The 144,179-nt window shown below is 41.4% G+C and overlaps 5 protein-coding genes and 1 long non-coding RNA gene across 6 annotated transcripts in view; 2 read left to right on the forward strand and 4 right to left on the reverse strand.

Moving 5' to 3' along the window:
* Positions 1 to 6,148: 6,148 nt before the first annotated feature.
* LOC112267074 (nectin-3-like protein) lies at positions 6,149 to 80,417 on the reverse strand. Its single transcript, XM_024445134.2, has 7 exons — positions 80,254 to 80,417; positions 31,711 to 32,058; positions 23,237 to 23,421; positions 22,762 to 22,876; positions 19,195 to 19,312; positions 18,834 to 18,985; positions 6,149 to 9,271 (listed from the first exon to the last, which is right to left on the reverse strand). The coding sequence occupies exons 1-7, from the start codon at positions 80,345 to 80,347 to the stop codon at positions 8,607 to 8,609; spliced, it is 1,677 nt and encodes a 558-aa protein (XP_024300902.1). The 5' UTR covers positions 80,348 to 80,417; the 3' UTR covers positions 6,149 to 8,606.
* Positions 78,540 to 79,160, forward strand: LOC112267075. The gene is made up of 2 exons (XR_002956049.2): positions 78,540 to 78,633; positions 78,772 to 79,160. It is a non-coding gene; the product is annotated as an uncharacterized LOC112267075 (long non-coding RNA).
* Positions 80,418 to 92,312: 11,895 nt separating the features above from the next.
* Positions 92,313 to 96,964, reverse strand: LOC112267076 (diablo homolog, mitochondrial). Its single transcript, XM_024445135.2, has 6 exons — positions 96,855 to 96,964; positions 96,569 to 96,701; positions 94,410 to 94,535; positions 94,125 to 94,235; positions 93,718 to 93,814; positions 92,313 to 93,091 (listed from the first exon to the last, which is right to left on the reverse strand). Exons 1-6 carry the CDS (start codon positions 96,947 to 96,949, stop codon positions 92,892 to 92,894), a joined length of 762 nt encoding a protein of 253 aa, XP_024300903.2. The 5' UTR covers positions 96,950 to 96,964; the 3' UTR covers positions 92,313 to 92,891.
* Positions 96,965 to 99,058: 2,094 nt separating this feature from the next.
* Positions 99,059 to 100,030, reverse strand: LOC112267592 (odorant receptor 131-2-like). The gene has a single exon (XM_024445793.2). It carries the CDS (start codon positions 100,028 to 100,030, stop codon positions 99,059 to 99,061), a length of 972 nt encoding a protein of 323 aa, XP_024301561.2.
* A 7,598-nt stretch (positions 100,031 to 107,628) lies between these two features.
* LOC112267421 (odorant receptor 131-2-like) lies at positions 107,629 to 108,831 on the reverse strand. Its single transcript, XM_042296608.1, has one exon. It carries the CDS (start codon positions 108,818 to 108,820, stop codon positions 107,852 to 107,854), a length of 969 nt encoding a protein of 322 aa, XP_042152542.1. The 5' UTR covers positions 108,821 to 108,831; the 3' UTR covers positions 107,629 to 107,851.
* Positions 108,832 to 143,995: 35,164 nt separating this feature from the next.
* Positions 143,996 to 144,179, forward strand: part of LOC112267422 (odorant receptor 131-2-like) — a 1,026-nt gene continuing 842 nt past the window's right edge. Inside the window, exon 1 of the mRNA XM_024445688.1 lies at positions 143,996 to 144,179. This exon is cut by the window's right edge and continues 842 nt beyond it. Within this exon, the coding sequence (XP_024301456.1) occupies positions 143,996 to 144,179 (184 nt within the window).

Here is a 144,179-nt window from a genome sequence, read left to right on the forward strand (position 1 = left end):
GTGGGGTCTACAAAGAATGTTGAAAGTTTTGGCTGCTGTATATATAACAAGTTAACAAAAGCAAAACACATTCGCTGACAGATTCATTAAGCGTGAAAAAAACACAAACCAAGAAAAAAAAACTCTCGCAGACAGCTGCAAGAGAGACAGAGAGAGAGAGAACAACTGAAGCCCACCAACAGAGCTATTTACTCCTGCAGCCTGTACAAACATGCAGATACTGTAGTAACAATGATGAATTTGGCCAGGGTTATCCAGGTCAAGTGACAGTAATAGAGCGGTGTGTTTGGAACGGCCGGGGCCACTGTGGCCAGTCAAGTGATGAATGCAGAGTTAGGCTGTATCGCAAATGGCTCCTTATTCTGTATGTAGTGGGCCCAGGTCAAAAATAGTGTACTATATAGGGAATAGGGTGCAATTTGGGATAGACTCCAAGACTGAAAGAGGGGAGATTTCAGTCTGACATACTAGATCTGGTTTCTCTCTTTATCTGGGCTGGAGGGGAGTGAGTGTCACTCTGGCTTAGTTGAATAACAGACAATGATACTCTTCATGCCACCTCCAGAAGCAGGTTAACACAGAGGATTAGATACTAACACTTAGAGGAAGAAGAGGCCAAATTGAAGATCTGAGCTGGCATACGACAGAACGATTACGTAACAAAGGGGCCTTTTTTGTGAACATCATGCAGTTTGATACAATACTTTTTTTTGCATTTAACATGGTAAATAAAAGTGGGATATGAACACATTACACCATATTCTATTGAATTCAATCCAAAGTGCAGAGGAAACACCCGCTCTGAAACTTCATGGAATAAGGCTTTATTTTTTCACCAAATCAAGGTCAATATAAGAATGGGACTCATCTCGCAGCAATCACTCAAGACCTCATTGGTGACTAATGGGCTTGGGGACAGGTTCAGAAACCAAACCCAACCATCTATCCCAGTACAGGTGTGATCCATTTGTCCATCAGAGAGTGGGTCTATTCTGTAGGCCATTGATAGAGAGGGTGCCGAATGAGACAGGAGAGGGGTGATGGGTCAGCAACTGATCAACAAAGGTGTGGGCAGTGGAGGCTGCTGAGGGTGACAGAGATAGATGGGTTAGGGTCTGAGAGAGGGGAACACCTTTGTCCATTCAAAGTGGATGCAAATGGAACCTTATTCCCTATATAGTGCACTACTTTTGATCCGGGCCCCTCGGGCGCTCCACACTTTGCTTCTGTCCAATAGGGCAATGGTTAAAAGTAGTGCACTATATAGGGAATAGGATGCCATTTGAGACACACAGTTCAGCCTCTTCCAATGCAATCAGATTACACTTTATGGGCCAAGAAAAAAAACTATTAGTTGAAAAACAAACAACCTGTTCTTATTATACCCATAAAGCTCTTGTTTGTTCCTGATATGTGATTTGAGGTTAAAGATATTGCTGACTATCACTGCAACAGAGATGGGAATATAAACCTATGGGTCAACACAGTTCAGTATGATTCAGATAAGATATTCTTATTACAAACAGATAACTAATTAATTGGCAACCAAATAATTAGTCACAAACTTTTGAGCACTAATATCTGTATAAATCTACTAGCCCCGGCCCGCTAGATTTTCTGAAAGCTGTGTCCCCTGCTCGCCTAGCATATTAGTGACTACCGAACGGCACCCTGACTCACCTATCGCTGCTCTTTTGACCCTATGATCACTCGGCTACACAGCTGATGTTCCCTGGAATGTTTCAATAACACGGTACCTCATTTTGTTTACCTGTCGGCCCCAGCCTCGAACTCAGGTCCCGTATGTACCTAACTAACCCGCTCTGCCCATTCATCACCATTTACCAGTTGTCTTAGCTCTCCTGAACAACACCTGTGTTTGCTTTATGCCTCTCTCTAATGTCAATATGCCTTGTCTACTGCTGCCTTGGCTAGTTCTTATTATTTTATTTCACTGTAGAGCCCTCAGTCCCACTCAAAATGCCTTAGATAGCTATTTTGTCCCACCACACACACGTGCGGAGACCTCACCTGGCTTAATAACTGGTGCCTCCAGAGACGAAACCTTTCTCATCGTCACTCAACGCCTAGGTTTACCTCCACTGTACTCACATCCTACCATACCATTGTCTGTACATTATGCCCTGAATCTATTCTACCACGCCCAGAAATCTGCTCATTTGATTCTTTCCCCAACGCACAAGACGACCAGTTCTTATAGCCTTTAGCCGTACCCTTATCCTACTCCTCCTCTGTTCCTCTGGTGATGTAGAGGTTAGCCCATGCCCTATAGCCCCCAGTTCCACTCCTATTCCCCAGGCACTATCTTTTGTTGACTTCTGTAACCGTAAATGCATTGGATTCATGCATGTTTGTCACGACTCCTACCGAAGGTGGCTCCCCTTCCTGTTCGGGTGGCGCTCGGTGGTCGTCGTCACCGGCCTACTAGCTGCCACTGATCCTTTTTTTCCCCCTTGTCTGTTTATTCGTTACACCTGTGTTTAGTTAGGTTAATTGGTTGGGCATTATTATCCAGCCGGCCCGCCTGCTGGGTGTGCAGGATTGTTTTCTGTGTACTTTTGTGCACACCTGTAAGTCATGGTCTTGCGTGTACGTGTGTTGTTCTGGACAGTTTAGTTCCCCTGTGTTTTGGGGCATTTGTTTGAGTGGCGTCATTTTCACCTGTGTGGTGAATAAAAAAGTATCGCTACTCTGAACTCTCTGTTTCCTGCGCCTGACTTCTTCCTCCACTCCACCCCGGGCATTACAATGTTAACATCAGAAGCCTCCTCCTTAATTTTGTTTTATTCACTGCTTTAGCACACTCCGCCAACCCTGATGTTCTAGCCATGTCTGAATCCTGACTTAGGAAGGCCACCAAAAATTCTGAAATTTCCATCCCCAACTACAACATTTTCAGCCAAGAACTGTCAAAGGGGGTGGAGTTGAAATCTACTGCAGAGATAGTCTGCAGAGTTCTGTCATGCTATCCAGGTCTGTGCCCAAACAGTTCGAGCTTCTACTTTTAAAAATGCACCTTTCCAGAAATAAGTCTCTCACTGTTGCCACCTGCTATAGACCCCCCACAGCCCCCAGCTGTGCCCTGGACACCATATGTGAATTAATTGCCCCACATTTATCTTCAGAGTTTGTACTGTTAGGTGACCAAAACTGGGATATACTTAACACCCTGACCATCCTACAATCTAAGCTAGATGCCCTCAATCTCACACAAATGATCAAGGAACCTACCAGGAACAACCCTAAATCCGTAAACACGGGTACCCTCATAGATACAATCCTGACCAACCTGCCCTCTAAATACACCTCTGCTGTCTTCAACCAGGATCTCAGCGATCACTGCCTGCATCCGTAAAATGACCACCCCTCATCACTGTCAAACACTCCCTAAAACACTTTAGCGAGCAGGCCTTTCTAATACCTGACCCAAGTATTTAATTTTTTTTACCTTTATTTAATTAGGCAAGTCAGTTAAGAACAAATTCTTATTTTCAATGACGGCCTAGGAACAGTGGGTTAACTGCCTGTTCAGGGGCAGAACGACAGATTTGTACCTTGTCAGCACGGGGGTTTGAACTTGCAAACCTCCGGTTACTAGTCCAACACTCTAACCACTAGGCTACCCTGTATCCTGGAAGGATATTGACCCCATTCCGTCAGTAGAGGATGCCTGGTTATTCTTTAAAAGTGCTTTCTTCACCATCGTAAATAAGCATGTCCCATAAAAAAAAATTTGAACTAAGAACAGATATAGCCCTCGGTTCTCTCCAGACTTGACTGCCCTTGACCAGCACAAAAACATCCTGTGGCATACTGCATTAGCATCGAATAGCCCCTGCGATATGCAACTTTTGAGCTAAGTTAGGAACCAATACACAGGCAGTTAGGAAAGCAAAGGCTAGCTTTTGCAAACAGAAATTTGCATCCTGTACCACAAACTCAAAAAGGTTCTGGGACACTGTAAAGTTCATGGAGAATAAGAGCACCTCCTCCCAGCTGCCCACTGCACTCAGGCTAAGAAACACTGTCACCACCGATAAATCTACGATAATCGAGAACTTCAATAAGCATTTTTCTAAGGCTGGCCATGCTTTCCACCTGGTTACCCCTACCCCGGTCAACAGCCCTTCACCCCCCACAGCAACTTGCCCAAGACTCCCCATTTCTCCTTAACCAAAATCCAGATATCTGATGTTCTGAAAGAGCTGTAAAATCTGGACCCCCTACAAATCAGCTGGGCTAGACAATCTGGACCCTCTTTCTAAAATTATCCGCCGCAATTGTTGCACCCCTATTACTGGCCTGTTCAACCTCTCTTTCGTATAGCCTGAGATCCCTAAAATTGGTAAGCTGCCGAAGTCATCCCCCTCTTCAAAGGGGGAGACACTCTAGACCCAAACTGTTACAGACCTATATCTATCATACCCTGCCTTTCTAAAGTCTTCGAAAGCCAAGTTAACAAACAGATCACCGTACCTTCTCCGCTATGCAATCTGGTTTCCGAGCGGGTCATGGGTGCACCTCAGTCAAGCTCAAAGTCCTCAACGATATCATAACTGCCATCGATAGAAGACAATACTGTGCAGCCATCTTCATTGACCTGGCCAAGGCATTCGACTCTGTCAATCACCACATTCTTATCGGCAGACTCAACAGCCTTGGTTTCTCAAATGACTGCCTCGCCTGGTTCACCAACTACTTCTCAGATAGAGTTCAGTGTGTTAAATTGGAGGGTCTGCTGTCCGGACATCTGGAAGTCTCTATGGGGGTGCCACAGGGTTCAATTATTAGGCTGACCCAATTCTCTTTATACATCAATGATGTCACTCTTGCTGCTGGTGATCCTCTGATCCACCTCTACGCAGACGACACCATTCCGTATACTTCTGGCCCTTCTTTGGACACTGTGTTAACAATCCTCCAGACGAGCTTCAATGCCATACAACACTCCTTCCGTGGCCTCCAACTGCTCTTAAATGCTAGTAAAACTAAGTGCATGCTCTTCAACCGATTGCTGCCCGCACCCTCCCGCGCAACTAGCATCACTACTCTGGACGGTTTTGACCTAGGATATGTGGACAACTACAAATACCTAGGTGTCTGGTTAGACTGTAAACTCTCCTTTTAGACTCGCATCAAGCATCTCCAATACAAAATTAAATATAGAATCGGCTTCCTATTTCGTAACAAAGCCTCCTTCACTCATGCTGTCAAACATACCCTTGTAAAACTGACTATCCTACCGATCCTTGCTTCGATGTCATTTACAAAATAGCCTCCAACACTCTACTCAACAAATTGGATGCAGTCTATCACAGTGCCATCTGTTTTGTCACCAAAGCCCCATATACTACTAACAACTGCGACCTGTATGCTTTCGTTGGCAGGCACTCACTTCATATTCGTCGCCAAACCCACCGGCTCCAGGCCATCTATAAGTCTTTGCTAAGTAAAGCCCCGCCTTATCTCAGCTCACTGGTCACCATAGCAGCACCCACCCGTAGCACGCGCTCCAGCAGGTATATTTCACTGGTCATCCCCAAAGCCAACTCCTCCTTTGGCCGCCTTTCCTTTCAGTTCTCTGCTGCCAATGACTGGAACGAATTGCAAAAATCACTGAAGCTCGAGTCTTATATTTCCCTCACTAACTTTAAGCATCAGCTATCAGAGCAGCTGACCGATCTTTGCACCTGTACACACATCTGCAAATTGCCCACCCAACTACCTCATCCCTATATTGTCATTTCTTTTTTCTCTCCTTTACACCCCAGTATTGCTACTTGCACATTAATCTTCTGCACATCTATCACTCCAGTGTTTAATTGCTAAATTGTAATTATTTCGCCACTATGGCCTATTTATTGCCTTACCTCCCTAATCTTACTACATTTGCACACACTGTATATAGATTTTTCTATTGTGTTATCGACTGTGCGTTTGTTTATCCCATTTATCCCGTTTGTTAACTCTGTGTTGTTTGTGTCACACTGCTTTGCTTTATCTTGGCCAGGTCGCAGTTGTAAATAGTTGTTCTCAACTGGCCTACCTGGTTAAATGAAGGTGAAATAAAATGTAAAAAATAATATAAAATAATCTAATGCACTGTGACAATTTCAGACCAAAAAAATACAAAACATTTGTTTTTTTAATAAAGAATAAAAAAAGCCAGCATATTTTCAAAACAATAACATTGACTATGATTCTGGCCTGCTTAGTACTACCCATGTAATTTTCCAGTGAAATACAATTTTCAGGTACATTGTAACTTAAGTTGCTACAAGAGTCTGTGTGTATAAGGCTAAACAATTCACCTTAAGTCAACTGTGCTGGTTTAAAAACAAGCAACAAAATCATAAATATTAAAAAGAAGGACATAAAAAGGCATTAGGCACCAACCTTTCTCTCCAGGGGCCTTCAGGACTTAAATCAACACATGAATCATCACACATAAAAACCATGAACATATATACATAAGCAGAAGAATAAACCATAAAGGATTCAAATGAAATGAAGGCAGTATAGGCACAACAATAACTTAATATATTTCCATTCCAAAGAAGGTCAAGTTGAAAACAAAAGCTTTGCCAAATTAAACATTCAATCACTTTCTTCCACTCCCAATGAAATTACATGTCAAAGGTCAGCCTGTATTTGGACAAATGTTCAAAACAGGGAGTAAAACCAAGCTAACCTCACATTGTGTGTACAGACAAACAGTCAAAGACATGAGAATCTATCCCTGCATTGTATCTAGCCTACGCGCCCACAACCCCTGGGTGGATGTCTGAGCAGTAGCTAAGCTCAGAAAAGCCTTGAAGCCTTGACTCAAACAGATAAAAACACATGAGTGTGCTTGCATACACAGATGCTCTACACGTCACTGAGGTCAAACATTCGCCAAGTCCATCCAGAGAAGAGAAGTTCATTAAAAAGCTAAAACTTTGTGGTGAAGGCTGGGCTTTGAACATGACAGGGTTGGAGTGGCCTAGGCAGCAGGCAGCATGTGGAGTGTGTGTGTGATACGCAAGTGTTTTATGAGCCACCAAAGGGTTGGGAGCAACAAAAAAAAGAAGGATCAAATTAAAAAGAGTGTGCCCTCAATCTGCAAAACCCCAGAAGAAGAAACAAAGAAACCTCAGGCTAAAGCCAAGCCCCATCTTGAAATGCCACAGGGAGATCTCCCCCTCTACAATCCCCTCCTCCAACAGTCAGTGTATACATGCTCCCCTCCACCCGACCAATTGACTGAAGAGATCTTTCCTTTAACGGCGAGGCTTTGGAGAGGTCACTTTGATCCTTTAGTTTCTCAGGTAGAACGAAGCTACCGGCTGAGCAGTAACAGGAAATGGAAGGTCAATACCAGCTAATGGAGATAGAATCACTGGTGATGTCAACCCTTTAGTAGCTACAACCTCATGTCATGGACTCATTCCCAAATGGAATCCTAATTCCCTATATAGTACACTACTTTTGACCAAGGCCCATACGGCCCAAAAGTAGTGCACTATGTACGGAATAGGATGCCATTTGGGACAAAGACCATGTAATGGTGCCTGGTTGTGTACTGGAAAAACCCATCACAGATCACACTGACACACACTGAGTTTTGCCTGTTCCGCCAAAATTCCGGTTCCTATTGCGTCATTCTGATGACAGTCAGGACTATATGGGTGCACCTAATAAACTGGCCACTGAATGTATATGGTATAGGGTGCCATATGGGACACAATCTAGAATGTGCCACCAATGCTAAAGAACAATACACTGTCCTAAGTAGATACAAACCTTGAGATGTATTCCTCCGATGTGCTTAAAAGCGTCTTATCATGTTCCATAGTCCTGACAGTATCACTGTACATCCTGCTCACAACATGTGGATATATTCTATCGTCATCTAGAACCATAAACTTGGCAAATTGCTCCCTTTTTGTCACATTGTTGAATCCTTTTCCCTTTCACATCTGTATAACAGTTTGAAAACTAAAATATAATCTGATTTAGGTGCTCTCAACAGCAACAAGCAATCAGAATGTAACCTTTATGAAAAAGTCATAAAGTCATATGATTACAGGCAATTGTTTTGGAAATGTCATTGAATATGAGGGGTTTGAATTGATGCAACATATGGGCACATAGTTTAGAATTTTCAAAAGGGATAGAAATATTTCACTAATGAGGGCTGAAATGCCAGACTCATGACGTAAGACAGGTGTTTAAATACATAAAACCAGAACGACACAAAGTGAACCACTCACATCTGTTGAAACAACATAGTACAGAGAAACCCTTGCCAAATGAACCCTAGTTCTAAAGTTAAGCGGATAATGACAGCAGATTACTGCCATTCCCAGCCTGCGATCATCTGTTGAGATGCTACGACATTATAACACACTCCATATGGAAGTCATATGGAAGTCCTTGGGGTCAGAGCACACAAATGAGCCGGGAATGTTCATTCTTGTGTAGAAGAGTCTGTTTATTGAATTGACAAATTCTCTATAATATATCTATTTCAACGCCTGTTAAATTATTGTCTCACCGAGTCATTTTGAGCCAAAAGGTATTTTCCAGCTCCCCTGTAGCTCTCAGACATACCACTCTCTGCGTGAGATCACAGACCCATCCATGTGGGACACATACTCGCTGTCTGTGCCGTTGTCATAGCAGTCCTCCGGCAGGTAGGGGGAGCCGTTGGTCACAGTGGGAGTGTGAACGAGCGGCCCTTTGGGGTGGTGGATGTTGTTGTGGTTTTCAACAGGGTAGTAGCTGCCCTCCCGGAGGCCCCTGTGGCCGTCGCCCCAGTCCTCCTTGTCCTTGATGTCATTGGGGTAAATGATGTCCCCTCCCAGTCCCGGCTTGGGTTTCAGCTCCTGGCTGTCCTTGCAGGTAGAGTTGTGCCTGTCCCCGTAGACCTCCTGCAGCTCGTGGGGCTGGAGCACGTCCAGCTGGGACTCCTTCTGCATGTCGGAGGGGCCCAGGTACTGTTTGGTGTAGTAGTCACCCCTGAAGGTCCTCCGCTGGCGCATGAAGCAAGCTCCGCCCAGGATCAGCAGCAACCCCAGGAGCAGGACCCCGCCCACAGCCCCGCCCACTATGGTACCCAGGCTGCTGTCTGACAGGGAGGCCAAGGTGGGGGATGTGAAGTGGCCGCTCGCTCCTCGCCGCTTGTTGGGGGCCATGCTGGTGTCACTGGTGTGCAGGAAGAGGGGAGTAGAGGTGGTGGGGACTGGTGCCGTGGTGGGGGGAGGATCTGAAGGATGGATAGAAGATGGGGGAGAAAGAGAGGGGGTTTAATGGAGGGAGGGAATGGCATGACAGAATTTTTTTTTTTTTAATGTCAGTTAATAATCTGTAGGAATCAATGTCTTTAGTATGAATCTGATTGGTGACACAGTATAATCATTGAATACAGAACAAATAGAATACACTAATGTTTATAACCTGTTAGAAAATGACAGTTTACAAAAAAGCTTAATTGAAATTCTAAGATGTTGTTTTGAAAGAGCATATTAATTAAATAAGTAAAGTGTCTGGACAAACACCAAAGGCTCTGGGCTCTGTAAAAGAGTGAGTGGCTCTGGGCTCTGTAAAGGAATCAGTGGCTCTGGGCTCTGTTAAAGAATGATTGGCTCTGGGCTCTGTAAAGGAGTCAGTGGCTCTGGGCTCTGTAAAAGAGTGAGTGGCTCTGGGCTCTGTTAAAGAGTGAGTGGCTCTGGGCTCTGTTAAAGAGTGAGTGGCTCTGGGCTCTGTTAAAGAGTGAGTGGCTCTGGGCTCTGTTAAGGAGTCAGTGGCTCTGGGCTCTGTTAAAGAGTGAGTGGCTCTGGGCTCTGTTAAGAGTGAGTGGCTCTGGGCTCTGTTAAGGAGTGAGTGGCTCTGGGCTCTGTTAAGGAGTGAGTGGCTCTGGGCTCTGTTAAAGAGTGAGTGGCTCTGGGCTCTGTTAAAGAGTGAGTGGCTCTGGGCTCTGTAAAGGAGTGAGTGACTCTGGGCTCTGTAAAGGAGTGAGTGGCCCTGGGCTCTGTAAAGGAGTGAGTGACTCTGGGCTCTGTAAAGGAGTGAGTGACTCTGGGCTCTGTAAAGGAGTGAGTGACTCTGGGCTCTGTAAAGGAGTGAGTGACTCTGGGCTCTGTAAAGGAGTGAGTGACTCTGGTGGAAAGTAAAGAGAAAATGTGGATTTAAGAGGGGAAGATGACTGTGTGTGTGTGTGTGTGAGTGTGCACGCGTGCATGCGTGTGATTTGTTCTTCCCCTCTCTCTGGGAAGTCATGTGAGAAGATTAAGCAGTGTGTGATCGATGCGAGGTTCCTGCCTCTGATTTGTCCTTCAGTGGCTAGTTACTGTGATGACACCCAGAGCCAGAGAAGACAGCCAATAGAGACACAGAGACAGACAAGGAGAGACAGACAGAGAGACAGAGAGAGGATTACTGTGTCTGAATATTGACCTCCCTTCAGGACAAAAAGCAGCCTGTATCTAGAGACACATGCATAGTGTCACGTAGAGTAGGCCAGATGGCTAAACTGGATAACCTAACCTCTATAAAAATAAAAAGATGGCGGAACCGCAAAAGTTCTTCTGTGCAAAGGTGTTTATTTACAAGTGATTCCGGAACAGAAAATAACAGTACTGCCATCAACGTCTACCTTATGGGACAGCTTAACAACAATGCTGCCCCATCCACAGCTCAATCCAAAAAAAAATCCCCCTTAGAGACTGGAGAGAGGCTCCTTTTGTAGGGCTAGCCCCTCCCCTCAGAACAATTAACCCTAATTAATTAATCAATTAACAATACAAACCTACATTTTCCATGAACTAAACATACTAAAGGATATACATTGCAACACGGTTTTAAACAATATCACAACATAACATTTACAACATTACATCATTACTGACAATATCTTTCAATATGCCCATATGCATTAATGAGCCATTTGGGACAGGCACTATAAAGCCAACCCAATTCCCTTAGCTTGGGTCCTTTTCCAGCATACCCAGAAGCTACAGAGGTGGAGAGAGAGGAACAGAACAAACAAACAATGCTCTCATCCACAACATTGATAAGTATAATAATTATTGTATCTCTCAAATATGAACATTGACAAGTGTGAAATGCATGCACCAAGACAGAAGTTAAATTGTGTGTCGACCCACATTGTTAACTTATGGTATAATGGCGCAGGGAGGAGTGATGAATATGTGTGTGCGTTAAAGAACCAAATGCTGCCCGCGGCCAGTGACGGACTTCTACGTCACACATAGCCTGACTACAAAGACACACTGAAAGCTGCACTAGGACCGCATTGTATCTCCAATTAACACTGGAATCTAAGCTGCACTAGGACTGCTTTGTATCTCCCCTTAATACTGGAGTCTAAGCTGCACTAGGACAGCTTTGTATCTCTCCTTAACACTGGAGTCTTAGCTACGACTGATCAAATGCAATCAGGATGGCAGCAAGCATAACCTTCAGCTAATTACATCATGGCTGCAATTTACCTGACTGAGTGAGAATCTAACTAACCTGCAATTATAAAGCAGTGACTAAGGGACCAGTGATAATCTAAAGGGGGAGAAGGGAGAGGCAGCTCAAGGTCAGTGAGCTGATATATAACGCCTCCTGCTTAGCCTTAAGACAACCACCCCCAACCTCCACGGCTGGACCTCCTCATATCAAATAAAATCTGATTTTTCACATGCTTTGTAAACAACAGTGAAATGCTTACTTACGGGTCCTTCCCAACAATTCAGAGAGGAAAAATGGATAATAGAAAAATAATAATATGAGGAATAAATACACAATGAGTAACGATAACTTGGCTATGTACCCAGGGTACCATTATCGAGTCGATGTGTACGAGGTCATAAGAAATGATGCCGAAAATATTATGTACAAAAAAAGTTTACGCAAAAAAACACACACAAAATAGCAGAATTGGTGAGGAGCCCGTAAGACAGCAGCTATCCACTGCAGTGCCATCTCATCCTGGTAGCTAGAGAGGGACATGGTGTATGATGGGGAGCACTGAGCACAATATAGGCTCCAATAGGCATTCGGAGAGTATTCAGACTCCTTGACTTTTTCCACATTTTGTTATGTTAAAGCCTTCTAAAATGTATTAAATAAAAAAAATACTCATAAATCTACACACAATACCTCATAAGGACAAAGCGAAAACAGGTTTAGACATTTTTGCTAAATTATTACAAATAAAAACTGAAATGCCTTATTTACTTAAGTATTCAGACACCTTGCTATGAGACTCAAAAATTGAGCTCAGGTGCATCCTGTTTCTATTGATCATCCTTGAGATGTTTCTTCAACTTGATTGGAATCCTCCTGTGGTAAATTCAATTGATTGGACATGATTTGGAAAGGCACACACCTGTCTTTACAAGGTCCCACAGTTGACAGTGCATGTCAGAGCAAAAACCAAGCCATGAGGGCGAAGGAATTGTCCATAGAGCGTCGAGACACAGATCTGGGGAAGGGTACAGAAAAATGTCTGCAGCATAGAAGGTCCCCAATAACACAGTAGCCTCCATTCTTATATGGAAGAAGTTTGGAACCACCAAGACTCTTCCTAGAGCTGGCCGCCCAGCCAAACTGAACAATAGGGGGAGAAGGGCCTTGGTCAGAGAGGTGACCAAGAACATGATAGTCACTATGACAGAGCTCCAGAGTTCCTTTGTGGAGATGAGGAAACCTTCCAGAAGGACAACCATCTCTGTAGCACTTCCATACGGAAGCCACTCCTCAGTAAAAGGCACATGACAGACCGCTTGGAGTTTGCCAAAAGGCACCTTAAAGACTCTCAGACCATGAGAAACAAGATTCTCTGGTCTGATGAAACCAAGATTGAACTCCTTGGCCTGAATGCCAAGCATCACATCTGGAGAAAACCTGGCACCATCCCTATGGTGAAGCATGGTGGTGGCAGCATCATGCTGTGGGGATGTTTTTCAGCGGCAGGGACTGGAAGACTAGTCAGGATCTAGGGAAAGATGAATGGAGCAATGTTCAGAGAAATCATTGATGAAAACCTGTTCTAGAGCGCTCAGGATCTCAGACTGGGCCGAAGGTTCACCTTCCAACAGGACAACGACCCTAAGCACACAGCCAAGACAACGCAGGAGTGGCTTTTGGACAAGTCTCTGAATGTCCTTGAGTGGCCCAGCCAGAGCCCGGACTTGAACCCAATCGAACATCTCTGGAGAGACCTGAAAATAGCTGTGCATCGACGCTCCCCATCCAACCTCACAGAGATCGAGTGGATCTGCAGAGGAGAAGGGGAGAAACTCCCCAAACACAGTTTTGCCAAGCTTGTAGCGTCATACCCACGAAGAATCGAGGCTGTAATCTCTGCCAAAGGTGCTTCAACAAAGTACTGAGTAAAGGGTCTACTTATGTAAATTTGTTATTTAAGTTTATTTTTAATACATTAGTAAAAATGTCTAAACTAGTTTTTCCTTTGTCGTTATTGGGTGTGTGTGTATATTGATGAGGAAAAAAACAAGTTAATTTTAGAATTTTAGAATAAGGCTGTAACATAACAAAATGTGGAAAAAGTCAAATGGTGTGAATACTTTCGAATGCACTGTACACCTTGCATGGTCAAAGGTAGTGCACTGTATAGGGAATAGGGTGCCATTTGGGACACAGTCAATGAGATGCTGCTGGTGGGGAGAAACACTTGCAGCGCCATGCAGGGCACTGTGAAAACATCACAGTGTATCCGAGACAGCCACGAAGGAGAAGGGCGGGGGATGATACAACATGCTCTGCCTGCTACTGTGGCTTAGGCCTAGATGCATCTATGTCCACAGGGGCTTAGAGTGAGAGAAGCGGCATATGCCGGACTCCTCCATGTTGTTGGCTTGGAGAGGCTAGATAATTGCTCAGTGCAAGTCCTTCCTGGACAGCGTGTCAAGCAAGCTTTAGATCACGTTCCAAATGGCACCCTATAACCTTTATCGTGCACTACTTTTGACCAAGGTCCATAGGGCTTTGGTCAAAAGTAGTGCACTATATAGCGAATATGGTATAATCTGGGGAGCACTCTTAGTTTTTGAGTGAACAGGGCTCCAGTCCGAACCAGGCCAACTCACAGATGGAGCGTGGTGTAATCATAACAACATACAGGAACTCAAGTCCTTTTGTTCACCTGACCTAAAATTCCTTACAATCACATGCCGCCCATGTTATCTCCCTAGAGAATTCTCATTGGTTATTGTCACAGCTGTGTATATCCCCCCTCAAGCAGATGCCACGACGGCCCTAAAGGAACTTCACTGGACTCTATGTAAGCTGGAAACCATATATAATGAGGTTGCATTTATTGTAGCTGGGGATTTTAACAAAGCAAACTTCTAAATTCTAAATTCTATCAGCATATTGACTGTAGCACTCGCCCGGACAATACACTGGCTACTCTAAATTCCGCGATGCATACATGGCCCTCCCCCGCCCTCCCTTCGGCAAATCCGACCAGAACTCCATTTTGCTCCTACTGTCCTATAGGCAGAAACTCAAACAGGATGTGCCCGTGACTAGAACCATTCAATGCTGGTCTGACCAATCGGAATCCACGCTAAAGATTGTTTTGATCATGCAGACTGGGAAATATTCCTCAGAGAATAACAACGCTGACTCAGTAAGTTTATGAGGAAGTGCATTGGAGATGTTGTACCCACTGTGACTATTAAAACCTACCCTAACCAGAAACCGTGGATAGATCGCAGCATTCACGCAAAACTGAAAGCACAAACCACTGCATTTAACCATGGAAAAAGGACTGGGAATATGGCTGAATATAAACAGTGTAGTTATTCCCTCCGCAAGGCAATCAAACAAGCGAAAGGTCGGTAAAGGGACAAAGTGGAGTCACAATTCAACAGCTCAGACACGAGACATATGTGGCAGGGTCTTCAGGCAATCACGGACTACAAAAAGAAAACCAGCCACGTCACGGACACCGACGTCTTGCTTCCAGACAAACTAAACACATTTTCTTCCCGCTTTGAGTATAATACAGTGCCACCGACACGGCCCAAGGACCGTGGCCGACGTGAGACATTTAAACGTGTAGACCCTCGCAAGGCTGCTGGCCCAGACAGCATCCCTAGCCGTGTCCTCAGAGCATGCGCAGACCAGCTGGCAGGTGTGTTTACAGACATATTCAATCGCTCCTTCCCCCAGTCTGCTTCAAGATGGCCACCATTGTTCCTGTACCCAAGAAGACAAAGATAACTGAACTAAATTACTATTGCCCCATAGCACTCACTTCTTTCATTATGAAATGCTTTAAGAGACTAGTCAAGGATCATATCACCTCTACCTTACCTGCCACCCTAGACCCATTTCAGTTTGCATAACGCCCCAACAGGTCCACAGACGATGCAATCGCCATCACAATGCCCTATCCCATCAGGACAAGAGGAATACTTACATAAGAACGCTGTTCATTGACTACAGCTCAGCATTCAACCCCATAGTACCCTCTAAGCTTGCGGCCCTGGGTCTCAACCCCGCCCTGTGCAATTGGTTGGGTCCTGGACTTTCTATCGGGCCGCCCCCAGGTGGTGACGGTAGGAAACAACATCTCCACTTCGCTGATCCTCAACACTGGGGCCCCACAAGGGTGCGTGCTCAGCCCCCTCCTGTACTCTCTGTTCACCTATGACTGCGTGGCCATGCACGACTCCAACTCAAATCATAAAGTTTGCAGACGACACCACAGTAGTGGGCTTGAATACCAACAGCGACGAGACAGCCTACAGGGAGACAGCCACTCGGAGTGTGGTGTCAGAAAACAATCTCTCACTCAACGTCAACAAAAAGGAGTTGATCGTGGACTTCAGGAAACAGCAGAGGAAGCAACCCCCTATCTACATCAACGGGACAGTAGTGGAGAAGGTGGAAAGTTTTAAGTTCCTCGGCGTGCACATCACGGACAAACTGAAATGGTACACCCACACAGACAGTTTGGTGAAGGCACAACAGCGCCTCTTCAACCACAGGAGGCTGAAGTAATGTGTCTTGTCACCTAAAACTGTCAAACTTTTACAGATGCACAATTAACAGCATACAGTCGTGGCCAAAAGTTTGAGAATGACACAAATATACATTTTCACAAAGTCTGCTGCGTCAGTTTGTATGATGGCAATTTGTATATACTCCAGAATGTTATGAAGAGTGATCAGATGAATTGCAATTAATTGCAAAGTCCCTCTTTGCCATGCAATGAACTGAATCCCTAAAAAACATTTCCACTGCATTTCAGCCCTGCCACAAAAGGACCAGCTGACATCATGTCAGTGATTCTCTAGTTAACACAGGTGTGAGTGTTGACGAGGGCTGGAGATCACTCTTGTCATGCTGATTGCATTTGAATAACTGACTGGAAGCTTCAAAAGGAGGGTGGTGCTTGGAATCATTGTCCTTCCTCTGTCAACCATGGTTACCTCCAAGGAAACACGTGCCGTCATCATTGCTTTGCACATAAAGGGCTTCACAGGCAAGGATATTGCTGACAGTAAGATTGCACCTAAATCAACCATTTATCAGATCATCAAGAACTTCAAGGAGAGCGGTTCAATTGTTGTGAAGAAGGCTTCAGGGTGCCCAAGAAAGTCCAGGAAGCGCCAGGACTGTCTCCTAAAGTTGATTCGGCTGTGGGATCGGGGCATCACCAGTACAGAGCTTGCTCAGGAATAGCAGCAGGCAAGTGTTAGTGCATCTGCACGCACAGTGAGGCGAAGACTTTTGGAGGATGGCCTGGTATCAAGAAGGACAGCAAAGAAGTCACTTCTCTCCAGGAAAAACATTGGGGACAGACTGTTATTTTGCAAAAGGTACATGGTACAGACTGCTGAGGACTGGAGTAAAGTCATTTTCTCTGATGAATCCCCTTTCCGATTGTTTGGGGCATCCGGAAAAAAGCTTGAGAACTTGTGGTCAATCCTCAAGAGGCGGGTAGACAAACAAAAACCAACAAATTCTGACAAACTCCAAGCATTGATTATGCAAGAATGGGCTGCCATCAGTCAGAATGTGGCCCAGAAGTTAATTGACAGCATGCCAGGGCGGATTGCAGAGGTCTTGAAAAAGAAGGGTCAACACTGCAAATATTGACTCTGCATCAACTTCATGTAATTGTCAATAAAAGCCTTTGACACTTATGAAATGTTTGTAATTATACTTCAGTATTCCATAGTAGAATCTGACAAACATATCTAAAGACACTGAAGCAGCAAACTTTGTGGAAATTAATATTTCTGTCATTCTAAAAACTTTTTGCCACAACTGTACTGTCGGGCTGTATCACCGCCTGGTACGGCAACTGCACCACCCTCAACCGCAAGGCTCTTCAGAGGGTGGTGCGGTCTGCACAACGCATCACTGGGTGCAAACTACCTGCCCTCCAGGACACCTACAGCACCCGATGTCACAGGAAGGCCTAAAAGATCATCAAGAACAACAACCACCCGAGCCACTGCCTGTTCACCCTGCTAGCATCCAGAAGGCGAGGTCAGTACAGGTGCATCAAAGCTGGGGCCGAGAGACTGAAAAACAGCTTCTATCTCAAGGCCATCAGACTGTTACAGCCATCACTAACACAGAGAGGCTGCTGTCTACATACAGACTCAAATCATTGGCCACTTTAATAATGGATCACTAGTCACTTGAAATAATGCCACTTTAATAATGTTTACATCTCTTACATTACTCATCTCATATGTATATACTGTATCTTATTGCATCTTGCCTATGCCGCTCGGTCATCGCTCATCCATATATTTATATGTACATATTCTTATTCCATCCCTTTAGATTTGTGTGTATTAGGTAGTTGTCGTGGAATTGTTAGATATTACTGCACTGTCGGCACGAGAAGCACAAGCATTTTGCTACACTCACATTAACATCTGTTAACTATGTGTATGTGACCAATACAATTTGATTTGACCGCCTGCTTTAGCTCCTCCAGCCTGCTCTCCCGCTCTCCTCTCAGTGAGAAACCAGAGAGATTGTATGCCTTGGATGAATGTGTCTAAGAGTAGCAGTCATTATGTTTGGATATAGATTAGAAGAAAGAGGAAAATGGGGAGCACAGTTCTCATGCTCCATACCTAAAGAATAATAGAGGAGCCAAACGTAAAGAGGAGGAGAGGAGAGGGAGACAAGAGGAGCGAGAAGAGGAGGGATGGGGAAGCTGCTGGCTGTGTGTTCTCCAAGCAGTGTTCCCTTGCATCAGAACAGCCCAGTACCGTAGCCAAGTGAGGCCAAATTTATAAAAACTATGTTTCGAGAGCTTTGGGGGGGAAATCCTCTGTATGTTTCGCGAGTCAGACATGAATTAATGTGTATTAAGTTAAAGTAAATATAATTAGTAATCTCTTGATGAGAGAATGGAAACTCCATGCAGCTCTTACAGCAGAGCATGGAGCACACATCCTATTTCATGAGGAGGGAATATACTAGAGTCTGTTACTGTATCTGTATGTAATTCATTGTGTCCAACCCTGACAAATAACCTTGGACAACAAACAAGATAAACAAAAAAGGGCTAAATGTCTGCACACTGTGGTCCCATTGACAAGCAGGCATATTGTTGCATATTAGTGCATACTGTGTTCCCAAAAACAAACAGCGTGAAACACTACCTCTCTTATCACAGATATCTAATGTTGTCATAACCACAAAGGTTTGAACCTTTGGTGCTGATAGTGTGTGTTTATGCTGCTCTTTTCTCCTCTGGTGTCATGGTGGGAGAACTCTGTTTGAAGGGTTTAACGAAGGCCATACTCTCTCACCTTGTATCCAGACGTGAACGTCATGACTGCGTGGACCGATGTCGTTGTACACCTCACACCTGTACAGTCCAGAGTCATTTCTCTCCAGAGGACGAGTGAAACTAAAAGTGTTGTTCACTATATCCACACCGTCAGGCATCGGCCCATCCAACCTGTAAAGAATATACAAACACAGGGATACAAACATTATCTGGATATTACTAGCCAGCAATGATCACAGTAGTGGTGCGTCCAAAATGGCACCCTATTCCCATTATAGAGCACTACTTTTGACCAATGGAGTGCTATTTGTGATGCGGTTTGTGTATAGCATGTTGTGGGGTGTAGTGGGTGGGTAAGCTGCTAGCTAGAGGACCCTGACCTGGTCCAGGAGAAGTGGTGGGCAGGTGGGTTTGCTTTGGCTCCACAGTCCAGCTTCACATTCTCCTGACCAACAAACCAATTCTGATCATATCCCACCACCGTCACCTCAGGAGCAACTGGAAAAGAAGCACAATATCTATGAAAATAACTTTATTCTTTATTCTACAATCGTATTATTCTTTATTACAGTTTTTCTCATGTTGTCAATCATGGCCTTACAATGGCTGAGGCGGGTCGAAGGGTGCAGCCGAATATTGGGAGATCAACCGTGTCCTCAATAGTTCAAACGTTTCAAAGAGAGAACAGGTATGTCCACCAATGTACAGTGCACTGTTACTGTATATAAGCAGTATACTGTATACTTCCTACAATACTTCATCTTACAGTAGTCCACTTGTATTTCACAGCATACAGAAATATACTCTATACAGATACATACTGCACCTTACATGCCCCCACCTGTATGTTTTACAGTAAAATGTGTGTTCACATAGTTTTTGTCTATGTGAAAGTGTGCGATGCATCACTGCATTTTTCCCCACATAGGACTGCAAGATTACCTCAAACCGGTGGCAGAGGACGCCTTTTCACACCTCAACAGGAGGAGGCTATTTGCACCATGGTCCGAGCAAACAATGCCATGAGAAATACAAAGGACGATTATAGAAGACAACGATGTCTTTGAAAACATCCATACGGTTAGCATCTCAACCATCGAAAGGGTGCTGCATAGAAACCAGATGAGTATGAAACAGCTGTACCGTGTACCATTCCAAAGGAATGAGGACAGAGTTAAGGAGCTACGGTACCAGTATGTACAGGTAAAACATATATGTATGTAACTACTTTACAGCAACATTTTATAGTGATACATAGTACAGTAAGCATAAACTGCACACATTTCCATTGCTGTGGAAGGAACATGCAACATATGTACATTTTATGTCACTCTTCCTTACCAAAACAAATTCAACTGTGTGTTCTGGGATATAGCGTATAATGGAGTTGGAATCAAGTGAACCCTCTCACAACTTTGTATACGTGGATGAGGCTGGCTTCAACCTGACCAAATGCAGAAGGCGGGGTCGGAATATCATCGGTCACAGAGCTACTGTGGATTTGCCAGGCCAACGGGGAGGAAATATCACCATGTGTGCTGCTATTTCGGAGCATGGTGTCCTAACCCATTTCCCCTTATAGGGCCATACAACACCCAGCATCTACTCAACTTTTTAGAGACTCACATCCCTGATGATGAGAGGGGTCTGTTTAGAGAGGATTTGCCAAAGTATGTGGTCATTTGTGATAATGTGAGTTTCCATTGATCAAACATAAGGAAATGGTTTGTGACCCACCCGAGGATGCTCATAGAATTCCTCCCACCTTATTCACCATTCCTTAACCCAATTGAGGAGTTCTTTTCAGCATGGAGGTGGAAGGTGTACGATCGTCAGCCACACACACAGATTACCCTGCTGGCTGCAATGTATGCAGCATGTAGACTCCTGCAGAGGATGGATAAGGCATTCCAAAATATTCTTTCCACGTTGCATTGGAAGGGAAAATATCCGGTGTGATGTGGATGAGAATATGTGGGGCGACAGACAGGAATGTCTGGATGTGTAGAGACAGCACAATAGTGCTGCGGGCAAAGTTGTGCCTTAGGGGTGGTTTCCTGTGTTTCTTTCTAATTTAGTTTTTTTTCCTTTGTGCCCCTTGGGTTGTCCAGTCTCTTTCAATCAATAACCCACATACAGTAATATGTAAATAGTACTGTTGAAATTGATATATGCCATAGAAGTGCAGCCTTGTGCATTTTCAATACAGTAGCTGTCATCCAAACTGTAGCCTAAGTTTACATCAGGTAATACTGTCAAAGTACACAGTTACATTGACAACATGCCTAAACATTTTAGGGACCTTGTTCGTGAACAATGACTCAACGACTTATCATTCTGATGACACTGACATGATCATTGGCATGAATATTTACTTTTGAGGTATGTACTAAGGATTTTTAGTGACTGACTAGCTTTAGAAACATATCTATTGTATATTGCAGTTTGTATAAATTGTTCTGAGAAATGCACTTATTATTTTGCACATGTTAGTGATGATGTGAAAAATGCACCAAAGCGACTGAGAAAAACTGTATTATTATTATTATTATTAGTTACTTACTGTAGCTACTTTGTAATAAAGTAGACTAGGGTACATACCATATAGGCCTATTGTACAAGATACACTATGATCAGGATCCTTTAATAACACAATATTCTTTCTATACAAAACAGGAGATTAATTTAAAAGAAAATACCCTAGAGTGCATTGTACATTCTACACAATAGCCAATGTGACCTCTAGCAGTACAGTGATGACAAATGAGCTTTCCCCCCAGGAGGAAAAAGCAAGCAATATACAAACAAAACAAGTGATAATCAAAATGAAAAAGCAGAATTGAAGAATTTTGTTGGCTGTGTGAAACCTAGGACACACACACACACACACACAGACAGACGCACAGACAGACGCACAGACAGACGCACAGACAGACGCACAGACAGACGCACAGACAGACGCACAGACAGACGCACAGACAGACGCACAGACAGGTCAGAGCGTGGAGATATAGGGGTAATAATCCACTCTCTCCAGCAGCTCACAACCAGCCACTACCAGAGCTATTACAGATACCACTGGCTGTACTGTAATAACTGTAAACAATGACTCTGGTATCCAATTTCCCCTTTTTGATTTCTCTGGAGAGTGAGCAGGCAAAACGTATTACAGTACACGGTCGGGCAGGGAACAAGACATTATCAGTGTGTCATGTTGACCTTTGCACTCTGTTCATGGTGAAATTGTGCTTATTTGGCACTTAAAATCCCCCGCCTCTGCATTTGACACGATTTATTGAGCTACAAACCTTTCTCTTCCTAACCTCGGCTTTCTGCATCTCCACCCTTCTGCCCCCACCTCCCCCTACCTCTCTTCCACCTGCTGCTGCTGAGGCTTGATCAATATTTCATACAACGCCTTCATTAGCTTGCACTCACATAGTCCAAAATAGATACTACCCACTATTCACCAGTTCAGCTTGCCAAGGAAGCATGCATCAATGATTATAAAATGAAGATGACTCCTTAATGGCCCTTTTATGAGCAAAAGAGGGAAGACAGGGAGTCAGTCCGTTCTCTGTGCAAACTGTACTGTAAATCAGGCTAGCAGTATGATAGGATATAGATCAGATACAGACAGCATCACTTCACTGATACATGTGGCAGTTGTCTAAATGTTTATGTAGTCAGAGAGAATATGCTGAAACAACATGAGCAGCAGCTGTCGCTGACAGACAACTGAGGCAAGACAGATCATCAACACAAAGCCCACCTATCAGCACAACAACCACTCTCAAACAAAACACAAAGATAGCTAGCTATCCCTCTCCTTGTAATGGTGGCACCCATCTCTATATACAAACCATGAAAAAGCTGATCTAGTTGTTCTATTTCAATGACCCTACTGCTCTGCTGTCCTGTACGACCTGGTCCCCCACAACACTCACACTGCACATCAAGCACGTAGGGTATCCTGAACTCAGTCTGCAGGGCCGGGTGGCGCACCACGCAGGTGAGGGTGTGGCCCTGGGAGTGTCTCCGTGGCTCCAACACATAGTGCACCTGGGTGGTGGAGGCGACATTTAGTTAGACGTGTAAATATTTAAACATGTTTAAAGAGTGTCAGTGTGAGCTCTGCATGCCTGCTTCATGATCTCTCTCTCTCTCTCTCTCTCTCTCTCTATATATATATATATATACACACCCCATGAGGAGGGTGATTGTGTGTGAGACCATGGCTGTGTCCCAAATGTTACCCTATTCCCTATATATTTGGCTTTTGCCTAGAGCCCAAGGGCAAAACTGACCAAAACTGGTCTTTGTCAAAAGTAGTGCACTATATAGGAAATAGGCTGACATTTGGAACACAATATGTCGGTACTGTGGTGTGTTGTCAAAGCAGGAGCTCTGTTCTGTTTGTACCTGGGTGGAATAGGTGCCGTTGGGCTCGTCCTGCGTCTGGACCTCAGAGCGGCCAAACAGCTCAGTCTCCCAGGACACCTCGGCTGCAGGCCGGCCGCGCTCCGCTATGCAGGTGGCTGCCACCGACTCATTACCACCATCCACCAGGGCCATTGAGCCGGCAGAGACGTAAACCTTGGGCTCCACTAAGGGAAAGAGAGAGATGAGAACACTAGAATGTTCCCAATGTTGCAATTCATTTCGCAGCATTGGCGATATACATACAGACAACAACAAAAAATTGAGCGAGAGAGGGAGAGGAGAGACAGTGAGACACAAGGAGAGAAAGAAAACAAGCGAGAGAGAGAAAAGGGCATGCAGAGAGATAACAAAACAGAATGGAGAATAGATTACAAAATGAGTATTGATATTTTGTATATGAAGATGAATAAATAATGTGCAACATAAAACAGGGATGGAGATGTGGACAGACAGGAGGAAGTGGCCACGGTACACACACGCTGCTGCCAGACACAGATTGAATCCCTGCATTTCACAGATATCTATTAAAAAATGATGAGCCAAGCAATCTGATACTATAGCAGCACTTTGGAGGGAACTCAACTATTTGTATTGTTATTGTGCTGGAGATGTTTGCGAGATGTTTGTGAAAGCAATATTATTGTGCAGCATCGACCAAGACATCTCTATTAGAGTGACTTTTGGAGCAACTCCATGAAGCTGTTTGAACTCCATTCCCTTCCTCCTAAACCAAAACAATGGATTTTGTGTTGTAAATGCTGTACTTTGAAACTGCTCCTACTACTCATGGCTTGCTAATATGGTTCATAATGACCTGGAAAACAGTTTAACACAGACCAATGTCAGACATAATACTCAGTGCTGTTGTGTGTCTCTGTTTCATTGTGTGGTGTCCTGTCCTGAGCTGGGGAGGTGGGTTGCTGTTAATGTGTGCTGATATTCAGTGCTTTAGATCCACGTGAAAGGAAAGTGACCGCTGTGATATAGCACTCGACCTGTTCCACAAAGCACAACTTGAACTGTTCTAGTGCACCGACAGACATACTAAATATTAGACACCTCTCACAATCACTAACTGTCAACGCTGACAGCCAGTAGGGGTTTCACTAGGGATTAATATTTCCTACTAAGCTTCAATACCGGGAAAAATGTATATTTATCCCGAGAGTCCCGGGAAATACCGCAAAAATCGGAAGGGCCCATTTAAAGTGTTTAAAACCAAGATATGGTCACTATGACAAAGTTCTCTCCAAATAAGAGCAAATTAAACTGATGATATTTAGTAATGATAGTTACTCTATCTTTGATCGCCAATTACGTTGTGAATTGCGAAACAGGCCGTTCATAAATTATGAGCGTTATCATGTTCCTCAATAGCCTAGGCTCTAGGACAGGAGAAGACTACATTTTCCTCATGCCTCTCTGAATTGTTAACAGACTTCATGTCTGTGACAGAGATACCCATGTAGTGAATTGTGTATAGGCCTATCAAATGTGTGAATGTTTGAAGAGTCACAATGACTGCTCATAGAGACACGTTCTTGGATAGTCTATACTGTAGGTGTTTCCTGTATTTTTGTTGCGTGTGCAGTCCAGCAGTGTCAATTATGTGTGCATTTTGAATTTATGGCGACTTTGTGTGAAGTAAATACGCTAGGACTAAAGGCTTCCATGCAACAATCTGTTTGGATAATGTGTAATTAAATATTTTGCTAAATTGATGCTACACATGTTGTGTATTTGTGGAATTGCAATAGTGCAGGAAGGTGAGGGAAAGAGGCTCGAAAGCGCTATTCCACTTCACAAATTGGCTCTAGTGGTTAAATCTATGATTCAGGGAGCAGCCAGGCTGCCTTTCTTTTCCATCATTACTCATCTGAATCTATTGCCTGGCTACCCAGACACCTTGGTTCAGCCAAACGCTATGCCACACCCTCTGACGTTAGTTTCTTCTCTGCAATGAATCTGGATCTGAGACCTCCCAAACCCTTCACTGAATGTGAACACATTTGGGGGAGTTTGACTGGTCCAGAAACCAATGGGTTGGGCTAGAGCCAGAACACACGTGGATAAAGCGGTGGTTTTAAAAATTGACATTGGCTTTGATACTCAGATTGGTTAGAGACAACTTTGTTTTGTTCAAAGCCCCGGACGTGCTAATTTGGAGAGGCTATAGGCTCTGATAAACACCTAGGGTTGGGCGGTATACCATATTTTACGATATACCGGTATTGATGCAAGGACTGGTTCAGATTTTTACTTTACCTTCTATAAAAATTATTTGAATGTTTGGTTTGTTAAATGTGATACGCCGTGTGTAACATCAATTTTCATAGTTTACTTTGCTACTTGAATCATCTCTCTCCGCTCTCTCTCTCCATGCTGCTTTCCACACAGACGAAGCTTTGCCCCATCCCTCAAGGAGTGCATTTATTGTTCCTCAAATGCGAGACAGACACTTGCGTTCAGTCTGCATAATCAATACAGCATATGCAACAATGTTGATGAAAACTATGCTGTTTTCACAATGCTTCCTTATATAAATCCACTAGCGTTCTACAATTACACTATTAGATTGTGTTTCTTACATCTACAAATAGCTAGTTTGTCTTTTGTTAGCAAGTTGGGCCTAAATCTTGTTAGCCTCTAATGCTAATCGCTAGTTAGCTAGCTGGCTAATAAATGTACTGAGTCAGAACAAATGTAATTATCTATACATACATACAGCCTGATAATACTAGTGATGGTGTAGACCTAAATCAGCATGTTGTTTGTGTAACAATATCTAAATCAAAGAGGAATATGCAAATGAATATGAATATATTATACATTTTGTGTGCGTATATGTTAGCCACATCAAATAGCTGTTACCAATTTATTTTGCATTAGATGGAGTTTACCACCTGTTTTGGGCTGCATGAAGTAGCTAAGAGAAAACGTTCAATGTAGCCAAAGATTATAGGGTCCCCTAGGAAACGCTTCTAAACACTTTTGTTCCTACCCTGTCACAATAACTCCTCCCTGGCATTTTTATACATTGAATACAGTGTTGTTTGACATGACAAAGTGCCCACTATTAGATTATAACGATATAATTAGTGTAATCGTTGTATTTCCATGACTACAACAGTTCACCCAAGGGTTTTGCTCTAAATCGCAAGTCAAATAGCAATTGCAACATTTGTGTCATGCCCTGACCATAGAGAGCCTTTTATTCTCTATGTTGGTTAGGTCGGGGTGTGACTAGGGTGGGTTATCTAGGTTGTTAAATGTCTATGTTGGCCTGGTATGGTTCCCAATCAGAGGCAGCTGTTTATCGTTGTCTCTGATTGGGGATCATATTTAGGCAGCCTTTTCCCACTGGATTTTTGTGGGATCTTGTTTTCGTGTAGTTGCTGTTGAGCACTGCATTTACTTCACTGCTTCATTTGTTCTGTATGGTTTTGGTGAGTTTAATTTATTAAACATGTGGAGCTCTATGCACGCTGCGCCTTGGTCCGTTAATTCTTTAGATGATCGTGACAATTTGGTTAAAAATAAGGCCTAGAGTGTTTGCCCATATCGTGCAGCCCTTCGTGGTAGTATGGAGATGATCTCAAATGAGTGCAGGAAATGCAGAAAATATATGAAAATGCAAAAATAAAATTTGGGGTTGAATTGAACGTTATAAAACAATCAGAACAGAAAAAGACCCATTGCAATCACTTAGAATGTATGTGTTGCCACTAGGGCTATTACGGTGACCGTACTACCGCCACACCAGTGGTCACGAGTCATGATGGTAGTCAAATTCCATGTGATCATTTAGTCACGGTAATTAGGCTTCTCCCAGTTCTGATGCTGCTGATGGTCATTAGTAGCCTACCAAACTTGCTAACTGCCTGGTACTCAGCACTCTACTGTCCCTCTAATCACTCTGACATCAATGCAAATGTAATCAAAAATCTAATCAAACACTTCATGAGAGCCCATTGGCTCCTGTTGCACAACATTTCTATAGGCTATGCAATTGCGTGAGAAAACAGAGTGAAGGCCTCTATTAAAAAGAGGATCCCATCAGCTTTCTATAGGCTAGGTCTATTATATTTACTTCTCAACCTTCCTAATATTAAGCACATTGCTTCTCTTTAAAACAGAAGTATAGCCTACCTGGCTGGCATGAAAATGAACCACGAGAAAAGCTTCCTCCATTCGCTATTTAAGTGCATATATGACATGTATTTTTCCCCTGCCCCTGTTTCGAGACAGGTGCATAATAATGGTCCATTCTAAATCAAAACATATTTCACACATATATTATTTAGTATATGTAAAGAGAAAATGAAATCAAGAATAGTGTGATGGGTGACAATATTAGCCTATCACTTGCGAATGATATATTATCAATTGTGAATGATGACCAGCTTAAGGCAAACAGCACATGATTTTTTTTATGCGACTTTTTCCAAATCCTAGTCGCACACCTCATGTAGTCTAGCCCATAGGCCTATATGTTTTGATAAGGTTTATATCACAACTAAATTCTTAAAATGAAGCATATTAATCCGCTTTACATTGGGTGTAGAGCCTAACTGGCACACATACGCAGCGCATGAGTTTCAAGTTTGGGAAAGATAATTTTCATCATAAAAATACACCTTTATAATAAAAGCATTACATGCATAATCGCATTTGTGTTCACTTTGTGAAAATGGTGTTTTCCTTCTAATGGAACATTCACGCTTATAGCCTACAGTCATGAGCACATTGCTGCGATTATAATGTGAATAAATATCCTAATAGTTTATCAACACTAAGCTAAGCGTTCTCATCTGTTGCATCAGGCTCACTGCTTAAAACAGTTTTTTTTATGCTAGTGGTTGTATTAATTTGGGATCTATAGCATCCCACAACTGTCCCAGACTATGTTTGGAATATTTATTTCTGCACAGAATAGGTCAACTTTTGTACTATGGGGGATAGTAGATTGACATAGGCTAGTGCTTTTGCTGTTCGTTAGGCCTACTCATCTTGTTGGCTGATGAAAAGTAAATGTGGACAGTTCTTCCAATATCTTGAATAAGCATTTCAGAATTGGATTAAGACACGTACAGTCAGGCCTCCCAGGTGGCGCAGTGGTTAAGCTGTGCCACCAGACTCTGGGTTCGCGCCCAGGCTCTGTCGTAACCGGCCGCGACCGGGAGGTCCGTGGGGCGACGCACAATTGGCCTAGCGTCGTCTGGATTAGGGAGGATTTGGCCGGTAGGGGCATCCTTGTCTCATCGCGCACCAGCGACTCCTGTGGCGGGCCGGGCGCAGTGTGTGCTAACCAAGGTTGCCAGGTGCACGGTGTTTCCTCCGACACATTGGTGCGGCTGGCTTCCGGGTTGGATGCGCGCTGTGTTAAGAAGCAGTGCGGCTTGGTTGGGTTGTGTATCGGAGGACGCATGACTTTCGACCTTCGTCTCTCCCAAGCCCATACTGGAGTTGTAGCGATGAGACAAGATAGTAGCTACTAACAATTGGATACCACGAAACTGGGGAGAAAAAGGGGGGGGAAATAAAAAATATAAAAAATAAAAAGACGCGCGCAGTCGTGTCCCCGATATGTACGTCTTCACTTGTAACCTGTAAGAAAGACCCGATCATGTGAGTGAGAGGTGCTTCGGCATGCAGGGGGATTATAATTATTTTCTTCATATCATGTTTCTTTAGACCTGTCAAAAATAAATAATGGATTGATTGTGATGCTGTAGTCTATATTATATGGGTTTATTATACTTTTTAAAATGTAAATGTTCCAAAGGTCTACATCGGTGGCTTGTAGGCTATGAGTGGAAGACAAGAGATCCTAAATGTGTTTATGTTAATTAACGGGTCAATTACCATGAGACCAACAGTTATTTGCTTGACAATTACAGGCTGACAAAATTTCATGACCGCCACAACCCTTGTTGCTACCCTACGGTCACGCACTACTCAAAGCAGATGTATAACGTTTATTATTGAAGAAACATAAAAATACCAAATATAAAATTCCCGGGCTACCGTCTATTGTTTTCTTCTTCTAAATACGTGATATAATATTTTGGCCATATTGCCCAGCCCTATGAGCACAACTGACAAAGCGAGCCAACCAGGACTACAGTTGAACTGTATGGCCAGTAGTCAAACCATGCATTAAATCCACAGTTTTGACAGATCAATCAATCAATCAGTACACTTTAAAATAATTACAATGATCACCAATCACTGCATTTATGGGGCTCATTGGATGATCAAGTAAATCCTAGAGAATGGATATTTTGACTATCTAATGCAACAACTTCTAACAATAAAACAATACAATTTGACCCTGAACAAGTCTTGCAATGGCACTGCACTTCTGCAAGGTTATGTTCTCTTTAGCTTTTATGACTCAGTTGAAAAGAGAAGATGTTATTGCTCAACATCAAATGCATCTCAGAGGACCTGAGCCCTACCATGCCTCAGGGCTACCTGGCCTGATGACTCCTTGCTGTCCCCAGTCCACCTGGTTGTGCTGCTGCTCCAGTTTCAACTGTTCTGCCTGCGGCTATGGAACCCTGACCTGTTCACCGGATGTGCTACCTTGCTGTTTTCGACTCTCTCTCTTTCTACTGCACATGCTGTCTCTAACTCTGAATGATCGGTTATGAAAAGCTAACTGACATTTACTCCTGAGGTACTGATCTGTTGCACCCACTGTGATTATTATTATTTGCCACTGCTGGTCATCTGTGAACGTTTGAACATCTTGGCCATGTAATGTTATAATCTCCACCCGGCACAGCCAGAAGACGACTGGCCACCCCTCAGAGCCTGCTTCCTCTCTAGGTTTCTTCCTAGGTTCCTGTCTTTCTAGGGAGTTTTTCCTAGCCAGTGTGCTTCTACATCTGCATTGCTTGCTGTTTGGGGTTTAAGGCTGGCTTTCTGTATAGCACTTTGTGACATTGGCTGATGTAAAATGGGCTTTATAAATACATTTGATTGGTTGATGTCATGAACAGTGAGCTATGCAGAGAGATCTGGGCCGGAGTAAAAGAACGCTTATGGTTTGATGATATAATAATAACTCAGAAAGTGAAAGTGGAGCTGGGCCAGACTGGAGTTTGCCGCAATGTCAGGCCTAGTAGCATCAGTTGGCATCTTCATTAATGCAGCTTTTTTTAAGTGTTGTCTTGTTAACTCTTAGAAATCTTAGCAGAAACTCAGTTTCTTAGAAAACTACAGGTTTCTCACTTCCTCGCCAGCAATAAAAATCCCAAACAAAAGGTAATTCTAATTTTCAGAGGTGGTGTATTATTCCTTTTCCATTGTTTACAGGTGGGGGCCATTAAAATGTAACCCTGTGCCTTTTGTGTGGTTAGGAGGAAGGGGGTGGTAGAGAAAGGGGGGGGGGTGTATTACCTGAAAGTAGACTGAACTCCTCTTATTAGATTAATATCTGTCCCAGACTACTTATTCTTACAACCGTCAGAGTCCTAAAAGACGTTGTAAGAAAGGGAAGCATTTTTTTTTTTTTTACTGCTACGAGCTTTTGGTTTTTATAACAGTGATTATTCTCAGAAGCGGAGAGTACCCACTCACAGTGTTAACAAATAAAACACCCCCAATAAACAACAACACAGTTAAGGAAGGCTGTGGAAGCCCAGACACCAGACAAATTACACTATTCCCCATGGGTCCTGGTCAAAAGGAGTGCACTAGAGAATAGGGTGCCATTTGGGACTCAAACAGAGTAAAGGTAGATGTGGGCTAATGGAAGGCTGTGGAGGCCCAGACACTGAGTCGAGTCAGGCAGCGTCCTGTCACAGCAGTACTTAATGTAGCCCTCATTAGTCATCCGAGTCTCAAAATGTCACCCTACTCCCTATATTGTGCCCTACTTTCACCAGTCAAAAGCAGTGAACTAAATAGAGAATAGGGTGCTATTTGGGACTTTGGTCTCAAGAGAGATACACATGAAGCCTGGCTGCAGCTTTCATCACTGTCCACAATCCAATCAACCATTATAGTGGTGGAAACATGCTGACCGCATAACAATCTTTAAGTTCACTTTCCACTTTCAGTAAGATGCTACTTTAATGTTTCCAGACGAATTGGAACCTTTACGTGTGGATTTGTTTATATTAAGTCAGTAAATCTATGAGGCATTTGGCTCCTACAGTAATAGCTGTATGAATATTTATCAAGGACAAGTCTGAATTGACCTCCGATTATTCATGGAACAGTGAGAAGATTTTCTGAGAAAGGACATTCAGGTAAAATGGAGCTGGTGCTGTATTCTTCATGGTGGGTGCAGAGTGTCTGTGTCCCAAATGGCACCCTATTCCCCATTTAGAGCACTCCTTTTGACCAGGGCCCATTGGGGCTGCATCCAAAATGTCCCCCTATTTCCTCTATAGTGCACCACTTTTGACCAGGGCCGACACAGTCTAAAGAGTTCCACGTACCGAGTATATTGACGGTGATGGATGCCTGCGTGTTTCCCAACGGGAAAGTCGCCACTTTACACGTGTAAGACCCAATGTCCTGAAAACCCACGCCTTCCAGGACGATGGTGGCATCGTGCACGGAGGGGTTCAGGAAGGACAGGCGCCTGGCGTAGTCTGGGGAGATGGAGATGCCAAACTGGGGGTTGAAGACGGCCAGGGTGATGGTGCCTGAGGGCAGGCGACGCTCCCAGGAGCTCTGGGTGAGGCTGAGGTTGGTGCCCACCTCCACCCTGCAGCCCAGAGTAATGTTCTTCCCCAGCACAGCACTCACCCTCCCTGGGACCAGCACCGCATTACTACTCACACCTATAGACAGGGGGAAGGGGAGAGACACAGTCAGCTAGATATAAACAAACACGGTTACAGGAGAGATCCATGTTGTTGAGAACAGTCATAAAAAGAAAGATTGTAAATCAGTCAAAAAGGAGAACAGCATAGTCTTACTTATTTTCAACTTTTATTACACTTTTTTTATTCTTCTTTCATGCTTTTATTCAGAAACAATCACCCCTTCCAAACCATAGAAACCAAACTGCCTTGATGAGATCTGCCTACATTATGAAACATACAACGTCAATTCCCTCTCATGTTACTCTTCCTATGGGAATGGGCTGACCTGACTTCTTTCTGGAACAACTAGTTGTGCTGTATGTTTGTGATATTAAGATGGTATTTCAACAGTTTAGCAAGGGCTGGGATTTAAGCTTTTTAGGGGGTTCATCAGGGAAAGGTGTCAGGGTCTGGAACCCCTCAGTGTGTGAACAACACATATTCAGCCTCCCCGTTCACCATATAACATTCTCACTGTCCCTGCTGCTAATTGTTAGAGCACCTTGCCATATAAAGTCAAAGCATTAACAAGAAAAAATAACTTTTATGGAAGGAGATTAAACATAACAAGCAATTTGAAATTTTTTCCCTGTTTTTGAAAGTCCCTTTCATCTGTGTCTATGCACACCACATATTTATTTGGAAGTTATTTTCAGCTTGCTGTAACATGTAAACGTGGGATTTTCATGGGGGCTGGCTGGCTGGTTTGGATGCTGTGATTGAGTAAAGGTGCAGAAAGCCAATGGAGAGAGGATGAACACATGATTATGGCACAATGCTGTCAACAGTGGGAATCAGCCGCTTCAATGGACAGAAATGAGGCAATGAAGCCCAACATGATTCAACAGTATTGTGTCCCTCTACTTTTTGTTTTCCTTTGCTTGGAATGTAGAAGTTTCATGATACAAGCCTACTAGGCTTATTTGATTTATAGTAGATAAGACACTAGTCTGTCTAGGGGGTGTACTTGTACATCAAGTTACAGAAACATGAGATACCGGTAGGCGCCTCCTGCCCTACAGCAGGCCTACTTCTTACTAGATAGGACTAACGCTTCATGCTGAAAGTTTGCAATAACTAGCTAATCTAACCATTTAAAAAAAATTGAGCAACACATGCCTAATGTAACATTTAGAAACACCACAGGCAGCAAAATCTGAATGAATCACTAGCCTACAACTTAATGAGGGAATATTCATTTGAAATAAATGTTAAATTACTGGTTAGTCCTATATCTAGAATCATGGGCAAAATCTATTCCAAAAAGGAAAAGACCCGAGTCAAATGTCTCTAAACATAATAACACCAATGAGTTATTGATACCCACATATATATTTAAACATTAAGTTTATATGAACTTTTACAACCCTGTCGTCTGGATTGAATTGTTGGGGGCACCCCTCATTGTAAATCTTGCACTAGCCTTGATGTTTTTACATGAACTGAATGCCATTCAAAACATTCAGTGTAAGGTCTAAGTTTTCTTAACACAATTTAAAAAGTTATATTTGGGAGATCTAAATTTCCACCTACAAATGTGTGTGGAGTAACCTAATAAAAGTGGCTGGTACTTTGGGATCCTTGGCATGAATATGAGTGGTAAACCACAGCTATGCTATCCTGGCTAAGAGGGAATATAGGCTCTCCTTCTCCCGCAATTGCAGGGATCATGTACATGCAGACGCACACACCCGTGATATCTATCCACTATAAAAACTGAGGGTGAATGTGCGAGCAATCTGTGCATGTGTGTATGATTATTTGTTATTCTTTAATTATTTGTTATTCTTATCTCTTACTTTTTGGGGGGTATTTTCTTAAAACTGCATTGTTGGTTAAGGGCTTGTAAGTACGCATTTCACTGTAAGATCTACACCTGTTGTATTCGGCATGTGACAAATATTATTTTATTTTATTCAGGCATTTTGTTTAGAGGATATTTTCTTATCTTTATTTTATTTAACTAGGCAAGTCAGTTAAGAACAAATTCGTATTTACAATGACGGCCTACCCCGGCCAAACAAGGACGACGCTGGCCCAATTGTACTCCCAATCATGTGATGCAGCCTGGATTCGAATCAGGGACTGCAGTGATGCCTCTTGCACTGAGATGCAGTGCCTTAGCCCGCTGCGCCACCCGGGAGCAAATGTGAATATGTGAATCATATAGCAAGCCTAGCTGGTGGGGGGTTGTAAGAGCTTTCAATGGCCAAATAGTGTGTGTGTGTGTGTGTGTGTTGCACCACAATGAGTTTTGTTGTGAGGTGGTTGTTTAGCGTCATTATGCCGTGATGTCACAGTATCCTGTGTGTATTGGTGTGGTTGAGTGCCAGGGTCAGTGTAAGCTACGCAGCCAGTCTCCAGTCCACTCAGAACACTGAGCCGGGACAACAGCTGCTCCTGCACTCTGACTATCCCTGGGACCAACGCACCCGGACCACGAAGTGCTTCTACTGGCCTACCTACCATAACAATGTCGCACGCACGCACACACACACAGGAGCAGGAGCAATACATAACCATGAAAACACAAGCTACTGTAACATGGGAATACATCAGTCAAAACAGACAGGAGGACAGGAGGGTAATAAAAAGAAACGCATTCAAACATACAGCTTTTTCTGTGCAGCAGTAGTAGGAGAGTGAGTACCCTGACATGCTTGGCATGTGTGACAGGCATGTTGATCCAGGCACATGCATGACACACGTCTCAGACTGACTGGGACTGGGCCACTACGCTCCGCTAGGCTAGCAGCATGCCCCGCTAGGCTAGCAGCATGCCCCGCTAGGCTAGCAGCATGCCCCGCTAGGCTAGCAGCATGCCCCACATACTGTACCTGCCACACAGTGCCACCATTCCTACATACATAGCTAGGCTACTACAACAAGGAACCAGCAAGACAGTCAGTGTCTCTATCTGCATCTGCGACTGCCTCCAAAATGGTACACAATTCAATTCCCAATATAGTGCACTACTTTTGACCAGAGCCCTATGGGTCTCGGTGAAAAGTAGTGCACTATTGTAGGAAAAAGGTTACATTTGGGACGCCCCCGCAGTCCAAGCAAGCATCAAGGCAGTGTGTCTTTCGGTTTCAGCCTCTGGGTCCAGGTCTGTCAAAGCACACAGGGAAACTAGACTCCATCTATGTTTGTTTTACAGAACTGCATTTAGGAGGGAGGGGAGAGTTTAGTGCTGCACCCACCCCCCTCCTCCCACCCCCGCCACCACAGGAGAGGAGACAGATGGCTTCTGCCTGGGACACCAATACTACAGCCAGGAGAGTGTGGCCGGCTAGGCTGTCTCCCAAATGGCACCTTACCCTGTTTATAATGCACTAATTTAGTTTTTGACAAGAGCCCTATGGGCCCTGGTTAAAAGTATTATAGAACAGCTCTAGGCCCGCAATCAATACAAATAATCCAACAATGAAATAGAATCTGGAAAAAAACTGGAGGTAAGTAAATGGGAACAGGGCGTTAAACAAAACAAGGCATGCTGTTCCACCAGGGAGGGAGAGAGCCTTTAAAACACAGACAACCCTGCGGACCAGACAGGAGTGGAGGCACTGTAGGCTGCAAGATGAGTTGTATCCCAAATGGCACCCTATGCCCTATGTAGTGCGCTACTTTTGACCAGGGCCCTAGTGGCACTATATAAGGAATAGGGTGCCATTGGGGAACGTATCCATTGTCTCTGTCCAATCCACTGCCTCTCTCTCTATGAAGACACAATCTGTTCACTGTTCTATTCTAGGAGAAGTAGGCTACTTTCATTTCAGATCTCACTTAAACAAAGCCATTCTCTTTATTTCTAGTCCTAGTTTTTATGCCTTACTTACAGCTGATATTTTGACGCATTCTGCACTTCACTCATTTTGATTATCCTCTGTTGTTTAATGTAGGAAGAGAATAATCACTAGTGATGCACCGATATGATATTTTTGGCCGATATCGATATCCGATATCTTCCTTGCCCCCAAAAAATGATACCGATATTTAACATTTTAGCGGCCATTCTAGTACAGTTAAATCGTTAACACACACACGCAGTGGTCTAAGGCACTGCATCTCAATGCAGAGGCGCCACTGCAGTCCCTGGTTCGAATCCAGGCTACATCACATCCGGCCGTGATTGGGAGTCCCATTGGGCGGCGCATTATTGGGCCAGCATCGTCCGGGCTTGGCCGGGTAGGCCGTCATTGTAAATAAAAATTAGTTCTTAACTGACATGCCAAGTTAAATAAAGATTACACACACATACAGACACACACCAAAAAGTTATTCTGCTGGTATTTACGTATGTCCCCATTACCAGTAAAACATAATCAAAACCTATTTCTTTCACTTACTTGCTGTGCTGTTTATTGTTCATTCGTTCAGTTGTTTCATTCTCAACCAGGATTTCTAAGGAAAGCCGTTTGGGTCTTTGCGTGTCAAAAAATATACTATTTAACAATATTTGACGTGTCAAATAACACTATTTGACAGCTAGCTAGCTCATGGATGCAAACAATGTTCTTCCCCAACACATAGCAAAACGATAATCTGTTTCAGTAGCTATATAGTTAGCTATATAGCTAGGTGTCATCATCTAAAATAACCCTAATTTATAAGACGGTTCTTATTTGATTAATGGTGGTTGGACCCATTTATGTGAAGCTAGCCACAATAAGGATTAGCCACAACAGTGGACTTTGCGGTTAGCCTTCAAAATAAAAGTATGGCATAATTCTACAATTTGTATTAATTTGCATCACTGTCAATGACATACTTTTATTTTCAAGGCAAACCGCAAATTCCACTATTGTGCCTAATCTTTATTGTGACTAGTTTCACAACACATAACCCGGTCTGGTCGAGCATCACTAGCCAGATGAAGCTAGCTGGCTGCTTATAACGTTAGCTTTGGGCAACAGAGTTAAGTAGTTGGATAGCTATTTACTTTCATGAACTGAAGTTAATTTTCAATTGGCGAACAACCACAGTGGCAACCTAGCTCATACTTACTAACAAGGATTCCTAAATCATTGCTAAAAATAATGAAAATGACTGCAGTTTCTACTGGTCATTGTTTTCAGGCTGGTTGTATTAGTGCCAGCTAGGTACCAAGCTAAAGCTAGCTAGCTACCCCAGAAATTGCAGCCGAACAAATGATGCTTTATTACCAATGTGGTATTGAAAACACATCGTTCGTGGCCGGTGTTTACTTGTTTGCAGACTTTTTAGTACAGCTTTGACAGTGATACTGTATATTGTTTGACACGCAAAGACCCAAACGGCATGCCATAGTATGTAAGTCGTGAAGCTGATAGCAGTGACACTATTACTGTGTAACTCCGGTAGGGCAACATCTGAAAAATAGCACACTTGGTAGTGTGTACCGGTGCTCGACCAGACGGCGAAAGCCAACATCACCCAAGACAGAGAACAGTTGATTTTCAAGGGCAATGAATTCCATTATCTTGGCGTTAATGGATTTCACCTTTGTCTCGCTGAAATGTTCTTACTCTTTCAAATGACTGCTCGACTTGTTGACTGCTCGATCCACACAGGAGACATTGTGGGCTAAGTTAAGAATGCTGTGTTACACGTGTAGCGCAACATTTTACGTGGTGTCATTACATCATGTAACTACATTATATTGGTAAGCACGTCAGCTTTGACATCGGTTGCACATCGACGTTAAACTAGACATCGGCATATACCGATGTTGGCATTTTAGCTAATATTGGTCGATTCCGATATGTTCACCGATATATCGTGCATCCCTAATAATCACCTAGCTCTCTTGCCCCCGCCTAAATTATGCAGAGTCTATTGGTTTCAATGGAATGTTTTGGAGTTTACAGCCCTGAATTAGCACGACCAAAGAAAAAGACTAGGGGAAGCACTGAAGCCTTCATGCATGGTAGTAGTTCTGGCATCAAATGAACAAGATGACTAAGGGAAAGAGGCCAAACAATCAATTGATGAATGTTATGACTACTAACATATGAGGACTCTCTCAGAGAATAGCATAAGCCTACTAAAGACAGGATATTACAAAGAGAGGAAGCAGAACTAAAATTGATATTAGGCCCCTATATGGATGGAAAACCTGAGAACCCATCAGGCAGGGTAGGAATGAACTCATGAAAAGGATATGCTATGCTGGCCCTTTGAAGTACACTTTCTGTTTGTTTCTCTCCCTCCTGACGCCACTAATTGTGACAAGCTGCTCTGATCGCTGTAATGGTAAATCAAAACCAGTTTGCTTGGCAACCAGCTTAAACATTCCACACTGGCCACTTGACGAGCCAAAATCCCCCACCCACACAGAGCTGACCCGGCCTTGGCCCTGATTTTCCCCAAAGAACCTACATGTTCCCTGGGTTGTTGTCCTCTCCTCTCCACAGTCTGGTCTGGAGGAAGCAAGAGAGACTCGGCACAGAGACAGAGACCCAAAGCTGCAGTACAAACATGAGCGATGGGATAAACACACCACGTAGATGTGGGTAAACTCCATGAATCGATTAGCATGTGAAGTAACACTCACACAGGACAGAACTAGACCTAAAGACCTCACAGTTGAGGTATGCAGACAAATTAAATCTGTGCAGGCGGGAGTGAGTTTAGAACAAAAACTATAGGGAACTAATGTGTAATGTGAGGATAAAGAAATAAAGAATAAAGAAAGAGTGAGAGAGCAAGAGTCAGAGAGGATGAGTGAGAGAGGAAGAGTGAGAGCGAGGTGAAGGACAGAATTGGTGATTAGACAATACAACGGAAAGGCTATACAAAAGGAAGAGTTGGGTTAAGATTTGAGAAGAGGGGGCAACAGAGACGTGGCTTTGGCCAGGCAGTCGGGCAGTGAGTCAGAGTAGAGGAGAACAAGGTCATGGCTGTGCATGGAGTCACAGGCAGGGAAGACAATAACAGTGAGAGCTTGGCCAGCACATCAATGAGTCAGCATTAGAGGTGGGGTCAAAAACAGACACCCCAAATAAAACCGGTCAGACAGATAGATACCCGCACACGAACACACACTGGCTAGGCTAAATGGCAATGTCAGAATTACAACTTGTGTTGTTAAATCATACAATACGGTTTGTATTTAGAACCCTTGTGATGATGAGTATAGCAGTACAGGAAGAAAATGTTGATGTTTACTAGTTTGACGTTAGAACATGCCTGCATACATTTTATGATGCGTTAACAGGTTAGACAGCTTCCAGCTGGTGGTACATGCTCTACAAGAGTGTGGAGGGGTGAACACAAGTTGAGCCCTTAAAAGGAGAATCAGTGGCAGAGCACTACCTTCCAAGTCTAACCTGGTTGCCATCGTGCAATCCGGACAAAGGTAGGTCAGTTTTGCTTTCCGGTCCTGATTGAATTTTGAATTTGTCCTCCCAAAAATCTGTATGCACACACACACTTCACACTCCCTGAGAGTTGAGTGGAGAGAATCAGAGGGACAGCAGGGTAGGGGAGTACTCAAGTTGGGCGCTCCCTTCACTCACATTAACCTGTGAGGGTATGATGAAACGCAACACAGTTTACAGAAGGCCCACTAGTAAAAAAAAAAGGAGTTTTTTTCAATAGGTTAGCTCAAATGACCAATTAATTAATTAATTCAGACAAAGAATGTGAGAACTGAGAATGCTCTACTGGCAAATAAATAACTTTTACAACCGGACACCATCTGTCTGGCAGTGAGTTATTAACCAAGGCACAGAGCTCTCACGATTAATCACTAGCTCTGAGAAGCTTACATCCATTTCCTGTATACTCACTCAATTCTTAGAGTACATAATTGGCAGACCGTTGTGTAACAGTTACCACTGTGCCAGCTTTTTCAAATACCATCCAATTCCCCCTTTATCTTGTTTCCGTCATTCTATAATTTTCCTATAATTTTTCATGTCCCCCAGACATAGGCCCTACACTAGGCCTAGTGCTGAAACACCAGGTGGTCACAAACAGTCACGATTATTTATTGATGTGAAGGTATATTTTTTGTTTCCACAAACTTGGGAAAGGAAGGAAATGGGACAATACAGAACAACATCTGTTTAAACAAACAATTAACCTACTGTTGGAAAGGTAGAAGGATGCACATTCTAAGATGGTGACATCAGTGCACTGTTGTCAAGGGCATGAATGTGAAGCAAACTGTTCCCATTGATCATCTACACGTAGAATCTGCTTAAACGGCTGACTTGCTTTTGGTAAAACCTTCAACTGATGTTTCCAGTTTCCACCACCCTCAAATCTCTCCATGGAATGAGAGGCAGAAACGTGGGAGATAATCACTTATCTCTAAGGGTGGGTTACTGTCATCGGCTCTCTTTGTAATCCTTGCCTCTTAAAACATTGCACACTCAGGAGACTCAATGGTCATTGAGTAGGCTTGGGCAGTATACCGCATATACAGTATAATGGGGTATTTGGAAAAGGCCAAGGATGGTTTTTCAATACAGTCAAAACTATTTATTTGATGTTTTTCAATAAATGTGATTATTTGTAGCTCCTTTTTAAGTTAACTTGTGCAATACGTTAGAGATAAAGCCGATTGCATTCTGAATTTCACATTATGAAGCTTACCGTAGTTCTCCAGAACAGTTGAGCCAGCCATGTGTTTGTTTGTAAATAGCACAACAGGAGACGGCGGGAGCTGGTGAGTCTATAGCATTCTAAATCTATTGGAGTGCCTCTGGTGTGCAGCACACGAAGTGATGAAGTTACACTTGTATGCAATTCACTACTAAATGTTTGCCATGAGATACAACGGGTTACCAACATATTCAAATAATTATATTTAAAAATTATATTAAAAACTTTATTTTGATTAATTTATTCATACTAATTCATCCTTCCACGAGATATAATCCTGATATACAAATATACAAATCTATGGTTGCTACACAAGCCGTCTGGTCGCTCGTTCTATCGGTTCGGATGCCAGAGACACAACCCAGTCGTTAAGTATTTTTGTTCTGTATCTATTGACGCGACCCAGTCATTCGTTCTAAATGTTCTATTGCCATTCTGGCTGGCAACATTCATATCCCTTGCTTGATAACTAGCCAACTACGGCTAACTTACAGTCATGTCAAACAGTGCAGCCAGAATAACAGCAAAGTAGCTGCATTTGTTTAAGCTGTTTTCTAGTGACATTTATTTGGATACATTCATAAGAATGAGTTAATGATGCGCGATTTCATCTGGCATAGAAAATATGCTCTCTCGTCAGGACACTGTTGTTCAGGAGCTTTTGTTTCGTTTTATCTGTTTTCTATAGATTTTTTTGTTGTATATATCCATAAAAATTATGCTGATTAATGATTTTGACTGGCTGAGAAAAGCTGCCTGTCTGTCTGTCTGTCTCGTCCCGACCCCTACTTGCTACTATGGGACAGTTGGAGATCGAATTTCAACATTGAAACAATGTTGAAATGTCAGAGAGACAGACCGCAAGTTTTATACATATCTCCGCTATTGAAAACCAATTGCTAGTCTAAAAGAAATGGGAGATAATGTCTAGATGCTTTTTACAGTGGAGATCAAGATTATAAATTGTCTGGCTGGGCTGATGAGACAGTGGATTGTGCAGTAAAATGGAATAGAGTAAATAGGCATTTCAATGTCATAGATTTAACTGGCGGTAACTGGTGGAATAGACACCAGCTGGAATATGGTTTTAACCAATCAGTGTCCAGGATTAGACTCACCCGTTGTAACGAATAATGGCTTTCTGCCAGAAGTCAAAGAGCTCTGGATTGGTTGTCTGTACACTTGTCAAGCCCTGTAACACTACCGCACCACACTTGGCCACTCCTGTCTCAAAATGATATCTGCCAAATAATGGACCATAAAAGATTAAAAAACAAAAATCTGTAGCTAGCTAGGCCTAGGTCTCTGACTGAATTTAGTGGACTCTAGTTTGAAAAACTAAAAGTACCAGACAAATGGCTCTCAATGGTGGGCTGGTATCCAGATTTTCATACTGGTATACCGTCCTTCTCTTATCCCGGAATTTACGGTATTACCAGATTTATGGTATTAGCATACAAGGGGCCAAAAAAACGCAAGAAAAGCCCATAGGAACAGAATGTGAACAAAATGATAACGTAATCACATAGACACTGTTAGATAAATGCGAACGAGCGAACACTAACAAACTATTTGAAAAGACAGGCAAATCCAGCTCATAAAGTTATACAAGCATATCTAGTAGCTACCAATGTTATTTTCGGTCAGTGCGAACATTTACAAGCGAAGGTGAATCAGAGAAATTGTGCAAATTAACAAAGTTGTGTTGCATGCTTTTCTGAAGTAAGAGCAGCCTGTGTACACGGAGCAGAGGGGAGAAGAACGGAGTAGGAAAAAAAACACTAGTAGGAAGCACAGGGGACAAATGGGACCTGTACAGACAACCAATCCTGGCTTTATTACAGAAAGAAATACTCCTCAGTTTCATCAGCTGTCCGGGTAGCTGGTTTCAGACGATACCGCAGATGAAGAAGTCGGATGTGGAGGTCCTGGGCTGGCGTGGTTACACTGCGGTTGTGAGGCCGGTTGGACGTACTGCCAAATTCTATAAAACGACATTGGAGGCAGCTTATGGTAGAGAAATTAACATTAAATTCTTTGACAACAGCTCTGGTGGACATTCCAGCAGTCAGAATCAGAATTGCACGCTCCCTCAAAATGCTCCCTCAACATCTGTGGCATTGTGTGACAAAACTGTGGACTTTTATTGTCCCTAGCACAAGGTGCACCTGTGTGATGATCATGCTGTTTAATCAGCTTCCTGATATGCCACACCTGTCAGGTGGACGGATTATCTTGGCAAAGAAGAAATGCTCACTAACAGGGATGTAAACAAATGTGTGCAAAAAATTGGAGAGAAATAAGCTTTTTCTGCATTCAGAACATTTCTGGGATATTTTATCTTTAATTTCTGGGATCTCATGAAACATGGGACTAACACTTTACATGTTGCGTTTATATTTTTGTTTAGTATAGCTATTTGCATGTATTGTCATTTCCAATGTCCTGAAATAACTTTCCACCGGCACCCGTATATAACAACAAATGGCCAACACGCGGTTGATACGGGTGCACAGTTGATGAAACCAATGATGCATACACCGGATGTGAAACACTCTCAAGCGATCAAAATGGGATACGATTCTCCTCTATTCAATATTGACCATGTAATGCTGACAAAGTTTATATTCTTAGAAAAGCCTAATTGACAAGTCTCCCCTGAACACTGAATATTTTTACCTTACAAATAGATAAACATCTTAGTTAGCTGCCTTGCCATTTGATCCCTGGTTCATTGAATGAGGGAATTATTTCATAAAGACATGAAAAGTATTTGGTTGTAATTGTAATGTTGCAGGGTGGCCAACCATCCTCCATGATATTCCAGGAGAGCTACTGGGCGTGCAGGCCTTTGCTCCAGCCCTGCTTGAACACACCACAATATAAAAAAAAATCAGCTGCTCAACATGGTTTGATCAAAAGCCTGCACACCCAGTAGCTCTCCAGATGGAGGGTTGATGGACCACATGTGTTTTATACAGTAGCCTATCAGTTCAGTATTTGAATTTGTGTGGGGTTCAGTGCATTCCTTGCTCAAGGCCACAACGGCAGGAGACACTGTATAATACATGGGATTAGAGACCTGTAGCCTTTCATTGTCAATACTCGTGATAATAAGGAATGTTATTTTGTGAAGTGGTTCCTTGAGTCATACAACACAATTTTCAGTCACCTTTTTTGGCCCATGGTGTGACAGACCTTTACTTTTTGGGGAGGACAAGTGACTTGAGTATTCAGACAAGTAAAACATCTGTTCTACTTGTCCAAAGGACAAGTGGCTAAAAAAGTTACTGTCAAGCCCTGCAACACTACCGCACCACACTTGGCCACTCCTGTCTCAAACAGATATCTGCAGAATAATGGACCATAAAAAATTAACCACACTAATGGACTCTAGTGTGGTGCGGAAAAACTCATTCTGATTGGCTGGTCTTGGATCCCAAGCTGGTGGGTCTAGGCCCTCCCAGGCCCACCCATGTCTGCCCAGACGTGAAATCTATAGATTAGGGCCGAATGAATTGACTTAAATTGACTGATTTCCTTATATGAACTGTAACTCAGTAAACTCGTTGAAATTGTTGCGTTTATATTTTTGTTCAGTATAGTTATGTCTCTCTTACTCGCTATCTCCTCTGGCAATGGCACAATGGCACATGCAGGTGATGCACACGCTATTACTTTTATTCCCCAGGATGAGCTTTAACTAGGAAAGTAACTCACTAACTAGGAATGAATATCAACAAATGTGCACATGCAGCTCACTTTGATCTAAATAATCCATCTTGCAACTGCATGATTGAAAGACCGCTCATGCCTGTCAATGCAGGCCTACAATAATTATACTCCGATGCGCTCAGAAAGAGATTGGGAGAACAATGTGCAACACATTGCATCCAGAGGACACTGATCCAATTATGATCGGAGTAGCCGAATTGTTTGATAGTGATTTGTGTGTGATTTGTTTTTACTTGTCCTTTTGGACAACTTAAATCTATATTATTATTTTCCACACAAGTGGAAAAGGGTTCATGTCAGCCCTGTGTTTCTATTGCTGCTTTTATGACCATGTCTTTATTGGGTCATATTTGTGCAATGTGAAAAAGCCATTTGGCCCAACACTAACTGTAATCTGCCTCCTTTCTTCCATGAATTGTAACTTGGAGAAGGTGTTAGGGTATTTCAGCCAGTTAATTCACGGCAGAAACAATCACATTGTGGAAGACAGGCCTTTCAGAGGGGTACGCTGACTCTTTCAGAACAACATTCCCAGTCAGTCCTCTCCAGGATCCTTGGATGCGTCTCAAATGGCACCCTATTCCCTTTACAGTTCACTACTATTGACCAGGGCAGTAGGGCGCTGGTCAAAAGTAGTGCACTATAGAGAATAGGGTGCCATTTAAGACACTGTCCTTTTCTCCTTGCTCCTTCAGAGCACCCCGCCTGACTGCAGCCCCTCTCATCCTGCCACATTTAATTAAAAAATCAGCGCTTAAACAAAAAATAAAAATCAATAGTGTTAGCGTACAGTGTCAGGATGGGTTGCAACCTCTCGACACAGTGGACTATATACTCTCTAGGATTTGTGAAGGACGATGTCTGCCAGTGTCCTTAAGCAATCCAATACATCCCTCCAGTGCTCAGAAGTCTGGGTCGTGTGTTATGATTGGTTACAGGGAGAATGTGGGACACGTTGGTGAAAATATGCAGTAACAGGGATATGAGTATAAGCCTAATTCAATTCCTCAAAGAAAACTGTCTAGCCAAATTGTTTGATAGTGATTTTTGTGTGATTTGTTTTTACTTGTACATTTGGACAACTTAAATCTATATTATTTTTTACCACACAAGCGGAAAAGGGTTCATGTCAGCCCTGTGTTTCTATTGCTGTAGATAGCTTTTAAAGATAATATATATTGTAAGGAAACACTTGACATTTTGGCAGCTCCAAATTAAGACTAAAGAGATGACAGTTAGGGGGAGTGAAAGGAATGGAAGAACTGAAGAAGGACGACTCGTGGTCTCGTCTCACACTCTGGTGTTTCTCAACCTGTTCTGTGAATGTGAATGAGATGGGCTAATTTGGTAGCTGAGGTGTCAGAGGGTCAGGCTAGGACCTGAGTCTTGCTCCATCAGAACACAAGTGTATTCTTATTTGTAGAATGGCGCCCGAGAAGATGGCTGACGTTTTACATGCTCCTAACCAACTGTGTTATTTTGTTCGTTTTTTTATGCATTGTTTGTACCTTCTTTTGAAAATTATTTAGCAAATAATGTTGCTGCTACTGTCTCTTACGGGGAGACAGGTAACCTAGTGGTTAGAAGATTGGGCCAGTAACCGAAAGGTTGCTAGATCGAATCCCAGAGCTGACATGGTAAAAATCTGTCATTTTGCCCCTGAACAAGGCAGTTCACCCACTGTTTCTAGGGTTAACTGGGAACAGTGGGTCAACCCTAGACCGTCATTGTAAATAAAAATGTGTTCTTAACTGACTTGCCTAGTTAAAACTTCTTATGGCTGGGATGGCAGTATTGAGTAGCTTGGATGAATAAAATGCCTAAAGTAAACGGCCTGCTCCTCAGTCTCAGTTGCTAATATATGCATATTATTATTAGTATTGGATAGAAAACACTCTAAAGTTTCTAAAACTGTTTGAATGATGTCTGTGAGTATAACAGAACTCATATGGCAGGCAAAATCCTGAGTTGAAATCAAAACAGGAAGTGAGAAATCTGAGCTTTGTATGTATTCACCAGAGTCCCCAATGAAATCCCCTTGAGATATTAATGATGTTGCAATGCCTAGGAGTTCCACTAGATGTCAACCATCAATAGAAATTGTAATGAGACTTCTATGGTGTTGTGGGAGTGAATGATAGCAGAATGCATCAGGTGTCTATCAAGCAGCCATTTTCTGATCACGCTTATTCCTCATGGTACCCACTTGCGTTCCATTGCCCATGAAGACAAGAAGAAATACTCCGGTTGGAACTTTATTGAAGCTAGATGTTAAAAACATCCTAATGATTGATTCTGTACTTAGTTTGAAATGTTTCTTCGACCTAGAATATAACTTTTTGAAGTTTTTGTCTGATGTAACGCTGACCAGAATGAGCATTTGGATATGTATACCAAACAACAAACAAAAGAACAAAAGAAGGTAACTAACAAAAGAAGGAATTTGGACATAAATAACGGATATTATTGAACAAAACAAACATTTATTGTGGACCTGGGATTCCTGGAGTGCTTTCTGATGTAGATCATCAAAGGTAAGGGAATATTTATCATGTAATTTCTTGTTTATGTTGACGCCATCGTTGCGGCTGTGGTGATTTTTACCTCTGAGCGCAATCTCAGATTATTGCATGGGTTTCTTTTTCCGTAAAGGGTTTTTGAAATCTGACACAGCGGTTGCATTAAGGAGAGGTATATCTATAATTCCATGTGTATAACTTGTATTATCATCTACATTTATGATGAGTATTTCTGTTGAATCGATGTGGCTATACAAAATCACTTGATGTTTTTGGAACTAGTGAATGTAACGCGCCAATGTAAACTCAAGATTTTTTAAATATAAATATGAACTTTATCAAACAAAACATGCAAGTATTGTGTAACATGAAGTCCCATGAGTGTCATCTGATGAAGATTATCAAAGGTTAGTGATTAATTTTATCTCTATTTGTGCTTTTTTTCTCTCTCTCTTTGGCTGGTAAAATTGGCTGTGTATTTAAGTGAGTTGATGGTGACCTAACATGTTCGTTTGTGGTGCTTTCCCCGTAAATCCTATTTGAAATCGGACACTGGTGGGATTAACAACAAGACTACCTTGAAAACGATATAAGATACATGTATGTTTGAGGAATTTTAATTATGAGATTTCTGTTCTTTTGAATATGGCGCCCTGTACTTTCACTGGTTGTTGTCATATCGCTCCCGTTAACGGGATTGCAGCCATAAGTAGTGAAATAAAGCAAATAGAAATTATGACCGAAAATAACTTCTGGACATCAGAACAGTGATTACTCACTACGAACTGGTAGAAGCTTTTCCTTTAACGAGTCCGACGTGAAGGATATACTACTTTCCTGGGAACAGGCCAAAATCCCTGTAATATGCGTGAAGAGAAGACAGAGAAAAAGGGGGCGGAGGTCAGGCTGCCTTCTGAGAATTCGTAGGCGAGCGAGTAAAACCCCACTGCCATCCGTTCTATTGGAAAATAAAATCGATGACCTACAAGCAAGATTAAACTACCAAAGGGACATTAAAAATTGTAATATCGTATTTTTCACCGAGTTTTTGGCTGAGCATATTTGTAAACAACAGCTGGTGCACGATATCTAAGGAAGTCTCAAGGTTTTGCTTGTCTGAGGTAGAGCATCTCATGATAAGCTGTAGACCACACTATCTACCTAGAGAGTTCTCCTCTATATTTTTCGTAGCTGTCTACATACCACCACAGACAGGTTGGCACTAAGACCATACTCAATGAGCTGTAAACCGCCATAAGCAAACAGGAAAACACTCGTCCAGAGGCGGCGCTCCTAGTGGTCGGGACTTTAATGCAGGGAAAGAAAGCCGTTTAATCAAATTTCCACCAGCATGTTAAATGTGCAACCAAGGGGGAATAAATTCTCGACCACCTTTACTCCACACACAGAGATACATACAAAGCTCTCCCTCACCCCCCATTTGGCAAATCTGACCATAATTCTATCCTCCTGATTCCTGCTTACAAGCAACAATTAAAGCAGGAAGCACCAGTGACTCAGTCAATAGAAAAGTGGTCAGATGAAGCAGATGCTAAGCTACAGGATTGCTTTGCTAGCACAGACTGGAATATGTTCCGGGATTCTTCTGATGGCATTGAGGAGTACACCACATCAGTCACTGGCCTAATCAATAAATGCATTGATGGCGTGATCACCACAGTGACTGCAAGTACATACCCCTACCCAGAAGCCATGGATTACAGGCAACATCCGCACTGAGCTAAAGGGTACAGCTGCCGCTTTCAAGGAGCGGGACTCTATCCCAGAAGCTTATAAGAAATCCCGCTATGCCCTCTGACGAACCATCAAACAGGCAAAGCATCAATACAGGACTAAGATCGAATCGTACTACACCGGCTCCGACGCTCGTCGGATGTGGCAGGGCTTGAAAAATATTACAGACTACAAAGGGAAGCACAGCCGAGAGCTGCCCAGCGACATGAGCCAAATAACTTCTATGCTCGCTTCGAGGCAAGTAACACTGAAACATGCATGAGAGCATCAACTGTTCCGGACGACTGTGTGATCACGCTCTCCACAGCCAACGTGAGTAATACCTTTAAACAAATCAAAATTCACAAGGCCGCAGGGCCAGACGGAATACCAGGACGTGTACTCCAAGCATGCGCTGATGAACTGGCAAGTGTCTTCACTGACATTTTCAACCTCTCCCTGTCTGAGTCTGTAATACCAACATGTTTCAAGCAGACCACCATAGTCCATGTGCCCAATAACACTAAGGTAACCTGCCTAAATGACTACCAACCTGTAGCACTCACGTCTGTAGCCATGAAGTGCATTGAAAGGCTGGTCATGGCTCACATCAACACCATTAACAGAAACCCTAGACCCACTAAAAATTTGCATACCGCCCTAACAGATCCACAGATGATGCAACCTCTATTACACTCCACTCTGCCCTTTTCCACCTGGACAAAATGAACACCTACCAACAAACTAACATGGTCCAAGCACACCAAGACAGTCGTGAAGAGGGCACATCAAAACCTATTCCCCCTCAGGAGACTGAAAAGATTTGGCATGGGTCCCCAGACCCTCAAAAGGTTCTACATCGAGAGCAACCTGACTGGTTGCATCACTGCCTGGTATGGCCACTGCTCAGCCTCCGACCGCAAGGCACTACAGAGGGTAGTGGCGTACGGCCCAGTACATCACTGGGGCCAAGCTTCCTACCATCCAGGACCTCTATACCATGAGGTGTCAAAGGAAGGCCCTAAAAATTGTCAAAGACTCCAGCCACCATAGTCATAGACTGTTCTCTCTGCTACCGCATGGCAAGCGGTACCGGAGCTTCTAAACAGCTTCTACCCCCAAGCCATAATACTCCGGAACATCTAATCAAATGGCTACTCAGACTATTTGCATTGCCCACTCCCCCTTCTTTTACACTGCTGTTACTCTGTTATTACCTATGTATAGTCACTTTAATAACTCTACCTACACTACTGTTCAAAAGTTTGGGGTCACTTAGAAATGTCCTTGTTTTTTAAATAAATTAAAATATTAAAATAACATCAAATTAATCATAAATACAGTGTAGACATTGTTAATGTTGTAAATGACTATTGTAGCTGGAAATTGCAGATTTTTTATGGAAAATCTACATAGGCGTACAGAGGCCAATTATAAGAAACCATCACAAATAACTTTCTTCTGAAACTCGTCAGTCTATTCTTTTTCTGAGAAATGAAGGCTATTCCATGCGAGAAATTGCCAAGAAACTGAAGATCTCGTACAACACGGTGTACTACTCCCTTCACAGAACAGCGCAAACTGGCCCTAACCAGAATAGAAAGAGGAGTGGGATGCCCCGCCCGGTGCACAACTGAGCAAGAAGACAAGTACATTAGTGTCTAGTTTGAGAAACAGACGCATCACAAGTCCTCAACTGGTAGCCTCATTAAATAGTACCCGCAAAACACCAGTCTCAAAGTTGTTAAGCTTTCGTTCTGAAGGTAGGTAAGGAGTCAAGCGCAGGAGAGCAGAGATGTCAATGTAACGTTTCTTTTAAAAGGCAAGTCCCAAAACGGTACAGGTACAATCACAAGACAATGGGAACTCACAGTACTCACAGAAGGAGAAATAAACCAACGCTCCTTCCTATAAATCACACACGTGAATAAACTGAGGGAAGCCTCCACACGCAACATGAAAATAATCCCACACAAACTAAAGCGGGGAAACAGGGGTAAATATACACACAGGAATTAAAGCTAATGCAAACCAGGTGTGAATGAACCAAAGACAAAATAAACGGAAAAAGAAAAATGGATCGGTGATGGCTAATAGGCCGGTGACGCCGACCGCCGAGCACCACCCGAACAAGGAGAGGAACCACCTTCGGTGGAAGTCGTGACAAACGTCAACAGTGAAGAGGCAACTTCGGGATGCTGGCCTTCTAGGCAGAGTTGCAAAGAAAAAGCCATATCTCAGACTGGCCAATAAAAATAAAATATTAAAATGGGCAAAAGAACACAGACACTGGACAGAGGAAGAATATATATTTTTTTATAAACAGACAAATCTAAGATTGAGGTGTTCTGATCACAAAGAAGAACATTCGTGAGACACAGAAAAACATGAAAATATGCTGGAGGATTGCTTGACGCCATCTGTCAAACAATGTGGAGGCAATGTGATTTGTAGAGGGTAAAAGGGATCTTGAAGAAGGAAGGCTATCACTCCATTTTGCAATGCCATGCCATACCCTGTGGACGGCACTTAATTGGAGCCAATTTCCTCCTACAACAGGACAATGACCCAAAGAACAGCTCCAAACTATGCAAGAACTATTTAGGTATTCTGTCTGTAATGGAGTGGCCAGCACAGTCACCGTATCTCAACCCTATTGAACTGTTGTGGGAGCAGCTTGACCGTAGGGTATGTAAGAAGTGCCCATCAAGCCAAACCAACTTGTGGGAGGTGCTTCAGGAAGCATGGGGTGAAATCTCTTCAGATTACCTCAACAAATTGGCAACTAGAATGCCAAAGGTCTGCAAGGCTATAACTGCTGCAAATGGAGGATTCTTTGACAAAAGAAAAGTTTGAAGGACACTATTATTTCAATTCAAAATCATTATTTATTACCTTGTCAACGTCCTGACTATATTTCCTATTCATTTTACAATGCATTTCATGTATGCTTTCATGGAAAACACGGACATTTCTAAGTGACTCCAAAGTTTGAACGGTAGTGTACATGTACATATTTCCTCAATTACCTCGACTAACCAGTGCCCCCACACATTTACTCTGTACCGGTACCGCCTGTATATAGCCTCGCTATTGTTATTTTACTGCTGCTCTTTAATTATTCGTTACTTTTATTTCTTATTTAGTTTTTTTTATTTGTTTAAACTGCATTATTAGTTAGAGCTTGTAAGTAAGCATTTCACTGTACGGTCTACCTACACCTGCTGTATTTGGCGCATGTGACAAATAAAATTTGATTTGATTTGTATGACATCCCTGACATGCTTCTGGAAGTGTCATTCCAAAATGTGTTTAGCTGACCCCGTTACAGGCCTTTCATATTACATACATTGGTGGTAGGCCTACATCTTCCAGTAAATGTACAACTAGTTCCAACACAACGCATGAGTTCTAAGCCTAATGTGTCAGGCTTAGCCTACATACAGACCATTTTTGGAAGTTGGGTTATGCTTTTCACAATCAGAAACTCAGTTGCTGACGTTACTAAGCCCCCCCCATCTCTCACCACTCCAGAGTGAGTCAGACAGCCATGAAATTCTTTGTAACGACATATGAGAGAACCAGTAAATTTAATTGTCTATTCACTCAATCTTTGTAGGCAAGTGCTTTATGGTTTGTTTTTGATCAATTTACCTGAATCCATAACTGAATCATTCCCAAACATCACATTACAGAGTCGTGACAAGACAAAAGGTATGGTAAGCTGAGCTCTTTTGGGCTGTAATACACAGCTGTTGGCAAACTCATTACAATCCAGACAGTCATGCAGGCTTCCATACCACAAACTGAACAACACTATACCAACCAAGCATCTCCCACCCACTACGCGCTGTGTCTCTGAATGCATCCCAAATGGCAAACAATTTTTCCTATATAGTGCACTATTTTTGACCAGAGCCACATGGGCCCTCGTCAAAAGTAGTTAGTGCACTATAGGGTTAGGGTACCATTTGGGATGCAGACTCTCTGACAATTCTCAATTGTAAATCCAGCAGTGAACCATGCCTAGAAACACACGACAGACGGATGACACTCCAGGGGACAGTATACTATCTGAGCTAACAAGGGTTGGGCACTTGATTTCCTTCCAAAATGCACACAAAGTCTCCTTTGAAGGACTAGGTACTTTCTCTGGTTCACAAACTAAGTTTAAAAATCACAACCTCAACCTGATGCACAATTACACAGACAGAAATAGACTGAAATACATCAAGCCAGAGTCTTAGGGGGATAGGTGGGGACTCACTGTCTGGGAGACAGTGGCCTATACAAATCCCAGCAGTTGGTAATTAGTTCATGTGAAGAAAAAAAAACTCATCCACATCCTCAACTAAATAATGTTACTGTAGTTTCATTAATTTCTCACAGTTTCCTACATGCCACAGAGACCCTGGAGGAAATGGGATTGTTTGGCTTCTGGCTTTAAAATGATTCCCAGGGGTTTTTCTTACCCTTTTCTGACTTCATGAACAGTTTTTGCCTGTATTTTTAGTTAGCAGTAGCTAACAAACTCTTTCAACAATCAGTAATCTAGCTGCCCTGACATTCCTTCAGTCTAAACTGCTACATGACGATGATGGAGGCAGTCACAAAAACAGAACGGAAAGACGTGAGAGTCATAGAGACTGAAGACATGCGATGGGGAGACGGGAGATATCAAATAGGAGGAAAACATGATGATTCAATCTTAAGGGGATGCAAACACTTTGGACAATGAGCGTGGCCGTTGTATTTGAGAGAGACATTTCCTGTGATTTTATTTATGAGCAAGGGGGTTTCCATTTACAAGGGCGTGTTCCAAGTGGCAACATATGGTCCATTCCCTATACTCCCTCCATAGGGTACCGGTCAAAAGTAGTGCACTGTAGGGAACAGGGTGTCATTTAGGACTTACACCATCTTTTGTACATTATGAGCATTTCTTCTCCCAGCAACATTATGCTAAACTCGACTCTTGAGAGCTGTGTCATCTGTCTTTGTGTAACGTCTATAAATGTTTTTTTAAAGGCCAGATTCTAGTCCTTTTATCCATCTCAAAGTAATACAAATGTCAATAAAGGCTACACAAGCGTTTCAACAATTACTTTAAATCGATGGTACATAGGCTAGATACAGGATGTATCAGACATGTTACTTTGTTATAGAAGAAATTACCAAATTATTCAAAGACAGAATACAGGGTTTGGAGCTAGGATGATTTGCTTTCGCTCTTTCCTAATTGAAGCCTTCCAGCATGGTCATTTCAGCAGAGGAATGGGTCCTGGGAGATTGGATCTGATTTTGTGACAAGCTATAGGCTACAATTTTTACTTTAAATAATCGCTTAAATTCACAGGCCTATTAATGATGTCTGCCCTAGCAGTGCCTGGCTATAATTAGAAAATGGTGTTTAAGAATCTTGGCAATGGGGAGGGATTAGTGAGCGAGCAAAACGTTACAATCGTTCCCATGCCTGAAGTCTTATTTTGGCCAGTCAGCTTGAGGAGGAGCAGGAAAACAAGTCAGTAATCTGATTTGTGTCTATAACTAAAATGTAATTTACTAGTTCAATTTCAAAAAGGATGTAATTAAATTCATGTCTACGCTTGTGCTGACAATATCAGGAAATAGGCTACTTTATTTCACTTCATGTCCTAAATCCATTATGTTGACAACTATCGTAAGGGACAACAGTAGCATTCCTCAGTGGCGTGGAGGGAGAAAGGGAGCGGTCTTTTCTCTCATTGTAGTTGACAAGCATCCTCTGACTGAGACACAGAATGTATTGTTTCCTAACAGTCCAAGAAAATATTTGATCAGTACATTTAAGTTGCCTTGAGAATGCCTTGATCATTTAGGCTAGAAATATAGGATATAATACCATGCTTGATGGGATCCATGCAGGCCATTGCTTTAGAGAAACATTTCAAAATAAGAGGATTCTAGTGAAGCTATAAACTTCTTTAAACTTAGAAAGTAAATGGTTGATATAGATCATCACTTCACTTACGCATCAATTCCTAGCTAGCCAAGTGAACTGGACCAAACCTGCTGAGCAAAGCTGTCTATTCTTCCTTGCAAACCTCCATGCAATCACCAGTAACAATAACATGTTTTACCATCTAATTTGTCCAATAGCGGGACACCATATTCAGCCACTTAAATTATATGATTTACAGTGCATTCCGAAAGTATTCAGACCCCTTGACTTTTACACATTTTGTTACGTTACAGCCTTATTCTAAAATGTATAATTTTTTCCCCCTCATCAATCTGCACACAATACCTCATAATGACAAAGCAAAAACTTTTTGCAAATGTATTAAAAATTACAATGTAAAATGTAAACCACATTTACATAAGTATTCAGACCCTTTACTTGGTACTTTGTTGAAGCACCTTTGGAAGTGATTACAGCCTCGTGTCTTCTTGGATATGACGCTACACGCTTGGCACACCTGAATTTGGGGAGTTTCCCCCAATCTTCTCTGCAGATCCTCTCAAGCGCTGTCAGGTTGGATGGGGAGCACCACTGAACAGCTATTTTCAGGTCTCTCCAGAGATGTTCGATTGGGTTCAAGTACGTGCTCTGGCTGGGCCACTCAAGGACATTCAGAGACCTGTCCCGAACCTATCAATTAGAGGTCGACCGATTATGACTTTTCAACACCGATACCGATTATTGGAGGACCCCCAAAAAAAGCGGATACCGATTAAAATCGGCAGATTTTTACAATATATTTTTTATAATAATTTGTATAATATGTATTTGTAATAAATGACAATTACAACAATACTGAATGAACAATGAACACTTATTTTAACCTAATATAATACAAAAATAAAACCAATTTAGTCTCAAATAAATAATGAAACATGTTCAATTTGGTTTAAATATTGCAAAAACAGTGTTGGAGAAGAAAGTAAAAGTGCAATATGTGCCATGTAAAAAAGCTCATGTTTAAGTTCCTTGCTCAGAACATGAGAACATATGAAAGCTAGTGGTTCCTTTTAACATTAATCTTCAATATTCCCAGTTAAGAAGTTTTAGTCCTATAATTCCTACTTCTCTCTATACCATTTGTATGTCATATACCTTTGACTATTGGATGTTCTTAAAGCACTTTAGTATTGCCAGCCTAATCTCGGGAGTTGATAGGCTTGAAGTCATAAACAGCGCTGTGCATTCCAGCATTGCTAAGAGCTGCTGTTTGAATGAATGCTTACGAGCCTGCTGCTGCCTACCACCACTCAGTCAGACTGCTTTATCAAATAGCAAATCAGACTTATTTATAATATAAACACACAGAAATACGAGCATTTGATTATTTAATATGGTGAAATCCGGAAACTATAATTTCTAAAAACAAAACGTTTATTCTTTCAGTGAAATACGGAACAGTTCAGTATTTTATCAAATGGGTGGCAACCCTAAATCTAAATATTACTGTTACATTGCATAACCTTCAATGTTATGTCATAATTATGTAAAATTCTGGCAAATTAATGACGGTCTTTGTTAGGAATAAATGGCCTTTCAACAGTTCGCAATGAGCCAAGCAGCCCAAACTGCTGCATATACACTGACTCTGCTTGCACTAAACGCAAGAGAAGTGACACAATTTCCCTAGTTCATTTCCCTAGCCTGCTAACATACATTTCTTTTAACTACATATGCAGGGTTTAAAAAAATGTATACTTGTGTATTGATTTTAAGAAAGGCATTGATATTTATAGTTAGGTACATTATTGCAATGATTGTGCTTTTTCGCAAATGTGCTTTTGTTAAATCATCAAGTTGAAGTAGGCGTTGATTCGATGATAAATGAGCAGGCACCGCATTGATTATATGCAATGAACAAGCTAGTTAACCTAGTAATAGTTAACCTAGTAATATCATTAACCATTTGTAGTTAACTAGTGATTATGTGAAGATTGTTTTTTTTACAAGATAAGTTTAATGCTAGCTAGCAACTTACCTTGGCTCCTTGCAGCCACAAGGTCATTTTGATGCTGCACTCGCGTGTAACAGGTGGTCAGCCTGGATTGCAATGTAATCGGCCATAATCGGCATCCAAAAAGGCTGATTACCGATTGTTATGAAAACTTGAAATCGTCCCTAATTAATCAGCCGACCTCTACTATCAATCAATCAAATGTATTTATAAAGCCCATTTTACATCAGCCGATGTCACAAAGTGCTGTACAGAAACTCAGCCTAAAACCCCAAACAGCAAGCAATCCAGATGTAGAAGCACGGTGGCTAGGAAAAACTCCCTAGGAAGAAATCTAGAGAGGAACCAGGCTCTGAGGGGTGGCCAGTCCTCTCTGGCTGTGCCGGGTGGAGATTATAACATTACATGGCCAAGATGTTCAAACACTCATAAATGACCGGCAGGATCAGATAGCCAAGACAATGTAGGAGTATTATTATTACTATGTGGTTAGGGTCCTTGTCCTCCTGGAAGGTGAACCTTCGCCCCAGTCTGAGGTCCTGAGCGCTCTGGAGCAGGTTTTCACCAAGGATCTCTCTGTACTTTGCTCTGTTCATCTTTCTCCCAGTTCCTACTTCTGAAAAACATCCCCACAGCATGATGCTGCCACCACCATGCTTCACCGTAGGGATGGTGCCAGGTTTACTCCAGACGTGACTCTTGGCATTCAGGCCAAATACTTCAATCTTGGTTCCATCAGATCTTGTTTCTCATGGTTTGAGACCCGTTTAGGTGCCTTTTGGTAAACTCCAAGCGGGCTTTCACATGTCTTTTACTGAGGAGAAGCTTCCGTCTGGCCACTCTACCATAAAGGCCTGATTGGTGAAGTGCTGCAGAGATGGTTGTCCTTCAGAGTTCCTCCACAGAGGAACTCTGGAGCTCTACTGTTGTACCTGATAATTAATTGCACCCACCTGGAGTCCCAGGTCTAAATGAGTCCCTGATTAGAGGGGAACAATGAAAAAATGCAGAGTATCTGGATTCGAGTTCCAGAGTTGAGTTTGAGGGCTCTACACTTACATAGCTAGTTTTGACACAAACTGAAATTAGGCCAACTATAAAAATTTAGCAACCAGGAAATGGCCCGAGCGATTCCATTTTGCGATAAATTGCCTGAATTGATGCAATAATGATAAATAGAACGATAAGTTTAACATTAATGTGCACCAATTTGTTTTTAAATGATCCTTTAAACTACTACTACTAGTTTGATGGTTGTAGCCATCAATTGTCCCATTAACAATCACCCATATTAGCAAACCTATTTCATTTCAAACTTCACATTTCTCTAGTATAGGCTCCTTATCATAATAAACAATATCAGCAAAATGCCTGCGAAGTGATTGATATGGTCGGTGTCAATAACTTCTGGCTTATCGTCCCAGCTCTACTGCAGTACACAGTGTCAATAATTTGACCAAGACCCAGTTTGGGGTTGAAACATTGTCCTATTAAACAAGTTGGGAGCATTACACCAGTGTGCAGATTTACTTATTGTTCTGCGTCAATCACTTGACAGCAAAGCAGAGGAGTTTCTTCCTGGTGCTCTGGGCGATCTCAAACAGTCTACATCACTGCCCATGTCAGCAATCAGAACAAACAATCGAGGAGGAAGGGAAACCAAACCAAACACAACAAAAACAAAGCCAGTAAACTGCGTGTACTACAGTGCTCCATAAAAGCACTAGTTTGGTCAGCGTGGCATCCTACCAGAGGGCGTGTACTTTCAAGCCACTATAACTCTCTCCCTCATGCTCTCTCGGTCTCACCTCCTCCAGATTAGTGCAGTAATCTGTCTTGATACACTGAACCACCCACTTAGTTTGAACAGATAAGACGGCTATGATTTGTTTATTCTGCCATTTTTCTTTTAAGGAGGGATGTGTAACCATCACTTGGGACACATATTAAACAATCAAAACTGTCTGGATTAAAACATTTCCAGAATGACTTCACAGGAAGACAAGTGACTATTTATTATCCTAATCCTGCACAGCCAAACGCTTACTACTCCTCCCATTCACAGATGGTACTATTGCCGTATCTTTCCTTTAGTCCTCCTTGTCTCCTTGACATTGTTTAGGGTGATTTGTGGATAAGCCTAATTAGAAATATACCAGCATTCCTTTTTAAACTTCAAATAGAACTGGTCAGTTGTTTTGATCCCTTGCTTTCACAATCCAGAGAGTAAAGTCACAATAAAAACCAAAGCTAACTGACAATCATGTTTGTCGTAAAACAGCAGAGCAATCATCTATCATCCATCCCCCCTGTTTGTAAAGAGTAGCCTAGTGGGGTTGTTGACAGATGGCCCTAATTCATCAACACAAGGACAGTCACAGAAGCCTAAGCCTGCACCCCATGTCACCATCAAAGTCTGTCAGATTATATTCAATCAAGAATAGTCTGATGGGTGTCAATATTAGCCTATCACTTGTGAATGATGCCCAGCGTGTGTGTAGTAAGGGAAGAAACAACGCATGCCTTTTTTGAGACTTTTCAAAATCATAGTCGCACACCTCATGTAGCCTAGCCTATAAGCCTATATGTTTTGGCAAGGTTTGTATCACACTAAAGAGGCCAAATAACTTCTTAAAATTAAGCACATTAATAATTAATCTGGTTTACAAACAGGTGTAGAGCCTAACTGACATACATTCGCACCGTGTGAGTTTCAAGTTTGGGGAAGATCATTTTCACTATAAAAATCCACCTTAATAATAAAAGCATTACAACAAGTGCTCAGCATATGTGGGAACTCCTTCAAGACTGTTGGAAAAGCATTCCAGGTGAAGCTGGTTGAGAGAATGCCAAGTGTGTGCAAAGATGTCATCAAGGCAAAGGGTGGCTACTTAGAAGAATCTCAAATATATTTTGTTTTGTTTAACACTTTTTTGGTTACTACATGATTCCATACGTGTTATTTCATAGTGTTGATGTCTTCACTATTATTCTACAATGTAGAAAATAGTAAAAATAAAGAAAAACCCTTGAATGAGTAGGTGTGTCCAAACTTTTCAGACTGGCAATATATATATTTTTCTCATCAATCTACACACAATACCCCATAATGACAAAGTAAAAAAATGTGTGAGCCATTTTTGCAAACTTGTTGGAAGTGAAATACAGAAATATCTCATTTACATAAGTATTCACACCCCAGAGTCAATACGTTGTAGAATGACCTTAAAGTTGTGAGTCTTTCTGGGTAAGTCTCTAAGAGCTTTCCACCCCTGGATTGTGTGACATTTGCCCATTATTCTTTTCAAAATTCTTCAATCTCTTTCAAATTGGTTGTTGATCATCGACACCACCATTTTCAGGTCTTTCCATAGATTTTCAAGTAGATTTAAGCCAAAATTGTAACTAGGCCAGTCAAGAACATTCACTGTCTTCTTGGAAAGCAACTTTAGTGTAGATTTGTCCTTGTGTTTTAGGTTATTGTCCTGCTGAAAGGTGAATTAATATCCCAGTGTCTGGTGGAAAGCAGACTGAATCAGGTTTTCCGCTTGAATCAGGTTTTCCGCAGTATTACTTTAGTGCCTTGTTGCAGACAGGATGCAATATTTTTATTCTGTACAGGCTCACTTCTTTTCACTTTGTCAATTAGGTTAGTATTGTGGAGTTAATCCATCCTCAGTTTTCTCTTATCACAGCCATTAAACTCTGTAACTGTTTTAAAGTCACCATTGGCCTCCTGGTACAGTGGCTTGCGAAAATATTCACCCCCTTGGCATTTTTCCTATTTTGTTGCCTTACAACCTGGAATTAAAATGGATTTGGGGGGGGTTGTATCATTTCATTTACACAACATGCACTTTGAAGATGCAACATTTTTTTTTATTGTGAAATAAGAAAAAAAAACTGAACTTAAGCGTGCATAACTATTCACCCCCCCAAAGTCAATACTTTGTAGAGCCACCTTTTGCAGCAATTACAGCTGCAAGTCTATTGGGGTACGTCTCTATAAGCTTGGCACATTTAGCCACTGGGATTTTTGCCCATTCTTCAAAGCAAAACTGCCCCAGCTCCTTCAAGTTGGATGGGTTCCAATGGGGTACAGCAATCTTTAAGTCATACCACAGATTCTCAATTGGATTGAGGTCTGGGCTTTGACTAGAACATTCCAAGACATTTAAATGTTTCCCCTTAAACCACTCGAGTGTTGCTTTAGCAGTATGCTTAGGGTCATTGTCCTGCTGGAAGGTGAACCTCCGCCCCAGTCTCAAATCTCTGGAAGACTGAAAGGTTTCCCTCAATAATTTCCCTGTTTTTAGCACCCTCCATCATTCCTTTAATTTTGACCAGTTTCCCAGTCCCTGACAATGAAAAACATCCACACAGCATGATGCTGCCACCACAATGCTCCACTGTGGGAATGATGTTCTCGGGGTGATGGGAGGTTTTAAATTTGCGCCAGACACAGCGTTTTGCTTGATGGCCAAAAAGCTAAATTTTAGACTCATATGACCAGAGTAGCTTCTGCCATATGTTTGGGGCGTCTCCCACATGCCTTTTGCCGAGCACCAAACGTGTTTGCTTATTTTTGTCTTTAAGCAGTGGCTTTTTCTGGACACTTTTCTGTAAAGCCCAGCTCTGTGCAGTGTACGGCTTAAAGTGGTCCTGTCGACAGATGCTCCACAGCGGAGATTGGAGTTTTGCAGGTCCTTGGGCGGCTCTCTCTTGGCAGGTTTGTTGTGGTGTCATATTCTTTACATTTTTAATAATGGATTTAATGGTGCTCCGTGGGATGTTCAAAGTTTCAGATTTTTTTATAACCCAACCCTGATCTGTACTTCTCCACAACTTTGTCCCTGACCTGTTTGGAGAGTTCCTTGGATTTCATAGTGCCGCTTGCTTGGTGGTGCCCCTTGCTTAGTGGTGTTGCAGACTCTTTGGCCTTTCAGAAGGGGTGTGTATATACAGTATACTGAGATCAGGTGCCAGATCATGTGACACTTAGATTGCACATAGGTGTACTTTATTTAACTAATTATGTGACTTCTGAAGGTAATTGGTTGCACCAGATCTTATTTAGGGGTTACTTTTCCACTAAGTAATTTTTTAAATTTCAATTCACCAATTTGGACTATTTTGTGTATGTCCATTACATGAAATCCAAATAACAATCCATTTAAATTACAGATTGTAATGCAACAAAATAGGAAAAACACCAAGGCACAGTATAATCACTGAGCGGTTTCTTTTATCTCCGGCAACTGAGTTAGGAAGGACGCCTGTATCTTTGTAGTGATATACCATCCAAAGTGTAATTAATAACTTCACCATATTCAATCTCTGCTTTTAAATGTTTTACCCGTCTTTGCAATAGGAGCCCTTCTTTGCGAGAAATTGGAAAACCACCCTGGTCTTTGTGGTTGAATCTGTGTTTGAAATTCACTGCTCGGCTGAGGGACCTTACAGACAATTGTATGTGTGGTGTACAGAGATGAGGCAGTCATTCAAAAATCATGTTAAACACTATTATTGCACACAGAGTACATGTAAATTATTATGTGACTTGTTAAGAAAATATTTCTTCCTGAACATATTTAGGCTTCCCATAACAAAGGGGTTGAATAGTTTTTGACTCAAGACATTTCAGCTTTTAATTTTTAATTAATTGGCAAAAATGTTGAAAAACATAATCCCACTTTGACATTATGGGGTATTGTGTGTAGGCCAGTGACAATGTAAAATTAAAAATTCAGGCTGTAAAAAGTCAAGAGGTGTGAATACTTTCTAAAGGAACTGTAATAGGCTTATGAGAAGGGGAGACAAATAGAATAATGACATTTGTCTAAACTGGAGGAGGAAATTATTGTCCAAAAACAAACTTCTTATGGCTGCCATCCCGTTAACGGGATAATTGTCATCAACAACCGCTGAATTGCATAGCGCCACATTCAAATAATATTACTAAAAATATTTATATTCATGAAATCACAAGTGCAATATAGCAAAACACAGTTTAGCCTTTTGTTAATCTACCTGTCGTGACAGATTTTGAAAATATGCTTTACAGCGAAAGCAATCCAAGCGTTTGTAAGTTTATCGCTCGCTCGACAAAACATTATGTACACCTAGCATCTAGTAGCTTGGTCACGAAAATCAGAAAAGCAATCAAATGAATAGTTTACCTTTGATCTTCGGATGTTTTCACTTACGAGACACCCAGTTACACAATAAATGTTCCTTTTTGTTCCATAGATTATTTTTATATCCAAAATACCTCCGTTTGTTTGGCGCGTTATGTTCAGAAATCCACAGGAAAGAGCGGTCACGACAACGCAGACAAATTCCAAATAGTATCTGCAATGTCCACAGAAACATGTCAAACATTTTTTAGAATCAATCCTCAGGTTGTTTTTAAAATATATAATCGATAATATATATCAACCGCAACTGTCTTTTTCCGTCGGCGAGGGAAAGGCAATGGCTACCCAAACTCTGTTACGCTTCCAAAATGCTGCTGGCACCCGGCCATACAATGACGCGATGTTCTCTTTCTCGCTCATTTTTCAAAATAAAAAGCCTGAAACTATGTCTAAAGACTGTTGACACATTGAGGAAGCAATAGGAAAAGGAATCTGGTTGATATCCCTTTAAATGGAGCAAAGGCAGGCTATGGAACATGGAGTTTTCAAAATAGAAGCCACTTCCTGGTTTGATTTTCCTCAGGGTTTCGCCTGCAATATCAGTTATGTTATACTCACAGACAATATTTTGACAGTTTTGGAAACTTTAGAGTGTTTTCTATCCAATACTAATAATAATATGCATATATTAGCAACTGAGACTGAGTAGCAGGCCGTTTAGTTTGGGCAACTTATTCATCCAAGCTACTCAATACTGCCCCCCAGCCATAAGAAGTTAAGAGGCACTGACCCAACAATGATAAAGAGTGACTATGTGCAGTGCACACATAGCCAATGATCTCCTCTGGTGCCAATAAGATAGGCTATAGGCCTACTGTTAGCTCAATTAAATTGAGAAATGTAATAACTCATTGAGATTAGTCTTTTCATTATCTTCTCTTTCCAGCAATAGCCATTCGCTTTCCAAGCTATGTTTTCCCCCGATTTAATTTAGAAATATTGTGATATGCCTAGCTGGGCCTCTACTTTTTACTGACAGTCACAACTCAACAATCATCTATTTGGTATTTGCAGAGTGCGTTCCCTAAATTGCGTGTGATTGAAATTCATTTTTTTAAGGCTAGGGGAAACTAATTATCTTCTGTGGCCAAATCATGCTTTATTGGCCTATGTTGAATGATTAATTTATTCATGTATAGACAGGAGTAGGCTAATTTAAGCTATATCATTTTGGCAATTAAATTTACTTAGGGAGAGCTTCCCTTAGCCTTATGGATGCGCCGCCTATGAGCATACTTCAATCTACTATCCCCCATAGTAGAAAAGTTTACCTATTCTATTGGTCAGCTGGGTAAGAAACAAATAGCTCTGGGACAGCTGTGGGACGATAGATCCCAAATTCATACAACCAGTAGGCCTAAGCTACATAAAACAATTTTTTAAACAACACTTAAAACGCAATGAATGATGCAACAGATCATAACATTTAGCTTAAAATGTTGATATACTATTATTTCTTAACATTACTAGCGCAGCAACGCGCACAAGGCAGTAGGCTATGTGGCTACCAGACAATGAAAGAAAGTTGAAAACCAATACTGGTTTAACCTCTTGGAACACTAGGGGCAGTATTTCATTTTTGGATGAAAAAACGTTCCCGTTTTAAACAAGATATTTTGTCACGAAAAGATTCTCGACTATGCATATAATTGACAGCTTTGGAAAGAAAACACTCTGACGTTTCCAAAACTGCAAATATATTATCTGTGAGTGCCACAGAACTGATGCTACAGGCGAAACCAAGATGAAACTTCAAACAGGAAATGAGCAAAATTTGAGGCGCTGTTTTCCATTGTCTCCTTATATGGCTGTGAATGTGCCCTGAACGAGCCTACACCTTCTGCCGTTTCCCCAAGGTGTCTGCAGCATTGTGACGTGTTTGTAGGCATATCATTGGAAGATTGGCCATAAGAGACTACATTTACCAGGTGTCCGCCCGGTGTCCTTTGTCGAAATTGGTGCGTAATCTCCAGCTGCAAGCATTCTTCCATGTGATTCAGAGGAGAGAGCAGACTTCCACGAACGATATATCATCGAAGAGATATGTGAAAAACACCTTGAGGATTGATTCTAAACAACGTTTACCATGTTTCAGTCGATATTATGGAGTTAATTTGGAAAAAAGTTTGGCGTTTTGATGACTGAATTTTCGTTTTTTTTTGGTAGCCAAACGTGATGAACAAAACGGAGCGATTTGTCCTAAACAAATAATATTTTTGGAAAAACTGAACATTTGCTATCTAACTGAGAGTCTCCTCATTGAAAACATCTGAAGTTCTTCAAAGGTAAATGATTTTATTTGAATGCTTTTCTTGTTTTTGTGAAAACGTTGCATGCTGAATGCTACGCTAAATGCTATGCTAAATGCTACGCTAGCTATCAATAATCTTACACAAATGCTTGTTTTGCTATGGTTGAAAAGCATATTTTGAAAATCTGAGATGGCAGTGTTGTTAACAAAAGGCTAAGCTTGAGAACTAGCATATTTATTTCATTTGCGATTTTCATGAATAGTTAACGTTGCGTTATGGTAATGAGCTTGAGGCTGTATTCACGATCCCGGATCCGGGATGGCTAGAATCAAGAGGTTAAATGGCATATGGAAGTCTTAATAAAATAATTGCCACTACAGATATGGTTGGATTTTGCCTAGGCTACTTTGAAGCAAGGTAAAATGTGCCTCATAATATGTATTAAAACTTTCAGGATTCAAACAATTAAAAAGCTATATGTTTTCAAATTGCATACTGCCTCCACCTCATTGCAAAGTGGTGTGTGACACGCTGATGAAGCCTGTCTTCCGTTGCCTAGGCATTTGAATGGCGAATGGGAAGCACGTTTCAATAACCACCTGAGAAATAAAAATAATAACTATTTTTAATCGTGGCCAAAAAACTATTTTTAATAGGGATGCATGATATATCGGAATCGGCCGATATTAGCTAAAAATTCCAACATCGGTATCGACGCCGATGTGCAAAACCGATGTCAAAACTGACGTGCATACCCATATAATGTAGGTACATGATGTAATGACGCCACATAAAATGTTGCTCTACTATTTTTCAGATGTTGCCCTACCGGAGTTACACAGTAATTGTGTCACTGCTATTAGCTTCACGACATACTATGGAACGCAGTTTGGGTGTCAAAAAAGATACACGTCAAACACTATTTAACAATAACACTATTTGAAGCGTTAAATAACACAGTTCTATTATAGAATGTTGTGTGATCTGAATTTGCACGTGCAAGCCAAGCACCACCACTATTATCAGTAGCATGGTCAAAGCTGTACAAAAAAGTCTGCAAACCAGCGAACACCGGCCATGAACGATGTGTTTACAATACCACGTTGGTAATAAAGCATTATTTGTTTGACTGCAACTTCTGGGGTAGCTAGCTAGCTTTAGCTTGGTATCTAGCTAGCACCAATACAACCAGCCTGAAAACAATGACCGGTACAAAATGCAGTCCTTTTCATTATTCTTAGCAATGATTTAGGAATCCTTGTAAGTATGAGCTAGGTAGCCACTTGTTGTTCGCCTATTGAAATTGAACTTCAGTTCATGAAAATAAATAGCTAGCCAGCTACTTAACCCTGTTGTCCAAAGCTAACGTTATAAGCAGCCAGCTAGCTTCATCTGGCTAGTGAGGCTCGACCGGTTGGTTATGTGTTGTGACACTGGCCACAATAAGGATTAGGCACAATAGTGGAATTTGCAGTTAGCCTTCAAAATAAAAGTACCTCTTTGAAAGTGATGCAGAAGGTTACAATTGGTGGAATCATGCCATATTTAGACTAGATAATGTTAAACAAGGTTGGAATGTGAAGCAATGAAATGGGGTATCAGTCTACCCGTGACACCCACAGAACACAACTGTGAAGAGTTTACCCAAATATTTGTGTTGTAGCTCTTATCATGGGATTGTGACTGTGTGAAACCACCTCCCCAGTCAGCCTATTGTGTGTATTGACATTCATATTGCACTGTACAGCTTTACCTAAGGATTGGGGATCAATGAAATGGGGTATCAGTCTACTCAATGCCCAAGATATTTTTTCCCAATGTCCTCCTCAGAGTTATCAGACTCCAAAACATCCACACAGTATTGCTTTTCCTCTGGAATAGTGTTCAATACTAATGTTCTCGGTCACTAAGTAGACTGATACCTATGGATTGTGGATCAATGACATGGGGTAAGGTTGTACAGTGAAATAAGTATGCCCCCAATGCAATTCCAAAGTATAATACATCCAGTGTGATTTCAACAGATTTTTGTCAAATTAACAAATTGTCTTTTGTTGATTTTATATAGTTATTTTTTTTGGTTAACCTTTATTTAACTAGGCAAGTCAGTTAAGAACAAATTCGTATTTACAATGACGGCCTACTCCAACCAAACCTGGACGATTCTGGGCCAACTGTGCGCCGCCCTATGGGACTCCCAATCATGGCCTGTAATACAGCCTGGATTCGAACCAGGGACTGTAGTGACACCTCTTGCACTGAGATACAGTGCCTTAGACTGCTGCGTCCGTGTGTGTGTGTGTGTGTGTGTTATTTAACTGTACTAGAATGCTTAAAAGGCCGCTCAAATTTTAAATATCGGTATCGTTTTGGGGAGGGGGGGGGAATGTAATATCAGTGCATCACAAATTTTTAACACATGATTGCATTTTAAATAGTTGTACAATGATTGGGTTTATAAAAGCGCTGTCTGACAAATTTTCCGCTCATATGCTCTGTATGTTGTGGGCGTGTGATAAATAAGATACACACAAGCGGAAATTTAATTCCACAAAATTATGCCAATTAACCCATAGACCGACAAGCATGATCGGTCAAATGTTTTTCCATCAATGAATAGGCTAAAAAGCATAATTTCGCAATGGGATTTTTCTTCTGTTGGACAATTGGCCAGTGCCAAAAGCTGGCTATTACCTGCTATTGGAAATCCTGGTAAGCACTCACCCCACATGCCTCTACTTTTAGGTCATGAGGACCATGTATGCATCCCAAATGGCAACCTATTCCCTTTATAGTGCACTACCATTGACAAGGGCCCACAGGGCTCTGGTCAAAAGTAGTGCACTGTAGGGAATAGGGTGCCATTTAGGGGTAGAAACCACGTCGAAAGGGACCCCAGAACAAGACTGAAATTGTACTCTGTACCCTGCTACCCCTACAGCTCTGCTCCCCAGATAACTCCCTCCACACGGCAGCCACTCGTTAAAAACTTCCAGCGTAACTACAAAGACAGGGAGGAGCGCTGCAAACAAACAAGCTCTTTGTGTAATGTCCTTGGTGACAGGGACGAGGACACAGTAGCTCCCTCCCGAGTCATGACGAACGAGTTTGTTTGCTTCACATGGCCTTCCAGTACCTGTGAGCTAGAACTGAAGTGGAGAGAAGAGTACAATTGTCATTCATTCGCTTGGGATACATACCTCACACTTGCTAGGTCTGACGTAAACTGTCACTCAAAGGAGCGGATAACATGAGAAAATATGGAAGAAGCTAGCCAACTTTTAATTGATTGAACTTTGAAGGTGTCCCAACTGACACATTCAGAGTAAAGACGTGATTATGATGTTTGGAAAGTGTCGCCTTTGTATCCCAGAATAAAAGTATGTTTACTTTTGGCTTTTAGGCTATTTGCATGTGGAAATCAAATCGCTGCAAACAAAAGGTCTGTTGTTTTAACTAGCACTGTCTCCTCAAATCACATACATCAACAGAGCATGTCTGCAGGAGTCACCGAGGTCTACGTGACAGAGTTAGCACGGTATGTGTGCGAGTTCATTACAACTGACAGTTGAGTGAGTGGTGAAAAAGGAGACGCACTAGTTTCCCATAACCCATGAGCTCCTATCCTAGAGGGACTACTCTGCTGACTGTGCACATCCTGCCTACGCTGCCCTGTGCCACTTTAATACCTCACTGTTAAACCACAATGTCCCAATTGCATCAGGTGTTTGCTCTGATCTGCTCTCCCAGTGTAAAAAATACATTCCTGACAGCGAGGCAGCAGTGGGCAAAATAGTTTTTAAAGGTTGCCTCTATTCATTCACAGTATGGTCATTAACCATGACAAATATCTGAAAGCCATTTATGCCACCCAGTTATAAATATGGAAGACTCCAAGAAGCCAGAATATAACCTAAGAATGGCAACACTTAGGTTGCCCGTGTGCTATCATGTAGCCTAGTTACTTTGCATGAAACTACAGTTTAGATAAATAAGACCTACATGAAAAAGCCTAATGGTTAAATTGTAAGTTACAAACTTAGCTTTGTTACTGTGTAGTTATATGCAAATAGCCTAATGCACACCACAAAATGAAGAAGTAAGACAACTAGTTTAATGGATTCTGTACAACTTTATAGAGCGACTGAAACGTTCAGATTGACTTTGTTCATTCCAGAACAACAGAGTTCTTTGAATATAGAAGAAAAAAACATCACATCAAACAGTATAGCCTACTTCCTACACAAAAGCATGTTATGAAAGACATGAATTAAACATCATGTCACTGAACCTGATAGCGATTCCTTCCTAAAAGGAAAACAGAGCTCTGGAAGAAGTGCTGTGTCACAGCTTCATAGGCAGCAGCATTGCTTACTGTTTAATCCCAGTTAGAGCCATGTTCAAGAGCGGATGTCCCATGATGCCAGGGCTGGAGGTCAATCTGTTACATTCACTAATGGGCTATTACTGTAGTACCGGACGGGGTGCTGCTGTACAGCCTGCATGGCTGCAGTTGCATCCCAAAAGGTGCCCATAGGGCTAGTCTAAAGTAGTGCACTATAGGGAATAGGGTGCCAATTGGGAAGCATGGCTATCTCTGATCTGACAGTCACATCTGTCAGAGGAGGAGGATGGGGGCTCTGTAGCACACTCTCCACACAGCCACCCTGCTCCCCACACAGCCAGCCCGCTCCCCACACAGCAAGCCACCAGCCGCCACTTCCCACAACAAAGCACAACACTCATCTTCTGATGGGTCTTCCTTCAAAATAGCCTTTTAATGTGATAGGGAGATTTCAGACCCGAGTCTGCTGCTGCCTCACAAGTGAGATTAAGAGAGGATCAGATGGGATACAACAGCTGCACATCATAGATGTGAACCCAAAACACAGCCTCTTTCGAAGCCTTGTATAGCTAAGCTTACCAATAGCAATTATGTCTTGCTTTTCCAAAACATAGCAAGGCCAGATTTGGTTTGTTGTGTGTGTACTGTGTAGACTTATTGAAATAGCTTCAAAATAGTTTGTTTGGCTCTGAACTTTAACCAATAAGAGGAAGAAAAATAATGGTAATTTATTAGTAACAGAGACTGATAAAGTGGAGAGAAACTAATAAAGTGTATCAGCAATGGCGCCTTTTTGTAGGCACTAATGGAGGCTCACTCTGGCATGGCTCGTTGGACAAAGCCTTTGGGGAAATTAATGTTTTTTTTGTGGGGGTTTTGGATAAACAAACAAAAATAAGGTATTCGGTAAACACAGGCTTAGGAGATCTTTACTTGTTGTTCTATGAGATCATTTTTATCAGCCAACATCCCTTTATTCATTTATTTCACCTTTATTTAACCAGGTAGGCTAGCGGAGAACAAGTTCTCATTTGCAACTGCGACCTGGCCAAGATAAAGCATAGCAATTCGACACATACAACAACACAGAGTTACACATGGAATAAACAAAACATACAGTCAATAATACAGTAGAACAAAATAAAACAAAAAGTTTATATACAGTGAGTGCAAATGAGGTAAGTTAAGGAAATAAATAGGCCATGGTGACGAAGTAATTACAATATAACAATTAAACACTGGAATGGTAGATCGGCAGAAGATGAATGTGCAGGTAGAGATACTGGGGTGCAAAGGAGCAAAATAAATAAATAAATACCAGTATGGGGATGAGGTAGGTAGATAGATGGGCTGTTTACAGATAGGCTAAGTACAGGTGCAGTGATCTGTAAAATGCTCTGACAGCTGGTGCTTAAAGCTAGTGAGGGAGATGTGTCTCCAGCTTCAGAGATTTTTGCAATTCGTTCCAGTCATGGGCAGCAGAGAACTGGAAGGAAAGACGACCAAAGGAGGAATTGGCTTTGGGGGTGACCAGTGAGATATACCTGCTGGAGCGCGTGCTACGAGTGGGTGCTGCTATGGTGACCAGTGAGCTGAGATAAGGCGGTGCTTTACCTAGCAGAGACTTGTAGATAACCTGTAGCCAGTGGGTTTGGCGACGAGTATGAAGCGAGGGCCAACCAACGAGAGCATACAGGTCGCAATGGTGGGTAGTGTATGGGGCTTTGGTGACAAAACGGAGGGCACTGTGATAGACTGCATCCAGTTTGTTGAGTAGAGTGTTGGAGGCTATTTTATAGATAACATCACCGAAGTCGGGGATTGGTAGGATGGTCAGTTTTACGAGGGTATGTTTGGCATCATGAGTGAAGGATGCTTTGTTGCGATATAGGAAGCCGAATTTTGGATTGGAGATGCTTAATGTCTGGAAGGAGAGTTTACAGTCTAACCAGACACCCAGGTATTTTTAGTTGTCCACGTATTCTAAGTCAGAGCCGTCCAGAGTAGTGATGCTGGACGGGCGAGCAGGTGCGGGCAGCGATCGATTGAAAAGCATGCATTTAGTTTTACTTGCGTTTAAGAGCAGTTGGAGGCCACGGAAGGAGAGTTGTATGGCATTGAAGCTCGTCTGGAGGTTAGTTAACACAGTGTCCAAGGATTTGTCATTATGAGGTATTTTATGTATATTGATGAGGAACATTTTATATTTAAGTCAAAGGGTCTATGGTCTTCAATTACAGACCTCACAGTTTGGTGGAACCACACCTGTGACTATCCCCTCCTCCCCTTAGTCGACCTCATCAGTCTTTCTATACTCTGGGAGCGCTGAAAATGACACATTCAGGAAATTTCGTCTACCCTCCAACTCTATCAAATCTGCTCTTCTTAAAATCCCCCACAGTCCATACAGTCAGTGGAATCCCTGGCACACTGTCCAACACTAGTCTACCCACTACATCACCTTTTACTGCAAAAAATATAGCTCCCTAAGCACTGTTTATCTACTGTCTGATGGTCAAGATTTATGAACCCATAAATAATGTGGTCGTAAAGAGAGTGAGAAAGACAGCATACATGCAGGCGTGGTTGTGTGGAAGGGGAGTTATTACCAATCTAGGCTATAATGGGGTCATATCAGATTACTTCAGACTAAAACAACAATAATACAGATCAGTGATTTACTGTTATTTGCTTTGGTTATTGTTTCTCCTGGTTCATTTTTTACTTTAATAAACGGTAGTACAGTATGTGTTGTGTCCTGCTATGAGTATGTGGTATAGTTACGTCCTAAATGACACCCTATTCCCTATATTGTGCATTATCTTTGACCAGAGCCCTGGCCCTGGTCAAAAGAAGAGCACTATAAGGAGAATATGGTGCCATTTGTGACCCAAACACAGAGTGGAGTATAGTATGCCTCCCTCCCCAGCTGCTCTGTTTGTGACAGCGAGACTGGAAGGTGCTCTGGAATGGAGCCCAACTGCAGGTCAATACTTCCAGACTCTGCGGCAGCAGTGCTTTTCCTCTCTCAGTCACTGAAATGTCTTAATTTCCCCTGCCGCCACACACACCCAGCCTTAAGAGGCTCCACTTCTCTCCCCTGCTCGCCTCTCCTCCTCCTGACATGTTCCATTCCTTTCTCCTGTTTTTATTTCTCAATTTCCCATTGTATACCAGCCTCCTTAGTCCTCATATCATTCAGTCTCAACTCCCTCTTTTTCCTCAAGCAGCAGCATAGGCACTGACATGTGGAATGAGATTGAGGAAATGAAAGTCTGTATTATTAGGAGAGTCATGTGAAGTTAAATCAATGCAAGTCATTTAGGATATCATGATTCCAGTAGTTAGCTAAATTACTGTCACCTTTGATATCAAGGAAACATGATACAGTGACAAAATGTTAATGTGGGGAATCTGAGGGGGGGGATCTTTTAAAAAAAAAACTTTGTTAATATAGAGTATTACAGTATGAGTCATGATACCCATAAAACCTAACAAGGAAATGGTTTCAATAAGACCCCAAGCCATAAGACTGCTGAACAATTAAGCAAATGGCCACCCGGACTATTTACTCCTCTTGCACTTTGATGCAGTTCCTTAGACCAATGTGCCACTCAGGAGCACACTGCTGGTACTCACTGTTTATTATCTACTGCATAGTCACTTTACCCCTACCTACATGTACAAATTACCTCGACTAATCTGTACTCCTGCACATTGACTTGGTACTGGTACTCCCTGTATATAGCCCTGTTATTTACATTTTATTGTTACTTTTTATTTTACTTTAGTTTATTTAGTAAATATTTTCTTAACTATTTCTGGAACTGCATTGTTAGTTAAGGGCTCGTAAGTAAGTATTTCACGGTAAGGTCTACTACACCTGTTGTATTCGGAGCATGTGACAAATAAAATTAGATTTTGATTTAATTTGTTTTTCCACCATAAATTTTCCCATAGAGGATTTTATAAACACTTAAAATAAGGTCTGCGTTTTGTGTGGTCTTACCCTGGGGTGACGTTGTGATAACCTTGTAAAACTCTCTAGGACTATGTGACTTTTACGAAATATATTATTTAACCTTTATTTAAATAGGCAAGTCAGTTAAGAACAATTTTTTATTTACAATGACGGCCTACCCTGGCGACGCTGGGCCAATTGTGTGCCGCCCTATGGGACTCCCAATCACGGCCGGATCTGATACAGCCTGGAATTGGAACAGGGATTATAGTAACGCCTCTTGCACTGAGGTGCATTGCCTTAGACCACTGTGCCACTCGGGAGCCCACTCGGGAGCCAAATATATTGATAAAAGTCACCATGTCAGAGAGATTTACATGGTTATCAAAACGTCATGCCAGGATAAGCCTACACCTAGCAAACATTTGCCGATTTCTGTTAGGGAATACCTACTCTGAAGTGGGTGTGCGCTCTTCACAACTCAATTTGCCTTTGAGCTCCTAAACAACTGCAATTCTTCTTTTACTTTGGCAAAGGGTAAAGTCTACAAAACTTTGTTCACTCTTTTCGGTACAGATTCTAGTTTTGGGAACAGAAAACTGCATTGAGATCAAATGTGTTATTAATGAGAAAATTAGTAGAATGATGGGACCAAAATAGATCTCGTTCCATCTTCTTCCACTGACAGTGTTGGGCCGAAAAGCTTCCCCCTGACAGAATTCTCCCCCCGCCTTTGCGTGAACATGGACGCACTCAATTCTTCATTGCTGCGACTTGCTTGCTAGTTGAGATTCCTGATCACGTTAGGCTGAGTTTCATTTTATTTTTTGTGTCGGTTTGATCGCAGGGGAGGCACTAGTAATGTCTGCAGTTTTCTCAAGTGTATTAGTCTATAAATAAATCTCTTTGCCAAAATGTGTCATCTCTCCCATGTCTTATTTGACTAGTAGTTCTGAAATGTTTATTGCTTGCCTAAATTTGACTCCTTCCTCTGTTTAATATAATACACATATATTACTTATTAATTTTGGTTGCCTATCCTGATGTGAAGTTTGTTCTATAGAAATGTGTGCCACAAGAAGTATTAGACTCTAGTCACAAAAGGAAGTGGTTATTTCAGCAATAAGTTTTCAGAGCCCTCTACTGTTCTCTCTACCCATCCCTCAATCCCCCATCCCATCGTGCTTTTCCCTCTAATGGCTTTTCCTACATTTTTTTTACACTTTTCTGTTTTAGTTTTTAAGAATGTAGGTACAGTAGAAATAATAAAAATAATAATAACAATAAATCAAAAGTGTACTCTTGGTTAAAAATAAATATATCAAATATATAAGTCAACATGAGTGCATATCCATATCCATAATCACAGGAAACTGTTATGATAATAGAAAAAAATAAATACATGTATAATAATATAATTAACAAAACTATGACTGAATGTGCCTCCGTGAAGAATCTCCTCCCCAATAGGACACCCCCAGCACCTCCGCCATCTCCATCAACCTCCCCCCACCCCTCAACCACAAAACACAATAATGACAATAATAATAATAATAGAAATTAAAATCCTAAATATATATACAGTCGTGGCCAAAAGTTTTTAGAATGACAGAAATATTAATTTCCACAAAGTTTGCTGCTTCAATGTCTTTAGATATGTTTGTCAGATGTTACTATGGAATAATGAAGTATAATTACAAACATTTCATAAGTGTCAGATGATTTAATTGACAATTACATGAAGTTGATGCAAAGACTCAATATTTGCAGTGTTGACCCTTATTTTTCAAGACCTCTGCAATCCGCCCTGGCATGCTGTCAATGAACTTCTGGGCCACTGGTGACAGCCAATTCTTGCATAATCAATGCTTGGAGTTTGTCAGAATTTGTTGGTTTTTGTTTGTCCACTCGTCTCTTGAACACAAGTTCTCAATGGGATTAAGGTCTGGGGAGTTTCCTGGCCATGGACCCAAAATATCGATGTTTTGTTCCGCGAGCATCTTAGTTATCATTTCTGCCTTATGGCAAGGTGCTCCATCATGCTGGAAAAGGCATTGTTCATCACCAAACTGTTCCTGGATGGTTGGGAGAAGTTGCTCTCGGAGGATGAATTGGTACCATTCCTTATTCATGGCTGTGTTCTTTGGCAAAATTGTGAGTGATCCCACTCCGTTGGCTGAGAAGCAACCCCACACATGAATGGTCTCAGGATGCTTTACTGTTGGCATGACACAGGACTGATGGTAGCGCTCACCTTGTCTTCTCCCGACAAGCTTTTTTCCAGATGCCCCAAACAATCGGAAAGGGGATTCATCAGAGAAAATTACTTTACCCCAGTCCTCAGCAGTTCAATCCCTGTACCTTTTGCAGAATATCAGTCTGTCCCTGATGTTTTTCCTGGAGAGAAGTGGCTTCTTTGCTGCCCTTCTTGACACCAGGCCATCCTCCAAAAGTCTTCGCCTCACTGTGCGTGGAGATTAGAGGTTGGCCGATTAATCGGAATGGCCGATTTAATTAGGCCCGATTTTCAAGTTTTCACAACATTCGGAAATTGGTAATTTTGGATGTCGATTTTGCAGATTTCTTTTTTTTTTACACCTTTATTTAATCTTTATTTAACTAGGCAAGTCAGTTAAGAACACATTCTTATTTTCAATGACGGCCTAGGAATGGTGGGTTAACTGCCATGTTCAGGGGCAGAATGACAGATTTTTACCTTGTCAGCTCAGGGATTCAATCTTGCAACCTTACGGTTCACTAGTCCAACACTCTAACCACCTGCCTCATGAGGAGCCCGCTTGTTATGCGAATGCAGTAAGAAGCCAAGGTGAGTTGCTATCTAGCATTAAACTTAATCAATCATAATCACTAGTTATAACTACACATGGTTGATGACATTACTAGTTTATCTAGCATGTCCTGCGTTGCATATAATTGATGCAGTGCGCATTCGCGAAAAAGGACGGTCGTTGCTCCAACGTGTACCTAACCATAAACACCAATGACTTTCTTAAAATCAATACACAGAAGTATATATTTTTAAACCTGCCTATTTAGCTAAAAGAAATCCAGGTTAGCAGGCAATACTGATGGATGCCACCCGTTAGATAAAATACGGAACGGTTCCGTATTTCACTGAAAGAATAAACGTCTTGTTTTCGAGATGATAGTTTCCGGATTCGACCATATTAATGACCTAAGGCTCGCATTTCTGTGTGTTATTATGTTATAATTAAGTCTATGATTTGATAGAGCAGTCTGACTGAGCGATGGTAGGCACCAGCAGGCTCATAAGCATTCATTCAAACAGCACTTTCGTGCGTTTTGGCAGCAGCTCGGCTGTTTATGACTTCAAGCCTATCAACTCCAGAGATTAGGCTGGTGTAACGATGTGATGTGAAATGGCTAGCTAGTTAGCGGGGTGCGCGCTATTAGCGTTTCAAACTTCACTTGCTCTGAGACTTGGAGTAGTTGTTCCCCTTGCTCTGCATGGGGAACGCTGCTTCGAGGGTGGCTGTTGTTGTTGTGTTCCTGGTTCAAGCCCAGGTAGGAGCGAGGAGAGGTATGGAAGCTATACTGTTACACTGGCAATACTAAAGTGTCTATAAGAACATCCAATAGTCAGGTATATGAAATACAAATGGTATAGAGAGAGAGTCCTATAATAACTACAACCTAAAACTTCTTACCTGGGAATATTGAAGACTCATGCTAAAAGGAACCACCAGCTTTCATATGTTCTCATGTTCTGAGCAAGGAACTTAAACATTAGCTTTCTAACATGGCACATATTGCACTTTTACTTTCTTCTCCAACACTTTGTTTTTGCATTATTTAAACCAAATTGAACATGTTTCATTATTTATTTGAGGCTAAATTGATTTTGATGTATTATATTAGGTTAAAGTAAGTGTTAATTCAGTATTGTTGTAATTGTCATTATTACAAAGAAATGGCAAAAATCGGCCGATTAATCGGTAGCGGCTTTTTTTGGCCTCCAATAATCGGTATCGGCGGTGAAAAATCATAATCGGTCGACCTCTAGTGCCGATGCACTCACACCTGCCTGCTGCCATTCCTGAGCAAGCTCTATACTGGTGGTACCCAGATCCCGCAGCTGAATCAACTTTAGGAGACGGTCCTGGTGCTTGCTGGACTTTCTTAGGCGCCCTGAAGCCTTCTTCACAACAATTGAACCGCACTCCTTGAAGTTCTTGATGATCCGATAAATGGTTGATTTAGGTGCAATCTTACTGGCAGCAATATCCTTGCCTGTGAAGCCCTTTTTGTGCAAAGCAATGATGGTGACACATGTTTCCTTGCAGGTAACCATGGTTGACAGAGGAAGAACAATGATTCCAAGCACCACCCTCCGTTTGAAGCTTCCAGTCTGTTATTCGAACTCAATCAGCATGACAGTGATCTCCAGCCTTGTCCTCGTCAACACTCACACCTGTGTTAATGAGAGAATCACTGACATGATGTAAGCTGGTCCTTTTGTGGCAGGGCTGAAATGCAGTGGAAATGTTTTTTGGCAAAGAGGGACTTTGCAATTAATTGCAATTCATCTGATCACTCTTCATAACATTCTGGAGTATATGCAAATTGCCATCATACAAACTGAGGCAGCAGACTTTGTGAAAATTAATATTTGTGTCATTCTCAAACTTTTGGCCACGACTGTATATGTACAGTACATATACATAGTCACAGGACACTCAACTTATCTATTTTCCTACATCAGATATGCAGGTGACAATCCACCTGGATGACAGCACATAATCAGCAAGACAGAGATGCTCTTCGAGGGAATGCCTGCCCATTCTCAGATGTTAGATAATCCAAGATGATCACATCATTAACATTCCAGCCATTTTCAACTCCAGATTTGACTACTTCAACTCACACCCTGCTGGAATCCCAGAATTCTCAAATTACCCTCTGTTATTAATCTCTATATTGTAATCAATAACGTGTTTCAAAATGCTGTACTTTTATTAACATATGTTCAGATCATATGTTCAGATCAAATTAGAATCTTAAGTGTAACATCATTTTGTTGGGGAAAACAAATTTCTTTCCCGGTTTGCTGAATGTGTTCTGAAGGAGGAGTCAATTGTCATTTCAAACAGGGACAAAGATGTTAACATCATGAGAGAAGAAATAGCAGTCACTCTCCTCCAAAACACTAGCCAACTGACCTGAGCCAACTGTGCCACTTCTGTGGGGAGCTGGACAATAATGAGGAAGACACTAACTGGGTAATTGCTTGTTCACTTCTAAAGGCACATTTTTAGGAGTACGATTTTGTATAAGCAGTTGTCTGATAATTAAATAATTGTAATTGAAGAAAATGTACTTAATGATTTAAATATGAACATTTTTCATATAAATTTCAGATTGGTTGTGACTGCCCACGATGGTTCCACCAGACCTGTATGAAAACCATCCCATCATTGGAGGCTTATGTCTGCGCTGCCTGTCAGGACTAGGTTAGGCTTGAGTTCCAGGCGATGGTTTCACCTGGAAAACTTTGCATAAAAAGTGGACTAAATGTTCAGTTGCGCTGGTGCAGCTTTCCAATATTTGTTTATGTTATTTATTGTCTTTTTATATTTGATTTATTGTCATTTTATCTTATTATGCAAAGATTTAAATTTCTATTTCTTATTTAATGTTTGTTAACAAACTTAACTTTGTCATGTTATTGTGTGATAATATTTGTGTATTATCATTATTTTCTTAAACATTACAAAATGTTTCTAAAATAAAAGTTTGTTACTTTATACTCTAATTTTGCTTTCTGTGGCACACACTACTGGTCAACATGAACTACCAAAATGATTCTGAAGTGTGCCAAGCTTGGCAGTCCCCCCACACACAGCTATTTTCCTAAATTTTGTGGCTAGAGTCAAATACTTTCTATAGAACAAACTTCACGTAGGTAACCGAAATTAATCATTAATAATTAATGTATGTGTGTGTGTTAAATTAAACAGAGGGAGAAAAATGTATGCAAGCAATAAACATTTCAGAACAACTACTAGTCGAATAAGATGACGAATTTATTGCTCGAGCTTTATTTATAGACTAATACAATTGAAACAAATAGCCAAACCGAAAACTGCAGACATTACTAGTTCCTCCCCCGCGATCAAACCGAAATATAAAAATGTATATAAAATTAAATGCAGACTAAAGTCATCAGAAATCCAAACTAGCACGCAAGTCGTGATGAATGAAGAATTGAGTGAGTGCGCGTTCACGCGAAGATGGGGGGAGAATTTCTGGCACAACACCGGCCAATGCAATGCGCTACCATATCTGGCAGTGAGTGGAAACACCAAGTGGATGCTTCACAATAGAAACAACAAACTTAATTAAAGCGCACAACAAACGAAATGGTCGGACACCTGAGATTCGCTAACACTAGATAGTTGTCAGCACACGATATCAGAACGCTTCATTTTGTTGAAGTACGTTTCTGTAAATAGAGCCACACAATATATCAAACAAAAGTTCCTTAGTTGCGATGGCAGATTTCGATTCGAAAGATGCCGGGGAAAAAGTGAACTTCATTGCATTTGTTAGTAATGACGCACAGTAGCCAATGGAGTAAATACTAGAACGTTAACTAGCCTTGTGATCATACTTTGAGGGACTAAAACCCGTAACTCGCGACTGTGCACACACACACACACACACACACACGTCGTTCCTATTCCGGCCATAGAATTAGCATTCCCGTTAGCAAAGCTAGCTAGCTACAGACAGTACTTTACCACGTAGCTATCAAACAACAACTTCAAATGCCAACTTCAATATCTATAACTTTAAAATACATTCGTAAATACAGAAGTAAAAGAAAACGAATAACTTACAGGTAAACCCATAAATGAGAAGCAAAACTGTGGCGGCTTGCAGTCCATTGGGCGGCAGAGTCTTGTGGTAATCGAGTAGCAATCTTTTCGCCATGATTTCCCAGTGCACTTTCGTTCCTTACCTCGCTCAACTTCTACGTCTGTTCTACTGCTGATTGCTTCTCTAGCAACTCCTCTCCATAGCGACCGCCCGGGCGCGAGAGCTGTACCACTTCTGGGATTGACAGGGGCACACACCTTAATCAGTCAACAAATTCCTTTTGTTATGCACTTTGTAAATACATGAATACATTTTACAGTGTATAGCTAAGTAGATAATGTGTCAAGACTTTATAGACCTTTATTAGACTTAAACCCCTTATTATTGACCAATGACTAAGTGAAATTGAAATGGTGCACTGTAAATCATCTTATATCAGTCATCCATTCAAGAATAGCCCTAATATAATTTCACAATTAGGCATATTTTTGTTGTGATAGTGTACTTTCACAGGGTATTTCATTTCTGTCAGTTGTGTAATGTAGTCGAGCCTGTGTTTGTGATCACTTTGAGAATGATCCCTTGTCTGAAAGACATGAATCAAATAAACATTTAGGAGAGTGCAAGACCTGAGTCAAGATCCCTTAAACAGTGTTAATTAAGTCTAAAAACAACTGTTGGGATTGTTTACAGCCCATTTAAAGAAAACACAGCAGGTCTGGAGTTAACATTCCATCCAAACAAATAGCATAGCACCATTGCCAGGTTACCACTAAATGAACACTGAAGTCTCCATTTGGATGAGGTCTGATAATCTTCTCATCAATTAGAATGATGGTTTTATCACATACAGTGACTTCAGAAAGTATTCACACCCCTTGACTTTTTCAACATTTTGTTGCCTGAATTTAAAATGGATTAAATCGAGATTTGTTTAAATCAATGGCCTACACACAATACCCCATAATGTCAAAGTGAATTCATATTTTTGGGATTTTTTTTACAAATGAATTCAAAATGAAAGCTGAAATGTCTTGAGTCAATAAGTATTCAACCCCTTTGTAATGGCAAACCTAAATAAGTTCAGGAGTAAAAATGTGCTTAACAAGTCACATAATAAGTTGCATGGACTCACTCTCACCCCACTGTAATTAATAGTCTTTAACATGATTTTTGAATGATTGCCTCATCTCTGTGCCCAACACATACAATTACAGTGGGGCAAAAAAGTATTTAGTCAGCCACCAATTGTGCAAGTTCTCCAACTTAAAAAGATGAGAGGCCTGTAATTTTCATCATAGGTACACTTCAAATATGACAGACAAAATGAGAAAAAACATTTTTAATTAATTTATTTGCAAATTATGGTGGAAAATAAGTATTTGGTCAATAACAAAAGTTTATCTCAATACTTTGTTATATACCCTTTGTTGGCAATGACAGAGGTCAAATGTTTTCTGTAGGTTTTCACACACTGTTGCTGGTATTTTGGCCCATTCCTCCATGCAGATATCCTCTAGAGCAGTGATGTTTTGGGGCTGTTGCTGGGCAACACGGACTTTCAACTCCCTCCAAAGATTTTCTATGGGGTTGAGATCTGGAGACTGGCTAGGCCACTCCAGGACCTTGAAATGCTTCTTACGAAGCCACTCCTTCGTTGCCCTTTCATGCTGAAAGACCCAGCCACGTTTCATCTTCAATGCCCTTGCTGATGGAAGGAGGTTTTCACTCAAAATCTCACGATACATGGCCCCATTCATTCTTTCCTTTACACGGATCAGTTGTCCTGGTCCCTTTACAGAAAAACAGCCCCAAAGCATGATGTTTCCACCCCCATGCTTCACAGTAGGTATGGTGTTCTTTGGATGCAACTCAGCATTCTTTGTCCTCCAAACACGACGAGTTGAGTTTTTATCAAAAAGTTGTATTTTGGTTTCATCTGACCATATGACATTCTCCCAATCTTCTTCTGGATCATCCAAATGCTCTCTAGCAAACTTCAGACGGGCCTGGACATGTACTGGCTTAAGCAGGGGGACACGTCTGGCACTGCAGGATTTGAGTCCCTGGCGGCGTAGTGTGTTACTGATGGTAGGCTTTGTTACTTTGGTCCCAGCTCTCTGCAGGTCATTCACTAGGTCCCCCCGTGTGGTTCGGGGATTTTTGCTCACTGTTCTTGTGATAATTTTGACCCCACGGGGTGAGATCTTGCGTGGAGCCCCAGATCGAGGGAGATTATCAGTGGTCTTGTATGTCTTCCATTTCCTAATAATTGCTCCCACAGTTGATTTCTTCAAACCAAGCTGCTTACCTATTGCAGATTCAGTCTTCCCAGCCTGGTGCAGGTCTAAAATTTTGTTTCTGGTGTCCTTTGACAGCTCTTTGGTCTTGGCCATAGTGGAGTTTGGAGTGTGACTGTTTGAGGTTGTGGACAGGTGTCTTTTATACTGATAACAAGTTCAAACAGGTGCCATTAACACAGGTAACAAGCCTCTTAAAGAAGAAGTTACAGGTCTGTGAGAGCCAGAAATCTTGCTTGTTTGTAGGTGACCAAATACTTATTTTCCACCATAATTTGCAAATAAATTCATTAAAAATCCTACAATGTGATTTTCTGGATTTTTTTTTTCTCCTTTTCTCTGTCATAGTTGAAGTGTACCTATGATTGAAATTACAGTCCTCTCTCATCTTTTTAAGTGGGAGAACTTGCACAATTGGTGGCTGACTAAATATTTGTTTTGCCCCACTGTAACTAAGTTTCCTCAGTTGAGCAGTGAATTTCAAACACAGATTCAACCACAACGACCAGGGAGGTATTACAATGCCTTGCAAAGAAGGGCACGTATTGGTAGATGGGTAAAAATAAAAAAGCAGAGATTGAATATCCCTTTGAGCATGATGAAGTTTTAAATTACACTTTGGATGGTGTATCAATACACCCAGTCACTACAAAGATACAGGCATCCTTCCCAACTCATTTGCCAGAGAGGAAGGAAGGCCAATGGACTTTAAAAGAGTTACAGAGTTTAATGTCTGCGATAGGAAAAATATCTAAAGATTGATCAACAACATTGTAGTTATTCCACAATACTCACCTAATTGACAGAGTGAAATGAAGGAAGCCTGTACAGAATAATAATATTCCATCACATGCTCAAGTTATTCAGGATAAAAAATAAACGTGATGGAGTTAAGCACAGGCAAAATCCTAGCGGAAAACCTGGTTCAGTCTGCTTTTTACCAGACTCTGGGAGAGGAATTTACCTTTCAGCAGGACAGTAACCTAAAACACAAGGCCAAATCTACACTGGAGTTATTACAAAGAAGACGGACAGAGCTTGAAGATATTTGAAAAGAATAATGGTTAAATGTTGTGCAATCCAGTTTTGGAAAGCTCTTGGAGACTTACCCAGAAAGACACACAGCTGTAATTGCTGCCAAAAGTGGTTCTACAAAGTATTGACACAGGGGAGTGAATACATGCATAAATTTGACATTTCTGTATTTAATATTCAATACATTTGCAAACATCTCTAAAAACATCTTTTCACTTTGTCATTATGGGGTACTATGTGTAGATGGGTGAGAAATGTATTTAATCCATTTTTTATTCAGACTTTAACACAACAAAATGTGGAATATGTCTATGGGTATGAATACTTTCTGAAGGTACTGTACACCCCACTCGCCCTGAAAATGAATGTTGGGCTACCACCCAACTTTACTACCAACACATTTCAGAAGGTGTTTCTTCAAACAATGTTTCTGTGGCATTTTCTTGTCTGTTTTCCTGTGTGCATTCCTGTGTTGTAAAAATACCAAGATAACATAAAAAAAGTGGCAAATCCAAATGTTTGTCAGGGAACACTAGTTGTTTGACAAATAAGGAACAAACAAACCCCAATGATTCCTAGTCATATGAGCAAAATAGTTTGAATACTTTTATTGAGAGAACAATATCAGCAAGTAATTGCTTCATAGCATTGGGCTGCAGTTATAAACAATGACATAATTCTTTCAGACCAACATATACCCAGAAAGTCACAGACTGAAAAAAAAACACTTGTGTATAGGCTTGAAAACACAGACATTAAATTCCAAGGCAACAATGGGGGAATGTAAGTGACAGAGTTAATATTAACCTCAAGAGGCAGTTCAACCTCCCAAGGTGTCACAGAAGAATTAGAGCAGTAAACTGGTGTAGTGTCACAGTGCCAAGCAAGACAGGCAGAGAGAACAGTCACATGTCACAAAGGCATTCCACACACAGATGAAGAATTGCTGTAACTGATACACCAGTAAGGCCTTCACCCTGCACACTCACTAACCAGTAACATAAACATACTGGAGCACAGCTTCTCTGTGACACACAGCAAATATGTCACTTGTTAGTTTGTAGCATCAGAGACATATTAGGGATCCATAAGAAAACAAATAGAAAGCTGAGCTATAACGTTGTTGCAGGCTGCATCTATAAATATGTCCATTCTACCTCTGTATGCACTGGGGCATGTATGACATCTCCATAGCGAGGCCCTACAACAGCTGTATCTGAAAAATAATTTGTTCTCTTAGATCTTCCCATTTATCCTAATCAATCACTCTCCCCAGACCACTTCAGAAATTAATTGTATGTTATGTTAATGTTGCTCGGTGCAATGGAAATACTTAAAATAGTAGCTTCTTGATGGGATTATTAATCAAATAATCTATTTCCGTTTAATTTTATACTAAGATTATAGGATTTGGTAGCAGTATGGCAGAGATCTGGTCAGAATGTGGGACCATTGGCAGCGTAGTACTTTTCCTATGGAAAATATCAACATAATAAGGAACTCATGTGCTATAATCAAATGGTTTGTTGAGCCTTTATGGTGTGTGATCTTGGTAACAGTGGTGACTCACGGAGAGACCTCTAGACCCCACTAAACATTTAGTCTGATTGTGTTATTACAATTCCTCCCTGGCAGTCAGAGCTGTATTGGCACCACCTTTCCTGTGACCAGTAGTTTCACATCCACAGACTGATGTTCGAGGCACTTGGTTTAACAGTCTGTAAAAACAACCTTTGTTAAACTTGACATTCCTCCCCAGTCGGTCGCATTGGAGATTGCCAGAGAGCCAGCCCTAGTACACCTCAAACCCCCATGTCCCACACCCGCCTCCCCGCTGTTCCTTCTCCTTCTAAGGCTTGGCCATCTAAGAGCAGCCTGGGGAGGATGGAGGTCATCCGAGTGCTGACGCTGCACACTGTTGTTTACAGCTTGAGTGGTGCCTCCCCTATAATGAACTTTCTCTGCAGCATAACTTGACCTTAGGGGACGCGAGGGAACATAATTAGACTAATATACCTCAGTCACTTTACAGATATGCATTCTCACAGATTATCACTAAAAGGATTTTGTACTGTAAATCATTATCATCACTGACTATTCAGCTGGCTTACTATGAGCAGCTACAGTGCATTCGGAAAGTATTCAGACCCCTTGACTTTTTTCACGTTTTGTTACGTTACAGCCTTGTTCTTAAATGGATTACATTGTTTTATTCTCCTCATCAATTTACACAAAATACCCAATAATGACAAAGCAAAAACAGTTTTTGTTTTTTAAATGTTTGCAAATTTATATAAATATATTTTTTAAATGTAATATCACATTTACATACAGTGGGGAGAACAAGTATTTGATACATTGCCAATTTGCATGTTTTCCTACTTACAAAGCATGTAGAGGTCTGTAATTTTTATCATAGGTACACTTCAACTGTGAGAGACGGAATCTAAAACAAAAATCCAGAAAATCACATTGTATGCTTTTTAAGTAATTAATTAGCATTTTATTGCATGACATAAATATTTGATACATCAGAAAAGCAGAACTTAATATTTGGTACAGAAACCTTTGTTTGCAATTACAGAGATCATACGTTTCCTGTAGTTCTTGGCCAGGTTTGCACACACTGCAGCAGGGATTTTGGCCCACTCCTCCATACAGACCTTCTCCAGATCCTTCAGGTTTCGGGGCTGTCGCTGGGCAATACGGACTTTCAGCTCTTTCCAAAGATATTCTATTGGGTTCAGGTCTGGAGACTGGCTAGGCCACTCCAGGACCTTGAGATGCTTCTTACGGAGCCACTCCTTAGTTGCCCTGGCTGTGTGTTTCGGGTCATTGTCATGCTGGAAGACCCAGCCACGACCCATCTTCAATGCTCTTACTGAGGGAAGGAGGTTGTTGGCCAAGATCTTGCGATACATGGCCCCATCCATCCTCCCCTCAATACGGTGCAGTCGTCCTGTCCCCTTTGCAGAAAAGCATCCCCAAAGAATGATGTTTCCACCTCTATGCTTCACGGTTGGGATGGTGTTCTTGGGGTTGTACTCATCCTTCTTCTTCCTCCAAACACGGCGATTGGAGTTTAGACCAAAAAGCTCTATTTTTGTCTCATCAGACCACATGACCTTCTCCCATTCCTCCTCTGGATCATCCAGATGGTCATTGACAAACTTCAGACGGGCCTGGACATGCGCTGGCTTGAGCAGGGGGACCTTGCGTGCGCTGCAGGATTTTAATCCATGACGGCGTAGTGTGTTACTAACGGTTTTCTTTGAGACTGTGGTCCCAGCTTTCTTCAGGTCATTGACCAGGTCCTGCCGTGTAGTTCTGGGCTGATCCCTCACCTTCCTCATGATCATTGATGCACCACGAGGTGAGATCTTGCATGAAGCCCCAGACCGAGGGTGATTGACCGTCATCTTCTTCCATTTTCCATTTTCTAATAATTGCGCCAACAGTTGTTGCCTTCTCACCAAGCTGCTTGCCTATTGTCCTGTAGCCCATCCCAGCCTTGTGCAGGTCTACAATTGTATCCCTGATGTCCTTACACAGCTCTTTGGTCTTGGCCATTGTGGAGAGGTTGGAGTCTGTTTGATTGAGTGTGTGGACAGGTGTCTTTTATACAGGTAACTAGTTCAAACAGGTGCAGTTAATACAGGTAATGAGTGGAGAACAGGAGGGCTTCTTAATGAAAAACGAACAGTTCTGTGAGAGCCGGAATTCTTACTGGTTGGTAGGTGATCAAATACTTATGTCATGCAATTAAATGCTAATTAATTACTTAAAAATCATACAATGTGATTTTCTGGATTTTATTTTAGATTCCGTCTCTCACAGTTAAAGTGTACCTATGATAAAGATTACAGACTTGTACATGCTTTGTAATAGAACATCTTTGGAGGGATCTGAAGGTCCGTATTGCCCAGGAATCAGGAGGATAGAGTTGTGGTCGGATTTACCAAATGGAGGACGAGGGAGAGCTTTGTATGCGTCTCTGTGTGTGGAGTACAAGTGATCTAGAATTTTTTTTCCCTTTGGTTGCACATTTAACATGTTGATAGAGATTTGGTAGAACTGATTTAAGTTTCCCTGCATTAAAGTCTCCGGGCACTATGAGCGCCGCCTCTGGCTGAGTGGTTTCTGTTTACTTATACAGCTGACTGAGTGCGGTCTTAGTGCCAGCATCTGTTTGTGGTGGTAAATAAACTGTCGCGAAAAGTATAGCTGAGAACTCTCTAGGCAAGTAGTGTGGCCTGCAATTTATCACAATATACTCTACCTCTGGCGAGCAAAATCTAGAGACCTCCTTAGATTTCGTGCACCAGCTGTTGTTTACAAATATGCCCAGATATGCCCAAATATGCTGGTGCAGCGTATATCCCGCTAGCTGAATATCCATGTCGTCATTCAGCCACGATTCCGTGAAACATAGGATATTACAGTTTTTGATGTCCCGTTGGTAGGATATTTGTGATCGTACCTCTTCTCATTTATTGTCCAATGATTGCACGTTTGCGAGTAATATTGACGGTAACGTCAGCTTTCCTACTCGCCTTCTGCGGGTCCTGACGAGGCATCCGGCTCTTCATCCTCTGTACCTGCGTCGCTTCCTCTTGAGAACTACTGGGATGTCGGGCCTGCCGGGTGTTTGGAGAATATCATGTGAGTCTTGCTTGTTGTTCAAAAATCTTTGTCTAATCTGAGGTGAGTGATCGCTGTCCTGTGTTCCAGAAGCTCTTTTCTGCCGTAAGATACGGTTGAGGAAACATTACGTACAAAATAAGTTACAAATAACGCGAAGAAAACACATAATAGCACAATTGGTTGGGAGCCCGTAAAACTGCTGCCATTTCTTCCGGTGCCATTTTACTGTGGTGGAGTACTGCAGAGATGGTTGTTCTTCTGGAAGGTTCTCCTATCCTGACAGAGGATCTCTGGAGCTCTGTCAGAGTGACCATCGGGTTCTTGGTCACCTCCCTGACCAAGGCCCTTCTCCCCGATTGCTCAGTTTAGCCCGGCGTACAGCTCTAGAAAGAGTCTTGGTGCTTCCTAACTTTTTACATTTAAGAATGATAGAGGCCACTGTGTTCTTGGGGACCTTCAATGCTGCAGACATTTTTTGGTACCCTTCCCCAGATCTGTGCCTCGACACAATACTGTCTCGGAGCTTTATGGACAATTCCTTCAACCTCATGGCTTGGTTTTTGCTCTAACATGCACTTTTAACTGTGTGACATTATATAGACCTGTGTGAGCCTTTCCAAACCATGTCCAATGAATTGAATTTACCACAGGTAAAGTTGTAGAAACATCTCATGGATGATCAATGGAAACAGGATGCACCTGAGCTCAATTTCAAGTCTCATAGCAAAGGGTCTTAATACATGTATACAAGCTATTCTGTTTTTTATATTTAATACATTTGCAAACATTTCTAAAAACCTGTTTTCGCTTTGTCATTATGGGTGTAGATTTATACTGATTTTTTTTATTTAATCCATTTTAAAATAAGGCTGTAATGTAACAAAATGTGGAAAAAGTCAAGGGGTTATACTTTCCGAATGCACTGTATTTCTGATCTCTAACAATTGATTGTCATGTTAAAAAGTGTTATGTTAGCTTTGGCTCCATAAGTACGTTATCCAGTCATATGAATGTCTCTCTGTCCAGAGCTTAGTGTGCAGCTTCCTACTGAGGTATGAGAAAGTATTGTCAAACTACTATGTAATTACAGTTTTTCTTAATCTCATACAAGCAATTTTGTGATCTATGTTGAAACATATCTATAGCGGAACGGCAACGACAAAATGCTTAACTTTGATAATTTACTTGCTTTGTACCTGACTTGCATATCTTAAACCACCTTTTGCTAAACTTTTAATACAAATGTCATCAGTGAATTCAAAATTCATTGTTAAGTGTTTTGTTTAACGAAAATGAACACATTGTTTTCATCAGAAGAAAAATGTGAGAAATTGTGTTCACTGTCTAACTCCAACTGTCATCATCTCCAACATTGTAATCTTTCATTTTAGAGCTTTGCTTTGGTGTGGATTGCGGCCTATACATTCATATCAGTTGTGTTCCTCCATTGTATTCACCTTTCCTTATTTCTTTTATGGACTGTGTTTCTGGGCACCAATGGAACGTCGACAAAACTATGAGCAAACCAGCCTATGTATTGAGTACATGGATTTGGATTGTGATGAAACCGATTGAGGAATTCTGCACACAATATGCTTATTGGGAGTAATTGGCCATAATTCTGCCCGTAATAGTTATACTTCCATTTTTGATCCTCTTGATTTAGTCAAATCAAAGTTAATTGGTTGCGTACACAGTTTAGCAGATGTTATAGCGGGTTCAGCGAAATACTTCTGTTACTAGCTCCTAACAATGCAGTAAAATGGCAAACAAGTGCACAAATAATAATAATTTTTAAAAATTATAAAAATCCTCAATAAATCAATAAATCTTGTAACATATCAAATTAACAAACCAAATAGCACTGTAACAGTAATACAAATACAATCTATACGTATATACACCAGATGAATTTACACAAGATATACAGTAAGAATGATATGCAGTAGACATACAGTACAGTATAAAGTGGGAAAAACGGTATGCAAACATGATTAATAAAGTGACCAGTGTTCAATGACTCTATGTACATAGCACAGCAGTCTCTAAGGTTCAGGGTAGAGTACTGGGTGGGAGCTGTAAGAATATAGAGCCGGGACACCATATTGTTAGCTTTAGGAAACTGTTTAGTAAGTTAACACCAGATGTCGTTACAGAGCATTATGTGTCCTGTAGTACATCATGCTACAGTAGGCGGCTACTGACGGAGTCTGGCTAGTGGTGACTGTTTAACAGTCTAATGTACTGGAGATAGAAGTCTCTCGGTCCCAGCTTGGATGCTCCTGTTCTGAGACTCTCCACCTTCTAGAATCTAGATGGTAGTGGGGGGAACAGGCTATGGCCAATGTCCTTGATGATCTTTTTGGCCTTCCTTTGACACCGGGTGCTGTAGTTGTCCTGGTGGGCAGGCAGTGTGCCCCCGATGATGTGTTGGGCTGAAGGCACTACCCTCTGGAGAGTCCTGTGATTGCAGGCGGTGCAGTTGCCATACCATGCGGTAATACATCCATACAACAAGCTCTCAATGGTGAATCTGTAGAAGTTTGTGAGGTCTTAGGGGCCAAGACAAATTTCCTCAGCCTCCTGAGTTTGAAGAAGTGCTGTTCCACCTTCTTAACCTTGCTGTTGGTGTGAAGTGACTGCAAAGAAAACGTATTGATCTACTAGGAGTTTAAAGACAGAGTTCTGTCATTGTTCCAAAAAAATGCTCACACCCCATTGAGAAAAACAGAAATACTGGAATTTAGGTTTGATTGAATTGAGCCTTTTATTGTATTTTATTATAGATTTAGACCGCCATCTACAGGTACATTTTTACACTAAAACAATATTACACATGAAGGTCAAACAGTAAAGAACACACAGAGCATGCTATACAGTTATCTATGTTTGGTGACTTTCTGTTTGTTCCATGTGATTCCATAAAACCTCAAAGATAGTTATATCAAGTATTAAAGAAATCCATACAATTACCACACAATGAGACAACGTAAAACACTAAAGTAAAACACTAAACGTCTATTCACAAAGCAATCCGTAAAGCTGCTCAAATGTTTCACACAGCCCAAAGAGCTCTTTCATAGTCAAGTGAGTTTGCTTTTAACTGCCTCCCACATCATGAACTTTGACAGCTGACACAAGTTGTCTTCAGCTCATTCATTCACCTGTTCACATGTCTCCCCAGCCTTCTGTGTGTCTAATGGACAACACATTACACTCTCATAGATTGAGAATTGTTTTTGTACCATTTCCTTTCTCTTCTTCACAAAAAAAGAAACAGTACCAGACATTACACACACGATCACTGGTTTGCCTTATGTTCAAGGTAATATTAAAAACTAAATAAACATGTCAAATAAACATAAACTGACCTAAAAGAGAAGCCAATTCAAGTATCAACCTGTTTTCCAAACCCATTGACCGCGTATCTTAATGGTATTTTGTGTGTTGTCTGAGCCCTTGGTTAGGTGACATGGTGGATTGGGTGATGACAGCAGAGGTTAGCAAAATAGACTAAAAGCTGTGAGGAGGAAATGTGTGCGGATTATTAGCAAAGAATAAAAAGTGTTGAGTGAAAGGGCAGACATAACTAACAAAGACATGGTAGAGGGGCAGAACCAAGTACCAAGAAACATTTTGATATTTCCTCTTTCAGAAATCCTGAGAAATTAGTGAGGAAAAAAAAACAGCACTTTGCCATCAACTACTAGAAATATATATAAAAAAACATTTTTCTGACAACACGCAAAAAATGAAGTTCTTCTTGGCATAAAAAGTACCTGAAACCCTAAACATAGTTGGCACCTCGTTTAGATTGGTCAATGAATGTCTCAAATGACATCACTGGTTTTATGCAGAGTTGAGGGAAAAACAGCCCAATTTTGTTAACAAAATATGTCCCAAGAGGACCACAAGTGGTAATTTTCTCTCCAGGTTGGCAGAGACACAGTGTTCCCAGCTATGACATCTAGTCTCACCCACAATTAACAGTAAAGAAGAAAAATCCTTACTGCCAAATACCACATTTTTACAGAACTCACACGGACTCTCAGGCTACCCCATAACATGCAGATAAATATGAACTTCTCTCCTTCTCTGTAAAAGTTAGACAATTGTTTTATTTTTTATTCTTCTGCTGAATTGTATTGTAAACTTTGAGTATTCTAATCCATACTGACAAGTATATTCACTCTGAGAAAATGTCCAATAAACCAAAAGAAACAGAATAGAATTCAAACAGCTATATGGAAAATATACTTTTTACTATAAAGTTATTTAATTTACATATCATAAAATACAAATAAACAAATGTCAATTATTATTTTCAGTTTAGACTTGAAGTTGTTATTCAAAGCTGTATGAAAATAAATATTATAATTTAGTGTTACAGTTCAAATAAGTGCATGAAATTGTAATCAACTCAGCTTTATAAACAAGGAAGCATGACATTACATCCGCTAAAATATAATAACTTTGTGTTATTAAATAAGATTGGCGTTATTCAATTCACCACTAAATTCTCTACATGCTTTTTGTTTATCATAATATTTTTATATAAACAACAACCCCAATGACACAAAACTCCTGAACTTCTCAAATGATGGACTGTGTACTGTCTACTTGTTGAGGATTTAAACCACAATAACTGACTCAAACTTGTTTTACTCTCAGGATTAGTCTTAGTCCTCTCTGTGGTAAGCCTCATGCACATCATCACTGCCACTCTCTAGGAAGGCATACTCCGCCATCCTCTGGATCTCCTCGGCCTGGGTCTCAGTCAGCTTCCTCTCAGCATCCACAGATATCTGCCGGACCTCCTCCACCTGAACCTTGGCCACCTGCAAATTGGTCTTGGCTGTGACAGATGCATGCTCAGCTCCTGGGAAACAAACATAAAACAGTGGTCTTAGTCAAATTTCACCATAACAGAGAAAGTGGCCAAAGATGAAACCTTCAATCCATGATGATAACAGTTGACACTGAGCAGGTGCCCGTGTCCATCATTTCTCTATTGTGCTGCATCATGGGAATTAGAGTACATGGTGACCTGGAGGTTTTAGTCTTCTTTACCATCACAAAGCTGTATTCACTGACAGCTACTGATCCATACGTTGGCCAAAGTGTGAGACTGACAGGTCTTCAAAAAGAGGGGTGCAAACAGCAAACTACAAAGTAGTGAGACGGAGAAAAACAAACATTATGGGGGCGTTTATTAGAGCTCGTAAGTTTATTACTGCACTGACAGGTTAACGTCTGTGTGAGAATAACAGTAATGACGGAGGAATGCTAACTGTCATGGGGAGCAAGGAGCAACAGGTTGTCGTTAAGTTCCTCAATTTAGTGGTAAACAGGTATTGGTTTATTCGAACCCCTTTGTCTTTTGCCGAACAGGAGCTATTCTTCCTCGCGTCCAAACAAAAACATGACAAGTAACAAAACACCGATGGACAGTCACACACATGTTTAACACAGCTTTTTCAGTAATGTCACTGGTAATGAACACACCTGTGTTGTACGCTGCCTCAGCTGCCATTTCACAAAGGTTGACGGCATTAATCCAGTTTGACTCGAAGCGGTTGCATTCATCTAGTCTGTCACCAACCTGACAGGACAGAGAGAAACCCATCAGAACATTTCATTACATTCTTGAGAAGTTTATAGAACTCAAACCATATTTACTTTTAGAACATCAATGACAAACATTGAAAGGCAAACAGAAGTGACTAAAGTGTTTACTATTTTAGATTGTAAATCAAGTTAAAAGTTCTTTGGAAATAAACAAGACACCCTAAAGACATAGCTTTTCCAGATGGCTGGATACAAAAATACAGGAACATATATTTTTTCTGAAAGATGACTTAATACAACAGTGTATTTTTGGTTTATTTTGAGTACACATTTCACACACCTACTTCAACACGCTGGGCAATGATCACTTGCCAAATGGCATCCTCCTCAGCAGTGGAGAGTTTTTCCAGTGAAGCCAGATATCTCCTTTGAAGGGAGATGAGGGTATGGAGAGCCTGAGTACAACGCAAACAAAACAAACGGTCAAAAACACGAAGGATCATTTAGGTAGCATGGTGCCATTGCCTTACTGGTTAAATTAGCATTTGATATTTATGGATATAGTTTCACACTGTACATCTTAGCATACACGATAACAAAAATCCACTATGACCCCTTCAGGTACTTACTTTGGAATATTGCGTGATGGAGTCTACGAGAGCCTGAGTGGTCTGGGAGAGGTAAGTGTTTGCACTGTCTGTAACCATAGAGGATGCGCTTCGGATCAGGGATTCATGAGAGAGGTTCTCCACTTGCTGGATAGGGAGAGAAACAGAAACAGTTAAATATATGAGCTGAAAGGGGGGATTTTTGCGATTAAGGCATTCATGTACAGTGCATTCGGAAAGTATTCAGACCCCCTGACTTTTCCCACATTTTGTTACATTACAGCCTTATTCTAAAATGGATGAAATTGTTTTCCCCCCCTTTTCAAACCACACACACAGTAGCCCATAATGACAAAGCAAAAACAGGCTTTCAGAAATTAAAAATAAATAATGGAAATATGACATTTGCATAAGTATTCAGACCCTTACTGAGCACTCTATTGAAGCACCTTTGGCAGGGATTACAGCCTCGAGTCCTCTTGGTTATGACGCTACAAGCTTGGCACACCTGTTTTTGGGGAGTTTCACCCATTCTTCTCTGCAGATCCTCTCAAGCTCTGTCAGGATGGATGGGGAGTGTCGCTGCACATATATTTTCAGGTCTTGTGGGAGCAAGATGTACATATAGGGAGAAACATAATACTGTACCACAAGAGAAAGATACACTTAGAGTGCATTTGCCATTCTGGTAAAATGCATTGTCTATTGTATAGGACAGGAAACCAAAGTAAGGCCATGAGAGCATAGGACAGCTGGACATACGAAGGTCAGAGGGACACACAAAGGAGGGGGTCAGCCAAATGACCAACTGATGGACTATAGACATAGGGCATATATTTTTAGGACATGAAGAGAAGAGACACAGTCTACTAGTCCTAATAAGGACAGACATACCAAAGAACACACCAAGCTAAACTTAAGGATAAGATGGGATAAGATGAGCATGTATTATTTTTGGGACATGAAGAGGTCCTGTCACCATTATAACTTAACTGAAAGCAGATATGGGCGTTATTGGGCGTGAACAAGCAGGATGCACAGATTGGGATATAATGGTGGCAGATGGACTGAGGGAAGTAACTTAATTTGCATGTGGGATGGACTCATATGTTGTATGTGTATAAAAACTGAGCCAGAGCTCTGGAAAAGGGTGTGTTCCGCGGACCATCTAGGCTTCTGATATGTTTGCATTAAAAGCCTATATTGAATTCACAAGTTCTTGTAAGTGTTATATTTTGTAACGATCCTCCACGACAGTCTCTCGAGATGTTCAATCGAGTTCAAGTCTGGGCTCTGGCTGGGCCATTCAAGGACATTCAGAGACTTGTCCCGAAGCCACTTCTGCGTTGTCTTGGCTGTGTGTTCTGTCATGCGGTCTGTCATGTGCCTTTTACTAAGGAGTGGCTTCCGTCTGGCCACTCTATCATAAAGGCCTGATTGGTGAAGTGCTGCGGAGATGGTTGTCCTTCTGGAAGTTTCTCCACAGAGGAACTCTGGAGCTCTGTCAGAGTGACCATCAGGTTCTTGGTCACCTCCCTGACCAAGGCCCTTATCCATCGATTGCTCAGTTTGGCAGGGCTGCCAGCTCTAGGAAGTCTTGGTGGTACTGTTCTTCCACTTAAGAATGTTTTGGTACCCTTCCCTAGATCTGTGCCTCGACACAATACTGTCTTGGAGCGCTACAAACAATTCCTTCAAACTCATGGCTTGGTTTTTGCTCTGACATGCAATGTCAACTGTGGGACCTTTACTAGACCGGCGTGTGCCTTTCCAAATCATGTCTAATCGATCAAATGTACCACATGTGGACTCCAAGTTGTAGAAACATCCCAAGGATGATCAATGGAAACCGGAGGAATCTGAGTTCAATTTCGAGTCTCGTAGCAAAGGGTCTGAATACTTGTGTAAATAAGGTATTTATGTTTTTAATGTTTTTGTACATTTGCAAAAATGTCCAAAAAAAATCCCTTTTGGCTTCGTCATTATGGCTTATTGAGTGTAGATGGATGAAGATTTTTATTTATTTAATACACTATAGAATAAGGCTGTAAAGTAACAAAAGGTGGAAAAAGTCAACTTGTCAGCCTTATTCAAGTTGGTCAGCATTATTCAATGACAAGAATATAAAGTGATGAGTGACTCGCGCGCATGCGCGCAAGAGAGAGAAAATGGTCCTTTACCTGCATGAAAGGGACAGCGCTCAGTCCACTGCCAACACTCAAAGAGACCAAGCTCGTTCTGGTAACATCTCTCAAACGCACGATCCTATGGCGCAAGGGTTTCCTACTGTTGAGGACACTCGCTGCTGTGCTCCTGCAAGGTAATGAGTAAACAACAACACCGATATTAGCAAGCCATAGTGATTACAGCAATTCGATATTTATCTAAGACGAAACATTTTCTGTTTGCGTACGAATACAATGCATTAGGGTGCAATGATGCAGTTGTTATTATAAAGATATTTACCTGAAGAAATTGAGACATGCAATGCTTCTTCTGAGCGCGGCCATATTGGTCCGGAGCAAAAGGAAGTCCGTCCCCCAGTAGCACAAACAGAGCATTGTCTAATAGCGTGCAATTTTACTTGTAATGTCGTTTATTACTCTTCAACTAAAATAAATTATATGAGGTTACTTGTGTGATGTATTAAAGTCTCAATAAATAATTTTTAAATTTACCAGAATTCTTTACGACAAAAAGTAAGTCTCTGTCGTCACCTAGTGGTAAAATAGGCTCAAATTTGTATGTTGTGTTTCTGCTGTAGTCTTGTATTCCTTTGCTCAACTATAATATATTGTGACAATGAACATTATACTGGTTTTCAAAAGCCAGAGATAATGGTTAAACATGTAGGCTGGAATACTATAAGGAGAGTCATCTTGTTTGTGTTTGAGATATTTTCTAATTTGCTAAATTAAATTGAAATGCCCTTTTGGTCTTATTCTGGTAATAATTTCTCAATAGTTTGATCTACACACATCGTAGATCAAACTATTGATAAATGATGTGACTACACTCAACAATAATAATAAGAAACTGTATTAAAAAACAGAAGTACCTTATTTACATAAGTATTCAGATCCTTTGCTATGAGACTCAAAATTGAGCAGGTTGCAGCCCAAAGAAATACGTCACAGAGTTCAAGTAACAGACACATCTCAACATCAACTGTTCAGAGGAGATACGCCATCCCTTCTGGTTTGCGCTTAGTGGGAATATCATTTGTATGAACCAACACATCTCCAGGCTGTGTAAGGGCTATTTGACCAAGAAGGAGAGTGATGGAGTGCTGCCACAATCACCCAACCTTAACCCAATTGAGATGGTTTGGGATGAGAGTGAAGGAAAAGCAGACAAATGCTCAGCATATGTGGGAAATCCTTCAAGACGGTTGGAAAAGCATTCCAGGTGAAGCTTGTTGAGAAAATGCCAAGAGTGTGCAAAGCTATCATCAAGGCAAAGGGTGGCTATATGAAGAATCTCAAATATAAAATATATTTTGATTTGTTTAAGACTTTTTTTGTTACTACATCATTCCATATGTGTTTTTTCATAGTTTTGATGTCTTCACTATTATTCTACAATGTAGAAAATAGTAAAAATAAATAAAAAACCCTTGAGTGAGTAGCTGTGTCCAAACTTTTGACTGGTACTGTATGTAAATGTGATTTCAGTTTATTTCATTTTTTTATCTGCAAAAATGTCTAACAACCTGTTTTTGCTTTGTCATTATGGGGTATTGTGTGTAGATTGATGGAAAAAAACAATTTAATCAATTTTACAATACGGCTGTAACCTTACAAAATGTGAAAAAAGTCTAAGGGTCTGAATACTTTCCAAATGCACTGTACATATCTACCCTTACTACTCCAGTATACTTGAACATTCTAAATATGGTATTGGCTGTATGTACTTACTAGCATGTTTTCAGATTTGCTGTTATATTTCTTGCTGTTGGGAAGCCTACTCCACTTCTGAATGGATTCATATGACAGCAGAATTTTGAGAATGTTATTTGGAGAACATTCTCACGATGGCCTATGACATAATTCTCAGGAACTAATGTAGTTTGATGGGAATTGGGAAGACGACCCAGTGAGTAATAGATGCCCAAGAGTTTGTCACAATAACTGTTGAGTGAATTTCAGAATCAGCAGAGTTGAGTATCAGCTCATACTTTGTTACTGTAATCTTTCAAATCTGTCTCTATATCTCCTCACTGCAGGTTTTCACAGGTCTGTTTAGATGCATCTACCGGCACACAACAGTCAAAGTTCACGTCATTGATACAATTACTGTACATTTCCTGGAGCTAATCACAACTGTAAATCACTGCAAATGCCACTTATTACAGAATACATTTTTTTGAAACTTTGCTTGGGAGGTGGAAGGAATGTTTTATTTCTCTCAATCAGGTCATCTTTGAAATTACACACATGGTTAATGTTGTTTGAGACATTTTTTCGAATTAGAAGACGCTGCAATGCATATACCATAATTAGCTTAAACACATAAGCATATGTAACATAGCCGTTCATTAAAATATACCTCAAGATTAACACAATATATCATATTGTCTGTGGTCTTTGAAAACCAAAGTGCTTTTCAATACCACAAAATCATGTGATTAAATAATATCAATACCAATGGCCTTGCCCGTTAAGCAAGTGTTATGTTTTCATATGACCAGTAATTAAGTTATCAACAAGTATTGGGGAAATGTTCTTATTCAGCCCAAAAAATACATAATATTTAATTGCAAGGAAAAACTTTTCATCCCTTAGGCCATAGACAAGTGGACAAAGACATCGCGGGGCCAGAATAAAAACAATGTAATCAAAGAATCTCACATTATTGTACAATTTCAAATTAATTGGCAGGATAGCAGCCTCAATGAACGGGCACCACAGTTGGATCAGACACAGGAACAACTGGATAGCGTGGAGAATCACCGTTTTACGACATTTAGATAAAGATTTCTTATTTTCCGAAGCTTCTTTGGCCACTGCAAATATTCTAGCATAGATAAACACAAGGGTGATGGACATGACCAGAAAGTAGAACTGACCTATAACTGATCTAAGGTGTCTCTGCCACTTGTGTGCAATAAACATCTCTGCTGAACACAGCTTATACTGCGTGTAGAAGCCCAGAGGGACTGAGGCAAAGAAGATGGAGACAATTATGATGGGCTGTATGGCACTGATGCTGTGGATGAGTAGGATGCAGTAAATGGCTCTGCGTACAGTGGAGAGCTCTCCATGGCGCAGGGGCATGCAGATGGCCACATATCGCTCCAGGCTCATGGCTGTCAGTGTCAGCGGCGTGACAAAGGTCAACTCACAAAGCAACACACAGAAGAAAACACACACAGCAGCTGGCATGGTGACACTAAAGTAAGTCAGGAGGAGTAAGTTATTAGTCATGATTAGGTACAGACAGTCAGCCAGCAGTGTGTGAGCAAAGAAAATATAACGTGTGTTTGAGAGAAAGGTGTCCTTTTTGAAGAAGGTGAAGATGAGCAGGCAGATGATGTAAATGAAGATTGCATTCATCACCTGGACTATTATGATCATGTCATTAACTTGTTGCAGAGAGGAGCTGCTACCACCATCTGCAGCTGTTGTATAGTTGTCAGCCATAATCACACAATGAAATAACCAATAACAAGAAGTTATGTACAGTAATTGCATTTCATAAACATGTCACAAAGGATTACATTTAAACATAAAATCATGTTAACTTTCGAGCAATAGATAACATATTTAAATATATTTAATGGATGAAATTTAATTTAATAGATGAAATTAAAAAAGCAGAAGCACATTTCCAATATAATGCTTTGTTTCTTCTTGGTTATAGGATATAGATTTAAATATGGCAGGTTGCCTTAGAAAGGAATCATGCCATTGAAGCAGCACAGTACAAACAGGTATTCTCTCAGTCTCCTCTTGAATCCCCAGGCAAAGATCTACTGACAGAGTGCTCTGGATGAAGCCTTTATAGAACATTTGATTTCTCAAAGGAATGTTGTCATGAACCTTGAGATACACCTCATTCCTATATTTAGACCAACCATATAATTACTGTAATGCACAGTAATCTCATAGGATTATAACATTTCAACATGTTTTCAGGATATATGCCTATGTGTGGCATTCACGAGGAGTAACACACAGATTACAGTAAACATGTTTCATCAAATGTAGTGATATTTCTGACTGAGATGTGTAAATAGGCCTACATGTGAGTGTTAGCAGTGTTTGTTGTGTAGCAGTACAATTGGCAGCATCATATCACCCAGCCTACCACTGCTGGCTTGCTTCTGAAGCTAAGCAGGGTTGGTCCTGGTCAGTCACTGGATGGGAGCCCAGATGCTGCTGGAAGTGATGTTGGAGGGCCAGTAGGAGGCACTCTTTCCTCTAGTCTAAAAAATATCCCAATTCCCCAGGGCAGTGATTGGTGACACTGCTCTGTGTAGGGTGCTGTCTTTTGGACGGGACGTTAAACAGGTGTCCTGACTCTCTGAGGTCATTAAAGATACCATGACACTTATCGTAAGAGTAGGGCTGTTAGCCCTGGTGTCCTGGCTAAATTCCCAATCTGGTCACCTAATAATCCCCCTCCTTTCCTCTGTAACTACTCCCCAGGTCATTTGCTGTAAATGAGAATGTGTTCTCAGTCAACTTACCTGGTAAAATAATAATGGATACATTTTTAAAAAGTGCAGTTGTACTGTAGATACTATTGATGTGTGAGTTGACTCATAACTTGCAGTCATATTCGTAGGTTTAGGGTCATGAAATATTGTGGGGATGAAGGGCAGGTGGGAGGCTGGCTGGTTGAATAAAGTGATAACAATGCATTAAAAATCCATAAATGTATATTTCTTCCGCAATTCATTACTATAGGCTACATTGAGGATTTTCTTTCATTATTTTAATCTGGTGTTTGTGCGTAGCCTAAGCCTAAACTTTAGGCCATAACTGTAGGTAGGCTATGCTTGCCAAAGACATGCCAATTGTTAAATGCTTTTGGGAACTTGGACAGAAAAGGTTCATGTCGATCCACTTAGGCAAAAAGGACAATGTCATAGTTTAATTCAATAAGAGAAAAGCTGCGAAATGGAGGGTTGAAAATAAATAGCAGGGAGGGCCAGAACAGTAGCCTAATGTTTGTGAAATATTTGGTGAAAGGCTCAAATTTGTATGTTGTGTTTCTGCTGTAGACTTGTATTCCTTTGCTCAACTATAATATATTGTGACAATGAACATTATACTGGTTTTCAAAAGCCAGAGATAATGGTTAAACATATAGGCTGGAATACTATAAGGAGAGTCATCTTGTTTGTGTTTGAGATATTTTCTAATTTGCTAAATTAAATTGAAATGCCCTTTTGGTCTTATTCTGGTAATAATTTCTCAATAGTTTGATCTACACACATCGTAGATCAAACTATTGATAAATGATGTGACTACACTCAACAATAATAAGAAGAAACTGTATTATGAATAAATCATGATGGAAAACATTTTTTTAGTGCTTTAAAGGTAATTATGGGCAGAAAGACAAACTCAACTCCATCTTTCATCAAATCAGATGCCTTATTCATCACAAAACCATTTGATGTTGCCAATTATTTGAATGATGTCTTCATTGACAAAGTTGGCAAACTTAGCCAGGAAATGCCATCAACGAACAGTGAGCCATCATATTCCTATCTGTCATATCTATTTATTTATTTATTTTTACCCCATTTTTCTCCAATTTAGTGATATCCAATTGCGATCCAATTACGATCTTGTCTCATCGTTGCAACTCCCCAACAGGCTCGGGAGAGGAGAAGGTCGAGTCGTGGGTTCTCCGAAACATGACCCACCAAACCACGCTTCTTTTTCATAACCCCTCCACCACCCCCTTCTTCAAAGGACAAATATCTTAGTTTTTTTACAGCTTTTTTACTACATATAAATACATTTTAAATATGAGTTTTTCATAATAATCTACTGGAGAACCATTTTGGGTTTAAGAATAATTTATGTATGAGTGAAGCTTTTAGTGAGAGGTTTAAAGCTTTAATGTTGAATAATTTAGGCCCCTCATATTCATTATATAAATAGGCACGTTTAATTTTGTCTGGTTTAGCATTCCAAATCAAATGAAATATTTTTTGCTCATATGATTTAAAAAACAGGTAAATCTGGAGTAGAGAGTGCCTACTGTAAGTAAACTGTGATAAGACCAAAGACTTTCCATAAATAGACAAGTATTTACCTCTCCATGGTTGCAGAATCTTATCTATTTTTGCTAACTTTCTATTGAAATGAATTGTGGTAAATTCAATTATATTTTTTTAGATGTGAATACCAAGTATATCTACTTAACCATCCACCCATTTTAATGATAAACTACAAGGTAGTGTAAACACTATTTTTGTAACGATCCAATGCGTAATATGGTTCACTTGTCATAATTAGGTTTTAATCCAGAGAGGCTAGAAAAGTTATCAAGATCTTCAATGAGACTGCAGGGATCCAGATTGCGGACTTAAAAACGAGAGTTATCAGTATACACTGACACTTTTGTTTTTATCCCCTGGATTTCTAAATACGTAACAGGAACCACAGCTGCTAAGAAAATGATTGTACAAAGGTGGATTCCACCTCATCAGTTACCATTGCGACAATGGCTGCTCACATTTAAGGGAATTGTATTTATGGAGCTCTCCACAGCCAGGATCTACAGGGCCAAGGTGTCCACTCTGGACACATGGCAGTAGTGCAGTAGTGGCCATTTCTGAACTCTTAACTAATGGGCCTTTACACCTTTACATCCATGAATGTGTATCAATACTTTTTCACTATTTCTGAGACTATATGATGTATTGTTCAGTAGATTAACTATGTAATATTTATGTTTTTCTCATTATTTATTTTACATGCTATCAGATTGCTGGTGGGGGGGTGGGGTTAAAAAATCTATAAATAGCTCATCCACAAGCTAACTACCGCAGTCACAGGCTTCATTAGGAAATGCATAACTGACATTGTCCCCACAGTGAAGGTTCGCTGCTTCCCCAATCAAAACCCCAGATTAACACATAGGTTGGCGCTACTAAACTTAAGGACAGGGCTATCGCACACAGGGCTATCGCAGCCAACCCAGAGGCTACAGCTGAGGACACGAACAAGTACAATAAGTCCTTCTATGACCTCCACAGAGCCATCAAACAAGCAAAAGGGAAATATAGGAACAAGGTGGAATCCGATTACACAGGCTCCGCCGCCCGTCACATGTGGCAGGGGCTACAGTCCATTACGGATAACAAAGGAAAACCCAGATGTGATCTGTCCAAAGATGCCTCTCTACCAGACAAACACAGTGCATTTTACGCACACCTTGACAGAATATCATGAGGCCGCCCATCGACCCAGAGGACTGGGTGATCTAGTACTCCGAGGCTGACTTGAGTAAAAAATTTAATCAGGTCAACACTTGCAAGGCCGTAGGGTCGGACGGGATTCCAGGCCACATTCTTAGAGCATGCGCAGAACAGCTGGCAGGCATGTTCATGGTCACTTTCAACCTCTCCTTGTCCCAGTCTGTAATCCCCATGTCTCAAGCTGACCACCATCATTCCTGTTCCCAAAACTCTAAGGCTACCTTCCACAATGTCTACTGCCCTGTAGCACTCACATCTGTAATCAAAAAGTGCTATGAAAGGCTGCTTATGGCACACATAAACTCCATCATCCCAGACACCCTAGACAAGGGATGGGCATCTCCAGTCCTCAGGGGCCTGATTGGTGTCACACTTTTGCTCCAGCTGATACATCTGACTCCAATAATAAACTAATCATGATCTTCAGTTTAGAATGCAACTAATTTAATCAGCTGTGTTTGCTAAGGATGTTGAAAAAGTGTGACACCACTTTGGCCCCCGAGTACTGGAGTTGCCCATTCCTCGTCTAGACCCACTCTAATTTGCATACTGCCCAACAGATCCATAGACAACACAATCTAAATTGCACTCTACACTGGCCTCATCCACCTAGATAAGAGGAGTACCTATTTAAGAATAATGTTCATTGACTACAGCTCAGCGTTCAACACCATAGTCTCCTCCAAGCTCATCACCAAGCTTGAGACCCTGGGACTGAACATCTCCCTCTGCAACTGGATCCTGGAGTTCCTGACGGGCTGACGTGATGAGAGTAAGCATCACCTCTGCCAGCTGACCCTGAACATTGGGGCCCCACAGTGGTGTGTGCTTAGTCCCCTCCTGTACGCAAGACTCCAACATCATCATCAAGTTTGCTGACGACAGGTCAGTGGTAGGCCTGATCACCGGAGATGATGATACAGCCTACAGGGGGGAGGTCAGTGAGCTGGCAGTATGGTGCCAGAACAACAATCTCTACCTGAACATTAGTAAGACCAAGGAGCTGATGGTGTCCCGTCACCCACCACCCGCCAACCCCTCTTTTACGCTACTGCTACTCTCTGTTCATCATATATACATAGTCACTTTAACCACATCTACATGTACATACTACCTCAATCAGCCTGACTAACCGGTGTCTGTATGTAGCCTCGCTACTTTTATTGCCTCGCTACTGTATATAGCCTAGCTACTGTTCTTCACTGTCTTTTTACTGTTGTTTTTATTTCTTTACTTAACTATTGTTCACCTAATACCTCTTTTACACTATTGGGTTAGAGCCTGAAAGTAAGCATTCAGGTATTATACCTGTTATATTCGGCACAAGTGACAAATAAACTGATTTGATTTGGACTACAGGAAACGGGCGAGCATGCCCCCATCTAAATCGATGGGGCTGTAGTGGAGCTGGTCGAGAGATTCAAGCTCCTCTGTGTCCAAATCACTAAGGACTTAAAATGGTCCACACACACACAGTCGTGAAGAAGGGGAAAAAGAGCCTATTCCCCCTCAGGAGGTTGAAAATATTTGGCATGGGCCCTCAAATCCTCAAAAAGGTCTGCAGCTCCACAATTGAGATCATCTTTACTGGCTGCATCACTACTTGGTATGGCTTGTTATGGTAACTGCACCACCCTCGATGACATGGAGCCATATAGGGTGGTGCGAACAGCACAGTACATAACTTTGGCCGAGCTCCCTGCCAACCAGGACCCCTATATCAGGCGGTGTGAAAGGTAGGCCTGGAAAATTGTAGCTAAAATTGTACCTAACAAATAGCTAACAAAATGGCTACACGGACTATCTGTACTGACTCTTTTATTTTATTAGTATTTTTGCACTGACTCTATGCACACTTACAGAACTCTACACACTCACTCACTCACTCACTCACTCACTCACACATACACACTTAATTTGCTCACACATATATAACTCGCACACACATTTATACTGACTCTACACACACACACACACATACTCAAATACAATCATCATATATGCTGCTGCTACTCTGTTTATCATATATCCTGATGCCTAGTCACCTTAACCCTATACAGTACCTTCGGAAAGTATTCAGACCCCTTGACTTTAAAAGAAATTCCTCAGCAATCTACGCACACTACCCCATAATGTCAAAGAGAAAAAAGTTTTTTAGAAAAACAGAAGTACTTTATTTACATAAGTATTCAGATCCTTTGCTATGAGACTCAAAATTGAGCAGGTTGCAGCCCAAAGAAATGCTTCACAGAGTTCAAGTAACAGACACATCTCAACATCAACTGTTCAGAGGAGACTGTGTGAATCAGGCCTTCATGGTCGAATTGCTGCAAAGAAACCACTACTCAAGGACACCAATAAGAAGAAGAGACTTGCTGGGGCCAAGAAACACGAGCAAAGGACATTAGACCGGTGGAAATCTGTCCTTTAGTCCGATGAGTCCAAATGTGATATTTTTGGTTCCAACCTCTGTGTCTGTATTTTTGGTTCCAACCTCTGTGATGAACGGATGATCTCCGCATGTGTGGTTCCCACCGTGAAGCATGGAGGAGGAGGTGTTATGGTGTGTGAGTGCTTTGCTGGTGACACTGTCTGTGATGTATTTAGAATTCAAGAGTACACTTGACCAGCATGACTACCACAATATTCTGCAGCGATACGCCATCCCCTCTGGTTTGCGCTTAGTGGGAATATCATTTGTATGAACCAACATATCTCCAGGCTGTGTAAGGGCTATTTGACCAAGAAGGAGAGTGATGGAGTGCTGCCACAATCACCCAACCTATTGTGTGTAGATTGATGAAAAAAATCTATTTAATCAATTTTAGAATACGGCTGTAACCTTACAAAATGTGAAAAAAGTCTAGGGGTCTGAATACTTTCCAAATGCACTGTACATATCTACCCTTACTACTCCAGTATACTTGAACATTCTAAATATGGTATTGGCACCGCTCTGGAACTGATCCTGTATGTAGCTTACTAGCTTTCTCATGTTCTTCTTAATGTCTATTTCTCATGTGTTGTTGTTCTACTTTCCTTTATTTATAGTAATATATATTGATATTGATGACTGCATTGTTGGGAAAAGAGCTCCCAAGAAAGGCATTTCACTGTACTTGTTCATGGGACAATACAACTTGAAACTTTGGGACTCATTAAAACACAGATGCATGCTCTCGTCCCTTTCATGCAGAATGTATTGTAGGATAAGTGTGATTTATGGTTAATGAGGAAAGTGCAAACTATAGATATTCTCAATAGGCTTTAAAAGTATAGGCTATTCCAACTTGCTGTTATATTTCTTGCTGTGAAGCCTACTCCACTTCTGAGTGGATTCATATGACAGCCTTTTGAGAATGTTATTTGGAGAACACACGATGGCCTATGACATAATTCTCAGGAACTAATGTAGTTTGATGGGAATTGGGAAGACGACCCAGTGAGTAATAGATGCCCAAGAGTTTGTCACAATAACTGTTGAGTGAATTTCAGAATCAGCAGAGTTGAGTATCAGCTCATACTTTGTTACTGTAATTTGTCAAATCTGTCTCTATATCTCCTCTTTGCAGGTTTTCACAGGTCTGTTTAGATGCATCTACTGGCACACAACAGTCAAAGTTCACGTCATTGATACAATTACTGTACATTTCCTGGAGCTAATCACAACTGTAAATCACTGCAAATGCCACTTATTACAGAATAAAACATTTTGAAACTTTGCTTGGGAGGTGGAAGGAATGTTTTATTTCTCTCAATCAGGTCATCTTTGAAATTACACACATGGTTAATGTTGTTTGAGACGTTTACATTTTTTCTAATTAGAAGATGCTGCAATGCATATACCATAATTAGCTTAAACACATAAGCATATGTAACATAGCCGTTCATTAAAATATACCTTAAGATTAACACAATATATCATTGTCTGTGGTCTTTGAAAACCAAAGTGCTTTTCAATACCACAAAATCATGTGATTAAATAATATCAATACCAATGGCCTTGCCTGTTAAGCAAGTGTTATGTTTTCATATGACCAGTAATTAAGTTATCAACAAGTATTGGGGAAATGTTCTTATTCACCCCAAAAAATACATAACATTTAATTGCAAGGAAAAACTTTTCATCCCTTAGGCCATAGACAAGTGGACAAAGACATCGCGGGGCCAGAATAAAAACAATGTAATCAAAGAATCTTATATTGTACAATTTCAAATATATTGGCAGGATGGCAGCCTCAATGAACGGGCACCACAGTTGGATCAGACACAGGAACAACTGGATAGCGTGGAGAATCACCGTTTTACGACATTTAGAGAAAGATTTCTTATTGTCCGAAGATTCTTTGGCCACTGCAATTATTCTAACATAGGTAAACACAATGGTGATGGACATGACCAGAAAGTAGAACTGACCTATAACTGATCTAAGGTGTCTCTGCCACTTGTGTGCAATAAACATATCTGCTGAACACAGCTTATACTGCGTGTAGAAGCCCAGAGGGACTGAGGCAAAGAAGATGGAGACAATTATGATGGGCTGTATGGCACTGATGCTGTGGATGAGTAGGATGCAGTGAATGGCTCTGCGTACAGTGGAGAGCTCTCCATGGCGCAGGGGCATGCAGATGGCCACATATCGCTCCAGGCTCATGGCTGTCAGTGTCAGCGGCGTGACAAAGGTCAACTCACAAAGCAACACACAGAAGAAAACACACACAGCAGCTGGCATGGTGACACTAAAGTAAGTCAGGAGGAGTAAGTTATTAGTCATGATTAGGTACAGACAGTCAGCCAGCAGTGTGTGAGCAAAGAAAATATAACGTGTGTTTGAGAGAAAGGTGTCCTTTTTGAAGAAGGTGAAGATGAGCAGGCAGATGATGTAAATGAAGATTGCATTCATCACCTGGACTATTATGATCATGTCATTAACTTGTTGCAGAGAGGAGCTGCTACCACCATCTGCAGCTGTTGTATTGTTGTCAGCCATAATCACACAATGAAATAGTCAATAACAAGAAGTTATGTACAGTAATTGCATTTCATAAACATGTCACAAAGGATGACATTTAAACATGAAATCATGTTAACTTTCGAGCAAAAGATAACATATTTAAATATATTTAAAAGCTTAGATGAAATTAAAAAAGCAGAAGCACATTTCCAATATAATGCTTTGTTTCTTCTTGGTTGTAGGATATAGATTTAAATATGGCAGGTTGCCTTAGAAAGGAATCATGCCATTGAAGCAGCACAGTACAAACAGGTATTCTCTCAGTCTCCTCTTGAATCCCCAGGCAAAGATCTACTGACAGAGTGCTCTGGATGAAGCCTTTATAGAACATTTGATTTCTCAAAGGAATGTTGTCATGAACCTTGAGATACACCTCATTCCTATATTTAGACCAACCATATAATTACTGTAATGCACAGTAATCTCATAGGATTATAACATTTCAACATGTTTTCAGGATATATGCCTATGTGTGGCATTCACGAGGAGTAACACACAGATTACAGTAAACATTTTTCATCAAATGTAGTGATATTTCTGACTGAGATGTGTAAATAGGCCTACATGTGAGTGTTAGCAGTGTTTGTTGTGTAGCAGTACAAGTGGCAGCATCATATCACCCAGCCTACCCTGCTGGCTTGCTTCTGAAGCTAAGCAGGGTTGGTCCTGGTCAGTCCCTGGATGGGAGCCCAGATGCTGCTGGAAGTGGTGTTTGAGGGCCAGTAGGAGGCACTCTTTCCTCTAGTCTAAAAAATATCCCAATTCCCCAGGGCAGTGATTGGGGACACTGCTCTGTGTAGGGTGCTGTCTTTTGGACGGGACGTTAAACAGGTGTCCTGACTCTCTGAGGTCATTAAAGATACCATGACACTTATCGTAAGAGTAGGGCTGTTAACCCTGGTGTCCTGGCTAAATTCCCAATCTGGTCACCTAATAATCCCCCTCCTTTCCTCTGTAACTATTCCCCAGGTCATTTGCTGTAAATGATAATGTGTTCTCAGTCAATTTACCTGGTAAAATAATGGATAAATAAAATAAAAAGTGCAGTTGTACTGTAGATACTATTGATGTGTGAGTTGACTCATAACCTGCAGTCATATTCGTAGGTTTAGGGTCATGAAATATTGTGGGGATGAAGGGCAGGTGGGAGGCTGGCTGGTTGAATAAAGTGAAAACAATGCATTAAAAATCCATAAATGTATATTTCTTCTGCAATTCATTACTATAGGCTACATTGAGGATTTTCTTTCATTATTTTAATCTGGTGTTTGTGCGTAGCCTAAGCCTAAACTTTAGGCCATAACTCTAGGTAGGCTATGCTTGCCAAATACATGCCAATTGTTAAATGCTTTTGGGAACTTGGACAGAAAAGGTTCATGTCGATCCACTGAGGCAAAAAGGACAATGTCATAGTTTAATTCAATAAGAGAAAAGCTGCGAAATGGAGGGTTGAAAATAAATAGCAGGGAGGGCCAGAACAGTAGCCTAATGTTTGTGAAATATTTGGTGAAATGGTAAAAGAGCATGATAGCAGTGCTATGGCTATGTTATGTGTACATGTGGAGAAATATATATTTTTCAGCATCTTGAGTGCACAGTTAGCGACGTCTGTAAAGGTTCTCTCTTTATTTGCATCATAAAATCAAATAGTATTTGAACCACATAAATATGCATCCAAGCCATACTGAAATCTTATCAGAAACATGTTGGGTCATTTTAACAGGTTTCAATTTTCTTAAATCCGGTCAAGCCGGTCAAAATGATTGAATTTTCCCCTCCGCCCCTAGATGTCTTCGGTGCATGAGAGAAGCAGAGATGAAAGAGAACTTTACCGACGTCAACTAGATTAAAGCAATAATTCTAGCAAATTATGATATTATTCTGATGAGCAAGAGTTTATTTAATATATTAGGGCAACAAGTAATGACAGAAGATAAGCTGCATTTATCTAATTATAGAGAGAGAGGAAGAGGCAAAGCAAGAGGTCGTACTCCACCCAAAATCTGTCAAGGAAAATAATACGTTCACAAAATGACAAATTGTTGTATGTTGTATGACAGTGTCGAAATTAGGCGTGAAAATCCCAGCAGCGTTGCAGTTCTTGACACAAACCAGTGCGCCTGGCATCTACAGTTGAAGTCGGAAGTTTACATACAATTAGGTTGGAGTCATTAAAACTCATTTTTCAACCACTCCACAAATTTCTTGTTAACAAACTATAGTTTTGGCAAGTCGGTTAGGACATCTACTTTGTGCATGACACAAGTAATTTTTCCAAAAATTGTTTACAGACAGATCATTTCACTTATAATTCACTCTATCACAATTCCAGTGGGTCAGAAGTTTACATACACTAAGTTGACTGTGCCTTTAAACAGCTTGGAAAAATCCAGAAAATTATGTCATGGCTTTAGAAGCTTCTGATAGGCTAATTGACATCATTTGAGTCAATTGGAGGTGTACCTGTTGATGTATTTCAAGGCCTACCTTCAAACCCAGTGCCTCTTTCCTTGGCATCATGGGAAAATCAAAAGAAATCAGCCAAAACCTCAGAAAAGAATTGTGGATCTCCACAAGTCTGGTTCATCCTTGAGAGCAATTTCCAAATGCCTGAATGTACCACATTAATCTCTGTACAAACAATAGTACGCAAGTATAAACACCATGGGACCAAGCAGCCATCATACCGCTCAGGAAGGAGATGCGTTCTGTCTCCTAGAGATGAACGTACTTTGGTGCGAAAAGTGGAAATCAATCCCAGAACAACAGCAAAGGACCTTGTGAAGATGCTGGAGGAAACGGGTACAAAAGTATTTATATCCACAGTAAAACAAGTCCTATATCGACACAACCTGAAAGGCCGCTCAGCAAGGAAGAACCCACCGCTCCAAAACCGCCATAAAAAAGATAGACTACGTTTTGCAGGAAAATTGTTTGGGTCAAATCAAATCAAATCAAATCAAATGTTATTTGTCACATACACATGGTTAGCAGATGTTAATGCGAGTGTAGCGAAATGCTTGTGCTTCTAGTTCCGACAGTGCAGTAATAACCAACAAGTAATCTAACTAACAATTCCAAAACTACTGTCTTATACACAGTGTAAGGGGATAAAGAATATGTACTTAAGGATATATGAATGAGTGATGGTACAGAGCAGCATAGGCAAGATACAGTAGATGGTATCGAGTACAGTATATACATATGAGATGAGTATGTAAACAAAGTGGCATAGTTAAAGTGGCTAGTGGCTAGTGTATACATGTATTACATAAGGATGCAGTCGATGATATAGAGTACAGTATATACGTATGCATATGAGATGAATAATGTAGGGTAAGTAACATTATATAAGGTAGCATTGTTTAAAGTGGCTAGTGATATATTTACATCATTTCCCATCAATTCCCATTATTAAAGTGGCTGGAGTTGAGTCAGTGTCAGTGTCAGTGTGTTGGCAGCAGCCACTCAATGTTAGTGGTGGCTGATTAACAGTCTGATGGCCTTGAGATAGAAGCTGTTTTTCAGTCTCTCGGTCCCAGCTTTGATGCACCTGTACTGACCTCGCCTTCTGGATGATAGCGGGGTGAACAGGCAGTGGCTCGGGTGGTTGATGTCCTTGATGATCTTTATGGCCTTCCTGTAACATCGGGTGGTGTAGGTGTCCTGGAGGGCAGGTAGTTTGCCCCCGGTGATGCGTTGTGCAGACCTCACTACCCTCTGGAGAGCCTTACGGTTGAGGGCGGAGCAGTTGCCGTACCAGGCGGTGATACAGCCCGCCAGGATGCTCTCGATTGTGCATCTGTAGAAGTTTGTGAGTGCTTTTGGTGACAAGCCGAATTTCTTCAGCCTCCTGAGGTTGAAGAGGCGCTGCTGCGCCTTCTTCACGATGCTGTCTGTGTGAGTGGATCAATTCAGTTTGTCTGTGATGTGTATGCCGAGGAACTTAAAACTTGCTACCCTCTCCACTACTGTTCCATCGATGTGGATAGGGGGGTGTTCCCTCTGCTGTTTCCTGAAGTCCACAATCATCTCCTTAGTTTTGTTGACGTTGAGTGTGAGGTTATTTTCCTGACACCACACTCCGAGGGCCCTCACCTCCTCCCTGTAGGCGGTCTCGTCGTTGTTGGTAATCAAGCCTACCACTGTTGTGTCGTCCGCAAACTTGATGATTGAGTTGGAGGCGTGCGTGGCCACGCAGTCGTGGGTGAACAGCGAGTACAGGAGAGGGCTCAGAACGCACCCTTGTGGGGCCCCAGTGTTGAGGATCAGCGGGGAGGAGATGTTGTTGCCTACCCTCACCACCTGGGGGCGGCCCGTCAGGAAGTCCAGTACCCAGTTGCACAGGGCGGGGTCGAGACCCAGGGTCTCGAGCTTGATGACGAGCTTGGAGGGTACTATGGTGTTGAATGCCGAGCTGTAGTCGATGAACAGCTTTCTCACATAGGTATTCCTCTTGTCCAGATGGGTTAGGGCAGTGTGCAGTGTGGTTGAGATTGCATCGTCTGTGGACCTATTTGGGCGGTATGCAAATTGGAGTGGGTCTAGGGTGTCAGGTAGGGTGGAGGTGATATGGTCCTTGACTAGTCTCTCAAAGCACTTCATGATGACGGAAGTGAGTGCTACGGGGCGGTAGTCGTTTAGCTCAGTTACCTTAGCTTTCTTGGGAACAGGAACAATGGTGGCCCTCTTGAAGCATGTGGGAACAGCAGACTGGTATAGGGATTGATTGAATATGTCCGTAAACACACCGGCCAGCTGGTCTGCGCATGCTCTGAGGGCGCGGCTGGGGATGCCGTCTGGGCCTGCAGCCTTGCGAGGGTTAACACGTTTAAATGTCTTACTCACCTCGGCTGCAGTGAAGGAGAGACCGCATGTTTTCGTTGCAGGCCGTGTCAGTGGCACTGTATTGTCCTCAAAGCGGGCAAAAAGTTATTTAGTCTGCCTGGGAGCAAGACATCCTGGTCCGTGACTGGGCTGGATTTCTTCCTGTAGTCCGTGATTGACTGTAGACCCTGCCACATGCCTCTTGTGTCTGAGCCGTTGAATTGAGATTCTACTTTGTCTCTGTACTGACGCTTAGCTTGTTTGATAGCCTTGCGGAGGGAATAGCTGCACTGTTTGTATTCGGTCATGTTACCAGACACCTTGCCCTGATTAAAAGCAGTGGTTCGCGCTTTCAGTTTCACGCGAATGCTGCCATCAATCCACGGTTTCTGGTTAGGGAATGTTTTAATCGTTGCTATGGGAACGACATCTTCAACGCACATTCTAAGGAACTCGCACACCGAATCAGCGTATTCGTCAATATTGTTATCTGATGCAATACGAAACATCTCCCAGTCCACGTGATGGAAGCAGTCTTGGAGTGTGGAGTCAGCTTGGTCAGACCAGCGTTGGACAGACCTCAGCGTGGGAGCCTCTTGTTTTAGTTTCTGTCTGTAGGCAGGGATCAACATTTGGCAAAGGTGTATGTAAACTTCCGACTTCCACTGTAGATGGGTCCGACCACCATTAATCAAATAAGATCTGTCTTGTAAATTAGGGTTATTTTAGAAGGGTCATTGTCCTGTTGAAAAACAAATGATAGTCCCATTAAGCCCAAACCAGATGGGATGACGTGTCGCTGCAGAATGCGGTGGTAGCCCTGCTGGTTAAGTGTACCTTGAATTCTGAATAAATCACAGACAGTGTCACCAGCAAAACACCCCCACACCATAACACCTCCTCCCCCTTGCTTTATGGTGGGAAATACACATGCTGAGATCATCTGTTCACCTACTGTGCAGCTCACAAAGACACAGCGGTTGGAACCAAAAATCTCCAATTTGGACTAAAGACCAAAGGACAAATCTCCACTGGTCTAGTGTCCATTGCTCGATTGGCTCAAACGCATTAAGGAAAGAAATTCCACAAATTAACTTTTAACAAGGCACACCTGTTAATTGAAATGCATTCCAGGTGACTACCTCATGAAACTGGTTGAGAGAATGCTCAGAGTGTGCAAAGCTGTCATCATGGCAAAGGGTGGCCATTTGAAGAATCTCAAATATAAAATATATTTTCATTTGTTTAAGACTTTTTTGGTTACTACATGATTCCATATGTGTTATTTCATAGTTTTGATGTCTTCACTATTATTCTACAATGTAGGATGTAAAGAAAAACCCTTGAATGAGTAGGTGTTCTAAAACGTTTGACCGGATGTGTAGCTTTGACCATGGGTTGATTAGTTGTTTTGGTCTTTGGCTGCTTTAACACAATGTTTGTACCATGCTGCTCTGGGACCAGGTTTGGTGACAACTACTATGCACATGTTGTTGATTATCATTTCTAATACACAGCTAGATGGCTTCCCATCCATCTTCCCATCAGCCAGCAGGGAAGACTACCGGAAAAACAACGTCTGACCAAAACATAGTCTGCTGTACCTGACTGTTAGTAGCCAAAAGGCAGACATCACACTGTGACTGACCAAAACATAGCCAAAACATATCCTCTCTGGGCCTGACTTTTGTTATCTTCACTGTTGATATGTTTTTCTCCATGCTGGTCCCTCATAATGAGAATGGTGATGAAATACTTGCTAGAACTCCTTTGTGGCTAATTAGCTTTTTTTGAAAGTCATTAAAAATTAACATGAATTATTCATCATTCTGCAGTGCCTTATGATCATTGTTTGTTTTGAAAAGCAACAACAATCCGTTGCTGTACAGGGAGAGCCAGGGCTCAGTATTTGCGCTCTAATATCAGGTTTAATTAGGCGAAAGTTAGAGAGAGATCTGAGTTGTCCTAATGAGCCCCTCAGCCCCCAACCAGCTGGTGGTGATGATGCTCAATGGCCACACGTCTGATGCTCCTTCTCAGACAATACATCTCAATGATATACTGTATATCTCTATAAAAAAATGTATCAACAACTACTAGGCCACTACTGTACGTCCCATAATATGACCTCATACCATAGAGGTCAAGTTGCATTGCTCTTTTATGTACCGCCCATGTATGGTAAGCAAAATTACGTTGAAAAAACATCTTCTCCAGATTAAGTTAGGTTCATTTTAGGTTCTGAATTAAAAAGGTGAAAAGATCTCTTTTCCAAACGTTTAAAATAGGTATTTTTGGACATTGAAAATACCTATTTTCCAGATGTTTCAAATAAATAGTTTCCGAACGTTGAAATTAGGTTAATGTTCAGTTCTGAATGAAAGTTGAAAATACGTATTTTCCCGACGTTGAAAATACAAAATGTTTTGGTCATGTAATGCGTCTGTGTGTAGCTGGTGAGATGAGTCAGGCGCAGGACAGCAGATATGAGTAATGAAAGCAATTTTACTCAATAATATAACAATACACGTCGTAATAAATACAAGGCCACAAATACGGACCGCATTACAATAAACAATTACTCAAACTAACAAACATGGGGGAACAGAGGGTTAAATAATGAACACGTAATTGGGGAATTGAAACCAGATGTGTGAGACAAAGACAACACAAATGGAAAATGAAAAGTGGACCCGAACAAGGAGAGGGACCGACTTCGGCGGAAGTCGTGACAGTACCCACCCCCCTTGAAGCACGGCTCCAGTAGCGGGCCGACACCGACCGCGGGGACGACCCCGAGGCGCAGGGCGATCCGGATGGATACGGTGGAACTCCCGCAGCAACGAAGGGTCCAAGACGTCCTCCACCGGCACCCAGAATGTCTCCTCCGGACCGTACCCCTCCCACTCCACGAGGTACTGAAGACCCCTCGCTCGGCGCCTTGAGTCCAGGATGGCTCAAACAGCATACGCCGGGGCCCCCTCGGTGTCCAGAGGGGGCGGAGGAACCTCTCGCACCTCAGTCTCCTGGACTGGACCAGCCACCACCGGCCTGAGGAGAGACACATGGAACGAGGGATTAAAATGGTAATCTGGGGGAAGCTGTAACCTGTAGCATACCTCGTTCAGTCTCCTCAGGACTTTGAATGGCCCCACAAACCGCGGACCCAGCTTCCGGAAGGGCAGGCGGAGGCAGGTTTCGGGTCGAGAGCCACACCTGGTCCCCCGGTGTTCACTGCGGTGGCGGTCGGCGCTCGCCTTCTGCCGCCTACGGCCCGTTGCAGGTGCACATGGGGGCGTCCCAGATCTCCTCCGAGCGCTTAAGCCATTCATCCACCGCAGGAGCTTCGATCTGGCTCTAATGCCAAGGTGCCAGAACCGGCTGATACCCCAGTACGCACTGGAAGGGAGAGAGGTTAGTGGAGGAGTGGTGGAGTGAGTTTTGGGCCATCTCTGCCCAGGGGATGAACGCCGCCCACTCCCCCGGTTGGTCCTGGCAATATAACCGCAGAAACCTACCCACATCCTGGTTTACTCTCTCCACCTGCCCGTTACTCTCGGGATGAAAACCTGAGGTGAGGCTGACCGAGACCCCCAGACGCTCCATGAACGCTCTCCAGACCCTGGATGTGAACTGGGGACCCCGATCAGAGACTATGTCCTCAGGCACCCCGAAGTGCCGGAAGACGTGAGTGAACAGGGCCTCCGCAGCCTGTAGGGCCATAGGGAGACCGGGCAAAGGGAGAAGACGGCAGGACTTAGAAAACTGATCCACAACGGCCAGGATCGTGGTGTTGCCCTGTGAGGGAGGAAGATCCCTCAGGAAGTCCACCGACAGGTGAGACCACGGCCGTTGTGGAACGGGTAGGGGTTGTAACTTCCCTCTGGGCAGGTGCCTGGGAGCCTTGCACTGGGCTCCACACCAAACAGGAGGAAACATAAACCCTCACGTCCTTGGCCAAGGTGGACCACCAGTACTTCCCACTAAGGCAACGCACCGTCCGACCGATGCCAGGGTGACCAGAGGAGGGTGACGTGTGGACCCAATAGATTAAACGGTCGCGGACAGCAGACGGAACGTACAGGCGCCCAGCTGGACACTGGGGGGGAGTGGGCTCTGTACGTAACGCCCGCTTGATGTCCGCGTCCAGCTCCCACACCACCGGTGCCAACCAGTAAAGAGGCCAGAAGTATGGGAGTGGGATCCATGGACTGCTCCTCTGTGTCATACATCCAGGACAGTGCATCTGCCTTAGCGTTCTGGGAACCTGGTCTGTAGGACTGAGTGAAAACAAAACGGGTAAAGAACATGGCCCACCTTGCCTGGCGAGGGTCTCCAGGAGACCCTGGAGACCCTTCACTATTATTCTACAATGTAGAAAATAGTCAAAATAAAGAAAACCCCTGGAATGAGTAGGTGTCCAAACTTTTGACTGGTACTGTATGCCTATGATTGGTTCCAATTTGGTCCGATCCGAAACAAATAGGACGTTGAAATCAAGGCCGGTCTGGGCCGCACCAAAAAAGGTTTCCCAAAAGATGTCTCCGTCGGTACGTGCTTAGTGGGGGGTAGTTTATTTTTATTTTATTTCATTAGGATCCCCATTAGCCGATGGCGACAGCTAGTCTTACTGGGTTGCAACACATAACAAAAAATGCATTGCAGATCAAATACTTTACAATTTACACTACCATTCAAAAGTTTGGAGTCACTTAGAAATGTCCTTTGTCTTTTAAAGAAAAACTTTTTGTTGTCCATTAAAATAGCATAAAAATGATCAGAAATAGAGTGTAGACATTGCTAATGTTTTAAATTACTATTGTAACTGGAAACAGCTGGTTTTTAAAGGAATATCTACATAGGCACATTATCAGCAACCATCACTCCCGTGTTCCAATGACATGTTGTGTTAGCTAATCCAAGTTTATAATTTTAAAAGTCTAATTGATCATTAGAAAACCCTTTTGGAATTATGTTAGCACAGCTGAAAACTGTAGTGCTGATTAAAGAAGCAATAAAGCTGGCCTTCTTAAGACTAGTTGAGTATCTGGAGCATCAACATTTGTGGGGTCGATTACAGGCTCAAAATGTCCAGAAACAAAGAACTTTCTCCTGAAACTCGTCAGTCTATTATTGTTCTGAGAAATGAAGGCTATTCCATGTGAGAAATTGCCAAGAAACTGAAGATATCTTACAACGCTGTGTACTACTCCCTTCACAGAACAGTGCAAACTGGCTCTAACCAGAATAGAAATAGGAGTGGGAGGCCCCGGTGCACAACTGAGCAAGAGGACAAGTACAAAACACTCGTCTCAACGTCAACAGTGAAGAGGCGACTCCGGGATGCTGGCCTTCTAGGCAGAGTTGCAAAGAAAAAGCCGTATTTCAGAATGGCCAATAAAAATAAAAGATTAAGATGGGCAAAAGAACACAGACACTGGACAGAGGAACTCTGCCTAGAAGGCCAGCATTCCGGAGTCGCCTCTTCACTGTTGACGTTGTGACTTGTGTTTTGCGGGTACTACCTCTCTTTCAAAAACATTTCAGCACAAACATTTCAAAACATTTCAAAATAAATCTAAAAACATAATTCCACTTTGACATTATGAGGTATTGTCTGCAGGTCAGTGACACACAATCTCAATTGAATCCATTTAAAATTCAGACTGTAACACAACTAAATGTGAAAAAAATAAAGGGGTGTGAATACTTTCTGAATCCACAATATGGTAGAGGCTGAAAAGCCATCAACACATCATAAGTCATTTGTGTCAGTGTTGACATGTTGAGTGCCCTTGTCTATAAGCATGCTGAAAGTCTGTTGTTAATGTGTTAACAGAGACATAGCATTGTATTTGGTCAAACACCATTTTTTCCAACAGTTTGCTAAGAGCTGGCAGCAAGCTGATAGGTCTGCTGTAAAAGCTGCTTTACCATTCTTGGGTAGCGGAATGATTTTGGCTTCCCTCCAGGCCTGAGGGCAGATCACTTTCTCTAGGCTCAAATGAACGATATGACAGGGGCCTCCCAAATGGCACAGCGGTCTAAGGCACTGCATCACAGTGCTTGAGGCATCACTACAGACCCAGGTTCGATCCCAGGCTGTGTCGTGACTGCGAGTCCCATAGGGAAGCTCGTCCGGGTTAGGGGACGGTTTAAGATATCAAATTTAACATTGTAGGGGGACGTTTTTATAACTTTGTGTCCAGAAGATAGAGCATTGCTTACAAGCATGAGCGAGCAATTTAAAAAACTATATCTATTGCCTGGGCTACTGGGGGAGGTTGAGGCCTTAAAAACAGGAATGGATTACAGGAATAAAATGGAAGAAATATGAGCAGAAAATAATATATTGAAAACAACCGTGGACTCCCTAAAAGACACTACAGAGAGGCTACGGTATGATAATAAAACAATGAAACCCGAATTACTTGATCTAAAGTGCAGAAGTATGAAAAATAATATTGTTATAATGGGAATAAAGGAGGATGAAAATGAAAACTATCAGTCAACTGAGGAAAAAGTCAAGGTGTTCATGAAACGTAATCTCAAGATGACAGACACACAGGAGGTAAAGACAGTTTCAAGTAGGATATTCGCGCTTTGAAACCTCAATAGCTTTCAAACCACTTGAGCAACAGACTCCAAATAAGTGTCATGATGTTGGAAAAATTGCACACAACATTGCACAGGTCTTATTTTCACGATTTGGACATTAATTCACTTTCCAAAGCTAATAAACATGTGGAAATGTTAGCAGCATTTTGTATTCCTAGTTGAATTAGTTAGGGAGTGTAAACAAGTACAAACTTTTTTTACAATCGAATTTCAATAGCTCTTTGGTCATGTGACCTACTTGACTCAAACAAGGTTCAGAATGTACACTCAGTGGACCAACACGTTACACACCCTTTAGTTTGTCCATTTTCATCTCACATGTTTTTACATTCATTTTTCAAACTTTCAAATTTCAATAGCTCCTTTGTCATCGACTTCCCTTCTATATTGCACACACTCTTGTTTGTGTATACTGTAAAATCACACGGTATAACGTACATTTTTCATAGGTTTAAATTTCAATAGCTCCTTGGTCATGTCAATTACACACCTAAGAAGCGTGCTGTGGATATACACCCATATTGCGTAACCTCTAGTCATGTATCTTCTATATTGTTGTACATTAATGTTAGTTTGACAATTAGGGTGTTCAGTCCAGTGTTGTGTTTACCCTTTTCTTTAATATTTATCTATAATAATTGGTAGTTCTATGTACTTATTTTCCCTGTTTTTTATTTTTCCACAGTATTTAACAATAGGAGAGAGACAGATATCTCCTTTCATCGTTAATATCAACCATAAAGGAAAATGACAAAGTACTAGAGTCATGTTAATAATTGTCCAAAGCAGGGATGGAGAGTGAGCTAGTGAGGTAGGCTGCAGTGGGTTTGCTGGTCAATACATACAGTTTGCTGGCCAGTAAATCATATGACAAATTAAACAGAAATTGTAGAGTATCTTTACTCAACAGACACTTTACAAATAAGTAACATTTCACAGTGTTAACTTTCTCTTTATTCCTGGTTGATGTACATTTCAGAGCTTCAGTGTGGATGGGGTAAATCAATGAATAAAAATAGCATACATTAACCCTGGTTGACAAAGCCTCTTAAACATACATTAAAATTGTCAGAGACTTCAGTGTGCATTTAATCATTAACCCAACATGTCAGAGCCTCTTCAGACACCCTGGTTGATATACATTTACTTCAAATAAGTATGAAAGCCTCTTCAGTGTGGATGGGGTCATACACCCTGGTTGATGTACATTCAGAGCCTCTAATTAACCCTGGTTGATGTACATGTCAGAGCCTCTTCAGTGTGGATGGGGTATAGCATACATTAACCCTGGTTGATACATGTAGCCTCTTCAGTGTGGAGAGCCTCTTCAGTGTGGATGGGGTATAGCATACATTAACCCTGGTTGATATACATGTCAGAGCCTCTTCAGTGTGGATGGGGTATAGCATACATTAACCCTGGTTGATATACATGTCAGAGCCTCTTCAGTGTGGATGGGGTATAGCATACATTAACCCTGGTTGATGTACATGTCAGAGCCTCTTCAGTGTGGATGGGGTATAGCATACATTAACCCTGGTTGATGTACATGTCAGAGCCACTTCAGTGTGGATGGGGTATAGCATACATTAACCCTGGTTGATGTACATGTCAGAGCCTCTTCAGTGTGGATGGGGTATAGCATACATTACATGTCAGAGCCTCTTCAGTGTGGATGGGGTATAGCATACATTAACCCTGGTTGATATACATGTCAGAGCCTCTTCAGTGTGGATGGGGTATAGCATACATTAACCCTGGTTGATATACATTCAGCCTCTTCAGTGTGGATGGGGTATAGCATACATTAACCCTGGTTGATGTACATGTCAGAGCCACTTCAGTGTGGATGGGGTATAGCATACATTAACCCTGGTTGATATAGTCATTAACCCTGGAGCCACTTCAGTGTGGATGGGGTATAGCATACATTAACCCTGGTTGATGTACATGTCAGAGCCACTTCAGTGTGGATGGGGTATAGCATACATTAACCCTGGTTGATGTACATGTCAGAGCCACTTCAGTGTGGATGGGGTATAGCATACATTAACCCTGGTTGATGTACACGTCAGAGCCACTTCAGTGTGGATGGGGTATAGCATACATTAACCCTGGTTGATGTACATGTCAGAGCCACTTCAGTGTGGATGGGGTATAGCATACATTAACCCTGGTTGATGTACATGTCAGAGCCACTTCAGTGTGGATGGGGTATAGCATACATTTTCAACAACAAACACAGCACTTCCAGTTTGTGTTTACTCTGTTGAACTATTTTGTCTTCATTCCTAGGCACAGCACATGGAACCACCGTTGGCATGCAAAACATTCAACCTAAAACAAAACGTAACACTTTATAAATAATATCAAATATCAATGCAGTATGACGAATCAGCCATCCATTGTGTTATATCATAAATTGTCTTGCATGCTGTCACTGTTGTCAAAAGATTATAAACATGTTAAATAAAGTTACTAACCCAGTCAGTCTTTGGGCCACATCCAGGTTCTTTATCAGTGGCACACATGAAGCAGTTGTTGGTTTTGTTGAACTCTGAAATCATAGGCATGAACTGAACATATGGCTGTCCCACAAAACGACATAAAAATAAATAATTTACATTTACTTTGAATTAAATGTCATTACATACCAGACATTTTTAGTATATCCTCAGCCATTTCTTTTCGCAGTTGCTCCATGTGTTTTTGTGAAGGTTCCTTATCAATTTGGGAGTGGATGTTGGTGAAGTTCTGTGCAACTTCCTTGGCCATCTACACCAAAAAATAAAATAGAGTTTTTGACCTAATTGTCACATAACAGCTAACCATTCATTATTAAAATATAACTATCAAACCTGCATTACAAAGACCCCGCAGCTGAAGGTGTCCTGCTGCATGTTGTGAGTTATTTCCCCTCCATTACACTTCCTGTCCACCCAGTCGTCTTTTCCATGGCAGGATCTTCTCCTTTTGAAGTATTCTCTTTTTTATGTAAACATAATGGAATTCTGATTAGTTTTAGGCAAATGAATACCAAGGCCAAAATTGTATGCTGTTTTCCTTATCACTATAATCTAGTCATTTCCTTTATGCCCCATTCTACACACAGCCTAAATTATAGGCACTGAACCATTTACAGGACAACAATAAAAGTAGCATATAGGATCCAACCCTATCACAGAGTGAATAAATGTAGAGCGTTTATAGACTTTAAGAAAAAGATATTAAGTGACAGTTTCATCAGTACATGCTTAAAGAAAGTCATATCACAAAGATCACAGATGACAGTGCCCAGCAAATCTATGACAATAGAGAATGTATTGTAAGCACCAAAGTGTGTTAAAGTGTGTTTGTCAAAATAATATCTGAAAATGTCAGTTGAATATAATACTTGAACATAAATGTCAGTTGAATATAATACTTGAACATAAATGTCAGTTGTTGAACAAATTGCAATAGCAATTTATGATATATGGAGTTGAGGAATATTCCATGTACCAGCACTACATGTAGGACAGACATAAGACATTCCCACATAAAGTAAACACATACATAGAGGCATTTTTCAGATATGATTTTACCTCTCAGAATCCATAATGGATATGACATTGTGGCCAGCACAGGATGTAATACACCCTTACAACAATCTACTTTTTTATCTTCTTGACTTCTTATCTGGTTAACTGCTACTGTTTGTCAAGAAAAGAGCCCCAATTAGGGGTTAGTGTACTCTAGTAAAAAAAAGGCTGGTTTAGATTAAAAACTATTGCCCTGTGTCCTCATTCATAGGGGCATGAGAGACTAGTCAGTGGTAGAATTGAGTTGGCACCTTATTGGCCCAAACACCCACAGACCCACAAGGTTGAGGTTACTCATGAACAGTAATTCGTTTTTTGTTTTTTTTTGCATTGATGCACTATCCAAGAATAGGATCCAAGGTGTTAGGAAATACTTGTTCCCATAAATACAAAGGAGGATGTCTCTCCTCATACTCTGGCACTTTAGTCAGACTGCCAGACTAGTTATTGCAAGGCTGGAACATTTGTTAACTTAAAAACATTTTTTTAACACCCATGTAAAATGAAGGCCTGCAAAACTCTCTCTCCCTCCACCTTTATTCCACAGATCTGATTCAGAGTTTCTGTGGCCTTTTTTAAATACGTCCCATGTTTTTTTGACTGACGAAAACTAACTAATGAGACATTTTATTTTGTATAAAGATGTTTTCTCATTTGGCAATGTCGTTAAAATCACGTTAGTATCACAATCTAGCTGACAATAGTTTGGGATATATTTGCTAGTGGGCAAATTAACTGTGGTGCATGTCTACTGTCAAGCCTTAAATACTATGGACTAAAATAAGCAATAAAAGATGTGAAAAAGCTTATTAGTCAATAGGTAGGTAAAGGCGCAGCAGGGTTAAACGGTTGCCAAGTTAGCCCCTGCTATCTAGTTCTAGTTGCTTATTACAATATATTAAATTACAAAAACAGATCATCACAATTCGAAAAATCCACCATGCACAAGAGCCCATATTTGTAAGAAATTACTATTAATACTTTTTCATTTTCAACCAAAATTAGCCCTAGAGGGCTGTCATGGTGCTTGGAGTGTAGACAAATGGTAGGTGATAGGCTGTTATGAAACGGGAGAGGGGTGGCGTGGTGCTTATAACATAATGACTGGAGCTAGACTGAAAAGGCATCATTACCATCCACTCAGCAAGCAAGAAACTGGAGACAACATTTTATGCCTGACCATAAGACTTCCAAAAATGATAACATTGACTCTGAATTTCAACATTTACACTGTCATCGACTATCCTATTGAAGCTTGAGGACTGTTAGAAAGGAGTCTAGGGACCATCGAATATCCTGCGTTGTGAGATTGTAATGTCCTGGAAGGGTTTGAGGGTACAAGGGGGTCAGACAAGATAATAGTAATCATTGTTAACTACTCTGTCAGATACTCTCTTTTTCTCCAAATGACTTCTGAGTGTGGGTGTCCACTGTACAGCAATGTCCACACCTACTGGGTCTCAGGCTTACAGATTTAAGTCTAATAGCATGAGATGAAAGTAGGCAAACATCAGAGTGTGCGATAAGAAGGCATAGTCAGTGGACATTCTGAACCTTGTTTGAGGTCAGTAGGTCACATGACCAAGGAGCTATTGAAATGTTTTATTTGGAAGAATTATTGTAAAATCCTGTGAGATGAAAATTGACAAACTAAAGGGTGTGCAATGTGTAGGCCCACTGAGTGGACATTCTGAACCTATTGAAATTTGAACATTTGAAAAATTCATGCTAAATCTTGTGAGATGAAAACTAAAGGGTGTGCAATATAGAAGGATAGTCATTGGACATTCTGAACCTTGTTTGAAGTCAGTAGGTCATATGACCAATGACCAATTGAAATTCCAAAATGTAAATAAATAATTTAAAATAGCGCGAGTTGTAAAGCGACAAAACAAAAGTGTGCACAATGTGTGTCTATGCCATCAGGTTAGCTACAACCAGTTCTGAAAGTTTTAGGAGTAATGGTTAAAGAGCAATTGAAATTTGAAAAATTTGATTTGTCACTATGTTGACGGTCCCTAACTGCTGTTGGTGGACGTAAGGAAAACTACAGGCGAATATCCAACCTGAAACTGTCTTTACCTCGGTACAAACAGGTGGAAAATGTTGATTTTAAAAGAGCTCACAGTTTCTGGTTGCAGGGCAGAGGGAAAGCTCCGTCCGATCGTAGCTATGCTAACCCACAACAAAATGAAAATTGCCTCGTTACAACAGGGTAGGGAATTGAAGAACCCCCTATTCTCTATTAATGAACAATTTCCTTATGAAATAGTGGAGAGACGACGTTCGTCTTGTGGTCGATAAATTATACAGTTGAAGTCGGAAGTTACACCTTAGCCACCTTAGACAAATACATTTAAACTCAGTTTTTCACAATTCCTGACATTTAGTAAAAATATTTAGTAATAATTCCCTGTCTTAGGTCAGTTAGGAACACCACTTTATTTTAAGAATGTAAAATGTCAGAATAATAGCAGAGATAATCATTTATTTCAGCTTTTATTTCTTTCATCACATGCCCAGTGGGTCAGAAGTTTACATACACTCAATTAGTATTTGGTAGCAGTGCCTTTAAATTGGGTCAAACGGTTCGGCCTTCCACAACCTTTCCACAATAAATTGGGTACATTTTGGCCCATTCCTCCTGACAGAGCTGGTGTAACTGAGTCAGGTTTGTAGGCCTCCTTGCTCGCACATGCTTTTTCAGTTCTTCCCACAAATTTTCTATAGGCTTGAGGTCAGGGTTTTGTGATGGCCACTCCAATACCTTGACTTTGTTGTCCTTAAGCCATTTTGCCACACCTTTGGAAGTATGTTTGGGGTCATTGTCCATTTGGAAGACCCATTTGCGACCAAGCTTTAACTTCCTGACTGATGTCTTGAGATGTTGCTTCAATATATCCACATCATTTTCCTACCTCATGATGCCATCTATTTTGTGTTCTTCGGCTGTTCTTCGGCTTGCAAGCCTCCCCTTTCTTCTCCAAACATAACGATGGTCATTATGGCCAAACAGTTATATATTTTTTCATCAGACCAGAGGACATTTCTCCAAAAAGTACAATCTTTGTCCCCATGTGCAGTTGCATACCATAGTCTGGCTTTTTTATGGCGGTTTTGGAGTGGTGGCTTCTTCCATGCTGAGCGGCCTTCCAGGTTATCTCGATATAGGACTTGTTTTACTGTGGATATAGATACTTTTGTACCTGTTTCCTCCAGCATCTTCACAAGGTCCTTTACTGTTGTTCTGGGATTGATTTGCACTTTTCGCACCAAAGTACGTTCATCTCTAGGAGAAAGAAGGCGTCTCCTTCCTGAGCGGTATGACAGTTACGTGGTCCCATGGTGTTTATACTTGCGTACTATTGTTTGTACAGATGCACGTGGTACATTCAGGCGTTTGGAAATTGCTCCCAAGGATGAACCAGACTTGTGGAGGTCTACAATTGTTTCTGAGGTCTTGGTTGATTTCTTTTGACTTTCCCATGATGTCACGCAGAGGCACTAAGTTTGAAGGTAGGCCTTGAAATACATCCACAGGTACACCTCCAATTGACTGGAAATATGTTAATTAGCCTATCAGAAGCTTCTAAAACAATGACATAATTTTCTGGAATTTTCCAAGCTGTGTAAAGGCACAGTCAACTTAGTGTATGTAAACTTCTGGATCACTGGAATTGTGATACAGTAAATTATAAATTAAATAATCTGTCTGTGAACAATTGTTGGAAAAATGTATTGTGTCATGCACAAAGTAGATGTCCTAACCGACTTGCCCAGACTATAGTTTGTTAACAATAAATTTGTGGAGTGGTTGAAAAATTAGTGTTAATCACACCAACCTAAGTGTATGTAAACTTCCGACTTCAACTGTATGTAAACAACCAAATGTTCAAGGACTTGAAGATTACAACGTGGCTGTGAGTGATAGCTACCTCCTGTTGAAGTAGTCCCCGATACATATTTGCACCGCATCACACATTATAAATATGGATTATTTAGTTTTTTACAAAAACTTTTTTCCCCCATTTTTTTTCATGTGGTATGGAACAATGGACTATGTGGACAACTTCTTGGATATAGGGGGCGCTCTTTTAATTTATGGATAAAAAAACGTGCCCGTTTTAAGCACAATATTTTGTAACGAAAAGATGCTTGACTATGCATATAATTGGCAGCTTTGGAAAGAAAACACTCTAAGGTTTCCAAAACTGCAAAGATATTATCTGTGAGTGCCACAGAACTCATGCTACAGGCGAAACCAAGATGATACTTTAACCAGGAAATGGGCAGAATTTTCGAAGCTCTGTTTTCTATTGTCTCCTTATATGGCTGTGAATGCGCCGGGAATGAGCCTGCCCTTCCTATCGTTTCTCCAAGGTGTCTGCAGCATTGTGACGTTTTTGTAGGCACATCATTGGAAGATTGGCCATAAGAGACTACATTTACCACGGGTCCGCCCAGTGTCCTTTGTGTAAATTGGTGCGTAATCTACAAGCTGCACGCAGTCATCCATTGATTGAGAGGAGAGAGGAGGCTTTCAACGAACAATATATCATAAAGAGATATGTGAAAAACACCTTGAGGATTGGTCCTAAACAACGTTTGCCATGTTTCAGTCGATGTTATGGAGTTAATTTGGAAAAAAGTTTGACGTTTTGAAGACTGAATTTTCGTTTTTTTTTGGTAGCCAAACGTGACGCACCAAACGGAGCAATTTCTCCTAAACAAATCATCTTTCAGGAAAAACGGAGCATTTGCTATCTAACTGAGAGTCTCCTCATTGAAAACATCTGAAGTTCTTCAAAGGTAATGATTTTATTTGAATGATTTTCTGGTTTTTGTGAAGAGGTTGCCTGCTAATGCTAACGCTAAATGCTACGCTAGGTGCGCTAGCTGTTACACAAATGCTTATTTTGCAATGGTTGAGAAGCATATTTTGAAAATCTGAGATGACAGTGTTGTTAACAAAAGGCTAAGCTTGAGAGCTAGCATATTAATTTCATTTCATTTGCGATTTTCATGAATAATTAACGTTGCGTTATGGTAATGAGCTTGAGGCTGTATTCACGATCCCGGATCCGGGATGGCTCGACGCAACATTCACGATCCCGGATCCGGGATGGCTCGACGCAACAGGTTAAAATAAGGTTGGACTTATGTTAATGCAGAATGGGTATGATGAACTGATCCTTTTTCTATTTAGGCAATATGGAACTTATGGTTTTGATTTAGGGGAAGGAATGGATGGGTAAGGCTGACTTTTTTTTCCTTTATGATTTTTTATATATTTAATTAGAAGATTGTACATTAGAAATACCAAGGTCATTTTTTTAAATGTTCAATATGATAGGGCCTAATTGTAGGGGTTGGGTATGACTTAAAAGCTGTTATATAGTGCGGTCCCTGTTTGCCGATGTGAATCGGAAGGATCAGCTTTTAAGATAAAACGTAATAAATATGAATAGATTTAATATAGGGCTAAGATAAAGGATTAAATCATTAAAAACCTGCCTAGGTTCTCTATTGGAATACGCCTATATGATTCTAAAATAAATCTCAATATGAAAAATGTAAAGGATGATTATTCTTCCGATACACACCGGCAAATGGATAGATTAGGTATTGTCAACAGGGTTGTTGTCTCTAGTGTGTGGCAGGCTGGTTAACACTGGGATAAAGTGATTAAAGTTAACGGTAGAACTAATGCAATAATTGGCTTATGGAAGCACTTCTTAAAGCGAGAGAAATGTATAGTATATATTTCTATATAAGCCATTTATTCTACATTATTGATCTTAATGATAAGGCATAGGTGTAAAACAGCCTTGGTGATAGAGCAATGATGATGGAATAAAAAACAAAATGTGTGTGGGTGGAGAGAGGGTTGGTTTTACAGGTTCACTTGCTCTGGATTGTCAGTACTGCATGTATTCTTGGCTGTCGTACATTGGCTGTGTCGGAATCGATGGGTATGCCTTCCCATAAGTGAGTGCCCGGGGTTGGCTTGCGGCGGCTCTGGCACAGCCAAACCACAAAACAACAGGATATAATGTGATGCCTAAGACAAATTTTTAGTTAGTCATTAGCGGCCGTTAGAATCTTTCTTCCTTTTTATGTCAGAATACAACAGGATACAATGAGGACTACATGAAATATATCTTGCATGTAATGGACATAACAAAGGACTGGTCTTGCGATATACAGTGGGGCAAAAAAGTATTTAGTCAGTCACCAATTGTGCAAGTTCTCCCACTTAAAAAGATGAGAGAGGCCTGTAATTTTCATCATAGGTACACTTCAGCTATGACAGACAAAATGAGAAAAAAAATCCAGAAAATCACTTTGTAGGATTTTTAATGAATTTTTTTGCAAATTATGGTGGAAAATAAGTATTTGGTCAATAACAAACAAGCAAGATTTCTGGCTCTCACAGACCTGTAACTTCTTCTTTAAGAGGCTCCTCTGTCCTCCACTTGTTACCTGTATTAATGGCACCTGTTTGAACTTGTTATCAGTATAAAAGACACCTGTCCACAACCTCAAACAGTCACACTCCAAACTCCACTATGGCCAAGACCAAAGAGCTGTCAAAGGACACCAGAAACAAAATTGTAGACCTGCACCAGGCTGGGAAGACTGAATCTGCAATAGGTAAGCAGCTTGGTTTGAAGAAATCAACTGTGGGAGCAATTATTAGGAAATGGAAGATATACAAGACCACTGATAATCTCCCTCAAACTGGGGCTCCACGCAAGATCTCACCCCGTGGGGTCAAAATGATCACAAGAACGGTGAGCAAAAATCCCAGAACCACACGAGGGGACCTAGTAAATAACCTGCAGAGAGCTGGGACCAAAGTAACAAAGCCTGCCATCAGTAAGACACTACGCCGCCAGGGACTCAAATCCTGCAGTGCCAGACGTGTCCCCCTGCTTAAGCCAGTACATGTCCAGGCCCGTCTGAAGTTTGCTAGAGAGCATTTGGATGATCCAGAAGAAGATTGGGAGAATGTCATATGGACAGATGAAACCAAAATATAACTTTTTGGTAAAAACTCAACTCGTCGTGTTTGGAGGACAAAGAATTACGGAGTTGCATCCAAAGAACAACATACCTACTGTGAAGCATGGGGGTGGAAACATCATGCTTTGGGGCTGTTTTTCTGCAAAGGGACCAGGACGACTGATCCGTGTAAAGGAAAGAATGAATGGGGCCATGTATCGCAAGATTTTGGGTGAAAACCTCCTTCCATCAGCAAGGGCATTGAAGATGAAACGTGGCTGGGTCTTTCAGCATGACAATGATCCCAAACACACCGCCCGGGCAATGAAGGAGAGGCTTCGTAAGAAGCATTTCAAGGTCCTGGAGTGGCCTAGCCAGTCTCCAGATCTCAGCCCCATAGAAAATCTTTGGAGGGAGTTGAAAGTCCATGTTGCCCAGCAACAGCCCCAAAACGTCACTGCTCTAGAGGAGATCTGCATGGAGGAATGGGCCAAAATACCAGCAACAGTGTGTGAAAACCTTGTGAAGACTTACAGAAAACGTTTGACCTCTGTCATTGCCAACAAAGGGTATATAACAAAGTATTGAGACAAACTTTTGATATTGACCAAATACTTATTTTCCACCATAATTTGCAAATAAATTCATTAAAAATCCTACAATGAGATTTTCTAGATTTTTTCCCCCTCATTTTGTCTGTCATAGTTGAAGTGTACCTATGATGAAAATTAAAGAACTTGCACAATTGGTGGCTGACTAAATACTTTTTTGCGCCACTGTACATAAAGTTTAGCCGGAGTTATAACACTATCAGATTAAATACATGGATAAAGGAAAAATACATCATTGGCTGCGTATTACCAAAGGGAGAGGAAATCAAAAACTTCACACGTATTATTCCTGGCATGAATTCACGCTTCATCGTTAGTTATTATAACGTTACCATCCTAACATACACACTTCAACCTTTACGAACTACACCCGAAGACATGAAAATTTAGCTAACACAGCGCGGGATTGCCTTCACTCCAAAGGTGTGTTGCTACGATAATGATCCCCGTTACAACAGTTATTAGGCACGTAGTCCGCTTGTTTTATCATTTCCCCCACATAGCGAACAAGTAAACAATTCAAACAAAAAAACATCGACCATAGACTTACAGGTTAATTGTCAGTTACATTATTCCCCATGGTTTAGAATTACTCCTTTGTTTAATCCAGTTCTGGTGTCCTATGATATAATTAACTATAATGAAGATCAATTTGAATCTGTTTATTCAGCTTAGGTATATTTGTAACATCTCTCCTCTTCGTCTGATGATGAGGAATAGGAATCATTGGACCAACACGCAGCGTGGTAAGTGTTCATTGTAAATTTAATTGAATTAATTGAACTGAACACTGAATGACAAAAAAAAAAAACGACAGAATGCACGAGACCGAAACGGTTCTGTCTGGTACAGAATACAAAGACAGAAAACAACTACCCACAAACACAGGTGGGAACAGGCTACCTAAGTATGGTTCTCAATCAGAGACAACGATTGACAGCTGACTCTGATTGGGAACTATACCAGGCCAAACACATAGAAATACAACACACAGAACAAAACAGAATGCCCACCCCAACTCACACCCTGACCAAACCAAAATAGAGACATAAAAAAGGAACTAAGGTCAGGACGTGACAATATTGAGTATGTTATTCTTATTCTTGCCCCTTGATTAAGGGATAAGAATTGTGTGGGGGTTATGAAATATTATACCCTGCTTGGATATTCAAAAAAAGTATTTATATGTAATATGGATAAGCCTAATCGTAAATTAAGACAAAAAACTCCCAGGGCCTGCAGATTGATTTCACTCCTGTAAAATCAAAGTTAATTTTTGTTTATTTAGTTTAATTGTTTTTTTCCACTGATATTTGCCCTTCATAATCTCTGCTTACCTGAAATGGTATTTTACACCCCTATTAAACTCCTGCTTGCTGAGTGACAGACGTTTCTTTTAAACTTCAATAATTTCTGTCCTACATTTGTCATGGTTCCTTGATTCTATGAAGTTGTACTGCAAATTTTCAGTAACATATTGTTTCAAACCCTATCTCTGTTGTTTCAGAAGTTGATGTCAGTGGCCATTTTTTCATGATAGAGACCCAGGGAGAACACACTGATTGGACCTGGTCCCAACTTTCTTCATTACTGATGCATGACATTTGTCAAGAGCAGACCAAGCCCTGGTGTGCTACTCTCAATAGAGTCATCTTGTTTGCCAAACAAAATAAAACATACGGTTGCACAATTAGGCTCTACTCAGAAGCGCTCTGTTAATAATCAACCAGTCTGTTAATTACTAATCAGGGAACAGGGGACCCGCTCTCTCCCTAACTGTACTCTGGAGATATCTGGCAACACAGTGAACATGCCTCCCTATTCATCAAATGCAATTCATGCAAGTTCCCTCACAAACAACCCCATCCCAATGTTTCCTTTACGGTTTCATCATTCTCAATGAAAACAATAACAAACGCTGGTTGACGGACATGCCTTTTACTCTAGGCCCTGGTCTGCATGCATTTCACCCAAGGTTGATAGAACACCCTTTAAACATAGAACAAGGTTTTAGACATATAGTTGATACTTTATTACATACACTGATATCACAGTACTGAGAACAATAAACACATTTGAAGAAACTTTGATGCAAATTCATAAATAGCAGGCCTCCTTTTCAGCCTTAAACCATTTTTTCAAGCTGGAAGACGATGGCCAGAGCTTTCCCAATGTTTTGCACAGTGATTTAAGTCGTTGTTTCAGACAAAGTATGATATATTTGGACTTGAAGTGACAAATCGGAAGTGCCCACTTCATGCAAATCCATGTGAATGTGGTGTATTCTCCTATGATATGACATGGATTGTGTATGTGTGCCATTCAGAGGGTGAGTAAGGCAAGACAAAAGATTGAAATGCTTTTGAACAGGGTATAGTATAGTGGAGGCTCCTCAGAGGAGGACCATCCTCCAGCGTGAATCTCCTAAAAATATAAATAGTGAAACATTGAAAAAGTTATCCTTTAGATAAAACTAGACTAAATACAGTTGAAGTCGGAAGTTTACATACACCTTAGCCAAATACATTTAAACTCAGTTTTTCACAATTCCTGACATTTAATCCTAGTAAAATTCCCTGTCTTAAGTCAGTTAGGAACACCACTTTATTTTAAGAATATGAAATGGTATAGAATAATAGTAGAGAGAATTATTTATTTCAGGTTCTATTTCTTTCATCACATTCCTAGTGGGTCAGAAGTTTACATACACTCAATTAGTATTTGGTAACATTGCCTTTAAATTGTTTAACTTGGATCAAACGTTTCGGGTAGCTTTCCACAAGCTTCCCACAATAAGTTGGGTGAATTTTGGCCCATTCCTCCTGACAGAGCTGGTGTAACTGAGTCAGGTTTGTAGGACTCCTTGCTCGCACACACTTTTTCAGTTCTGCCCACAAATTTTTGATAGGACTGTGTTCAGGGCTTTGTGATGGCCACTCCAATACCTGGTAGTATGCTTGGGGTCATTGTCCATTTGGAAGACCCATTCGCGACCAAGCTTTAACTTGCTGACGGATGTCTTGAGATGTTGCTTCAATATATCCACATAATTTTCCTGCTTCACAATGCCATCTAATTTGTGAAGTGCACCAGTACCTCCTGCAGCAAAGCACCCCCACACTATGGTGCTGCCACCCCATGCTTCATGGTTGGGATGGTGTTCTTCGGCTTGCAAGCCTCCTCCTTTCTCCTCCAAACATAAGGATGGTCATTATGGCCAAACAGTTCTATTTTTGTTTCATCAGACCAGAGGACATTTCTCCAAAAAGTATGATCTTTGTCCCCGTGTGTAGTTGCAAACCGTAGTCTGGCTTTTGTATGGCGGTTTTGGGGCACTGGCTTCTTCCTTGCTAAGCGGCCTTTCAGGTTATGTTGCTGTAGGACTCGTTTTACTGTGGAGATAGATACTTTTGTACCTGTTTCCTCCAGCATCTTCACAAGGTCCTTTGCTGTTGTTCTGGGATTGATTTGCACTTTTCGCACCAAAGTACGTTCATCTCTAGGAGAAAGAATGCGTCTCCTTCCTGAGCGGTATGACGGCTGCGTTGTCCCATGGTGTTTATACTTGCATACTACTGTTTGTACAGATGAACGTGGTACCTTCAGGCGTTTGGAAATTGCTCCCAAGGATGAACCAGACTTGTGGAGGTCTACAATTTTTTTTCTGATGTCTTGGCTGATTTCTTTTGATTTTCCAATGATGTCAAGCAAAGGGGCACTGAGTTTGAAGGTAGGCCTTGAAATGCATCCACAGGTACACCTCCAATTGACTCAAATTATGTAAATTAGCCTATCAGAATCTTCTAAAGCCATGACATAATTTGGGGGAATTTTCCAAGCTGTTTAAAGGCACAGTCAACTTAGTGTATGTAAACTTCTGACCCACTGGAATTGTGATACCGTGAATTATAAGTGAAATAATCTGTCTGTAAACAATTGTTGGAAAAATGACTTGTGTCACAAAGTAGATAACCGACTTGTCAAAACTATAGTTTGTTAAAAAGACATTTGTGGAGTGGTTGAAAAACGAGTTTTAATGACTCCAACCTAAGTGTATGTAAACTTCCGACTTCAAGTGTATATTCACGTCACCAAATAATGGATTAAAACACACTGTTGCAATGAATGTCTATAGTCACCTCAACAGCACTCCGTAGGGTAGCCCCATGGTGTCGACAGAGGACAGCAAGCTTCCTTACTCCTCTGGGTACATTGACTTCAATACAAAATCTAGGAGGCTCATGGTTCTCATCCCCTTCCATAGACTTACACAGCCTTCCGTTCTGCTAGCTAACGTTCAATCGCTGGAAAATAAATGGGACGAACTGAAAGCATGTATATCCTACCAACTGGACATTAAAAACTGTACTATCTTATGTTTCACCGAGTTGTGGTTGAATGACGACAATAAGAACATACAGCTGGCAGGTTATAGACTCTATCGGCAGGACAGAAAAGCAGCCTCTGGTAAGACATGGGGCGGGGGCCTATGCATATTTGTAAACAATAGCTGGTGCACGATATCTAAGGAAGTCTCAAGGTTTTGCTCGCCTGAGGTCAAGTATCTCATGATAAGCTGTAGACCACACTATCTACCTAGAGAGTTTTCATCTGTATTTTTCATAGCTGTCTACATACCACCATAGACCGAGGCTGGCACTTAAACTGCACTCAATGAGCTGTATTCCGCCATAAGCCAACAGGAAAACGCTCATACAGAGGCGGGGCTCCTAGTGGCTGGGGACTTTAATGCAGGGACTTAAACTTAAATCAGTTTTACCTAAATTCTATCAGCACGTTAAATGTGCAACCAGAGGGGAATAAATTCTAGACAACCTTTACTCCACACACAGAGACGCATACAAAGTTCTCCCTCGCCCTCCATTTGGCAAATCTGACCATAACTCTATCCTCCTGATTCCTGCTTACAAGCAAAAATTTAAGCAGGAAGCACCAGTGACTCGGTCTATAAAAGAAAAGTGGTCAGATGAAGCAGATGCTAAACTACAGGACTGTTTTGCAAGCACAGACTGGAATATGTTCCGTGATTCTTCTGATGGCATTGAGGAGTACACCACATCAGTCATTGGCTTTATCAATAAGTGCACCGAGGACATTGTCCCCACGGTGACTGTACGTACATACCCCAAACAGAAGCTATGGATTTCAGGCAACATTCACACTCAGTTAAAGGGTAGAGCTGCTGCTTTTAAGAAGAGGGACTCTCTCTTGGAAGCTTATAAGAAATCCTGCTGTGCCCTCCGACGAACCATCAAACAGGAAAAGCATCAATACAGAACTAAGATCAAATCGCACTACACTGGTTCTGACACTTGTCGGATGTGGCAGGGCTTGCAAATTATTACAGACTACAAAGGGAAGCACAGCCGAGAGCTGCCCAGTGACACGACCCTACCAGACGAGCTAAATAACTTCTATGCTCGCTTCGAGGCAAGTAACACTGAAACATGCAGGAGAGCATCAGCTGTTCTGGATGACTGTGTGATCACACTCTCCACAGCCGATGTGAGTAAGACTTTTAAACAGGTCAACATTCACAAGGCCACTGGGCCAGACGGATTAGGACGTGTACTCAGAGCATGCGCTGACCAACTGGCAGGTGTCTTCACAGACATTTTCAATCTCTCCCTGTCTGAGTCTGTAATACCAACATGTTTCAAACAGACCACCATAGTCCCTGTGCCCAAGAACACTAAGGTAACCTGCCTAAATGACTTCAGACCCGTAGCTCTCACGTCTGTAGCAATGAAATGCTTTGAAAGGCTGGTCATGGCCCACATCAACACCATTATCCCAGAAACCCTATACCCACTCCCCAGGTGGTAAGGGTAGGTAACAACACATCCACCATGCTGATCCTCAACACGGGGGCCCCTCAGGGGTGCATGCTCAGTCCCCTCCTGTACTCCCTGTTGACTCATGACTGCACGGCCAGGCACGACTCCAACACCATCATTAAGTTTGCTGGTCCAAGAGGCTTCTAAACAGCTTATACCCCCAAGCCATAAGACTCCTGAACAGTTAATCAAATGGCTACCCAGGCTATTTGCATTGCCCCCCCCCACGCTGCTGCCACTCTCTGTTATTATCTATGCATAGCCACTATAATAACTCTACCTACATGTACACAATTACCTCAATTGCCTCAACACTGGTGCCCCCACACATTGACACATTGACTCTGTAAAGGTACCCCCTGTATATAGCCCGCAATTGTTATTTACTGCTGCTCTTTAATTATTTGTTTTTCTTATCTCTTACTTTTTGGTATTTTCTTAAAACTGCATTGTTGGTTAAGGTCTTGTAAGTAAGAATTACACTGTAATTTCTACACCTGTTGTATTTGGCGCATTTGACAAATACAATTAAATTTGATTTGAAGAACTTCCGGAGGACGTCCTTCAACCTATCAACGCTCTTGCAGCATGAACTGACATGTTGTCCACCCAATCAAAGGATCAGAGCATTAATCTAGTAGCATAAGCTACAGCTAGCTAGCACTGCAGTGCATAAAATGTGGTAAGCAGTTGTTTCAAAGGATGAGAAAGACAATGGTTGAACAGTTTTGAACAAATACATTTCTTCAAAAATGAAGGAGAAGCAAGAGATATTTTGTCTTTTTTTTCAAATTCTCTTTAATTTGCTTAGCTAGTAAATACAGCTAACTAGTTTATCCTGGCTCAAACACCCGGCTCAAACAGAGAGATGCTACATTAGCTAGCTGGCTATGACTATCCAACACTGGAACCCTTCCAAGTCAAGTTAAGCTTTTGGTTTTAAAAATGCATTTTGCCACCAGGGCCCGCCAGCATAACTGCAAAAATGCTTACCGACTGTACGCTGTACTGCTTGACTGTAGCGGGTTTACTAACGCGTTAGTTCTATTAGCTATGTTGACTATAAGGTTACTTTAGCTAATACGATGTAGGCTGTGTGTAGCGGTCAGCAGTTAGGATATAGTTCGGCTTGGAAAGTTTTTTTTTTCCAGGTCAGAGACGGCTGATGAGTTGTGCATCGAAGTCTACATGTGAAGGGAAAACGTGAGAGAAGACGAGCATGTAGATGCGAGAAGGAATACAATATGGCTGCTATGAAAGTGAACTGTGTTAACGTGTAGTCAGGGGTGTATTCATTCCGACGATTCTGTTGGAAATGTTTCTTAAACGGAAGCAAACGGAATAAAATGTGGATATACAGTGGGGAGACCAAGTATTTGATCATTTCTATCATAGGTACAGTTCAACTGTGAGAGACAGAATCTAAAACAAAAATCCAGAAAATTACATCGTATGCTTTTTAAGTAATTAATTAGCATTTTATTGCATGACATAAGTATTTGATACATCAGAATAGCAGAACTTAATATTTGGTACAGAAACCTTTGTTTGCAATTACAGAGATTATACGTTTCCTGTAGTTCTTGAGCAGGTTTGCACACACTGCAGCAGGGATTTTGGCCCACTCCTCCATACAGACCTTCTCCAGATCCTTCAGGTTTCGGGCTGTCGCTGGGCAGTACGGACTTTCAGCTCCCTCCAAATATTTTCTATTGGGTTCAGGTCTGGAGAATGGCTAGGCCACTCCAGGACCTTGAGATGCTTCTTACGGAGCCACTCCTTAGTTGCCCTGGCTATGTTTTCCGGGTCGTTGTCATGCTGGAAGACCCAGCCACGACCCATCTTCAATGCTCTTACTGAGGGAAGGAGGTTGTTGGCCAAGATCTTGTGATACATGGCCCCATCCATCCTCCCTCAATACGGTGCAGTCGTCCTGTCCCCTTTGCAGAAAAGCATCCCCAAAGAATGATGTTTCCACCTCCATGCTTCATGGTTGGGATGGTGTTCTTGGGGTTGTACTCATCCTTCTTCTTCCTCCAAACACGGCGATTGGAGTTTAGACCAAAAAGCTCTACTTTTGTCTCATCAGACCACATGACCTTCTCCCATTCCTCCTCTGGATCATCCAGATGGTCATTGGCAAACTTCAGACGGGCATGGACATGCGCTGGCATGAGCAGGGGGACCTTGCGTGCACTGCAGGATTTTAATCCATGACGGCGTAGTGTGTTACTAAGGGTTTTCTTTGAGATTGTGGTCCCAGCTCTCTTCAGGTCATTGACCAGGTCCTGCGTGTAGTTCTGGGCTGATCCCTCACCTTCCTCATGATCATTGATGCCCCACGAGGTGAGATCTTGCATGGAGCCCCAGACCGAGGGTGATTGACCGTCATCTTGAACTTCTTCCATTTTCTAATTATTGCGCCAACAGTTGTTGCCTTCTCACCAAGCTGCTTGCCTATTGTCCTGTAACCCATTCCAGCCTTGTGCAGGTCTACAATTTTATCCCTGATGTCCTTACACAGCTCTCTGGTCTTGGCCATTGTGGAGAGATTGAAGTCTGTTTGATTGAGTGTGTGGACTGGTGTCTTTTATACAGGTAACTAGTTCAAACAGGTGCAGTTAATACACGTAATGAGTGGAGAACAGGAGGGCTTCTTAAAGAAAAACTAACAGGTCTGTGAGAGCCGGAATTCTTACTGGTTGGTAGGTGATCAAATACTTATGTCATGCAATAAAATGCAAATTAATTACTTAAAAATCATACAATATGATTTTCTGGATTCCGTCTCTCACAGTTGAAGTGTACCTATGTTTAAAAATGACAGACCTCTACATGCTTTGTAAGTAGGAAAACCTGCAAAATCGGCAGTGTATCAAATACTTGTTCTCCCCACTGTACGTACTTGAATTTGGCTAGTAGAAACTCTCATTTGTAACTGTTGGACACTGTCTGTCACCTCACAATTTTCAACTGTTGGACACTGTCTGTCACCTCAAAATGTTCTCTCGACCTGTGTGCACCTACATTGTAAACTTTCATTCATAGGCTAGGTTGTAGCAACCGTATGATGGGTATAGGGAAAATCTGAGTATCATGTAGTAGCCTAAACCTATCGATGTTACATTGAACTGGGTGAATGAAATATGAAGGAAAATCATCCAATATGCTGTAATAGAAATAAGGCCATGTTCCCCCAAAAAATATATATAATCCTCCCTCATCTTAAACGGCACCGACCACCACTGGTATGGTAGTAGGTGCCAGGCGCACTGATTGATTTGAGTGTGTCAAGAACTGCAACGCTACTGGGGTTATCATGCTCAACGGTTTCCTGTGTGTATCAGGAATGGTCCGCCACCAAAGGACATCCAGCAAACTTGACACAACTGAGGGGAGCATTGGAGTGTCCATTGGCCAGCATCCCTGTGGAATGCTTACAACACCTTGTAGAGTCCATCCCCCTACGAATTGAGGCTGTTCACAGGGCAAAAGGGAGCGCAACTCAGTATTCGGAAGGTGTTCCTAATGTGTTGTCCAATCAGTGTATATTTGGCCTTGTGTTTTAGGTTATTGTCCTGCCCAGAAGGTGAATTTGTCTCACAGTTTCTGTTGGAAAGCAGATTGAACCCAGTTTTCCTCTATGCACACCAGCAAAGCCACTACACAACACTAAACAACACGTTAATTGCACTATAACAGTGACAAAATGGTGCCCAAAAACTGTTAGGGCCTACATAAAGCTGTCACAACAGCAGTCCCAACACTTTACCACTGCTACACCTGGCTATCAGCAGAGCCCTGCCTGGCTGCGAAATATTCATTCATTTACTGCCTTTAAAAAAACATAGCTGATATGGCTGACTTACTTCAACAAATGTGGTTTCTACTGACAGTTGAGATGTACAAACTATGGCATAAGGGGACGACAAGCGGATAAGAGGCAATCCGTAATTTCGAATAAGACATTAATGAACGAGCTAGGACAGACATAGTCAATATCACTATTTGTTCAGCACTTTGAAATGTACAGCAACAGAATTCAGAACATGGTCTGTTCTTTCATTGTTCTTCCTGTACACCAAGTCAGAACCGTATGATAAATAAAGGGGCCATATAAACAGACAAGGAAAGTTCTTACAATGTTTGATGATTACATTGCTCTAAAACAGGCTATAGGCTACATCTACACCAGCAAGTCAGAACAGTAGCCTGTAACGCCTGTCGTCGGAAAGAGTGGAACAAAGCGCAGTGTGAAAAGTGTTCATGATTTCTTTTAGTATCAAAAAACACTCAAACACAGTAACAAAACGAAAGCGAACAGTTCTGTCAGGTAACAGAGACAAAACAGAAAATAACTACCCACAAAACACAAGTGGGAAAAAGGCTGCCTAAGTATGATTCCCAATCAGAGACAACGATAGCCACCTGCCTCTGATGGTGAACCACACTCGGCCAAAAACAAAGAAATATAAAACATAGAATGCCCCCCCTAAATCACACCCTGATCTAACTAAATAGAGAATTAAAACAGCTCTCTAAGGTAAGGGCGTGACATAGCCGAAATTAAGTGGGGAAAATAGACCAAATTATTAGGGTGAGGCACATGGGCTACTAACAGCTTACTACACAACATACACTTAGCAACAGTATACAGTACATATTTCCCTGGCATATTACATAATTTATGCAGCAGCATACAAGACATTTTTGGACTCACCTTGTTGTGCTGTGCTCACTTGAACAGGAAGGTGGCGCGGCGTTCCTTCGTGGGCACATTTTGTCATCACTTTGTCTTTTGTTTAAAACGTATTTTCCCAGTCAGAGCTCGTTTTTTCCCGAGTTCCCATTTGTTTTGAACTCACAGAAGACAGATTTCCCAGTTCCGAATTAGTTCCCGAATTTGATCTATAATTTCTCTTCATTATTTCTCTTCATTTGACAAGGATTTAAAAAGATTTTCCAGTAGATTGTCGACTTGATTAATAATGATGACTGCTAGCTAAGATTTTGAAAGTATGATGTTGACATGATCAGTCCAGTCAAAGCTACTCTACATGTAACGTGATTTGACGTCATTTTATCTGTGGCCAATGACCTTGAGTCTTTTTGAAATGGAACTTCAAATGTAACTCTATGGCAGCACCCAAGGGGCTTGAATTTTCGAGCTCTACCCTTAAATTTGGCAGTGATGTAGTGTCCACATGAGTGACAGAACACTGAGCCAATCACGGTGCAACTAGAGAACATTACTAACCCCTACGCTTCGTATTTGGTCCCACCACCACAGAAAGCACTGAGCTAGGCTGAAACACCTGCATTTTGGAGCTGCCTTACTCAAGAAAGCAAAAGAGAGACCATGTTTGTATGGAGGCTTTATTAACTAAATTATTAAAAATCTATTTTATTACATTGTTTGCAAACGGATATGTGACAGGTATTAATGTCAAAATAACATGCAAAACATTTTTTTATTTGCTCTGCCCCACCTGTCCTGAATGGCAGATCATCACTGTTCAGGACATAACATTTTTTTCTGAGCAATTTTTTCAGCAGTTTTACTTACATGAGCATGTTTTGGAATATGTTTTATTCTGTACAGGCTGAGTGTATTGATACACTTTCCAAAGTGTAATTAATAACTTCACCATGCTCAAATGGATATTCAATGTCTTCTTTTTATTATTGTTTTCACCCATCTAACAATGGTGCCTTTTGCAAGGCATTGGAAAACCTCCCTGGTCTTTGTGGTTAAATCTGTGTTCCCTGCTCAACTGATAATTGTATGTGTAGGGCAAAGAGAAGAGTAAGTCATTAAAAAAACATGTTACACTATTATTGCATACTGAGTGAGTCCATGAAACGTATTATGTGACTTGTTAAGTACATTTTTACTCCTGAACTTATATAGGCTTGCCATAAAAAAGGAGTTGAATACTTATTGACTCAAGACATTTCGGCTTTCAATTCTATTCATTTGTAGAAAATGTGAAAATCAGAATTACACTTTGAAATGATGTGGTATTGTGTGTAAACCAGTGACACAAAATCTAAATGGAATAAATGTTTAATTCAGGCTATAACACAACAAAATGTAAAAAAAGTCAACCGGTGTAAATACTTTCTGAAGACAATGTATATGATTTTGCACAAATTACTTAAACTGAGTGAAGATGGCTCTGTTAGCTAAGTTGGATGGAGCAAGGTTCTTGCTTCTTGCATGGGCCATATAATTGCTCAAAGCATCAATTGAATGACTATACTATGTTATTATTACTTCTAATGAGTTCCCTAAGTAAAAGTTAAACACGAGACCTTTTTTCTGTTGAGGAATAAGCAATAATTATGAACATTATGACAATGGCATGAAATTAATTTATCCCTTGAGATATTTGGAAAAAGGGAATGCCTCTGTCTTGCATCATGGTGGTGCTATGGAGAAAAATGTATAAAAATCCACAACCCATCCCTCCCAAACCTTTACGTTCTCCATCAGAGGACAAGTTGAGGTTAGTTCATGACTTCTTATTCATCTTTGGCATCCAGTATATTGTCATGAATTGTTGTTCTGTGTGTATATCAAGTCTTTGTTTTCTTCAACATTTCAGATTTGAAAACAATGACCATTCCTCAAGCAGGCCACACTGAAAAATGCAGAATCTGACCGACCTTCCAGGCAATGCCATCAACTCACAGAAGAGTCTGTCTGTGATAATCAAGGTGTGTGTGGTGATCCCTTTCTTCTGCATCTTTCTCTACTGCATTGTGGTCATGCTGCACACCTTCGCCTCCCACAGACAATTCCTGGACAACTCCCGATACATCCTGTTTGCCT

This window comes from Oncorhynchus tshawytscha, linkage group LG14, assembly GCF_018296145.1.
Source record: "Oncorhynchus tshawytscha isolate Ot180627B linkage group LG14, Otsh_v2.0, whole genome shotgun sequence".
NCBI lineage: Eukaryota > Metazoa > Chordata > Actinopteri > Salmoniformes > Salmonidae > Oncorhynchus > Oncorhynchus tshawytscha.

What these genes read in the sequence shown, in the direction of transcription:
- LOC112267074 (XM_024445134.2), bottom strand. Translation starts at nt 80,347, where the DNA reads ATGGCGAAAAGATTGCTACTCGATTACCACAAGACTCTGCCGCCCAAT. An exon ending in CATCACCGTCAATATACTCG is followed by an intron (nt 23,422 to 31,710) that starts GTACGTGGAACT and finishes TCTTTCCCTTAG; the next exon opens with TGGAGCCCAAGGTTTACGTC. An exon ending in ACGGCACCTATTCCACCCAG is followed by an intron (nt 22,877 to 23,236) that starts GTACAAACAGAA and finishes TCCACCACCCAG; the next exon opens with GTGCACTATGTGTTGGAGCC.
- LOC112267076 (XM_024445135.2), bottom strand. Translation starts at nt 96,949, where the DNA reads ATGCTCTGTTTGTGCTACTGGGGGACGGACTTCCTTTTGCTCCGGACC. An exon ending in CCATCACGCAATATTCCAAA is followed by an intron (nt 94,236 to 94,409) that starts GTAAGTACCTGA and finishes CGTTGTACTCAG; the next exon opens with GCTCTCCATACCCTCATCTC. An exon ending in TGAGGCAGCGTACAACACAG is followed by an intron (nt 93,092 to 93,717) that starts GTGTGTTCATTA and finishes TTTGTTTCCCAG; the next exon opens with GAGCTGAGCATGCATCTGTC.
- LOC112267592 (XM_024445793.2), bottom strand. Translation starts at nt 100,030, where the DNA reads ATGGCTGACAACTATACAACAGCTGCAGATGGTGGTAGCAGCTCCTCT.
- LOC112267421 (XM_042296608.1), bottom strand. Translation starts at nt 108,820, where the DNA reads ATGGCTGACAACAATACAACAGCTGCAGATGGTGGTAGCAGCTCCTCT.